Source organism: Necator americanus, chromosome III, assembly GCF_031761385.1.
Source record: "Necator americanus strain Aroian chromosome III, whole genome shotgun sequence".
Lineage (NCBI taxonomy): Eukaryota > Metazoa > Nematoda > Chromadorea > Rhabditida > Ancylostomatidae > Necator > Necator americanus.
In genome coordinates, this window is record NC_087373.1 from 38,203,196 (window position 1) to 38,323,529 (window position 120,334).

General features: G+C 39.3%; 9 protein-coding genes across 13 annotated transcripts; 2 read left to right on the forward strand and 7 right to left on the reverse strand.

Annotated features, from left to right (window-relative positions):
* Positions 1 to 1,342: 1,342 nt before the first annotated feature.
* Positions 1,343 to 3,616, reverse strand: RB195_012260 (uncharacterized protein; the record flags this gene model as incomplete). The annotated part of the gene is made up of 2 exons (XM_064194034.1): positions 1,343 to 1,578; positions 3,538 to 3,616. 2 exons carry the CDS (start codon positions 3,614 to 3,616, stop codon positions 1,343 to 1,345), a joined length of 315 nt encoding a protein of 104 aa, XP_064051617.1.
* A 3,839-nt stretch (positions 3,617 to 7,455) lies between these two features.
* Positions 7,456 to 23,550, reverse strand: RB195_012261 (uncharacterized protein; the record flags this gene model as incomplete). Of its 2 annotated transcripts, none has more annotated exons than XM_064194036.1 (6): positions 7,456 to 7,670; positions 9,322 to 9,413; positions 9,496 to 9,972; positions 15,715 to 15,798; positions 17,466 to 17,545; positions 23,413 to 23,550. In XM_064194036.1, the coding sequence occupies 6 exons, from the start codon at positions 23,548 to 23,550 to the stop codon at positions 7,456 to 7,458; spliced, it is 1,086 nt and encodes a 361-aa protein (XP_064051618.1). The 2 variants fall into 2 exon arrangements, with proteins under 2 accessions (XP_064051618.1, XP_064051619.1); XM_064194035.1 differs by having other exon boundaries at positions 15,715 to 15,773; positions 17,450 to 17,545.
* Positions 23,551 to 23,625: 75 nt separating this feature from the next.
* RB195_012262 (uncharacterized protein) lies at positions 23,626 to 25,284 on the reverse strand (the record flags this gene model as incomplete). Its single annotated transcript, XM_064194037.1, has 2 exons — positions 23,626 to 23,818; positions 25,241 to 25,284. The coding sequence occupies 2 exons, from the start codon at positions 25,282 to 25,284 to the stop codon at positions 23,626 to 23,628; spliced, it is 237 nt and encodes a 78-aa protein (XP_064051620.1).
* A 1,183-nt stretch (positions 25,285 to 26,467) lies between these two features.
* On the reverse strand, positions 26,468 to 27,089 carry RB195_012263 (uncharacterized protein; the record flags this gene model as incomplete). Its single annotated transcript, XM_064194038.1, has 4 exons — positions 26,468 to 26,489; positions 26,564 to 26,663; positions 26,743 to 26,842; positions 26,973 to 27,089. The coding sequence occupies 4 exons, from the start codon at positions 27,087 to 27,089 to the stop codon at positions 26,468 to 26,470; spliced, it is 339 nt and encodes a 112-aa protein (XP_064051621.1).
* A 3,202-nt stretch (positions 27,090 to 30,291) lies between these two features.
* RB195_012264 (uncharacterized protein) lies at positions 30,292 to 35,163 on the reverse strand (the record flags this gene model as incomplete). Its single annotated transcript, XM_064194039.1, has 20 exons — positions 30,292 to 30,363; positions 30,451 to 30,558; positions 30,667 to 30,763; positions 30,914 to 30,996; positions 31,052 to 31,292; positions 31,352 to 31,469; positions 31,546 to 31,678; positions 31,737 to 31,841; positions 32,008 to 32,100; positions 32,155 to 32,250; positions 32,328 to 32,433; positions 32,641 to 32,829; positions 32,935 to 33,071; positions 33,364 to 33,520; positions 33,622 to 33,770; positions 33,827 to 33,925; positions 33,988 to 34,098; positions 34,163 to 34,330; positions 34,496 to 34,584; positions 35,127 to 35,163. 20 exons carry the CDS (start codon positions 35,161 to 35,163, stop codon positions 30,292 to 30,294), a joined length of 2,388 nt encoding a protein of 795 aa, XP_064051622.1.
* Positions 35,164 to 40,674: 5,511 nt separating this feature from the next.
* On the forward strand, positions 40,675 to 70,789 carry RB195_012265 (uncharacterized protein; the record flags this gene model as incomplete). 3 transcript variants are annotated; one of them, XM_064194042.1, is made up of 47 exons in its annotated part: positions 41,603 to 41,754; positions 41,851 to 41,948; positions 42,364 to 42,471; positions 42,579 to 42,742; positions 42,881 to 43,048; positions 43,117 to 43,236; positions 43,682 to 43,771; positions 43,888 to 43,994; positions 44,376 to 44,530; positions 44,591 to 44,688; positions 44,763 to 44,870; positions 45,047 to 45,139; positions 46,094 to 46,166; positions 46,271 to 46,404; positions 46,483 to 46,602; positions 46,821 to 46,985; positions 47,422 to 47,559; positions 47,633 to 47,733; positions 47,841 to 47,913; positions 48,348 to 48,458; positions 48,668 to 48,713; positions 48,796 to 48,816; positions 48,872 to 48,971; positions 49,033 to 49,110; positions 49,166 to 49,268; positions 49,559 to 49,669; positions 49,742 to 49,823; positions 58,104 to 58,254; positions 58,770 to 58,919; positions 59,332 to 59,386; positions 59,803 to 59,931; positions 60,135 to 60,276; positions 60,623 to 60,711; positions 61,201 to 61,321; positions 61,473 to 61,614; positions 63,980 to 64,042; positions 65,895 to 65,997; positions 66,071 to 66,489; positions 67,176 to 67,536; positions 68,325 to 68,456; positions 68,545 to 68,697; positions 68,775 to 68,896; positions 69,215 to 69,320; positions 69,404 to 69,533; positions 69,793 to 69,896; positions 70,438 to 70,520; positions 70,642 to 70,789. In XM_064194042.1, the coding sequence occupies 47 exons, from the start codon at positions 41,603 to 41,605 to the stop codon at positions 70,787 to 70,789; spliced, it is 5,820 nt and encodes a 1,939-aa protein (XP_064051624.1). The 3 variants fall into 3 exon arrangements, with proteins under 3 accessions (XP_064051623.1, XP_064051624.1, XP_064051626.1); XM_064194040.1 differs by lacking the exons at positions 41,603 to 41,754; positions 63,980 to 64,042; positions 65,895 to 65,997; ... (8 more) ...; positions 70,438 to 70,520; positions 70,642 to 70,789 and adding an exon at positions 40,675 to 40,730 and having other exon boundaries at positions 61,473 to 61,618; XM_064194041.1 differs by lacking the exons at positions 41,603 to 41,754; positions 41,851 to 41,948; positions 42,364 to 42,471; ... (30 more) ...; positions 61,201 to 61,321; positions 61,473 to 61,614 and adding an exon at positions 63,048 to 63,079.
* RB195_012266 (uncharacterized protein) lies at positions 53,751 to 53,978 on the reverse strand (the record flags this gene model as incomplete). The annotated part of the gene is made up of 1 exon (XM_064194043.1): positions 53,751 to 53,978. One exon carries the CDS (start codon positions 53,976 to 53,978, stop codon positions 53,751 to 53,753), a length of 228 nt encoding a protein of 75 aa, XP_064051625.1.
* Positions 70,790 to 71,294: 505 nt separating the features above from the next.
* On the reverse strand, positions 71,295 to 99,986 carry RB195_012267 (uncharacterized protein; the record flags this gene model as incomplete). 2 transcript variants are annotated; one of them, XM_064194045.1, is made up of 12 exons in its annotated part: positions 71,295 to 71,385; positions 72,219 to 72,387; positions 74,890 to 74,968; positions 76,472 to 76,642; positions 80,109 to 80,237; positions 82,622 to 82,744; positions 84,763 to 84,936; positions 85,020 to 85,122; positions 87,112 to 87,209; positions 98,045 to 98,127; positions 98,373 to 98,455; positions 99,784 to 99,986. In XM_064194045.1, the coding sequence occupies 12 exons, from the start codon at positions 99,984 to 99,986 to the stop codon at positions 71,295 to 71,297; spliced, it is 1,506 nt and encodes a 501-aa protein (XP_064051627.1). The 2 variants fall into 2 exon arrangements, with proteins under 2 accessions (XP_064051627.1, XP_064051628.1); XM_064194044.1 differs by lacking the exons at positions 98,045 to 98,127; positions 98,373 to 98,455; positions 99,784 to 99,986.
* An 8,887-nt stretch (positions 99,987 to 108,873) lies between these two features.
* On the forward strand, positions 108,874 to 109,805 carry RB195_012268 (uncharacterized protein; the record flags this gene model as incomplete). The annotated part of the gene is made up of 2 exons (XM_064194046.1): positions 108,874 to 108,942; positions 109,434 to 109,805. The coding sequence occupies 2 exons, from the start codon at positions 108,874 to 108,876 to the stop codon at positions 109,803 to 109,805; spliced, it is 441 nt and encodes a 146-aa protein (XP_064051629.1).
* Between the last annotated feature and the right edge of the window lie 10,529 nt (positions 109,806 to 120,334).

Sequence of the window (120,334 nt, forward strand, 5' to 3'; positions counted from 1 at the left end):
GAAGAACCTTCAGGACTCTTCCAAAACCATAATAGATCCTTTAATCGCTTTAGCTGTATCCTCGGCCGCATTTCCGGAATTGGCCCATAATCGTCCTAAGACCGCTTTCAAGTACCTTTTGCTATTGTTTATGAGTGCGCTAAGTTTATTTGTTTACATCGGTTGAATAGCGGTTGGAGTGGGTCCTTACGGAGTGTTCTTCATCCATTGCGGCGGTTGCGTCATTTTAGAACCAGGGGAGAGTAAGCGGGAAGCGTCGGCGCCTCACGACAAAGGATCAAAGGCACGGATTTTGTGACATGCAATGATGCATCGACATTGGTTTGTGTGTGTACGGAGTTGATAGAAAACTACAAAACCCTGTTCGAGTGCTGAGCGGGAGATTTGAAATATTTTCCTCGTACTGTTTCCGGAAAATATGTTTAGGGGTTTTTTTCACCGATAACTGTACGGGAAAAGAAGCGCTTTTTTTTTCTTTTTTTTCAAGTTTTTTTTTCCAAATAAGCATAGATGCAGAAAAAAACCGCTTTGAATTCTCAGGTAGACTTTCTTTTCTCTTCCCAAAATTATTGATTAATATCTAATTCTAATGAAAGGTTTTAAAAAAATCAAAATTGAGATGAAAATAAAGTTTAAAACAGAAAAACGTTTTTTAACCCTATATTTTCTCGATCTTTCTTTGTTATAAACTTCTTAGATTGCGGATAAAGATAAAAAATAATAAAATGGTGATTGAATAAGTCATAATCATACCAATAACACTCACGAAAACAAGAAAAATTACCTCAGAAATTTTTTCTACTGGAATTTTCGTTGGTTTTTTTCTTCTACTGGAATTTTCTTAATCCTTAACATGGCGTACGCTACAATGTAACATATCTCAGGATATTGTATGCGGCACATCGCCGTGACTGGGAAAATATGATGGTTTATTTTTTTTTCGTTGAGTAGCATCTCAGAAATCCTCCTCGGCAAGGAAACCTACTAAAAACTACTTTTTCCTATTTTTTGAATTAAAATTAGATATTGATCAATAGTTTTAGGAAAAGTATAGAAATTCTACACTAAGGTTTAAACTACAGGATTGACAGTAATTACAATAATAATTTCAGTAATTTCAAAATATTGTAATTTAATATTTCAATAATAATTTAATAATAATAACAATAATTAATAATTTCAAAAATACTTGTATCCGCTAACCAGAATCAGCCGTAGCCAACGCGTAATTTTACAAATGTCGTCATTTCAATGTAATTATCGTCAGGACAATAAACTTGTATCCGCTTCCAGAATCAGCTTGTAATCTCAAAAAAATTTCAGCAGTGTAAAAATTCTGTCCTCAGAACTCAGAAACAGCATCACCTCTCCGTAACTCTTCGTAAGGCTTCCGCCAATGCTCTACTCTCGGACTTAGCCGACCCCGATATTGTTTGAGCTTCCGCTTGTTTGCATGCGGATCGTATTGTTTATTATGCAAGTGAGCAGCGATGATGATGATGATGATCGCTGATGCTTCTGCTGGTGGAGGAGGAGGAAGAGGAGGAGGATCATGTGCGGCGGCGACGGTGGCGGTGACTTAAAAGCGGACAGCATGACATCGTATGATGCATTGACATGGGATATGCCCGGATTAGACCTCTCTATGACAACAATAGCAGCAGCATCTTCGTAAGCACGATAAATATTGAATAATGAGCTGTATACACGGAGGATTTGATTGAGTTATGGAGCTAACCTCACTTAAAATTAATTGAAATCGGCTGTTACCTAGGGAAATAACCCAAATCTCGGAAAATCCTTTAGAAATTTGCTGCTTAAAACCAAAATCTATACAATTAGCTTCACTTTAATCTATTTAATCTTTTTAAAAAAATCACTAACTTTTGAAAAAAAAACCCTAGCCAACTCGTAACAATTTGCCAGATGACAACGATGGTTTTTCTGCCAGAAATAAATCCCCCTACACGTCGCTAACATCAAAAGAATCATCCTGATGAACGATGATGGATGAACGATTCGTTGCGGCCTGACATAAGCAGTGCAATGCAGCACTATGTAACACCTAACGATGATCAGAAGACCACCTCGCGGCTTCGCTACGATTCTGATCCAAGGGATTTGTGATTTTAGTGGATTTCGGGGTGATGGATTAACAGGAAAAAAATCAAAAACGTTGGCAGAGATTTCTATGTTGATTGTCTTTGTTTCCCCTGGATTAATGCGTCTTCATAGAGATTTATTATTTTAATGGATTTGACAGAGAGGAAAAAATTAGGCACCTTCGGTAGAGAATTCAAAATTTTCAATTTCAATTCAGAAACAAAATTCGGTAGAGATCCGTATTGACTGCTCTTGTCTCGTCTGGATTGATATGTACATCTTCGTTTTTTTCCCCGAACTAACTGAAATTTTTGTTCCCAGAAAAAGAGCACTTCTTAGCTGTCTGGATTCAAGGATTTTTTTAGAGAAAACTTTTTGGAGAGAAACTTGCTGTCTTAAAATTAGAATGAGCAATAAAAATGAGAATTATTTGTTTTATTTATTCGTTGGATAATTAATAGGAGCATATGCATCATATTTTATTTATTTGAATTGTGCGAAAAAAATGAGAATGTTTCTACGGTACCGACGACAAATTATCGATTCCGTTAACCTTCAAAAAGATGGGGTCAACTCAGAACAACCATGCCATCTCAACCTCTGGATCAAACATCAATATCAGCACGGTATTTGTGGATCTGCTTCTTGTAAAGGCCACCCAGATACTGCGTGGTCAGTGCTGATGACCACCGTCACTTCTTCTTCGCTGGATTCCTGGACATCACGACGTTGGGGGCATCGGCATCGGCATCGGCGGCGGTGGCGGCGGTGGCGGCGGCGGCTGTGAGCAGGCGGCGCATCGATGCATCATCGCGCTGTCACCGTGCAGTGTTGTGACTGGGAACTAGTCGATTTATCACTGCGTTATCGATGAGAACAAGGGGATTTGGGGGGAAGTGGAGGGACGGATTCCAGGATACGGGGACGGGCACATTTGTCGTCGACGGCGCTCAAGAGTAACTTGATAATTTACCTGGTGTATAGTAGCTATGCGAAATAATTAAAATGTAAGGAAATATTCTCTGGAAGAACTGGTCCAAATTACGCACAAAAATTCCAAATATTTTCCAAGCACAAATATTTTTTTCTAATATTAAAGTGTAGAGATGAAAGAATGCGGAAACGTCAAATTATGGAGCAAGGACGGAGACGAGAATTTCACGTTTTCACGAGTCGGTTTTTTTTTCTCGCGAACTCACTGACAACACGACGAATTAAGGACGTCATCGAAAAAAACGAGAATAGATGACCGTTTCCGTTTAACAGTGTCGAATCTCGGGCGTTTAATCGGCGACAAATTGATACGATTTATTTCGACAAAAATGTTCATCACCTTGAAAGGTCATATTTTTGCACGATTCACACCCTATCAATCATTCTTGCACATTTTTGGTCACGCTTTCTTCGTTTCTTTCTTTCATACGACGAACGAACCGACCGAATCGAGATCGACGCCGCCGACGTCGCGCTGCGAACCGACGCCACAATTTTTTGCTACTCGACGATGTCCCATTTCCGGCTCTTCCGCTCCAGCGATCGCTCACGCTCGCATCGCACTGAAGCGAGCGTCAGCGACGCCGCCGCCGTCGCCGCCACCGCCACCACCATCGCCACTGCCACACATCGATTTCAATGCCGTCAGCAACTGTTGAAAAGAAAGGGTTTCTGTTAGATGACAACAGCTATTACAACACCATCATCACAATCACCACCATCACCACCATCACCATCAGTACAGCAGCAGCAGCAGCATCAATCGACTCTGTCGAGACAGAGAGAAAAGTTCATTGTCAAGTTTCGATGACACGATCTCAAGGACTGCATCCATTAATCATTCGCTGACGTGAAATGGAGACTATTAGAAAAGAAAACGAACTTTCGAGCATTTTTACTGGCGGGGAAAAACGGGGACTTTATGGATTCATGCATGACAGGGGGAATTCTCCAGAAAACCCAGATCCTCGCCATGAATGATTTTATAAAGGAATTAGGTGATAAAATATAGTGAGTCACAAAACTTTCAGTAGTAGAACATCTCAGTTTTAAACGATTTCCCTAGGTGGAAATAATAATTCAAACGATCTTTTACAGATTTCGTATTTATTTTGAAGTTTCTAGAGTTTTCCCTTTAACTTTTTCAACTCGATCATCGACCATCAATCCAGAAAAAAAATTGTTAGTATTTTATTTGCTGTATCACCGGCTGCTGCACCGATGTTGTTCTAAAGATATTTGCTTTGTTTTCGAAGAAATTTCTACCATAAGAGAAATTTGAAATAGCATAAAAAATCGATAGTGATAGTTTAAAAATAGGTGAACCACAAGCGTTTCATTCCCCTTGGGACAAACAAAACCGCATCCTTAGAACAGCGTTTTCCTCGATGGATTTTTCCTAAAACTCATTCTAAAATATGAAAAAATGCCAATGCCAGCGGAAAATGATGAACCCACATCATCAGAAACTTCTATCACTCCAAGCTGTCGCGACATATGTAGAAATAGTAGAAAAAAATAGAAGAGAAAAAGAAAAATAAAAACTGTCATTTATAAAAATAAAAATACATAAGAATGTAAGAGATTGTCACACCTTTAAGTCATCCATAGAATTCCTTGATTTTTTTTTCTAAAGATATTTTCCTCCTCCACTTCATAAAATCACTAATTTCTCAGAATCATAAAATTTACTTTACTTTTTTCAAGGACACTATAAGTAGTATCACATTGTAACTGGATTCTGATCTGGATGTACTTTATAGTACAAAATAGCAGGAAAATTTACCCAGGCATAAAGGAAAAGATTTATTTCTGCAAAGGAACTCATGACAAGTTAGCTTTCACTCTAATATTTTCAGTTTCGTTTCTCCTTCCAAAAAAAAAATCAAGAAATACTTCGATTATACTTTATATTTCATATGGGCCCAACAATAATTGAGTATATGGATTTCGATGGTTGTGTTGAATTGGAATCTGATAAATTCTGGCTGTTTCGAGAATTCTTGGACTTGCCTGGATATTGCGAATCCTAAAAACTATGTCATATGTCGAAATGTCATCCAGTGCTCATGTCAGTGATGTCTTTTTTCATATTTTTTCATCGTTTCTCACCAACTTCTTTAAAATTTCACTCTATGTTCCTCCTCGTCCTCATCCTCCTCTTCGCGAAAACAGCACTTGCCATCCCTATGACTACATGTTTCAAATCGATCATCATCATCGATCTCGTTCTCGTCGTTCACCGACGACTTGAACCGGCATCTGTTGTGACTATACGCTAAGCGATGGATCATAAGTTATGGATGATACAAGCTTGTTGAAGGCATCTCCCGGACAATGATGAATCTTACCGCCGCTTGAAAATGACGAACAACCAATGAAGAAGGTGTAAGGAATTTCCGGTCCCGGACGGACCTCCGTCGGAATTTAAAGGCATCACCCCACGAATCAGAGGTGGTACGGATTTCAGGTGAAGTATTCGTATACGGGATAGTAGATTATGGAGAGGAGTGCGTGATTCCGTCCATTTCTTCCTAATTCCCGTAAAAAGACGACCCGGAAGATGCGGCGCGTGCACAAAGCTGGCGCGCTCCAATCGAACTCGTTGTGGAAAGTAGCGCGCCGGATGGCTCGAAGCCGTATCGTCCGGGCCGTTTTTTTCACGGGAATTAGGAAGAAATGAACGGAATCACCCTTCTCTCCATAATCTACTATTCCGTATACGAATACTCCACTTGAAATCCGTACCACCTCAGATTCGTGGAGTGGTGCCTTTAAGTACATATTTGTTAAGGGCGGATAAGGCTCAAAGTGGTACTTTAGCGTTACTTCATGAAGAAAGATCCCGTTTAAGAGTGGGTCCCATCGTGTTTACATCATTCAACAACCGGAAATACCATAGCAAACTTACTACAAAACTTTTGATAATGGAACATTTTTATAGAGTAAAATTTATGCGGCAGGTCGGCATTTAACTGTCTAACTTTGATTTTTGGTTATACATCCACCGTATCTAATAGGGATATCGATTATTTAGGCACACAATTTGGAAACTGTTCATTCGTAATGGAATAATTCCTAAACTTTTTTTCTACTTGCAAAATATGCCCGCTATCTTTGAAAAGTTCTCTACGAAATAGTCATTCCACTAGAAAAATAATAAATTTGAAATTTTTGAACGGATATATACAACCCACAGAAGAAAATGTGATTATTTTTTTCAATAGCGGTGTTCATATGCTTTTACTTCGAGATACTGTCTACAAATAGTAAATAACGTAAATAGTGTCGTACTTTATTCTATTTTTTAAAGAAATGTTTGTCTCTTGGTTATTCCCACAACCTTTCCGAATCCACAAAAAAAAATCGGCATATTAAACAACAATTTGTAGAAAGAGAGAATTCCACAAGTGCTAAACATAAGGTGTCTTTTTTTTATTGGTTACTATCCTGGCACCATCTATCCCTGATCGCCTTCCAATTTAATAATTAGTGAAAATAATTCAATTTTAAAAAGATTGCTGTCGAATTCCACGCATTCGAAATTCATGTCATAGCCTTTCCCAAAAAATGAAATGAAAAATGAAATCCAAAAAATACCTTGAAAAATTAAGACCTTTCTCTACAGTTTATTATTACTACACTACCCATTTAATTAAAATTAAAATTATTGCTAGTGCTATACGTTGTTATTAGGCCATTAAAATCATCGCTGAAATGTTTGGTACCGCGTTCCATAGTGCTGAATCCTGAAATTCCATTGAAAAGCGAATAACCTGGCAAACTTCACCCGCGTTTTTCTGCATACGCTTGGATAAAGAATCTAAAAATTGTTTTATATGATCAATTCTGTGAAAAAGACGGTTTCCGTAAAGAAAAACTAATATTTAATAAAGAATAGGTTATTCAGTTACAAATCACACAGTATGAGCATCGAATACTATTAAAGTGACTGGATTGGATACATTGTTAACCATAGAAAAGACGTACACGACGACAAAAGACCCATCCTGAAGGACTTTTCCAGAAAAATCACAACTACAATCACAATTTAAGGCAAGAATCACGTCGATAGTAAAAGCTGTTTGTACCTTCTAAGAAATACAGAACATCAAAAAAAATCTTTAGAAACAAAATTAAAATCTATTGTGAAGGTCCGGCGCTCAAGTGGAAAACCCGTTTCCCTCCATCTGTACTGAGTGCCATAAGGAACAGAGAAAAAAAAATCAAAAGTGTATCCCTTGTGAGCTCATCAACACACGGGGAAATAATGTGCTGAAAAATTTGAATTCCACGAATTCGAAAACGAATCCAACCGTTACCGTAGCCGTGGTCGTAGCCGTGTAGTATGTGATGATGTTACACTTCAGCGCCGGCGGTGAACTCATTGTTCCCGTCGATATACGCGACAAATGCGGGAATAACACGAAAAATTATGAGAATCGCTATTGGAAAGAGGAAAAATACAAGCACAAACAGGGCAAGCCATAATTTCATTCTGGTCTCAGTTTCTACTTGTATTCCTCGTGTAACTTTTCGTGGTGTATACGATGGCGCAGATGACAGCATCGAAACTGAAAACAGAAACGATTTACACACAAAATATGACATGTACCCATTCCCATTGTACTTTGCATTATTTTATCTACTAATTCCATTTATTTTTTATTTATTTCATTTTATTACGTCATCGAAAAATAGTACTTGGTCCATATTTTTCCAGCTCTGTCATTAAATAATTGATTTTTCATCCATATTAGTATTTTCATACTCGCTTATACACGCTTCCAACTATTTAGTCCTATGACACGCAGCGCACTACAACCTCTGCGAAGCGGTAGTGACTCATATGACTAATCGATACTAGGAATTACCCAAAATCAGTGAAGGTTTCGTTGTTTATTTATTTATTTACCACGCTGGATGAAATATCAAAACAAAAACAAAAAAAAAAGAGAAAAGAGAGTGTATAAGCAAAACGAAGATAGACGGAAGACCAGGGGTTCGTCCTGAGTAAATCCAAGTTATGAAAAAAGGATTTATTTTTGGAAGCCACAGATAGATGCGAGGACTCTTCATTCCTTCCTCACCGCCTTCGTAGACAATCCACTCAGGACCTTCACTTTTTAAAGGCATCACCCCACAAATTTGAGGTGGTGCAGATTTCAGGTGGAATATTCGTATACGGGATGGGAGACTACAGAGAGGAGGTGATTCCGTCCATTTCATTCTAATTGCGGTAAAAAACGGCCCGGAAGATACGGCTTCAGGCGTTTTGGCGCACTATTTTGTACAGGGAGTTCGACTGGAGCGCGCCAGCCTTGAGCGCGACTCTTCCACTGTTTTTTACAGTAATCACGAAGAAAGGACGGTCACCCCCTCTCCATGTCTCCCCTATATACTCCCGTGAAGTCTGCACCAAGTGAAATTCGTCGGGGCCTTTACTTTAACACTCGGGTTATTGCAAATGTGAAGCTTCTTACTTCTCACCTTCCCCTACGTACGTACCGTATTTAGCTTCACTTGCCGACCCTTCAAACAACTTACTACAAGGAAATCTGGACGCGACTTTCTAAATCACGTCGGGATCATAGATTTGAGGTAAAATTGATGCTGAGCGATCATGGATTTGATTTTCGAACGCTTATAATCGAACCGAAATTATCATATTTGTTTTATGAAAGAAAACAGTACAAAAATTTGGTTTTTCTAATCATGAGCTAACGGAAAAATTAAAAAAAAAACTAATTAAATTCAAAATAATGTATACATGCACAATACAACTAACTGACAATTTTATCAGCGTTCGAAAAAAAATTCAAAAAAAAAGAACGAGTGCTACAGGAGTCACGTGTCAGATTAACGGCGGTATTTTAATATAGTAGAATATGTGGACTTGTTTAGCTCCAAAAACACATTTTACACAAGTAAATAGCTCTGCCCGGACGAATATTTGCAGGAAACGAATTCGATTTTTCAAATTTTTAAAAATCGACAACCGAAACTCAAGTACTGAGCTTCGGTTATTTCTCCAAATATTTTTCTTCAAAGCTTAAATATTGGACATCCAAAAATTTCAACCACCAACGTTTCAACCAAAGTAATCCCCAACAATTGTGGAAGATGCTCTATTACCTGGAAATCTCTTCACTCTTGTTTCGGGAAGAATATGGACGAGGAAAAAAGGAAAAAAAGACAGTTATGGACAAAAAAAAACTCTCTCACCTTTTCTATTCCCATATATTGGTGGTGGACTTTTCACTCGTGAGTAGAATTCACTCATATCTGGATCTTGTAGAGCTGGATTGAGAGATGTGCTAAAAAAAAAAGTGGATCAATACCGGCGTGGAAACGTTCGAAAGAAGGAATTCTGTGAAGCAACAGTGGAGAAACGCCCACCTGAATATCTCAGGTAATTCACGCTCCAAATCGATTGACATGAATTTCATGGGGATTTCCTTCGGTGAACTGGATGGTGTCGATATACTTGAATTTGGTGATAATTTTTGTGGATCTAAAGTGGTTGGATCCACACCGGATGACGATGACATTCGGGAAAGTTTTCTGGTTGGAGCCGAAATACTGGATCTTCGAAATGTTTTCACCGGATCCAACATCGAAGGATCCGGGAATAAGGATGGCAGAACAAGAGAAGTCTTTCTGAATTTTGACGTCCGACGACTTCGTGGAAACGTTCCCGATGAGGAACCATCTCGAAATGAATCGGCTTTGTTCGTTTTCTCTTTTTTAGACGTTTTTCGATTGGATGGCAATGAGCTCTGCGGTGATTTCGTACCCGGAGATGAGACGCTACGAAATAATTCCGTCGGTGGTTTCGCCTCCGTCTCTGGGATTTCAGACTGAGCCTCCGTCATTCTAAATAAACAAACATTACAGTACACCACAGTAAACAACAAACGATTGAAGCATTTGTTATAAAAAGACACTAGTCTAATTATTGATTTGGAAGAATTACAGTACTAAAAATTGAAATTACTTGCTTGACATGCATGGTACGAATATTTTGTTATTTTTTCACAGTAACATTTTAAACAGGGGAGTAGAATCTCATGACAGAACCTGACAGTAATGTGAAAGGCATGTTAATAACTTTCTTTTTATGATATGATTGGCTTAAAACAATTAATTTTACTTTTTGAAAAAATAAATAGTAGCGGTTACGGATTGCATTAACCATCATTCTATGAGGAACATTCGTACAAAATTGGCTCCGTCAGGTTAAAAAAAAAGCTGGAATAGACCCAGTTACATGAAATTTTTATGTGTACTGTGTTTTTTTTTCCTGCAAACCGTACTCCTGTCCAGCAAAATCAATTGTTTCCAATATTAACGTTATTAACGTTGGCGTGGCACTAACATAAGCACTGAGGAACTACAGTTCTAGCCCATTTCCAAGGATTTAAGCGCTTGTTAACCCTTTATTCACATAATTTTTGACATTTTTGGAACCAGCAGCATCTATCTGGACTCCCTCTTTTGTCCCAAAATCCGTCGCAAATCGTTAGGATGCTTGGGAGTGGGCAAAATTAAATTTTGAAAATACCATTCGAAACAAATAAGCTACAGGTTTCAAATATACTGCAAGTAAGTAGCGGTGTTGTATTCGAATGGATTCTTAGCAAAACCCGGGATCCTCATGTTAAGATTTTCATCTGGAACTAGCCCTCAGCAATGCTATAGATAAAAATCTCGATTTTCAATCAAATACACAGAAAAAGGTACGTTGTGCACGAAAAAATGTCCTAAAAAATCGATAAATACTTTAGTGGCATCAATGTGAAGACAACCAATCAATAAATGATTTAGTGGGAATTAACGGAAAAACAACTAACTGTCAAATCGATAAAGAATGTGCTAACTGAAGTATATGTAGATGTGAGAAATACGGTAAATGTGCAAAAAGTGAGTTTAAAACGATAGCACATTCACATTTATTTATTTATTATTCATTTTTTTACTAGTAAATGGAAAGAAAAAAGAATAGGATAAAGAAAAAAGTAAGAGAAAATGTGATAAGAAGTGTTTCTAATGTAATTCCCAAAAATTTCAATTGGTAATTTGCAGGAGTAGGAAAGAAAAATTTTAAAACCCAGGACATATTCAATTCCATTAAAATTAAAACCAAAAGTGCATGGTACACGGCGCCAACAGTGGAATCGATGAGAGTGATATTTTTGTGTTTGTGCAGAACGTTCGTCATACAGTCATACCAATGGGGGAAATATTCAATATCCCCACACCTCCTCCACCTCAACAAAACAATATCGATCTCCCCTCTCCGAGCGTGATTATAAACAATACACCGGAAAAAAAAAACTTCACAGAACTCGTTGGAAAGGAGATAATCAGAACCATAGGAGAGGCACGAACTCACTTGGCCTCAGAATTCCCTCTCCGGAAACTTCTCTACACAACACCTTCGCTATGAAACAATTTCTTTGTCCCATATGTTTCATTCCTAATTTTCTGATGTTTTTATTTTTCTATTCCACAACAAAAACATTTCAGTCAATACAGCCAGATATTTTGATCAATAATAGTCAATAATCTTCGTCAATCGAATAGATGTCCTAGATTGTCGGCCCTTTTGCCCTGGGACCCAGATTAACCCTGTGAATTAAAAATGTTGATGATCTCGGGAGAAAAAAAAACTTACAGTACAACCTAATACAAGAAACAAATCCTACTAGTATCTACAAAACAAAAACAAAGAAACAAAAAAAAAGCAAACAAACGATATCTATTTAAAGGAAAACGGAAAAAAATTTTAAAAAATCCATTATTTACATCGACGATCTGGATTTCCATTATAAAAAAAAAGTACGATAATTACGAACGAATACGTGATACCAATCGATAATTACCGATAATTAGCAAAACAACCCTGACATGTGTCCTCTACAATTATTATTAGCTGTGCTAGTTTGAGTTGCGTAGAATTTACACCTCTAAAATGCTCAATATTTCAATATCGGATTCGTCTTCGAGATCCGATAACTCAGTCAATTGATTTTATTTAAAGGCATCACCCCACGAATCTGAAGTGGTACGGATTTCAGGTGGAGTATTCGTACACGAGATCGTAGATTATGGAGAGAGGGGTAATTCCGTCCATTCCTCCCTAATTTCCGTGAAAAGCGGCCCGAAAGATACGGCTTCGGGCGTTCTGGCGCACTATTTTGCACAAGGAGTTCGAATGGAGCGCGCCAGCCTTGTGCGGCGCCTCATCTTCCGGGCCGTTTTTAACGGCAATTAGGGAGAAATGGGCGGGATCACCCTCCTCTCCATAATCTGCTATCCCTTATAAGAATATTCCCCCTAAAATCTGCACCACCTCAGATTCGTGGGGTGATGCCTTTAAGTCTCAAGTCTAGGATATCAATCCGCTAGGGATGAGCCAATGCGTTTGAATTTTTCGCAGTTCGTAACCGTTGAGGTGTTTTCTTGGAACGCGTTTTTGGCTGTAAAATGGCTTGTGGGGGCGAGCCGATGTGTCCGGTCAGTGTTTTATCCTCCCATACATGTTTGGTACCAATTTGTGGACCCCAGAGGTCCATCAAAGGCTTCGACCGTACTGGGCCGGTTTTGAACTGTCGATCGTGCGGCGGTCGCAGTCGGTAATCTTACCGACTGCGCTACACCCGCCTGTGGTCTCATTTGATCGCTCTTAAATCGATTTCTTGATGAATTATTCGCCGGATCGCGAAATTTGAGACCGCTCACAAATCTGATTGCTTAGTTCTTGAAAGATTCTTTAATTTTTTTTTATCTAGAAGTTGTTCCAGAAAATCAAATACCAGCCTCATGTACAATGGTTCTAGAATCAAAAAAAAAATGTTTTTAAAGAAAAATTTGTACCCACCTGTGGTTACTGCTTAAAATATAGAAATGGTACAATAAAATTACTTAGACAGCATCAGTGAAAATCAGTACAAGCTGGATTTTTTTAAACAATAATCGTTTTCCAATAATACTCCTACATACATCGATTTTCCCACATGGAGTTTCAGTTTCTGGAATTTTTACAGAAAAGAAAAATCAGGGAACAAACAGGTTAACATCACTCGTAAAATAAATTCTTATTCAAGTTTTTCTAGTTCAAATTTCCAGATCTTCGATGTTCGAAAACGTTCGAAAACAAAGAGAGTGACGTTAACCTGTTTAAAAGTGAAAAAGAAGTAAAAGCTGGGAAATAAAGGGAAAAAACGGAGAGAGGGAAATTTCCAACGAACCAACACGTTCGGAAACTTTCGACACAGCCACGCGGAGAAAATAAATGCAGAAAATAGTACAATTGCATAACAAAACACGTTCTGAATTTCATGATTCACTTATGTATTCTAAGCGCCAGCAGAAGAATCGACAACTGAATATATTCGTGAATTCATGATAGTCTAATCAAAATATATTTGAGCGGCTAAATAAATGTAGGATGGAATATATGTAAGGGATGTCTCTCGAATTCCTGACACCTTCTCACAATTATCGCAAATTTTCTTCAATAGAAACATACAAATTCCTTTTTGAAAGGCAGCGCATCATGAAATCTTCAACGTTTTTATCTTCTTATCAAATAGTCATTGATTTTGTTTGAATAAGCTACTGAGGAGGCCTCATTGTTTCTCGACCACCGCTCGCTTATGGACGCGGCGCGTGCGCGAAGATGGCGTGTCCTAACGTACCTCGTAGGAACTAGCCCAGTTTCCCACGCCTTATTTCAGGACGACTAGCGAAAATTGACCGCGGCGACGATTATAGACGTAATCTGAACCTCAGACTCTATATTCTCCACGACGGCATCAAACACGATTTTACGGATTTTTCAAAATTTCACAATCCTGTAAATTTTACTCTCTTTTCAGTTATACAAAACCTTAAGCAAACTCTTTTCTCAGCTATAATAATCCTAATAAACGAAGTAATGTGTTTCTGAACAAATCAAAGTAACAACAGAAAACTCAGATACTTAATGAATATTCAAATGATTGTATGAGTATTCGTATTTTGGAAAATTCGGGATTAGTGAATAGGTCGAAAGTTCAAACATTCAGTTAAGAAACGCTCTGGGACTAACACTTTCGAATAACTCCGACGCATGAATATACATGAAAATTCAAATATTCATAAAGTTAAAGGCATCACCTCACGAATCTGAGGTGGTACGAATTTCATGTGGAGTATTCTTATACGGGATAGTAGATTATGGAGAGGGGGGTGATTCCATCCGTTTCTTCCTAATCACCGTAAAAAACGGTCCGAAAGATGTGGCGCGGGCACAAGGCTGGCGCGCTTCAATCGAACTCCTTTTAGAAAATAGTGCGCCAGAACGTTCGAAGCCGTATCTTCCGGGCCGTTTTTTTTTTCGGCAGTTAGGAAGAAATGAACGGAATCACCCCCCTCTCCGTAATCTACGACCCCGTATACGAATACTCCACCTGAAATCCGTACCACCTCAGATTCGTGGAGTGATGCCTTTAAGGGGCTTCCCGATCCCCACCTCCATACCCCCAACTACATTTTCTTCTCGAATACTAAATATAAAAACTCGCAAGAGCTCTTCAAACTTTCTGTCTCCATGAGGAACAAAATTTTCCAGATGAACTGTGGACGTATACATACAATTATCCAAACTTTAAAGCTTTCCCCTAATGACCTTTTTGTTCAGCCCAGAAACACAATGAAAAGGATTTTGCTGTTTATTCAGCGACGATTTCAACTAAAAGCGAACGAAAATACGACATAATAGAGATCCTACGCCGGACTACAGGAGACAATGGAAAGCAATAATAAAAACATGATGACAGCATTGAACTATAACCTCATGAACCTTCTTAACATAAAGAAAAGAGAAAAAAAAAAGAAGAAAAAACAAGAAAACATGGAAAATGCCGGCTAATTGCACGTTCAGTTCTTAGAACAATGATATTCGATCAAACTTAGCTATGGAAAGGAACCATAGCGGCAAGAGAGAAATCGCCCGCAAGTATGAACAGCTACGAAAATTCGCATGCGATACACTGTACAACAATATCCGCCGTCAAATATGCTACGGAACACATGCTCGACGTATCGCCGACTTGCACTTATCCAGCTGAATAGACTTAGCGTCGATCATTAATCGATAATCGACGTTCGATCTCTAGACACTAGACGTAGGCTTTGTAGACATGCGGATACGGTCATACGGATACGATAGTGTAATGTATTTACTTAGTTGTCTACACTTTATTAAATCATGATCTCATACATAAGCGTTTCTCAGACAACGAAGAAAAGCTTGGCATATCGCCTCACCTTTACGCCACGTCGATCAATAGTTAGGAAAGTCTACATAAACTATACACCCACAACAACAAGGACAACCACAAATTTCAATTTCTCAAATTCTATTCAAAATATTTTCCATCCAAATCACGCAGTTTAGAGCAGCCAAAACGAAACCCGTCAATAAAATTTGTACTGTAATCAAAATTTATAGCGAATAATAGCGATGTTCCATAATTAAGCTTCTGTATTGCACGTAAAGGTCCAATGAAAAAATATTTTTCTAAATGGATTTTTTCCGATCAAACCTATATTCAGTCCATAAATACATACCTTTTCATGAAATGAAATAATAACGAAGGCTCTTCACAGGTGAGTACTGCTCGTTCAACCTCAATGTAGCGGTTTAAAGTTTCACTAATAGGAGTAACATGTGAAAAAAAATACGACATACTAAATAAATGGAAGTATATTGAAGGAAATGCTGATAGTCAAATTAAAGCGAATAAAACGAAGTCATAAGGAGGGTGAATTTGTGTTCTGGGAGGATTTTCAACTGACTCGAGGCGTAAAGTGCGGGTAATAAAACGTAGGAACATTGTCTTGCTTGCGCACGACTTGAGACGGTGCGTCAACGGGGAATGGCACCGCGAGGTTTTTCTTACTGTAGCTTTCCCGACCTGACCGACCAGAATATAAGGGCCGAGTCGAGGCATCGGTTTTATTTCGAAATTTTTTCCCCGTTTTCAAATCTGCACGTATTCGCGTTTGACATTTAAAGGCAGCATTCCACGAATCTGAGGGGGCGGATTTCATTTTTACACGGGATAGTAGATTAAGGAGAGGGGGTGATTCCGTCCATTTCTTCCAAATTGCCGTAAAAAACGGCCTGGAACATACGGTTTTGGGCGTTCCGGCGCGCTAATTTGTACAACGAGTTCGATTGGAGCGCGGCAGCCTTGTGCGGCGCCGCATCTTGCGGGCCGTTTATTACGGCAATTAGGAAGAAATGGACAGAATCACCCTCTTTTCCATAATCTACGATCCCGTATACGAATACTCCACCTGAAATCCGTACCACTTCAGATTCGTGGGGTGATGCCTTTAACTCCGTAGATATGTGAAATAAACGAAAAATATCCGAGATTGTGTGTAAAAGCATTGGGAAAAAAAATTAAAAGGAACAACCATAAGCCCTGCGCCAGCACGGATTTCGCTGGGATGGTGGCTGAGGAGAACAAATCAACCGGGGCACGCAGCTGAATTCATACAGCTATCGGTGATTCGCCGCTATGAACAAATATGGCGCACACAATACATGCGCCGGGAACACTAAGCATTCTGAGCGAATCCGTCATAGTCACGTGAAGTGAATCCACACTGATATTCCCAAAACAAGACCCCAAAACAACATCTACGCTAGGTCTTCTGTAAAAACGTTCTCGTTGTAGAGACCCACGTCTCTATCCGTGATCTATTTTGTCCATTTTTTGACTCAAATTGTAGCTTAGTTTCGTTATCAGCTTACTCATCAGTGCTAGGAATAGGAAACATAGCTTTATCAAATGACGATCAGCAACGAGCTCGACTCCGCCCTCATCTACAGTACAAAAGGAGTGAGCTTGACCACATTGTGCTTTTTTGTCCATTCCTTATGCTTTGTGCTGGTGGTTGACATTAGCATAAAATTGTCTTTCTCAAGGCGTTCGAGATCAAGTCCCGCGTGGCGATATACTCGTTCAAGAGAAGATTTAAAGGCATCACCCCACGAATCTGAGGTGGTACGGATTTCAGGTGGAGTATTCGTATACGGGATGGAAGCTGGGGGGTTTCCGTTTTTCTTAATTTCCGTAAAAAACGGTCCGGAAGATACGGCCTCAGGCGTTTTGGCGCACTATTTTGTAGGAGTTCGACTGGAGCGCGCCATCCTTGCGTCGGCATCTTCCGGACTTTTTTAAAAGAATTTTGGATCGTGCACCACCTTTGATTTGAAGCAGAACCAAGATTGTTATTCAATAGAAAATTGATCGTGCAACTTTGTTTGGACAAAATCAAGATTGTTATTCACTTTTATTCCGACTAACGTTTCGGCGTCATCACCTTCTTCAAAATAAGCAAATTCATAGAAGACAGGAGATTGTTGAAGTTTTAGCACAATCCATTCCTGGAAATTCTACATGTTAGTAAATGACAAATCCATAGTTTTTCAAAGATAACGAAACAGTAACAGAACTCGGCGACGCATCTTTTGTAGATCTTTTTTTTCAGCTACAACGTTGCTGAATTCGTACTTTTAGTCAAATTTCGTGCGATCCACAAATCCCTGCTGGTGAAGGATAAGCTGGTCATCAACTGACGAGCAAAAACTAATGCAACATGTAACATTAAGCCGGCACTGCACGAATATACTCGGCATCATCCCGTAGGAATTCGTGCTGCAGGAGATCCTGGACTCTTGTTACTGAGAACAGCGTCCGTGTTAATGACTTCTGGAAAATTCTAGTGGGTGGATTTCTGCTTAGATGAATACACGTCACGAAACTCTTAAAAGCTTTGACAGGCTGACAAACTGTTTAAAACCAAGCGAATCAATTCTCATTGCGTTTTCAATCAGTTTCCGTGAAATAATGAGACATTGCCAGAGATCACTAATTTTCTCTGGAATAAGAGTACTCGAAGTCTAACTGTTCCGGTACTTAGGAGAACGTTCTAGATTTTTCCATAAACAAGAATGAAAAGGGCGATTGCGCTGCTCGGATGAGGATAAGGATAACTGTGATCAAGATGGACGAACGACGAAGTCGGACGATCATCTTGTATGAGAAGTCTGCAAGTTCACAGCGTACGCAAGACGATAACAGTAATAGTTCTCAGAACGAGTGTACAGTACTACCCTTCTCTACTTGTATGCGTCGATACATATCACATGAATGTGCCAAAAACGTTCAGTAACGGGGATTTTTTGGGGAATAGAATTTCCACCGAAGTTTTCAAGCTTCAAAAAACTTCTGTCTGGCCGACAATACTGCATGCAACCATCATACTTTCTACAGATAAAAGTACAATTCAATGGGCTAGCTGTGCTCGCAAAAATGGGGACCGGACATAAAATTCAAAGTGTTTTTAGAGCAATCAATCAAATCAATGTAGAAAAATCTCATTGTTATGAGCTTACTCGCTGCAAAATTTTTGATGAATGTGTGACGTTTGCCCAATATTTCAAAACGTCGACAAAAAAAAAGAGTAATTTAACATTTGAGTTCGAGCTGAAGCGATTTATTTTTCACTTTTAAAGCAAAATAAATTTTAAAAAATGTCAATGCAACTATAGGTAAAAAAAACGTGCTTTACTGATCACAAGTGATGAGATCACATTTCTAGAAATAAGGCACCGATGATTCATTTCATGGTCACCATCACCGTGCTTATCGGTGCATGCACTCATTCAGGAGATATGAAGACATAGAGATGATGATATGAGAAGATAGAGATACAAATTAAAAATGAATTTTGCAGGTACATTATTCCCATTCGTGTATAACCCATTTCCTAAATCTTCTCTCTACACAGCTTATTCTGGAGAAGACTCCAGGCGGTACTTATCACGCATGCGGCAGCTGTGCATCGAAATGGCATACCCACTAAACAATCACAAATATTTCAAACACATTCGATATCGATCGAAAAGCTCCTTTTACAACAGAACTATTATTTGCTTTGTTTAACTGAATCGGACACGAGGTTGCTATTAGCCTTTATTCGTGGTTAACGTTTCTTCGACATCTCCTTGTTCAAAGCCTAAAAAGATAAAATCGAACGTGATTCATCCAATCAAACGCTCTACACGCCCCACAAAGAAAGTCCTAACTTTACTTTTGAATCTTATAGATACAAGTAGAAGAGAATATTATACCTTAGGATCAAATGACTATAATGACATTGCTAGATACCTGTGGTGAGGTGACTGACGCAATTAAACATCACAACTTAAACAGTGCGCAATTTCCCGCGTTATAGCTATTAAAGGCATCACCCTACACCTCAGGAATCTAAGGTGGTACGGATTTCAGGTGGAGTATTCGTATACGGGATAGTAGATTATGGAGAAGTTTGTGATTCCGTCCATTTCTTCCTAATTCCCGTAAAAAACAGCCCAGAAGATACGGCTTCGAGCGATCCGGCGCGCTATTTTCTACAACGAGTTCGATTGGAGCGCGCCAACCTTGTGCACACGCCGCATCTTCTGGACCGTTTTTTACGGCATTTAGGAAGAAATGGACGGAACCACAAACTTCTCCATAATCTACTATTCCGTATACGAATACTCCATCTGAAATCCGTATCACCTCAGATTCGTGGGGTGATGCCTTTAACCTAGTATTGCGGCGCGCAAGGCTTTGGAGGCATTTGGGATCCACTCCAAGGGTCCAAAATGAGTCCCAAAGAGGAATCCATGTGCATTAATTGATATTTGACTGCGTCAGTCACCTCACCAAAGGTATCTAGCAGTGGCAGGATAGTCATGTGATCCTAAGGTACGATATTCTCTTCTATTTGTATCTATGAGACCCACAAGTGAACTTAGGACTTTTTTGTGAGGTGTGTAGGGTGTTTGATCGGACAAATCACGTTCGATTTCACTGTTTCAGGCTCTGAAGAAGGCGATTTTACCCAAACGTTAGCCACGAGTAAAGGATAATAGCAACCTCGTCGCCGGCTCAATCAAAAAGAGCAAAAACTAACTATTTCTACTAGGCTGAGTCACGAACAACTTCCGCACGGGTAGATGGTGTCTATTGTTATTGTTTACGCATACAACTAAAAAAAACGTTACGTATACAAAGGATTTTTGTTATCGCTACGCAGGGCTTCGGTTACTCTTTAGACAGCAGTATAGTATTGTCCACGTTAAATTTAATTTTTTTTGTTCATCTTGAAAACTGAAAATCAAAAAATACACCTAAACCATGTGATGCTTTGGGAATTGAACGAAGGTAATAATGCTGCGGCTGCGGCTCAAAAAAAAATGCGGTGTGCATAGTGAAGGAGTGACGACCGATCGGAGTTTTAAAAAATGGCTTGTCAAATTCCGTTCTGGAGATGTGAGCTTGAAAGACGAATCAAAGGGGGAGGGAGGTCGCCTTTCAGACTTCGATGTCGATATTTTGAAGTCCATATTGGATTTAAAATCACCGTCCGTCAAACAACGAGAGAGTTGGTAGAGAAGCTCAATGCGTAATCATCAAAATAAATCCATAAAAAACAAAATGGAAGCTATTTATCACTCAGCCTAATATAACGATGTCGCCGACGTCGCAGCAACCACAGAACGCTCATCGAAATCTAAACATATGAAACGAGCATCGTTCACTTCTGCATTATTGACGGTGGGTTTAAATGTCGACAATAGTGCAAGTCTGGGATTTCCGGAGGGAACTGTTCTCGCCAGATTCTGCCCTGATTGATTGCTATGCTCAGTTACCAGAGTTCGATTGGGGTAGTACAAAGGAAAACAGTGTGTTTTAGGCAAAGAATTTGGATGTGCTGCTGCAGAGGCGTTGCGGTCGCACGGATAGACATAAGAGCCGGCAACCATCTTTGTTTTTTTAATGGTTAATTATTAATTTAAATAATATTAACTTAATCTTTAAACTCAAAGGTTTTTTTTTTAGCTTTTTTCCATTACACAGCGGTAAGCGGCAAAAGAGCGGTGAAGGTTAGAGGCAGCATACCACAAAATTAACGATGCTAGTATCTTTCCACGAAAATATGAGGTAAATGGCATAGAGGCACGAGTATGAGTGCGATCACGTTTAATTCCCCCTGACTGACGTTGAACACCGTCGTGGGAAACAGTTTCGTCGATCGAATTTCTCTACGAGGCACCTAATAACGAGCCACGCATGCGATGACGCACACACGCCCAGTTGAATAAAAGATGAACAAAATGCCGAATTGCCAGATTCGCAATTTTTGTTCAAAGGGGAAGGGTCTGCCTAGAATTCGGAAGCGGACCTCAATGAAATGGTATCACACTTTCAAAACGATTGGTGTCAAGAATTGATTTTAAAAAAAGGAATTTTATCATAGTAGTGAAAAGTAGAGGAAAACATTTCCTCTATATTGATGCATCGCCTTGAAAAGTTTCAAACATTTCTCTGTAGTTTGTTCGCTATTGAAAATAATAGTATGCATAAACTATGAATCTAAATTTAACGTCTATTACAGAATGGAATCTCGTCAAATAGCATGTGAATAGCGGCATTTCCGTACCCGGGATCAGCCCGGCACCAATGATGTAACGATTGCCGGCTAAAACTTTTTAGAACAAAAAAAAGGTTCAGTGTTGGCGATATGTACTCTTTTTCACCAATATACGGTCATCTATTGCGAAACAATTTCAAATCGTGGCCATCGGTAAATAAAATAGGTCATCGTCAAAAAATTTGAAAATTATTTCAAGTTGAAAGTACGGTAGAGCTGTAGATTAACAGTAGATTCAAAAAGTGCAATTTCAGATCACTGGTGACTTAAATAAGGAGTCTTAACTAACTCTAACCGGAACTAGAACAAGTGCTTCGATTACGAGGTGTAAAATAACCACAGCTTAACAATTTATATGTGTAACTACAATGTATGTCAAAATTTATTGACCGGGCCGTATGAAGGAATAGGTCGGGTCAAAACAACATGAAGCACGATGCAGTTACATAAGCGCCGGCGCTCGAAGCGGTGCGGTGAAGCGTGGCAAATGGAGTCGGCTTGGGACCCTCACTAACATCACCGTCGATGCTATTGCTATTGCTACGAAGGTCCCATGTCGATCTTAACCGTTAGCTCAATCGCGCCGCCTGGTATCCAGCCTCTTACGTAACTGTACCGAGCTTCATGTCGTTTTGACCCGACTATAGTATGCGTCTCAAGAAAGTTCATGCGTTACAGCGCGAAAGTACGTAAAAGTAGCGCATCATCGATTTGACGTGGGACGAAATCCAATGGGAAAAGGTAGAGTTCGGTGCGTAAATTACGACTATAAGCGTGGTGCCGCTCAATGATTCCTAATCGACCTAAAAAGTTTAGTTGGCTTAGTCTAGTTTAAAAGGCTTAGTTCCTATGAGCTATGTTAGAACACGCTAGCTTTGTGCTCGCTTAGCTCCGGTCTGCTTCGTTTTACTTGAATAGGATCCCACGGAGATCTCATTGATTATCGACCGCTCGCTCGTGAATGCGGCGCGTGCACAGAGGTGACGCGTTTTTGCCTCGTAAGAACGTACGAAAGAAAAAGAAACAAAAGGAAAGAAAAGATAGAAGGAAGAGAAAGACGGCGTTTTCAGAACGATCAAAGTGAATTGAGAGGGGCGACAGCTATAGTAGTAATCTACCTCCTGAAATCTAGATTTATCCATAAGGAGCCCACCATCGTCCGTTTCGTGAGACGTTGGCTTCAAAGACTATTTTTGACTACTTTAACTTCCCATTCGTCTAACAAATGATGGTTATTTGCTCGTGCTCCCTTTTATTAATGTTTTTCTTTACATTTCTCTGAGTGAGACCGACCGATTCAATGTTATAGAGTGCAGCCTGTGATTATCGCGTAGGGATGTAATCAAACATAATTGTTCGATTTAATACTATCTTCTGAAAAAAGTCTAGTCCACCAATTCATCTTTAAAAGTGCTCGCCATTGATTAAAGGTATTACATTGGTGAGAACGTTTTTGTACATTTTTTCGAGTGTAAAATATACTACTGCGCGTAGAGATTGGAGATATCGTTATAGTCCCCTACTTTCCTCCAACGCGAAGGCAGCTTATGAATACCGCCCCTCCAGAACGTAGGGAGACGCATAGACGACGCTTCTCAGTACAACCCTACAACTTGATCTTGAAGTCCTCAAAGTTGGTCTGGGAGTCCTCCCCTTCCAAGCAACGAGTGAGATCCGAGAAAGTGGTAATATTATGGAGTAAGACCTGGGCTATACGGGGATGAGGGAAAACCGCACAGCCATACTCGCGAGTGAGCAGTGACTGACCCCACTTCCCTTCACTATTCGATGGTCGAAGTCAGCTGGCTTCAAGTAGTGTGGCACATATGGACCGAGCTTCCCCAACATACCCGGCTTCTGCACTCCTGTTCCAACAGTGGTATGAACGGTCCCAGGAGTCTCCATGTGCGACTTTCGATAAACCTCGGCATGTTGATGTTCCAATAATTGTTTTCTCTAATTGAGCCGGACACGAGGTTGTTACAATCCTTTATTCGTGGCTAACGTTTCGGCAATATCGCCTTTTTCAGAGCCTGAAAGGGTCCCAGGAGTGCTCATTACCCCCTTCGCAGATTGAAATGGGTCTGCTTTCACCACACGTCGCAGCTCCTTCAACTTTAGTTCCGATTGGCGTCCAGACCTCACTTCATCTTCGATGATTGTAGTTCCTTTGCTCAAAACGATTGTAGCAGTTCACGATGGTGTGGTGGCTCGGCGCGTGTTCTTCTTAAACTTCCTTCAGCTTAGCCTCCGCAGCCTTTCTACTCGATCCAGAATGGAAGAAGAAAAGTATAAAATGGCGAAGATGCTGAATCCAAAGATGATGCAAAGATGGCCGGGACAAACTTGACTTTCATGCCGCACAGGAAAAGTGTTTGAGAAAAGTAACTAGTTTGCCTATTTGCAATGTTACCTTGCACATTACTCATCATAAGGTCATGCTTATTCTTTTGTAGTTTAAAGGCAGCGTACCACGATTTTGACATGGTGCGGGAAACCACAGCGGAAGGGTTGTGCTCGGGTTGTAGATTACGGAAACCAGCCTCGTTCCGTTCATCCTTTCCTTATAGTCGTAAGAAACCCTGGCCCGCCTACGGGATTTGTTCCTACGAGGTACGTTAGAACAAGCCCCTTGTTCACGCTCCAGTCCCCTTGGCAGGTTTTGCCTGAAAAGGCTGACGAAGAGACATCGCGCGACATTCTCGTGCACGCGCCGCGTCTATGAGCGGGCGTGCACGAGAATGTCGCGTTGCGATTGATTTCATAGGATAGAACGGCATATTCCACGTCGTTTTCTTCACGAAGATTAAGGAAAGATGAGCGGAACCACGCTGGTTCCCTAATCTATAACTAAAACTCTAGGCTTCCGCTGTGGTTTCTGCATCACGTAAAAATCGTGATACAATGCCTTTCAACCAGATATAACACTTCTAAAAAAATCTGCGAAACGTTTTAGGGCCAAACTAACACAAGTATCACTTATGAAGCTGGCGTAATTCCACATCGCAATAACAAGGAAAAAAAACTGAAGAAAGAGAAAAAAAAACTTCCTGTAAAAATCGTTGAAGGTTACTTGTTAGATATCCCCTTTGTAACAAATCATAGGTTTAGCTAAGAAAATGCGAGTTCACAGAAAAGAAAAGAGTTTTTATTTTCGGTTCAAAAAAAAACTGACCAGTTCTCACAGCTGAATACTTCCGTAGGAGAAAAGGGAGATGCTGTTAGTAACGGATTCACGTGTAGGGCGGGATCCCGATTATGTATATGGATTCGACATTCGAGCATTATCGTTGGATGTGATGTGATTAAAAACACGAATTGTAATTTTTATTACAAAATATGTTTTTTTCTGTACTGGATTGTACAGTAGCTTGTAACACAAAGAGGAGGATCAAACAATTCGTTAACAGTTTGCTGCACTTCTCTTCGCAGAAACATTCCGGTTACTTAAAATTACGTTAAATAAAACATTTGTGTACAAGAAATATGATTCAAAAGTTTCCAGAAACTCCAGACTACAGAAAATTCAAGGATCTAAAAACGATCACCACACTCACCTACCTCGTTTAAATCTTAAGGGAAATAGTAAACTCACATCGATGCTAATCGGGTCTCCCGCCTAGGAGGCGATTCGGCCATATGGCCGAACAATTCGCGATTAGTAACGAATGTCGAATAAGGATCGTAGAGACCATTTAAACATTACATACATGGAAAAGTTTGCCCAGAAACTGCTATAGACAAAACAAACAACACGCCATTCCATTATTAATCGAATTTGTGTTCGATGCTCATGTAACGTGTATAAAATGAATCACAAAACCTAAAATCTCCAAAGTACACAGCCAACCAACTAACACAGTGAAATCGTTGCTCAAAATGATGGATAGTTAGCTCAGGCAATGGCTGCTTACTATTAATCATGTATGAAAACATCCAGCGGATCGAAAGAGTGATGGAACGAAGGGATATTCGCTGTTGGAATAATTTTTTAATCGTTACTGACACAGATTTTCTCTACCATCAACCACAAATTTTGAGGATAAAATATCGAAAGAGATCAAAAGAGATGAAATAATACAGCAATTTTTATGATTTCCCCATCCACAAGTCCTATCCTGGGTTAATCCTTACAAGATTTATTCCACCGCGAGTCGTTGAGAAAAGATTACGTTCAATGACCCATCACGGTCTACCCGAGTCCCTCTTCCAGCTGACGGTAGATAGGTCAAAAGGTCTTTATAAACTGTATAGTACCCCATAAAACATCATTTTACAATGGATATGTAAGTAGAGTCGCCTCTTGGTACGCTTTTCAAAATTCTCATGAACCCAATTAATCAATTGATTGCTACTTTTATTACTAATTCTAATTTTTGCCGTATAATTAACTTTCCCAATCTAAAGCACGTGTTCTCCTAAATTCAAGGAAGAAAGTATATTTAGAAATAATATTTGATCAATTGACATCTGTGCCTTCGAGGGTGATACGAAAAGTAAGTAAGTATGCAAAAACAAAGAGAAAAAAAACGGAGCGTAGCCTCGCTCCCGGCTTCCGCTTGCATTCTAAATCAATCAATAGTTACGAACATTCGCGAAACCAAAATTCTGGACGAAGCGAACGCATGTACTACTTGAAGTACCCGAAAAGAAACAATGAAACGTAGAGGATAAAACAAAGAAGAGGAAATGATGAAATTAAAAAAAAATTGTAGAACTCACCACCTCTGTTCCTACGCAAGGAAGTGCCTTTTTCGCCAACATTTTCGTCCCTATTAGTATTATCGGTCGACCAACTCATCCGCACCTGATCCACCATCCTTTAAAAATGTTCACGTAGAGTCCTGATCCATATTAGGATCAAATATGGACGACCAAAGCTTCTCTTCACTTTCCTTTCTTTTTTTTTTCTCCTTACCTTTTTTTTATAGTCCAGTCATTGTAGACATTAAGGTGAAAGAGAAACCTTAGTGGTCTTAACCTTTCCGCACTATTCTCTCGTATTCGTCTTTCAAACGCTTCAAAAGTCAACGATTAAAGTGCAATTGGGTGGGATCTGACGCAATCTGACGCGCCCAAATCGAACCGCTTTCTTACTGTCTTTAGTGCCATTCGTGTCGGGAACTTCGACTGTGCCAACTGCACTCAGAGCGCGAAAAAGATCATCGAGCACAACAGGCGCAAAGGCGTCAACTTCCTGTTAAGAAAAGACTATAAAACTATAGAATGTTCCTGTAAAAATCGTTGAAAGTTACTTGTATTTCATTTGCATAATGGGTGCCTCTAACTTCCTAACTTTTCGTGACCTCACTCAGACTACTGATTACCACTTGGCCGGAGCTTGCATCGAAGTCGAAAAAGGAATTCGGCGAATGGCTCACTGATCGTGGATTGCTGTGAAAGGAGCGACTTTGCCCCAATTGTGGAAGTCCCGTTAAGGGCATCACCCCACGAATCTGAGGATATTGGGGATTTCAGCTGGAGAGTTCCTATGCGGGGTCGTAGATTATGGAGAGGACGGTGATTCCGTCCATTTCTTCCTAATTTCCGTAAAAAAACGGCCCTGAAGAGATGCGGCCATGCACAAGGCTGGCGCGCTCCACTCGAACTCGTTGTAGAAGAAAGCGCGCCGGAACGCTCGAAGTCGTAGGGTTTTTTAGATTTTAAAAAACCCCCCGAAAAAGGAAATTTAAAACTTTCCCGCCCCCTTTTTTTCTAAAAAAAATTAAATGGGGCCCCCCCCCTCTCCCGTTGCGGGCGTTTTTTAACGGCAATTAGGAAGAAATAGGCGGAATCACCCTTCTCTCCATAATCTACGAATCCGTATAGGCAAAACCCCCTGAAACTCGCACCACCCCAGATTCGTGAAGTGATGCTTTTGAAGTCGCGAAGCAGGCGAATGTGAGCAGCCTTCATAAACGCTAACCCAGCAGTCCCTTTTAGGGCCACCAACTTGCGAATACAAATAGAAAATATGTGAATAAAATGCATGTTGCATGCATGCTTAGTGATCCTGGATTGCTATGGAATCCATTTTCGGCTTTTTTTTTCTTTTGAAGTAACACATGATATGACTTAGTTGTTTACTTCTCGTTAACTTGTTTGGAGTAAAACGTAGTTGCGGGTGGCCACTCAGTGGCGCTCTTGTTTCTGGAAGTGAATAAATAAATCACTCGAAGCCCTAAGGCCTAAGCATTAGTCTTAAAGAAAAAAGTAAGACAGATCGTCCAGAAGTAAAGGTCCCACTGAGTGGCTCCACAACTGCAATTCCCCTCGTTTGGAAGATTTGGTAGAACTAAAACAGTAATGATTCCAACCCAGTCTCCCTTTTTCTTAGTTGCTTCAATCTACACGTCGTGGATCCTCTAAGACTGATGCTTAGGTCTTAGGGCCTTGACTGACTCAATTGTGCTCCATCACCTTTTTCGCGCTCTGAGAGCAGCTGGTACAGGCCAAGTCCCCGCCACGAGTGACACTAAATACAGTAGGAAAGCAGTTCGTGGGTGCGTCGGAGTCCCGCAACTACATTTTATCCCAAGTCAACATGTTTTCGTATTGAATCTATAACAAATATGTTGTTTACAGACATAACTTTTGCGCAGAGTGCATCAATGACTAAATGAGTTCGCAGGGGATTTATCATACAGACAAAAAAAAAAAAGAGGAGGGGGGTGTTAAAATTTTTTTTTTTTTTTTTTTTTTTTTAAAAAAAAAAAAAAAAAAAAAAAATTAAATAAAAATTTTTTAATATTTTTTTTAAAAATCTCTTTGACGAGCGATTCAAGGTGACGCAAGCTGCATCGAGCTTTCAGGTTTTAAAAGGATGTCGTTTTGACCCAACCATATCTCAATTAACAAGCGGGCGAAAATCGCGAACTATAGAAGGGTCAGAACTATAGTAGGGAGATGAATTGCGTACTTCGCTTCTCTCACGGCGTTTCGGTGGAATGACCCAAACCCTCGCTGCAGGTTGCAGCTGTCCCACCTGGGTTCCAACTGCTGTCTCCACCGCGCCTTTTCGAGCGCGTACGCAAATGCACCGCAACTACCATCGTGATTCATGTCGTTTTGACCCGACTATATAGCCAGCCAGAACAAGACAGAAATTAAAAACATTTACAAGACGGTCGTCTGCTCACAGATTTCCGAATTCTTCCAAAATCAATCACTAACTATTTAGTAAAATAGAGGTCAAAACAAAATGAAACTTGGCATTCCAAGCGACACAGTGGAGCTAGCGGTTAGGATCGACGTGGTACCGTCGCATCGAAGGTGGTGCTAGTGAGGGTCCCACGTCGATTCTATCTGCTACGTTCCACCACATCGCTTCGAGCGCAGGCGCTTTCGTAACAACACCGTGCTTCCCGTCGTTTTGATCCAACTATGGTAGTGATTATTGAACTCAAAATCTTCAAATTCAACTCTCGTTGTGGATACATCATTAGCAGTTACGCACTTTATTTTGAATAGATTTTGTACGCGTTCTTCTTTCTTCAATGTATCCGTAATACATTTGTGAACGCGTGATTTCTTACAACCTGCCTGTATTTATGAACGCTCTGTATCTTTCAATATTCAGTGTTAATACAACAATCTTATTTCAGAATTAGAACCACTACCGTTGCTCTAAAATGCTGATTAATCCTTCCTCAGTAAGCACAGATATCGTGTATCGACTTCTTACTAAGACGGAACAAGAGTAAAAGAGTAAGAGAGATTCTGAGGGGATGCACATCGCGATTAAACTTGTCTTAAACTATAACACTGTATCACTACGAGTTATTACATTTATATTATTGATTTATAGTTCCCAGGCATCAGCAACATCAATCCTAAGTGTATATTGTGTTTTTAAATTTGTCAGAAATAGTAAGAATAGGCTTTGCTCGATGGGTGAATTAGATGGACCAACGCGGGCATGACATAAAACGCTAATCTAAAAAAGACCTCAAGTAATTGTGTAGCATATAGACCGGGGAGACAAGTAGACATTGTCCAAATTACGATGCTCCTATCGCTTTGAGTTGTTTCGTTTCTAGAACCCCTAATGTCCGCCAAATCTAAAAGTGAACACGATTCTTTTGAGCAATGTTAGACTCCCATGAGTCAACCACAGCTCGCTTAGTACACACAAACTCATGCTTAATAACAATTATTTAATAGTGATTAATGACCACTGAGTGACTAGTTATCTACTATCACATTTGTTTGTCTACACGATGTGCTAAGGATGGACGAACGTTCAAAGTTTTCTTCGCCAAAAGTTAGCTCAAACCAGCACAATACATAAAAAGAACGCTATGCACTTTCAGTCAATTGACGCCACACTTTTTTAAAATGTTTTATCTATCGTCGAACATTTTATCAACATTCAGAAAAGCAATATCGAATATTTATTGAAGTTTTGTTAGTAAATGCAATACCAAATGTTAAAAATACTAAAAACATGCTTGATCAAAATTATTTACAGAACACCTCAGTAGAGGTGCGCCTACTCGTGAAGACAAGTATATACAGAAAAAGAACAACATTGGAACAAAAAATAATAAGATTTTGCGATGATTCGGGAAACAGGGTAAAACGTCATGAGCTCTTAGATGAGGCATCGAAGAAGGATTACTGGGAACCGGGAAAATTTATACGTACTTAACCGGAGCACATCAAGCAACCTTCGTCCTCAACGGTCATGGCTGCTACTTGACGAGCAGCATTCTGTATCTGAAAATAGATATAGAAAATAGTAGATATTATATTATAATACCTGTCTCAATACTAAGGAGAAAACCAACACAAATCTGAACGTACCGATGCGTCTTTCTCCTCCTTCGCTTTCAAAGCTTCCTTGTCTACGGTGAATTGTACAGCATTGACGGCTGGTTTAGTTCGTAGATAGTACATTCCCGTTTTAAGCCCCTATAAAGTGATATGAATAAAATGAATGAATGAATAATTGAATAATAATGAACGCTCTAAGATAATGTAATTTTGAAGAGATAAAGATATCTTCTTCATTGATCTCACCTTCTTCCATCCATAGAAGTGCATAGAAGTAATATTTGCATAGCTAGGTTTAGCAATGTGAATATTCAAAGACTGGGACTGATCTATGAACGCTCCGCTGAAAAGAGCCTCTATACATTCGGACGTAACGAATACTAATCAATATCGTTAGTACTGAGACACTTATTTGATCTATCCTTAACTTATCTGTATCTCACACAGAAAAAAAAAATATAATTGAAATCTAACTAAAAAAATCCTAGCCTACCGATCAGCAGCCATTTCTATGATATCCTTCTGAGGCAGCTCCCATACAGTCTGGTAGAGGCGTTTGATGTGGTCGGGAATACCCTACAATTATAAGACTCGAAAAAGTTGCAGACAAAACAAAACAATCTCAACTTACGGCAATTCTCGCTATTGATCCATTGTTTGCAATCAGTTGATTTTTCATTTCCTCATCCCAAAGGTTCAACTCGACGAGATCCTTTAGCAAATGAGGATTTACAATCTGGAAATCACCAGAAAGCACTCTTCGACTATAGATATTGGAGGTGTACGGCTCGATGGACTCGTTGTTGCCGAGAATTTGGGCGGTAGATGCTGTTGGCATAGGCGCAAGAAGAAGACTATTGCGTACTCCATGCCTAAACATTCCACTAAGTTCGAGAAATAGCACAGAAGCTAGAAAAACCTGGCAACACACTTCTTAATCTTCTCACGAAGGGTGTCCCAATCACACTGATCAGTGGGCGTGACATTCCACATGTCGAACTGCAAGATCCCCTTCGATACCGGGCATCCCTCATACGTTTCGTAAGTACCTTAAAAAAATTAGTGAAACCTCGCAGCAATTCCGTTTAGAATTTGTCGAAACACAACACTATGCTCCTCACTCACCGAGTTTCTCAGCCAATTCACAGGAAGCCTCCAATGCAGCATGGTACATAACTTCAAAGATACGTTTATTTAAATCACGTGCTTCAGGTGATGTGAATGGGTACCGCATAAGCATGAACGCATCAGCAAGACCCTCAAATCATGCGGCGCTTATTCATACTGGTAAGAAAAATCAAAAGCTGAGAACATACCTGCACTCCGAGACCAATTGGGCGATGGCGGAAGTTGGAACGGCGCGCCTCTTCGACCGGATAATAATTAATGTCGATAATTTTATTGAGATTACGTGTTAATACCTAGAAAATAGGTACTCCACATGTTGAATAAGGTAACATGCGAATGTATTCTTGAAAATAATGGCTCTTAATAAGACCAACACCAAGGAATCTGCAGCTTTTCTATTCCGTATACTTTAAAGGTGAACCTTTTTTTTAAGGAAGAGGTAGTTTGTTAGAAACCCACCTTAGCAACCTCATGCAATTTGTCAAAGTCAAACTTTTTCTCTGGAGTAACGAAACGGCTCAGAGCGATCGAGCCAAGGTTACATACAGCAATCTGGAAGTGTAACTGATTTCTTTTGAAGAAAAAACAATGATTTCACTCGTTTACCTCATCCTTGCTGGAGTATTCAACGATTTCCGTGCATAGATTTGAACATTTGATAGTACCCAAATTCTGTTGATTACTTTTACGATTACAGGCGTCCTAAATACAGAATCAAAAGTATAATAAATGATTTTGTTTTTATATAAAGATTTCAATTCCTCTATAGTCAAACATACTTTGTACACCATATACGGAGTTCCAGTTTCAATCTGACTGGAAACAATGTGCTCCCAAAGCTTGCGAGCCCTAACCACCTTGCGGTACCGTCCTTCAGCTTCATAACTGAAATGAGTACAAAATGGAAACTACAAATGGAACTTTAAAAAGTTCATGAAATAGACAAAGCTTCTTTATGCATACTCAACTGAAGTGTTACGAAGTTTTAAAAGAAGAAGAAACATGCCATTTATTATTAAGATGCGCCGCACTCAGGTCACAATTTCAAATTCAAATTCAAAATAAATTACATCACAAATAAATGACACGCACCGCGTATATAACTCCTCGAACTTATCGCCCCAACATTCATCAAGCCCTGGACATTCATGAGGACACATAAGTGACCAATCTTGGTCGCGTTCCACTCTTTTCATGAACAAATCTGGTATCCATAGCGCATAGAAGAGGTCACGAGCACGTTCCTCTTCAGGTCCAGTGTTCTTCTTCAGTGCCACAAATCTGGAATAATATCAAACTTCCGTCTGAGTACAAATCGTTACTATTGCTAGGACTGTAGCGAAGAAAAGAAAGATCTCTTTGGTTACTGTGATGTGACAAACTCACTCAAAAATATCCGCGTGCCATGGTTCTAAGTAGATAGCGAATGCGCCGGGTCGCTTGTTGCCACCTTGGTCCACGTAGCGAGCGGTGTTGTTGTAAACACGCAACATTGGTATTAAGCCGTTTGACGTACCGTTCGTCTAAAGCAATAATGTCCTTTTCAAGAACAGCAAACACATAGAGGTAAAGCTGCTGCAATCACTCTCTACGAGTCTCAAAACCTTAAAAAGGCCTGAGACTATATGTTCTATTGGTTAATGGAAAAGTTCTTCCGTATCACTGCAAAAGCTCCTCTTATTCCTGCGCTTCAGATTTCTAAGGTCTTTCTAAGGTCCTTCAGGGACACGTGTACATGATCTTTTCAAATAGGATAAAGACGGAAAATCTAATAAGCCTTTCAAACTAAAAAAAAAGAAAAAGATAGTGCCATACCCCAGCTATCAACGATCCAGTAGCACGAATTTTGTGCACGTTCAATCCAATTCCTCCAGCACTCTTCGAGATCAAGGCACACTGTTTGAGTGTGTCATAAATCCCAGCGATGGAGTCCTCACTCATAGTAAGAAGAAAGCACGAGGAAAGTTGCGGCCTGAAGACAGAGATTGAGTAGTAGCAAAAATTAGAGTGACTAGTCTATCATACTCACTTGAAAATAATGAAGCGTTCAAATTTTCTTGAAACTTAACTAACCATTTGGTTCCAGCGTTGAACAACGTTGGAGAGGCATGAGTGAAGTAACGCTCACTCATGAGGTTATATGTCTCGACTGCGGCATCGATATCCTCACCATGAATACCGATGGCAACCCGCATAAGCATATGCTGAGGTCTTTCAGCAACCTATACAAAACTGTTGAGCTAAAGAATCAAGTGTGATATGTGTCTAAACCACTAACATCTTTATTGATCTTGAGAAGATAGGATCGTTCCAGTGTTTTGAACCCAAAGTAAGTGTATGAAAAGTCGCGATCGTATACTATAGCGGAGTTCAGTCTCTAAAGAAAAGCAGATGATTTACAGGAGTTGATGATTCACCAACGAAGATCCACAAACACACATCCGCATTCTTCATGACGATGTCGTACGTTGTCTTACTAATCATAGGAGAATGTTCACCGGTTGAAGGATGACGGAACTCGTAAAGCTTCTTCATAACCTCAGAGAACACCTACAAAATGATGTATTCCATGTAATAAACTCAATAAGATGTAGGACGTAACAGTATAGAATACCTTTCCCGTTTTCTTGTGCAAGTTTGATACTGCGATTCGCGCAGCAAGAATGGCGTAGTCCGGATGTTGTGTGGTCATTGAAGCAGCAGTTTCAGCTGCGAGATTGTCTAACTCAACAGTGGACACTCCTTTATACAGACCTCCAATAACTTTCATAGCCACAAGAACCTGAACAACACTACCTCACCACTAACTACTGAGTACTAAACCAAATAAAATGTGGGAAATTCGGGGAAATATCAGTCTATTTCATGTACTTGAAAAAAAACCAATGGAACTTATTTCCAAGGTCAACTAACTATCTATTTATTTAATTCACTTAACACTACTTACTGGATCAACATAGTCCATGTTAAGGTTGTACGCGAGTTTCTGGATCCGTGCTGTGATCTTGTCGAAATGTACGGTTTCTTTGCGTCCATCTGCAAAGCAGAAAAGTAAATAGACTCCTATCAAAACAAATAAAGTTACTAGAACGAAGCAGAAGAAGCCCAAACCGATCATTACTCTTCTTTTCTCGTTTTCTTCAAGTTTAACATCTATTAACGACCACCCACGAAAGAAAAACTTCGGAACTCCTACACCCGAATAAAATGTTTCAGCTCTACGTTAAAGGCATCACCCCACGAATCTGAGGTGGTGCAGATTTCAGGTGGAGTATTCGTATACGGGATGGGAGACTACGGAGAGGGAGGTGACTCCGTCCATTTCTTCCTAATTGCCGTAAAAAACGGCCCGGAAGATGCGGCGCCGCACAAGACTGGCGCGCTCCAATCGACCTCTTGTCAAATGGTGCGCCAAAACGAATGAAGCCGTATCTTCCGGGCCGGTCTCCCATCCTGTATACGAATCTCTCCTGAATCTGCACCCTGTTTTTTTAATTAACCCTTCCGATCCACTAGGGCCCGCTAGCGGCAATTAACGGAAAAAAAATCTATTGGAAAAAATATTTTAAAAAACTCACCTCTTTTGACAACATATGTGCTGCTGTGCCGCTGCATTGTTAGTTCTTGGAGTTAGTAAAGGTTAGTTAGCCTGAAACTTGGAAAAAAAATAAAAAATGAACTTAGACTGTTCCCCGCATGGAATCAGTAGCTCGAAATTCAGTAATCAAAAATCCTATGCTGCAATTCTACCCGTGTGATCTATGACATAATAATAACAGCAATGATAAACATTACAAAAACAATGAAAAAAAAATCATCGGAAGCAGCAATGGAATTCCAAACGAGGTTTATACGATAAGAACAGAACAGATCATCGTGGGTACGATATTTCCCTGAGGAAATGAACTCAGATCTCAGAGAAACCGATAGCAACCCATGAAGCACGGGATAAGCCGTCAATCCTAGCCGAGGACAACGTTCGTATGGTGGAGTTTCGCGCGTTCGATCGTGAAACCCCGCCCATTCGCGCGGGAACCCGTTAATGTTACGCACCGCCGCAACGTTCAAATTTTTATCCCCGTACAAGATTTCGTAACCGCAACGTTCGAATTTTTAATGACGGGGTCAGACGTGCTGGGGGGTCGTGCAGTGGATGGTCGGCGTAAGTGGCCGGATGAGAGGGACCATGATGAGACAAGGTCCGGAGGGATGACTGCAATGAAAGGGAGAGGGCGGAGGATAAGTCTGCTACAAATCTCAGAGGGTCCCAGTCCACATCTAGAACATAAAGTTACACCAAGAACTTTGATAAAACCACACGAATAGAGTGTGACCTCGTCGGATCGGAAATTCCCTCGAAGCCAGCTAATTGCCCGGATAACACGGGAAGTGGGCTAGTCGACACAACCTGATCACAACACAAAAGTAAGTAGGTGCCAAGAACTAGGGGTTACTACATCCATTTAGACCTCTAATTGTGCTGCTTAACAATACCATGACAATACCGCTGGTAGAGCACTTAAAATTATCACAAAGGTGCTATTAAGATCCCAGGATTGAAACATATACTCCTCCAAAGTGAAGTTCCTAAGGTCCTTTTCGAGTTCGAAGGGAAATATGTTTACATCTGAGGGTATGGGATGCGCCGAAGGCCGCGTATGATGCAATCCCATTTGGTCCTGAGGTACTCCCGCATAGGCTTCGCTTCGTTTTCGTTTCGTAAGGAACCAGTTCGACAAAGTCACTCCAGAATGCAAGCTCCCTAGAGAGTCTTCCTAGTAAATCAGTTCAGTGCTAGAAAAAAAAAAACTAAAACAAAAAAAACTCTGGGAAAAACTACTGTTTGGGAAGGATTTCGCGCTCTTGGAAAGAATTATTAGATTGGATCAACAAGCTCAAGTCCATGACAGGATCCCACACGTATCAGCACAGTCGTCGTTGATGGATAGAATCAACAACTGAAAACCCCAGGGGATAAACAGATCCTTGCTCGTTAGCGTGTGTGACGTGTGCGGCCACGGATCACGCACCGCAAGTGGATGTCATGGATTTGTGTCAAGAGGTAACACGCGGAATTCGTATCCGCAAATCCTTCGTTTCGCCTCTACCTAGACGATACGTTTTAGATTACCCTCCCTTGAGGCCTATCAGCAGAGAAAGGGGGCTAGTCCGTAATCCATAAAATCATTACCAAAACCAACTTCAAATAAATAGCAATACAAATAAAAATAGAAAATACAATACAAATAAGATAATAATAAAACAATAAAACAGTGAATGAATGGCTAAAAGACACAAGAACAATAATCAAACTAAACTATATAGTTTGGCGGGTGTATCGCAGTCAGTAAGAGACCGCAGTTTGCATGATCGGAGGCTCGAATCCGTCAGTCCTGGAGCTCTCCAAGGCCTTCCACCCTATGTTGGCGCACCTCAAGTGGACTGATTAACCCCGGACATCTTGTCCTTTAAATCCGCCAACGTTTCGCAGCGGTCGGATCTGGCGCCTGTGCGGTTTTATGGTTATTGAGCGTTCAGTTGTGAGCGTTCGATAACCAGCAAACCGCCGGATCGCGCTGCTGTGAACCCCGCTGGCAGCCTAACGGGATACCAAGATTTGGAAGAATGAGTCCCTACTTACCGTATCCAGAAAGAAAATTTTGCTGTGGATTCAAAAGCCTCTAAACAGATGTCTCCCTTGCTATCTGAATAGATTTAAGGGAGCGTATCGCGAAACTAAGGTAGTCGGGAAACCTGTGAGAAAATATAGAGTTTGAAGTGAACATTACGAATATGAGAGTGCTCCCGTTCAGTTCCTTTTAATCGTTCTAAGAAAAAAGTCGTGCGAGGCTGCGATTGTTCCTATGAGGTACGTGAAAACGCTCCACCTCTGTGCACGCGCCGCGCCCAAGAGCGAGCGGTCGAGGATCGATGACGTTTTTTCACAAGCCCGTTCACGTAGAACGAATGAATGAGCTGGTGAGTGGATCGATGCGTGTATAATTGGCGTGTTCTAACGTATCTCGTAGGAACAAACTCCGTTCCCACGCCGTTTTTCAGAACGGATAGGTGGAAATGAGCGCCTCGATTTTCATACTCGTCATCCAATCTCACCCCGAACTCTATTTTCTCCCACAGGTTTCCTAACTACATCACTTTCGTGAAATTCTGCCTTTAAACCCGTTACCCCGAGTTACACGTGAAATCGAAATACTTTGTATTATGTATGTTGTAATTTATGTAATCATTTAATGTTATTTTTTTGTGATATTTTATAATGTACGTAATTATCTAATACTACTATTTATATTATATATTAATATTTTCTCCTGGTTCGTGTTGTCCTTCATCCACTACTGCCCACTGCACCCTCCCTTACGGCGCTTCTCCCTTCCTACTATACGTGACCTCGATGGGAAAATCCCATCACACGCTTGATCCAGGCAACTTCAGTGATACAGTGAAGGTATCCACTTGTTAATAAGTGCTACAAAATTGTTGAAATCAATTCATAAAAGGATTAGTGCTCTGCTCAAACGAGAAAACTTAGGGATATTATTATATTTTGTTACACAAGAAAGGTTTCAAATGAAATTTGTACTTATTTCAAAGGAAAAATTGGCATAATAATGTTTCTTAACTCTTGAAGATCTGAAAAGAAAGTGGAAAAGGACAAAAAAGAACTGAGAAATAGCAGAAATGTTTCATTTAAAGGCAGCATACCACGAATCTGGGGTGGTATGGATTTCACGTGGAGCATCCGTATACGGGGTCGTAGACTATGGAGACGGGGGTGATTCCGCTCCACTTTCCCTGAGTCACTACAAGCAGCCGGCCTCTGAATACTGTTTTGTACGATGCCTTTTATTGCAGCGCGCCACCCTTGCACGCGCAGCGTCCTTTACAGCCTATCGGAGCAGTCCGGATTGATTTTCGACGAATCGTAAGGCGGAGGCGGCGCAATGGGTGGAGCGTTGCAATAGGCGTCGTACAAAACAGCATTCTGGAGGCGGCTGTTTGCAGTGATGCAAAGAGAGATGTGCGGAACTACCCCCGTCTCCATGATCTACGACCCCGTACACGGATGATCCTCACAACCTCAGATTCGTGGTGTGCTGCCTTTAAAAATCGGAACCCGGTGAGAAATGCGAGATCCAAGGTAGAAAAAATGAGCAGTTATCAGGTTAGTGTTTCTGAAATGGCACATCTTTTGACATTTTCTTTTGATGAATTAAATTTAATAAAATATAATCATTGCATAGGAACTGCTTCCTTGGATTTAAGGATTAGACGAATTTACTTTCCAGTGTGGTTGTGAAATGCAGTTGAACGTACGACCTCTTCGTTTATTGTTCATTAAAAACTCCGTACAAAAATCAGTGAGCTTAATCTTACCTGGCTTGGTTCACCAAATTTTCAACTGTCTCCAGCCGAGTATTCCTGAAAGGATTTAACTCCGCCGCCTTTCAGGTACCTTCACCTGGACGCAACCGTCTTCGTTCCTTTCCTTATTTTTTTCCCGTTCCCGTTCCTCTCCTTATTTTTTTTTATTCTCTAATAGTTGAATAATGGTGCAATCCGCTGTCAGTAAAGGCAGGATTTACAATTGGAAAAAAAGCGAAAATATGGAGATTTCCATGAAATTTCCCGAGTTATTTCTCGTTTTCCATGACAACTCTATGAACGAACCAAAGAACATTCTACGTTCTTATCAGGAATCGCTATTTTCGGTTATAAAAGAACGAAACAAAACCTTGTATTCAGGAAGAACGAAGTTTATGGATTTATGCCACCAGAAAAAACGAGTCAAAGAACGACTATTTCATCTACACAGAAAAAATCGAAGGAAAACTACTATTAATTCAAAAATAGAAGTGAATGAGCATTTTTAAAAACTACTGCAACAGTAGACCTTTGAGAATTTTTTAAACCATGAGAAAGAATGCCGGAATTAGATCATTCACTGACTGAAAAACTAGAGCGGTGCACGGTTTTCCCCTCCTCCCCTCTCCTTTTTTTATTACATCCATTGAATTTCATCACAAATCAACGGATTTTTCCTTCGATTAACCATAAGTGATCACAACGGTTATATTTTAGAAAATTCGTTAAATTTTATGAGACAATGTGTGCGGAAGCACGACGACTTCCATAATTCCCGTACATATGTGTTTCCATCGTTGCCATTTCCAAATAAGCACAGTTGGCCGATTGCCTGTGCGCTCTGTCGCCGCGCACCGATCGGTCAAGTTCGGTGTCGGCGATGACGATCGAAAACAAAAAAGTACATCTGTTCTAATGAGGCTGACGAGATGGTGGAGATTAATGCATTCTGAGCCATTGAAAAATAATTTTCGATTTTTTATGCTTACATTAACATTGTTAGTAAGGGTCTCTCTTAGTTGACCTGTATTTTTGCACCCAAAAATACAAAGATACATTAATTCCATGATCCGATACTAAACTTAGCTAAAGTAGAAAATACGATTGTAGAAATTAGATTAAATTAATCCTTCGATTGATACCGTATTTAAATGTTATTTTCATAAAATAAACTCACATGGTTTGATATCTTACGGTATCCGAGGTGGCGTAGGCTTTTTTTGTGGATCATATGAAAAAGTCACCAACAAATTTACATTCTTGATTAACCCAATTGGACGGGATGGCGTGCTTTCGTGTGTGATTTTGCGTGAGCGTGTGATTTCCCTCAAAGTACCTCAGTTAAATGCTTAGGAATCCAAGTTAACTTTGTTAGTGACCTTTTCAACTGTCCTGAGCTTCAGATCGTTTTTTATTCCACTATAACACCTTGTATCGATTGATACATATCGATTGAAAACCACTGCGCTTTAGTTACCAGTCGGACACTAATTACTTTCCTATTCATCAATATTCTTGACTTCATAGTGGTTGGAAGAAGTACTTACAGACAAATTATAACTATTCCGAATGGCATCCTTACGCAAAAGAACGCATCTGGCACCCAACCGCGCGTCGCCATGGAAACAATCGTTGGGAAAGAGGAAGATTTTGTGAAGTGCACAAATCCTTCTTTATTGTAATGTATTTCGAAGGAATTTAATTGTTATTCTCTAAAGCATAAAGCTTCTTTACAAGACAACGATGGATTATTCGGATAATCTCCTCAAGACCATAGCTACCGTACATTTCTACTTGAGGTAAGTGCCGTGCTTAATTTCAATTTAATTAATCCACATATAATGTAGGTTGAGGCCTATGTAGCTGTCTTCAGTTAAGGAAGACAAGATCAAGGAAGATAATAAGTACAAGTGTTGGGAAACAAAATCAACATATTTTAGGGTCAAAACAGCATGAAGCGCATACGCAATTGCGTACGCGAGTCTTCTCTCGAGGCGCTTCGGTGGAGCGTAGCGGCTAGGAGCGTGGTGAAACCTTTCCTGGCACCATCCATCGCTGCAGTTTGCGACGGTCCCACCTCGGTCCCAACTACTGTCTCTACCGCGCCGCTTTGAGCGCGTACGCAAATGCACCGCAACTACATTCGTGATTCATGTCGTTTTGACCTGACTATGTATGGAAGACTCTAGACGGTCGTCTACTCCAGTATTTGTTGATAACTGTTGAGTATAGAATGTTTTGTATCAAAATACCTCAATATAATGCAGTTTGAAGAAGGTACACAACTCTTGGGACCCAATACGTGACTTGGGATTGGAGACGGCGACGCTTCCGCTGCAACTCACCATTCTTCTGCTCTTGACACTACATACTTCTGGATTCTGGAGGATCTGCTCTAAATGGAAGGCCTGTAAAAAAACACTTTAACCCGTATTTGCGAGCAGGAGTCCCTGTATTTTTCCCCCACCTCGTAATCAACGCTTAAGAAAAACGAAGGCAACGCGAGACTACACATACAAAATCACTGACAAGAAATAAATTTGTAAATGTATTTATGTATAGTAGAGACAAAACGACATGAAGCACGGCGCAGTTCCGTAAGCGGCTGCGCTCGGAGCGACATGGTGAAGATAGCGGTTCTAATCGAAGGGGAGCATGGCGAATTGCAGAGATGGGTGGCGGTAACGAGAATCCTTACACGATCCAACCGCTACGCTCCATCGCACCGCTTGGAGCGCAGCCGCTTGCGCAACTGCGCCGTGCTTCCTATCGTTTTGAACCTAATATGGTTGTAATGTGGTCCCTGTTAACTGTTGCGGCGTGGTACCGCATTATCTCAAGACTGAATTAGACGTAAGAATCGTACTTTATTAGTTTTCTTCTCATTTTTTTTTGTTAAGAATGTAATGTATTATTCAGGGAAGCATGTTATGGAACTGCTCTCAAGATCTGCAACGGGACAGAAGCTGGCAATCATCATAGTCTGCTCCTCAAAGGCATTACTTTGAATTTGAGCGGTAGGTGCAAATAAAGCTTTTTTTTTTCTTCGTATTACTGAACCAAAAGCAATCTGCTGTTGTAACCAATTAATTACTACGCAGAGAGGGGACAAAACTAATGTCTAGTTTCTAAAAGCATCGTTGCTTTACGTAGAAGATTGCAAGATTTCCACTACAATTTGTACGTTTCCTCTGATGGCGGCACAATCTCTTTCTATACGATTTAGAGGCCCATCTAAACCAGAATTTGGTTGCCTGTGCTAATATATTTAACTGTATCTGTATATAGATAATAATTTATGGTAGCAACGCTTGATCCTCTGATAAAATCTCATTAAAAAAAACATGAAACACTCAATTCTGTTGAGGAAGATAACGATATCTTAAGAAACGAGAAGAACTGAATTAACCAGAGTATTATTGTATTTTCCAGGAAAAGCAGCTGAAGCTATGCGACTGTTGGAATCTCTGCGGGGAGGTGACTACGCTCTCGGAGCACTCCATGCTTTGAAACAATCCCATAACATGGCCGAAAACCCTGGTAATTTAGATATCCGGACGTTTTTTCTCCTATGAATCTTATAGCGATATCTTAAGAAGTTCTCACAGGTTCAAGACTACATTCGTTGACTTTTTCTTTACTTTCAGATCGCCAATCGCTCCAAGAACTCGAGTCTGCAATTTCCGCGCTCGGCAACGTTCCAGTGATGGGACATTATTCAGCGGCAGAGGTGTTGTTCTTCATGAAGGAATACAATCAAGCCAAGCCAATTCTGGACAGAATCGTGAAAACTAACCCAGAAAATGTTTTGGTAAGGCAGTCATCTACATATTACAACTTGATAGAGAACTCGAATATCGTGGTTTCCCATCATAACAAAAAATATAACAAATGTATTATAACAACAATTAATGTTATGATATCAATATTTTTATTTTCTCGTATGTAGATCACCTGCCTCTCCGGATGGACGGAGATTTACCTTCGACGGGACCAGAAGTCAACGATTGAGTTGTTTGAGCAAGCTATAGCGGGCCGCTATCTGGACGGATACGTTGGAAAAATGACTGTCCTGGCTGCCAGGCAACTTGCGAATGACATGAAGGCTCTTGGAAAAGTTCTTAATCTTCAATATTTAAGAGGAACATTTAATGTGCCTATACTTTTTCCATGCCATACTTTCAGGAAGCGCTTACGGTTTCGTTTGGACATATTCCTTTCCATATTGAGTCTGCACGAGCTTGTCTACTAGCAAAAGAATGGAATAATACTTTTCAAGCTTTGCAGAACTCAAACATTGTTGAGGCGAGTTCGTTTTGTGTCAGTTGTCCTGTTGTTATTGTTGGACTGGTTTTAGCATCGAATTTAACTGAGCACACATGAGTATAGTATTTACCAGGAACTAGAGTCGAAGAACATAGCTGCAAAAAATTATTGAAAAGTCAAACTCACTTTATTTCTTGATCTTTTGGGTCCTCGTGAGAAAAGTTTAGTTCCAGAATAAAATGACGGAATTAAACTGTCATTATTATCTCTGGAATAACACGTTAGTAAAAGAAAGTGCACCGAGCAGGTAAATTCGAAGGGAATATCCATAATACCACAAGTTCTGGCCACCTCTAAGGGCGCTTAAAAATCCATAAATGTCGAAGAGATCAGTTAGAGAATGGAATTACTGAGACCAGATAATCGATATTGGTGATTTTTTACTATTAAACATTTCTTGCGATTATTTTTGGTGTCATTTCAGTCCGACAACGTATTAATCCAGTTCTTACTGTCTGTTTATTCGATATGTTCAGCTGGCACTAAAATCGAGTCCTCACTCAGCGACTTACAGGTAAACGGTTTTTTTTTTCAATGATCAATAACATTCGGAAGTCTTTTTGTTTCTATGCCTTAAATGGAAATGAAAATCATATGTTTTTCATATTTAATGTTTCACAGAAATTCCAGGCTGCACTTGATTCAGCGGAAGGCGATAATCATGTTCTGCTCGCTAATATGGCCAGTGCCCTTTACAGAATGGCAGCTCGAAACAGGACAGTGCTTGCTTTTGCCAGGTATTTGCAAATAAGCATTTTGACAGTAGTTCTTCGGCTCCGTCGTTTCTACGCCACATAAAGCCGGCTCAACGAACAACTATGAAAGCTAGTCAATTACTAATAAACTTAACCAAAAATCGCGGTTAATTCAAGTAGAAGTTTTCAGCTTTCGTATTCCTTTTCCGTTTGAGGTTTTGTTCTGTAAAAGATTAAAATTACGTGTTTATCTCGTACAATGCACGCTTGGTCAGGTTTTAAATCATATTATGTTTGGATTTCCATAAAAACGACGTCAGAAACATCGTGGAACAACAGCAGCGCACGAGTTTTTCTTGAACATGGCGCTGTAGGCACAAGAGGCACATTCCAGAGTACCCGAGCTATCCTCACATATTTTAGAGAACTGCTTGCTCGAGCTAATAAGAAATATCGCCGTCACAAATACGTTGTCGATGAGCTGAGAGTTGCGATATCGCTTGATGATGTCAGAGAAGTGACAGCCAAAGTTAAGGAACTCATGTCATTGGACAGTGATGATCCTTACGCTGTGCTTGGTAAGAACCTGCAGCGTTTTTTTTTTCTTCAGATCGTTCAGATTGTTTTTCTTGTTTAAGGAGTAGCACTATCTAATCTCATGACCGGACAAGTAGATGATGCTTCCACTCAACTAACCTTCATGAAAGAAGCAAATCCCAATATCTCTAACTTTACCGTACGTTCCTCTTCGTTTTTGATTTTTGGAATGAACTATTGTAACAATCAAAATAGGAGAACTGAATCTTGCAGATATACCATTTTGTCAGCGCTGCAGTTGCAAAATACAAAGACAACTCATACGAGAAGTTCATGCAAATGGTGAATGACTGTATTGCAATCCACTTTGACAAACTTCAGGTAAGGCACAAAATTCGTAAGGAAAATAATTGATTAATCAAGTTTCCTCTTACTACTACTACTCTGATATTACTATTCCTGTTTGTTAGTGTTCTCTAAGACACTCAATCCGCTCATCAGCGCTTCCACCAAATTCTAGTTTCTATTGTAGCTGTTAAGGAGCATTTGAATTTCAGGCAATGCCGTATGGAGTAGAGTATTTGCGCACCCTTGATTCTGACTTTCTTATGGGTATCGTCTATCAAATCATGGATTATGCGCCACTTGTCGTGAGTAATATCAAAATACATTATGAATAAAGAATACAAATAATCTCCACCGTACACCTACATGAAGGGAATGGAGAATTTTTTTTTTGCATTGAACCGGTTTCAGGTACTAGAAGTAGACCGATAGTATAGTTCCCTTGATGTCTTCGAGTCTCAGGATTTTTTACCCAGTAGTTCTACAAAAAAGCTTGCAAAACAAAAGATTTGATAACAACACAAACCACAGAGAATAACGGTTCTAAGATAAGAAACTGTTCCAAATTTGTGCACTCAGATGCACTATACCTCGAAATTGAGGGTGTTGGGATTTCTCCGCGTCCAAATAAGGTTAGAGATGTATAGTAGGGTCAAAGCGACAGGAAGCACGGTGCCATCGCGTAAGTGACTGGCGTAGCGGTTAGGATCGTGGCGGAACCATTGCCAGCAGAAGTCATCACAGTAGTTCGCGATGGTCCCACCTCGATTCCAACTCCTATCTCCACCGAGCCGCTTCGCCTGCAGCCGCTTACACAGCTGCGCTGAGCTTCATGTCGCATGTATGCTTGCTCTCGCATACTTAGCATGTTGTTAAGTGCCTCGTAAAGAGATTCGGTCGGAGAACACCGTTTCTCACACAGTCTTCTTGGGTAAGTAGGGCGAAGTGAACGCGGTTACGCTCATTCTCATGACCTACAGCTTAATCTCACATTCGTGGAGAGATCCCAAACAACCTCAATTTTGTGTTATGTGCTTTTAAACATTCTATCTTCCCACGCTACCTACCATCCAACTGGTTTTCGCGACAGTTTTTTTACATTCGCATTGCGACGTCTGACCTTTAACTGGTGGAGAGATTACTGATCGTCCACAGCATGTAATTCAAGAAGTCAAGTAACTTAGGGTCTAATGAGTTAGTTTCTAAATGTTACTTTTCAAAAGAAATTCAAGAACCGTGGTTAGTGACAACGCTTACAGCCGATGAAATCTACGAACGACACGTTGAAGACGGCCGAACGCATTCTTAATACCGTCGTCGAACAATCGCCAGGTACTTAACTGATACATTTTGATCCGTTATATTACGCTATATATTGTGATAAGTAGGAGTAAAACAGAACGAAAGGTAAATAATAACGAAGATTCTTGCATCAGGTATCAGTCAAGCATACTATATCCTTGCTCGATGCCTATTTCTGCATTCCGAATGGGACGCCGCTGATCGAATGATTGACAGTTGTCTCCAGAAGAATGAAACAATAGCCGACGCTTATCTGCTCAGAGCAGAGGTAAAGAGAATCATAAATTAAACGGATATATCATAGCAGAATTTTATCGTCTATCATGCATAATCATCCCATGTTTAGATCAAACTGATGAAAGGACAGGTTGCTGAAGCCGATACTTGTCTCAACACCGGTCTCAGCTTCAACTTTTCTATAAGAGAAAGCTCCATTTTCCACTTAATAAAGGCCAAAGTACATAAGGTAATTTGAATATTTTCTTATAATACTATAGATTAGTATTGATGTAGTGATCTACGTCCTATCTCCACCCTATTAATTTGGATGTTCTTAGTCTGATTTTTTTTTGTTTTTCTCATTTGTATTGAAGAACAGGCAGAGACTATGAGGATACATTTGTTGTTTTTCCCTGTTCTTCTCTGTCATCTGAAGAGTCTCCGTTCTTCCACAGTTTATTTCAGCAAAAGAATGAAGTGGAGAAAGCAGCGGATCTCTTGAAAGCTGGTCTTAAACTACCTCAGAAAGAACGTTCAACGAATCTCCTTGCGAAAAAGGAGAGTGGGGATAGTCAGCGTATATCCATACAACTGGAACTCATCGACTGCCTTCAATCAATGAAGCAAATGGTATCGTTTTATACCTAACAGGTTATTTTAACTTAGAAGAAAGCTGCTACTGTGTAACAAGGCTCTGTTGAGAACTATTCGTTTACCTATAAGTGTAAAGAAGTCGAACCTATTCCTGAATTTTATGATTCTTCACAGATTTTGATAGCGCTAAGCTCTGGTTTTGAATACATCACTTTAGTTTACAGAGAAATGTACTTCTCCTACTTAACTGACTCCTAATAAAGCCGCGAACATTGCACCAAGATCACGAGCTTTGGGATGATTTGATTTTGTTCATGTGATAATTCAGATTTTTTGCAGAATAGCCGCTAAAAGTTGCCGAGCTAATGAGTTAGGTAAATAATGTGGTCAGCGGCAGCCATGTTGTTGCAACCGCCAGCTTCCCGACTTCCATTCTGTTTTGAAAATATGTCGAGTACAAATTTTTGTTAAGCAAGAAGCTGAGACCATTATGGATGAAGCAATAAAGGAATGGAAAGGTAAACCTGAAGAGGAGCAACTGTTTTTGATGAATGCTCAACTACACGTTGCGAAAGGTGATGTCGACGGAGCTCTTGCGATACTAAATACGGTAAACGTTCTCGTAACATATGTGATGACAAATTTGTGACAAAGATTTCTTGATTTTTTGTATAATAATTTAGGTGGAACCTGGACAACCAAACTATCACTCTGCTCGTGTAAAAATGGCCGAAATATACTTAGAAGAGAAACATGATAGAGTAATGTTCACCATGTGTTACAGGTGACAATTTTCTTAAGTTTTATTCCGTTTTATTGTTGAACATCTGGATTTTTTGGTGATGTTAGATCATAAATAGCAGTGGTTTCCATTTTCTTTTCATTTTATAGAGAACTGCTTCAAACAGCACCAACATCAGCAACTTATGCATTGTTAGGAGATGCCTACATGAGTGTGCAAGAGGTATTGTTTTACTTATGGTCAAAATACAACTAAAAGGATCGGCAGTAACTGTTAGTGATAGAAACGCTCAATTTCGCCCTTAGCTTAGTTAGCTGGACTGGGATCCCCACAACCACGTGAGAAAATGGGTTGCTACACTTTAATAACGGCCTCTTTTAATCTGATGAACCTTTCTTTCTTTTCATCAACCTATGAAATTCTATCTACAAATGTAAATGTATTCTATGTTGAACTTCTGCGGCTATCCGTTCCTCACTTTTTCTTTCTCTTCTCTGCTTTGAAAGAAAGGAAATGTAAATGATGACGTTGTCAAAGTTAACTCCAGTTTTGCTATCCACTGCATTTTGGAGAATGCACATTATTCTGCGAAAATTGAAAAAAAAATAATGTTTATTGCACCTTTTATTGACACAATGTATACTCTAAAATTCCAGCCAGAGAAAGCTATCGAATCATACGAAACTGCATTAAAAATGTCAAACAAGGATATGGCATTGACAGAAAAGATTGGTGAAGCATACGTGTTGTGTCATCTTTACAGCAAGGTTGGCATTTCTTCCCGAGTTCAAATTTTCCGTAGATAGCAGATATTTTGGTTTTGAAAGGATCTCAAGAATTAACTCGGTGCCCTTGTTGTGTAACGGCTCGAGGAGTTCATTTCATGCAAAATTAGTTGACTCATAGCTTGGATTTGGACCGCTACGAATAATTATTCTAATTTTATGCATTTTGTTTAGACCGTGATATCTTTCAGGCTGTGAACTTTTACGAGTCCGTTATGAACTCGACGAAAGACAAACGTATGCGCCTGAAATTAGCCGATCTTCTACATAAACTAGGGCAACACCGAAAAATGCATACGCATCTTACGTCAGCCATTAGATGAAGAACCAAATCCGATAGGTCAGTTGTAGTCTGGAACTTTTTCCTGTCTTTTCGCTTACTACTATTGTTTTAGATCCAGTTACAATCTCTGCCCACGTACAATTTCTGAAGTTACTTGCGGAAGTAGAATTTGAGGGAGGAAAGCACACTGAGGCTTTGAATGATTTGAGCACGTATGATCATGATAAAACTGGTTTCTAACAGCGATCGTAATCAAGGAAACAGCTAATTCAGAGCGAAAAATCTGCAGATGAAACTTGTAGCGAAAAATGACTCTCCAGCCAATCAAAAGGTCAAGAAAGAGATGGCCGAGTGAGTTTTTTCTTCTGCCTATTTTCTATGATTCTCCTTAACTTTATCTTTGAAGGATTCTATGTAGTCAAGCAGAAATCTACAGTAACGCACATGATCATAAAATGGTAATTGAAAAATACAAAGAGGCATTGACGTACAATGAAACAGATATAAAGGTACATCGTTTTTTTTTTGTTCTGTTAAAATGGAGGAAGCAAATCCCTACATCATTTTTTGTTAAATTGGAATTTGAATGATAATTCTAATTCTATGACATTTTCTGTATAATGATATTATTTTTTATAACTATAATATTCTAGGAAGTAGAGTCTATAGCAATTCTAATGCAATTACAACTTTTTGGATATATCTGCTGGAAGAAAGGAAGCAGAAATTTGGAATATTTTTAGCGGATGAAGGTTGTTTTTCCCTTCGAAATGGAGTCATGGAGTTCTTGATTTTCCAGACAATTCTTGCGTTGGCCAACCGCTATCTAACCACTAACAAGCTGGCGGAGTGCAAGCAAATGTGCGAAATAGCGTTGTCGATCGACAGAGATAATGATGAAGCCACTCTTGTAATGATTTTTACTGTTACACTATACTTTTTTTACTATTTTACTGGCTATTTTACAAACATACCGTTTCAGATGGTTGCCGACATGCTGTACACTAACAATGATACGGATAAAGCAATCGTACACTTCGCACAATTGCTCGAAAAATATCCCAGTGAGTCCTTGCTGTCCTGAAAATTCATGATGACATTCGTCCTAAATCACTTGTGTCCTTAACTCACGCAAAAGGTCATTCCTCTTCTCAAAAAATTTGCAGTCAGGGCCAGACGGGAAATAAAATAAATCTACAGTTTTTTCCTATTCATCACCGATTAAAAACATCACGCAGTTTTTCACAGTAGGGAGGGGATATATATATATATATATATATATATATATATATATATATATATATATATATATATATATACGCTACATGTTTGCAATGAAAAATGATAGAAAATTACTCCGGCGAACAGAAAAAGAGGTGGTGAGAGGAAGGAAAAAAGTTTCCCCAAAAACTTTCCTTTATGGACCGAGTTAAAAGATTTCATACCTATTTTTTTCATTTTTTAACCTTTTTATCTTTTTTATTTTATTTTTTACTTCCGTGTTTAACAGCTGATAGTTGATTATTTATTCCATTTCACTTCATTTCTTTTTTTCCAATTTTTTTAATGTTTCGGAAGTCACGTCATTTCCTGACTTGCACTCCCTCAAGAGGCACTCCCTGAATATCGACACAGGTTTTTCCGTCACTTCATTATTGTCGTGCGCGTAGCTTTCTGGAGCATTTGAATAAGTGCTCTTAGGTAACCTTATCGATTTTTTCTTGTTGAATCCATCACGTCGGCATTAAATTTCTATGCTTTCGCTGCGATTTTTTTTACCTGGTTCGTGTAAGAAGACTGCTCATTTAAAAGCGAACTCGCATAAACTCCATTGAGTCCTATTAGCTAATGTCTCTTTTTTTCTTCATTTAAAGGTCAGAATATGCAATAACCTATCTGAGAGCCGGAAGTGGTCCGATAGGTACGGCAGCCGTAAGAGTCTCCTGCTAGCTATTACCGTTGTGTAAGTAAATTGTAAATTAACCTAATTCTGAATACCAAAGACTCATTTTTTTCACAATTTTCCATTTTTTCTCTCAAAGTGGACAATTGAGTGTTTCTCTTCCAAAGTGAACAGTTGAGTGTTCGGTGTTTGAAACTTCCTGAAGTAGAAAAGTAAAATGTGATAAAAACCCTACTCCAAATGTTTAGAAAATACTAGTATCAAAGGTGTTTAAATCCTCTATCTGAGGTTATTAATTTTGCTGGATGTGTTCGTGTTATCCACGATTATGTCAAGAGGATTTGCTGTAAACTCGGTGAAAAGGGCGAAAGAATGCTGAGGTATCCCTCGATATGGGCACTTATGTTTTTATCGTCCACTTGCATTGAGATGTCTCTTTGCTGTAATTTTCTTTCGATGACTAACTATGAATCATTCGTCTGCATAATCCATATCAAATTTTTTTAAAGTTGCAAGAAGAGGAGAGACGCTCGCTAACTTTGTTTTTATCGGTTCAGATAAGAGAAAGAGGATTCCTCCCACCTCTTCGACAACCTACATAAGGGAAAAGCTAATATTGTTCTTTATTACGGCGGCATTATTAACATCAATATTTATTTATTTATTTCATTACTTATTTATTTACTAAACGTATTATTATATTATATTATATTTTTGCATTTTATATTATTATTATTATTATTATTATTTCCGGAAGCTCTCGAAACCAGGCTGCAAATCTAGGATCTCTCAACAAATTTGAGCAAGGTTGGCTTTTGAAAATAGAAAAGTTTAATTCGTTATCATGAATACGGCCTGGCAAAACGTAACTTTTAAAAGCAGTAAAATTTCCTCTGTTGAGAAAAAAAAAACTTTCTTAGTGAGGCCTACTTCTATACAATGTAACCACAAGGAATGTAAGTTATATTCACCTTTTATTATTTATCAACCTATTGTTTTTTGGTTTGTTTTTTTTTTGCTTTTCATTATTTTGTGCTGCCTGTCTTTCTTAATAAAATAGAATCGACAGAACAGACTCCTATTTGAACTTTTCATATTGTATGTAAGACGTTCCAACTGTCATGCCTCAATTTAAATTGTTAGGAAACTATTTTAAAGTGAATACATATCTCCTTAGGACTAGATTTACAATCCTAGATTTCTACTTTTTTCCTGGGTAAAGCTGATTCAGATACTAATTTCGCATTTCTACCGAACTTTTCTTCGAATTTTCGAAAATTGTCGCAAGAGCTGGACGGGAATACGTTCTCCTCATGCCGGGCACTTTTATCTGATCGTTCGAGGACAACATGAGTCATTTATGTTTTGTGCACGGACCTCAGTGGAGTGTTTAATTCCTTCCCACGAAGTGCATAGAGATGAATTTTCTGTGAAGAAGAATCTCGAAAATATTTGTAATTTCTTTGAACAGCCAGAACTTTTCCTTTTCTTCAAGTAGACGGCACTAACACAGTTATACATAAAAAGTTAACCATTAAAGAAAAACTGTAATTGAAATCGGAAAACACGAGGATGTAGTTAAGGAAGGATTAGAACAGTCAAACTGTGTAGAATAGACATAAGATAAATTTATAGTTTTGCAACTGTCTCTTTTTTTTCGGAAATTTGGGTTTAATTGTCACCTCAGAGAGGGTCCCATTGACTAGAAGTGGCTATTGGATGAATTCTGATATGTGTCATACTGCAACCTACTTTTTTAAAGTATAAAATTACTTGAAAAGAGAACATAACTCGAATCGAAAAGTCACCACATTTGAAATGTGAATAAATAAGCAATGAATAAACAGCTAAACAGTAAACAGCGTCTATTTACACTCGGTTTCAGCAAACATAACTATTTTAATTTTGCAATTTCTCATGAATAGCTTGGGATTTCTAAAGAAAATTCCTGAACATGATGTCATGTATATGTTGAGTTTACTCTTTTATGCCACGCGATAATTGAGGTGAGGTTTTTTTTTTCATCGAAATGTTAGTTTTGTTGCAAATATGTCCGTGTGTGTGTGAACATCATAATCAATGATTCATTGTGGTCCTATCAATGTTCATATAATAGAGTGGTGCGTAGAAAAAAAATTGCAAACCCCCCTTTGTTGAGTGTTTTGTAAATAGAATCAACGGTTATTTGCGACGACAGTACCAGTCACGATTTGAATAGATAAACAAACATACACACATTTAATAAACTGAACTCCATGTCGATTTCATTCGCAGTGAATTTGAGCTGAGTGACATTTTGAGAAATTTCTGAAATTTTGGATAATGAAACACTTGTGGGAGTTCGAAATCCATCAAACTCAAACTTTCGTTGCACGAATCGTTTTGCGTGCTATTTTAGAAATATCCAGCAAGTTTTCAAATATATTCCCACCAAAGTTTTCAAATATACGAACCGTTGCATTTGTAACCTTCCTCAGGCATACTCTGTCAGGTGCAAAATCAATATTTTGACTCTTTTTGAATAAAATGGACGGATCATCACAATTGGAATGCATAACATCTTCGCGTTCTTATAAGAAACTTCAACTCATTATCATGAATACATCCAGGTGAAACGTAACTTTTTAAAAGTTATAGGATTTTTCCTACGAAAAAAAAAACCTCAGTGAAATTTACTCCTATATAATGTAATGACAAGGAATGCAAGTTATATGTACGTTTTATTATTTAGCAACTTATTGATTTTTTTCATTGCATAGCATTTCACACAAATGCGTGAGTTCATGGAGTGCTGCAGAAAATTCCAGAAAAAAGAAGTGATGCTATTGCCAGCCGGTTGTAAGACGATGGCTTAGAGCATACGTTGCAGTTATTGTTGTTGTTGTTGCAAAGAAATTTCTCGTATGCGAAAAATTCCGCACTACATTATGGATCGAGGGGGGTTGGGGAGAAGGTGAACGTATCGATCGAAGTGACGTTTACAACGATGACCGAGTTTTTTTTTCTCCCCGTTCGTTCGTTCTCCTATCGCGCCAGCCAGCGCCGCCACCGCCGCCGTTGAACACGCCTCTCATCGCCATCCATCCCTTCACGCACCACGCACACATGCACCAACCCCGACCGACGACCGCAGCATCGAATCGATGCTGCGGTCGTACGTTCTCGTCGTCCGCAGTTCCCGTCCGTCCGTCGATTGCGATGAGGTCGTGATGGTGCTGCCGCTGGACATTTCCTCCACCGTACCAACCATCTGCCGATTCTGACCGGGAGTAACCGACAATAATCGCTGATTCTGGCGTGGTGACGATTCCTCCATTCCTTCGAGCTCTATTCGTACCTAACGTATCCAAGGTAAGAACAACCCCTTATTCTTAAAAATAACCATTATTTACTAGATATTCTCGAGAAAACCTAAGCGTATTTTTATAGGCCTCTGAGCAAATGACGGGAGAAATCCTCACACCACCGCTATTGATTTTTCCTTTGTTTGAATATCGCCAAACGAAGACATTCGTATTTCATTCGCTGTCCATGTTCTGGAATCATTCATTAATTTTTAAACAACCATATGTACATGTGTTAGATTAACTAACAATGAAGAAATTAGGAAAAAGTACAAAGGGGCATGGAAAATTCTAGAAACAGCGAGCAACTAATCAATTTTACGAACCGAACTGCAATGAAATTAAACTAATTGTAATCAATCGGACACAATGTAACATCAGGTGGACTGGAACGTCTATTCACAATACTTTTCGAGGGTCCGAGTGACATGGGGTGTTTTTTTTAGTTTTTTTTTTCTTTCATACTCTGGGAACGAGGATCGCGATGAGTTGCTGTTCTAATGGAAGTATATTGTCTATATTTTACTCTTACTCTAAAGATATGTGGATTTTTGCATGTAATAAATACTCATGCTTTTGAAAATCGACTCGGATTTTGGTTAAATCAACGATAGCTCATTTTATTCAGGAAGCAATTCTCATTTCTGGGAAGAATGTAGTTGGGAGCACTCGACCGTGGTCCTGTTTCTGGAAGCTCTATTTTTCTTTTTTCGCTTAATAACTTTAGCTTACATGTCATAAATCCTCTAAGAGTAATGCTTAGGTATTAGGCCCGACTGATTTGGTTATTTATTTCCACAAATAAGGGCGCGGCTTAGGCCCCAACTATACTGTACTATAGTAAGGCCCAACTATACATTACTCTCATTTTTCTCCTCGGATGAGTGAAATGTATAATTTTTGGTAACTACGTTTCACTTTGCTCAAACACATACCAGAAATTGCTTATTATCCAGCGTTAGTAGTAGAATGTCCATATTCAAAGAATGCGTGCATTCCATTTCGCTTATTTTTACCTTTCTTTTTACTGGTGGGACCTTTTTAATGCACACTAATAACATCCATGATTGGTGAGAGAGTTGATTAAGACTGAAAAAGTTGGAATGCTAGCGTCTTCAAAAACCAGGCCATTGGTTCTCAAAAGAAGATTGGTTTGTTGTACATTCGTTAGTGTCCTCTAATCTAGGAAAACCTTTCGTTCTTTCTTCGACCATTTGGGAAGCTCATTCCTATCATTTCGTTTAAATACGCGAAATTCTTTATCTAGGTTTCTGTGGGATCGCATTCGGCCCATTCCTGAATCAAACGTTAGTGGTTTGAAATCGAATTGACCTCAAGCGAATTCCCACAAATCTAATATCTCATGGGTAAAATCTTTTCAATCAAAAAACAAGGTGGCTTTTAACCTTCACTAAGGTTCTCATTTCTTAATATATTCACTCGTCAGTTTGTTTTACACTATAAAGGATAAAGGATAAAGTCTCTGGCGTTAATCGATCCGCTTAGGATGCGCCCCCACGTTCACTTCAATTCGGAATAGTTTGGGGTTTACGAACGTGTAACTGGCTTATGCAATGACTTGCGCTGGCTAGCCATGTATGTATCATAGTCAAGTCAGTGTTTTTATCCTCCCCAGACGAGTTTGGTACCAATTTCGACCTCGGAGGGATGAAAGGCTTGGTGAGCACTATGGCGGATTCGAACCTCCAATCGATCTTGCACGAAGCGGAACCTCTAACCGCTACACTACACCCGCCCATAGACTTTTTTGACTTTTTTTTTAACAAAATACCTATTCATATTTTGAAACCCCATTGCTCAAAAATCAATTATGATCGATCGATCGATGTAGGAAGGCAGATGTCGTGAACATGTCATATACGACGACCTTTCCAACCTCCTCTACACGTCAAATCTTTGTCCGTCTGCATAATTGTTAATCGTTTCAGCGGGTGACTGGTTCTGTTGCTGATTCAAACAACTAGAGCGATTGGCTGGGCAGACTGTGAGTTTTCATGCCCCCTTAGTTCAGCAGAGAATTCAATTTTTATGGATGATTATTCTTCGAGACTTGGGAAAAAAGTTCTGAAATTGTGGGAAAATTCGACCTATAATATACCTTATTTCCCTTATACAGTAGGGAATAAGGTTGAGTTACATTCTAACGTACTAAGGGATTCATTTACACAGCGCAAAAGAAGTAAACGCACCCTTTCCAGTTTAGTTAGTCACTTTTTGTCTTGCAACTGGTAGCAAATGACCTACTTCTACTTCTTCATGGAATGCGTGCAAATCCACAGGATCCAGCTAGGCACTGCGGCTGCCCACATGAACATAAGTGCCAGTGCTTATAGTTTGCAAAGGTTTTTACTCCACAAACATGCTTATCAGTTAAACCTACTATTCATCCAGTAAATCGTGGACAAATCTCTGAGCGTAGCACAGGTGAGCAGCATATTTCTCGTTCATCACTGTTCAGATCGAAGGTTAGGAAAATGTTGTTCATTCAAATTGGAAAATTCAAGTTGAATATATTTCCTCGTAAAGAAAGTGAGCTCCCGCTGCTTTTAAATAATATTTGACACATTGCTGAGAAAAAATAACAAAATAAAACAAAAGCAAAAACAAGGCCCTACTTTACGATGATTTAATTCGTGACTGTTTTGATTTTGATGTGAAATCAGATATAATTCCTCATTTTTGCATTTTCTCCCACTATTACCGTGTTCGATATCGTTCAAATATTTGATCATGCTAATGAAAGATTTTCTAGCACAATATTAAATTGTGAACGTAGAACTTGTAAGTGATTTGTTTTTTTTTAAGTGTTTTGTTTGATTTGCAAGGAACCGTAACAATTGTCCTTTCTTATTACCACTCTATTTCAACGATATCACCAGGACTGGGGTAACGAGAAGACTATAGGTCTATGTATTATACAATCGGCTTACTCTGCACGAGGTCGGCAGTTTACTCGTGACTTCCTCAAAGCTTTGGATTTTCAAAGGATCAGTAGTTTCAACCGTCAACTTGGATTTGCTATCGATCAGATTTTCATCGAACTACGTTGGGAAAAAAAGGTCCCGTAATATTAGACGTACCTACTCGTTTTTGTTATGCAGTATCCTTATTATTCGTTGACATCGTGAACTTCATCCCTCCGGGGCCGATAAATTGGTACCAGACTTGTCTGAGAGGATAAAAACACTGACAGGACACATCGGCTAGCCACCGCAAGTCATTGTATAAGCCAGTCACGCGTTCGTGAACCTCCAGCGATTCAGAATTGAAGTGAACGTGGATCATGGATCATCCCAAGCGGATTGATTAATGCCAGACACTTTATCCATTATCCTTTATCTAATAAGCTTACACAAATAGTTTTTTTTTTGTTGCTGTTTAATTTCAAGTATCGTGCATGGGACAAACCACACATGCACTGATTTGTGATAAGAAAAAAAGTTGGTTGTATTGCTCATAAGGTTTGGATTTATCCTTATCCTTTTCTTTTACAGTTGCACTGTTGAGCTGGTGCAGGTTCGCGAAATTACGCGAAATTACCCGCCAACTGTCATTTTTCATAAATGTTGTTAAATATTCAGGCTGGTTGGTATCTCAAGAGGATAGATATCAGAAGCATGTCTATCCGTATCTCATTAATCTCTCTGTTTATTTTTTTCTTTTCTTTTTTTTCCCAGGTGGATAGGAATGTAAGGGATGTAGGATTCTGTCCTGTTACGAATGTCCTGTTATGAACGTCCGACCTTTCTTCAGTAAAATCGAGAGCGAGAAAAGAAAAAATTCAGTTGCATATCTTCAAACTCACAATGGGACACATACGTTCCGATCTAAATTAACATAGTTCGTCTTATTAACATAAAGTAGTTCTGCAAATAAATCTGAAAGGGACTTTGTATTCCACTGAAACCTGTGCCAGCTGTTTGTTGAACTGTATGCAGTAATTTATTCATTTTATTATCTTATATTGTGTTTTAATACATGTTTGATGCAAAAAAAAAGTTTTTTTTTTGTTGTTGCCGCTTCATTTTTGAACCGGGGTTTCTAAAGAATTTCGAGAATGTTTTCTTATCTTCCAGATCATTACCATGCGTTGGCCCGTTGCGTTGAGTTAGCGTGGCGTGCAGGTCATGTTGATCAAGCGGAAAAGTTCCTGAAGAAAGCAATCGAGAACAATCCTCGAGCTGCCAAGGATGCTGGATATAACTATTGCAAAGGTCTACATGAATGGTGAGCAGTGATATTCTTTTTTTGAAACTCACCAAGAAGGATTGCGTGCGTCCTTTGTTGTTCTTTGTTTGTCCGCCTCTACCTTCGCTAGTTCCGTTGTTGATTGTATCGTTCAAAAATGCGCGGGAAAGCATTTATCTGCAACCAGCCATCAGTAGCCTTTGTTTTCTCCGCTATCGTATCTTTCGGCATGTGTTTCTCTACTGACAATAACCATAAATGATGCACTGCCATTCATCTGTTGTTTGCCATCTGCCCCTTAACGAGGTGAAGTTTTCGAGCAGTAAATTTCTTTTACCATGCTTAGTCTTTGTTGTATATTGACATAGTAAAACCGTTTTTCGTTTTAAAGACTTTACTTTCAAAGTTTTACTTAATCATGATTAAGTAAAACTTAATCATGAATCATATTGATCAACACTTATTTCTGAAAACTAAATGGTTCTTACTAGATCAAATATACACTAATATATAATATATCATTATCATAAACTAGTTCAACAATCGTTTTGAAGGTATTCTGGAGAACCGAACGCAGCTTTGCAAGCATTCAATCGAGCCCGTCGGGACCTGGAATGGGGTGAACGGGCGTTATACAACATGATAGAAATTGTACTTAATCCGGATAATGAGGTCATTGGAAGCGAGGCGTTGGATCAGGAGAGGTGAGGCCCATGATACCGATCTAATCAAGATCTCTTTCAGTTCTAAATACATTTAAAATCATGTTTTTCCACCGGATAAAATTGAGCTGAACTTAGTCAACAACTCATGAGCATTTTTGAATTCCATTGTAAAAATATGAACTCGATCGCGAATGTTCTGGATAAATCAATAATTTCTGAGTGCTTGCTCAATTTCGCAGGTTTTTTTAAAGTGATGTAGTTCAACATTTCTCAGAGAAATGGTTACAATTGCTACCGTTTGCAACGATTTCCCTCTTTTCCTTTACTAATCCATCCTTTTCGAGTTCGCTTTCATTTATGTTCTGATTATGCTTTATCGACTGCATTTGCCCATAATCTGTTTCAAATTCATTTCTGCATTCATGCAATATTTTGCAAATATTTGTTTCAGAGGTGATGACGCTGACAGAGAGATGGCAGCAAAGACAGCGGAGCGTTTTCTTAAGGTGAGCATCTTTGTTTGCTCCTCACATATTATCTTAATGTACTTTGCTTTTTGAAGAAAAAGTAAAAAGAACCATCCATTAATTGTGATAGGTACTTACTGTTTGTCTAGAAATAAGATTGATTTGTCTTTAGTCTAGTTACCGTTTAGTTGTATCTTGGTTTAGACTATACTTTTGCCACTACACTTTGTAGCATCATTTTATCCAGCAATTTTGTAGTAACTCTTTTGTCCAGGTTGCGAAAGATTATGAAGCCGAGAGATCAGTGACAATATCCAGGTCTTTGTAGTTGATGAAGGTTCTTCTCGCAAGAAAACTTTCAAAAAAAAATTCAAGGTTCCTGTCCTAACTGACTTTTAAATTGTGGCTGTCTAATCTTCTTGTTATTGTATGTGTATTGTTAATTTTTTTTCTAGGAAGTTACGTTCAAGAACAACAATTCCAAGTACGTGCTGATGGAAAACTCGATTCTTGTTGCAAGTGGCGTGCGCGCGAACATCCAGCGAGCGCTCGATAGACTACTACCGATAGTGGGGACCGAGGGGGTACGAAGCAATTTTGAATCTTATCATTTAGAGAGGTTCCTATTATTCATGTCTCATTAGATAAATAACACAGCACTTTTGCGCTAGAATATACTGCTGGAAACGCTCTAATATTATTTAATGAAAATCGTGTTCTGAACCCGCGAGCTATCTTTCTGAAATGCTTTTAAAGTGAACAGATTATTTTTTACTCTCTCTTGCAGGACAAAGTTTCCAGTGTTGGTGCTGTATTGATTGTGGCCAGAGCGTATATATTGATGAAGCAGACACCTAAAGCAAAGGCACTACTCAAAAGAGTCGTTGGACATCCTTGGACTCTGGAGGATGCGGATTATCTGGAAAAGTGTATGTGATTCTTACATTGGAATTGGTTCAAGAGCGCTTTTTTTCCTTATTTCACTCAGCTTTGACCGCTTCTAATCTTTTGTATATTCACCTTTTTGTACATTTTTTTTAAATAATAATAGCCACTACCCACACTTAACTCGATTCTTGCTATGACACTTCTGCGAGAAGGGAATTCAATGTCTCCCTTTCGCTGGGTGTCATGGCGTGTATCGCAGTGCTCATGCGAACCTGACCTTCACTCATCTTTCCTTTTCCACTATATCTCCTTACTTTCTTCTTTGTTACATTTTAAATTAACTAGAAGTAAATTTTCTTGAAAATTCTCGTTATAAGCACGTTCTAGGCTGGTTGTTGCTCGCAGATCTATATATCAATCAGAACAAACCAGATCAGGCGAACGCAATTCTGCGAACAGTGCTACAGCACAATGCGGTTTGTTAATACTTTAGCTCTTTTTGACATTAATCGCTTTAGTTTTCGAGGATTCTGTGTTAGAGCAATGCGCTTACACTAATAGATTTCTCACGGCATACGAAGAAGAAGTTCCCTTTGAGAAGAAAACCGATTGTATCGAATTCTATTATTCATAGCTGTCTGCCCAGTTTCAAAAGAATTCTTCCAAGGGCAAAGTTAATTTCTACGATATTTCACGATCCTCATGAATTTCTCCGAGTTCAGGCTTTTTGATGATTTGATTTCATTTTTGATATGGTTGTTTAGTCGTTTGCTCTGGGTTTCGGGTTATTTCATTTCTCAACTGAACAGTAAGATTTTAACAAGGCCGTGTGACCGTTTTGTATCAATGGTGTATTTTAACGAATTCGACAGAATGGCATAAAATGAAAGGAAAATGTCCTCAACGGATCAGCAGGAACTATAAGACGTAATCCTAAGATCCGATTTCATGAATTGATTTTTCAGAGCTCAATAAAAGCATTTGAATTTTTGGGGCAACTTCGTGAACGCGAACAAAAGTTCAGTGACGCGGCAGCAAACTACGATGACGCCTGGAAGCTGAGTCGAATGAGAAATCCAGCAGTAGGTCTGTTTCATTTTTAAATATAGGATGGAAGGAAGTCCTTTTCCTTTCTTGGCGGTACAAATCTTGGAACTTGAAGAACAAACAAAGAATATTGAAAAATGAAGAATGTAGAATGTGTTTTGGAGAAAATCAATAGGGTTTTTTTTTTCAGGATACAAGCTCGCTTACAACTTGCTGAAATGCAAACGACTCTTCGATTGCATCGAAGTTTGTCATCAAGTCCTAAAGCAGTATCCAACTTATCCCAAGATTAAGAAGGAGATTATGGATAAAGCAAGAATGAGTATACGAACGTAATGTCACAAATCAAATTTGAACTGTAACTTTCGTACATATGTATGCAAGTGCATTGTTCTAATAAAGAAAAAAAAAAACTTTGTTTTGAAGGGTCCAAAGTCGGCCTAAAAACCAAAAATGGAAAGTTATGAAAAAAAGAAGTAAAAAAGAGTTATCCTCAGCAGATACTTAGGGTTTTAAGTTGTCGGTTAGTCATGGGTTCTTCCAGTGCTACAATTGGAAGTCGTTTTTCTTGCAGTACTTCATTGCCAGTAATTAAGTGGTGAAGTAGCAAGCAGGCCTACTTTCTAAGATAGTCTTCGCCCATGTTCTTATTTTTGCGATGCGGAACAAGCGCACAGAAGATAAAAAAAACAGCTTGCACTATAAATATCACCTAATTAATGCGTTGCACAAATCCATAACATTCGGCTTCAATATTAGTAGACGATAATGTGGAGGAAAAAGTAGGACACCCAAAGCGGGTGTAATGTTCGAGGTCAAATAATGAGCCAATTCTGAGAGCTATGGTAATCTACATGGAATTAAAAGATAATCATATTGGGTAAAAAATGGTGTAGAACGTATGTATTTCTAACGACATTGACTCAGATATATATAACAAACAGAAATGAACACGATTCCGAGAGGTGGAGTAAGAAAAAATCAAGAACGGTTCAAAAAGAGTGTATTTTTAGCTGGAATAATCATCACTCGAAACAATGTGTATTCGGGTCAAAACGACATGAATCAAGAGTGTAGTTGCGGTGCATTTGTGTATGCGCTCGGAAGGGCGCGCCAATAGAAATCGACGTGGGACCGTCTCAAGCTGCAGCGATGGGTGGTGCCAGCAAGGATTCCGCCACGCCCTTAACCACTACGCTCCACCGCACCGCTTCGAGAGAAGCCGCTTACGCGTACGTTATTGCGTACGTGGCTTCATGTCGTTTTGACCCAACTATAGCCTTTGGGATACAGTATCCTTCTTTCACCAAGAGATTGTCGCAGAATTATAATCGCTGACCACTTCAATACTTTAAAAATAGGCTTTGCATGCTTTGTTTCAAGCAGATATGAAGACCTGGTTGGAATTTTGGCATCAGTGAAGGAAGTGGTCCCAATACGAATAGCATTAAAATGAAGAAGACTGCGGTTGATACTGAAATAGCCACGGATAATTGAAAACAGCGTTTGTCATGCAAACACATTCCAAACACATACATACCAATATTAACAGTGGTTCCCTTTAAGGGATATACAAGCGGGACAGCTTCCACTCTGTGAGGATCTTCAAACAGAGCGAGCATAACCCTGATACCATTCTCCCTTCATGTTAACGGCAGCTTAGAATGAAATCTTCAATGTTTGCATCTTCTTTGGACAATGTAGAGTTCGGGTAGATTACAGGTATACGAGTGGCCACACTCAGTTTTCCATAATCGTCCTGAAAATGGCGTGGGAGCCGGCTTGCTCCCCTACGAGGTACGTTAGGACGCGCCGCTTGCACACGCGGTGCGCGAGCGAGCAGTCGGGGATCGATGAAGAGTCATCAGCAGTCTATTCAAGTGGAATCAATGAATAGGCTGGTGAGCAAAAGAGCCAGAACGTGTACAAGAACGGCGCGTTCTAACGTATCTCGTAGGAACTGAGGCCATTTTCCAAGCCCTTTTTTCAGGAAAATTAGGTGGAAGGGGATTTAGTGTGGTCACAGTCATGCACGTAATCCACACAGTCAACGCTAAATTGTCAGCCAGGGATCCAAGCATCGGAAATTTCATGATACGTACGCGGCCTTGAGCTGGGATATGGTTTGTGCGTCTATCCCTTTAATGCAATCACCTGTGTACTATTGCATGTGTGGAGTTCAGCCAAACGAAAGTTGTCAAGGAACAAAACATCCTTAGATGTATGACACAAACGATGACGGTCGTCCCAAATCCAGAAAAAAAAAACAAGGGGAAACAATCGACGACAATAACACATCAACAGACGCACACACCATTGGTTTGGCACTATTATAACAGTACAGGTTAATCGTCGAGACGGGAACGATCAACCTCTGGCTTCCAGCATACTTCACAGACGTGATCGTTGAGTCTGAGCGCCTCTGAAATGTTGCATATACATGAGGATCATCACGCGTCCGGCAATTATCGCGCTCCACTTCCTCTCCGACAGTTTGCTGACGTCCTTTAATAATCAGTATCGATTGCCGCCAGCGGTGTTTACCACATTTCGCTCGTGTTCCCGTTGCTGTGCTGTAGTTGGGCGTGTTCTTCGTTTACCTCTGTGGTTACCGTTTCTTATTCATTCCCTGCTGATAGTCGCCAGTGGTGTATTTGTACTGCACTATCATTGTTGTGTAATTCTCCTTGCTTTCAGATACATAGCTGGATCGGTCATTTCGAAAGTTCTTCACCAAGCATTGGTCATGCAATCTAACGGGTTAGTTTCTTTCCAACCATTTGTGTTTGCTATATGGAACTTGTGACTTGCCCCAGGGTAACAATAGCGCAACAACAGCCTACAAGCGAACGGAACTAGTGAAATGACTGTTTATTGGAAGTAAAACTAAACAAAAACAAGTTTTTGCTCACGATATTGGGTGTATATGTGTCACCTCTATCGTTCGGCGAGTAAAGTGTTTTTATTTCTGGAAGTTCCATCTTCTCTTTTTTTCGTAATTGCTTTTTCCTCCGTGCCATGAATCCCCCAAGACTAATGGTTAGATTTTTGGGCCCTGACTGACTTAGTTACTCACTTCCAGAAATAATAGCGCCCTTGTGTGCTCCCCTCTCGAACTCCAACTACAATTTCCTCCATTCAGTAAATCCGCAATCAGTATACCGCCACTATAGCGGTATATATACCATCACATGAGGTACAGCACGCGGTCGCATCGCGCTGCGTCTGGCTCGATCTGACACTAACGTGATGCCAAACCGCTGTATGCAAATACGTGCTTTTAAGCGTCTCTGAGGGTGATGCGTTGGTTTATTGTTATGCTCAATTTTAAGTTTGTGTTCGTGCTGGTTGTATTTGTGAATGTTTTGTTATGGATCGCGTTTTGTGCTGAAAAGATGCTGAACATTGTTGAAATGCTCGACTAAGTGACAAATAGAACGGCAAGTCTCCAATTTGAAAAGCTGAAAAGCATTCCAGGAAGTGTGTATCAGTAGAGAGATCATTAATGGAAGTAGATGGCTGATACGGTCAGGGTCCTGAAACCTAGGCGCTAGTTTTAGAGGACTTATGACATGTAGCCTGAAACTACTAACAAAAAAAAGGAAGACAGAGTTGGAACCACTGCCTTATCTTTACTAAACTTTTACGAAGGCTGTAGAGTTGCGAAACGCTCAAGAAGTGGGATCTCTGAGGCCCTATTTTCTATTCTTCTCGGCTGCCGAGCCAGGCGCGACGCGTTCACGTGCGGTAACTCCATATGATGGTACATATACTGGCATTCATCAATGACTGAGTGTGACTAACACACAAAAAAGTATCACTTGGGACTTAGAAAATAGTCTTTCGGGTCGATCCGACAGACCACAAATATCGCTGCTAATCAGAATGCGTTGGACCACTGCAGCAATTCACACTGAGTCTGTGAGCTTTGCTTGTCATTTTTGTATTTTGGGTAACCTCAGATTTAGGTTACATATAACTTATTCATTCACACTGATGCTTAGCGCCATTGCCGAATTGAGCTCTCGCACTGCTGCAGAAACCATTTTAACGTTCATCTTGAGTTTTTCGTAGAAATATAGTGTTACAAGAATTTCCAAGTGAAGTTTTTTTTGTATACTGGTCGATTTCAATCAACACTCTGAGAAACCGGTTTTTGCAGATTTTCCGAGATGGTGAAGATGACACCTACATATACGCAATATCTTGCCTAAGAACTTGTATTTGTTTAGATTTCCACCCTTTCACTATTTTTATTTCCTTGCATACATGCAATAGTCTGAGCCGGTGCTCTGACCCCCTTCACTTTTCAACGGTTGGGGAAGGGAACCCCCTCCCCTTAAAAAAAAATTACCCTCTTTTGGCGGTTGGAAAGACCCTTGGGCTCCAAATGCTAAACCCCTTTGGAGGCGCTCTCCTTCGCACCTATGTTTCCTTGTTTTCTTTTGCTGCGCTAGAAAGCTTGGATTTTTTTTAACAGAAATGAGACCTACCACTCCCTTATTTCGCAGTGTTAAAGGTCAGCAGTTCTGAAGGTCATAACTTACGACAGTGATGGTTAACTTTAAAAAAATCGTTTATATCGTAACTGCATTTGCTGTTTGCGTTACAGAAGTGACATGCTAGCTTCCATTCCTATGCCAACTAGTGCTCCGCCTCCACCTTCTTCAGCAGCTAACGAAGCATGGGAAAAAGCACAACAAGCTTTGAAAAAGGTACTACAATCTCTTCCCTAGATTTTTGCATGCTCTTTTGTATTTCCTTGCACTTATTTATTGAATTTCTTAGATATCTCCAATGAAACCTCCGAACAATCAAGCACAGCCACCTGTACCTCAACCTCCAAATGCTCATACGCTCATGATGCAGTACTATCCCTGGATGGCTCATTCTTATGGTATGCAGTATCCTCCGCCTCCAGGCTATTCCATGGGGTATCAGCAACAGAACTATCCGCAAATGCCGCCAACGAACAATCAGCAACAGTGGAACAACAATCAGAAATCTTGGAACAACCAAAAACAGTGGAACAAACGACCGCCTCAACAGCAGAAGCAGCCGCAGACTCAAACTCCAAAGAAATTCACGCCATTCTCCCTAGCACCGAGAGTTGCAGCCGCCAATCAGAAGACAGTGCTACAACCGGCGCAGTCCGTCGCAAATAGTCTGGGGCCGGGCGGACTTGGTGTGATGCCAGAGAATGTTAGGTGCGTTATTCCATTCTTCTCATCACAAAAATTATCTTCAAATGGCTTTCTTGTAAGGGAAAGTCTCATACTTGCTGTAATGACATTGGTCAACCAAGCGACGTCGCTTTCCAGAAATCAATATCGTTTCGTTATTTATCCTTACGATACAGAAGTTCTATTTTTTTCTCTTTTACGTCATTAGTGACTGATTCAGTGATGTCATAAAAGACCAATAACATCTTGATTGATGTTCGTTGAGTACCTTGAGTATGATTGTTTAGTGTGATTGGCATCTTAAAATGCAGACCTTTGCGCACTGCTCTAGTTTTTCTGTTCCGACCACCACTCTCGACTGCGAAATTTTTCGGGATTCGTATTTTTCAAAGCTCTTCAAACAATTAGGGTCTAAATTTCATGGATTTACACATTGTTAGAGAGAATATAACCATTTATCTTTAGCTACAAATCCAACACATTTATATCACACTTAACTGTTGCCTAAGTTTTTTTATCTTTAAGCTGCATTATTTTCTACGCTCCTGGCAAGTACTTCTCTTCAGAATTCAAAAACAAGGCGAAGTTCGCGTTCGCGAAATTGACCAATTTACTGTGTGAATTTTGGCATCTACAGTTGACTTCATTATAGATTAATTTAATCAATTTTAACGAAAATAAGTTTACGATTCACAGTAATCTTTTTGCAGACGCTATGTGGAACGAGCGTATCTGGCAGCACAAAGCGCCGAGGATCGTCAAAAGGTGCAGGAGTATCTTGAGAAGCGGCTGCGACCGCTGTTGCAGGCGGGCACTACTCGAGCTGTCGACTGGGATCGTGAGCCGCTACCACATGAACGTAACTACGAACTACCTGCCGCTTGGACTCCGGCAGCAACACTGCGTGCTTCCCTACAAGCCAATCTGAACAGAAACACAGCGCATCAACATTCTAAGCATGATCGTGATCGGAAGCGGTCAGCATCGCCAGACGGCTCTGACGGTGATAAGGCGAAACGCGACCGACGTAGCAGTAGCAGTTCAAGTGACGTGGAGATTGTCAAAGTCAAGGTGTTGGCGGGGTGGTTTTTCGTTAGGCTATCTAGTGGCGGAGTTTTTGCGCGTTCTTTAGGAAGGTAGATTAGAAGTGCTGCTGTTCTTAAGCTTATTTTAAAAGAAATTTAGGGTTAGTGTAGCTTTGTTTTGCTTTGCTGAACTATTCTTCTAGACTTTTGGGCCCATCAAAACAGATTTAGCAATAGTTTTGGCACTTGAAGTTAACAGGGGAATTATTTTCAAGCAGAACTCAGTGCGGGTCTCAACTGCATCAGATAAGCTGCCATTCCGTGGTTTTCTTTCTGCTTTAATATTACATTTTCATTTCTCTGTTGTAGGTAATCGATTTTTGATGGAGAATTGGTTGTTTTTTTTAGTAACGAAAAAGTATTATCAAAATCAAATATTCATAAGAATTAAAACTATTATATTCACCAGTATTCTAAGAAAACAACCACATTCTCTTTTGCAAGAATTTCTTTCTCAGCTATTCTTCGTGATAAAATGTTACGGATAAGGGAACCGTCAGTGCTCATATCTCCATAGTGTGGATGACTGATTGTTGGTTGCCATTTTTGCAATGCGCTCTCATACCCCATGTGTTACATACGACTAACACTGCGCATTTCTCGCCATTGCGAAGTTGCCATATGGCAAAGCTTACATAAGCACGACAATTGTTTCGCGATGAAGTAAACACAGTATTAAGTACTTGCACGATGAGTACTTACAATGAATGTTACTGAGTAAATGCCTTAAGCTTTGTGTTTTAAGAAAGCTTACAGTATTTGGTTCCATTTCAGTCAATTGTTTCGAAAAAGAAGTCTAAAAAGGAACTAAAAAGGGAAGCAAAAGCTGCAAAAAAGGAGAAGTTAAAACAAAATAATGGGCAAAAAGTTCAGAAGAAGGAGCAACCACAATGGCACATTGAGGAGGTTTGTTTTCTTTTTGATTTGGCCAAGGATTATGGGTGACTTCTGTTCCCCGCGTTTTTCAATTTCGTCATTTCTTGGCCCATTTTAGGATTCGAGCAGAATGGAGGAAAGAGCCCGAAGGTTTGCAGATGATGCACGTGTTGCAGTTGCGTCTGTTATAGCGTCTGCTCGCCCAATACGAATGCGACTTGTTAAAGGAACTTGTCAAAGTGTTGAGAAAAGCTTTTTCAGGTTAACATCGGTTGGTTTTTAAGCAATTTTTGATGTCTTCCCTTCGTAATAGTTATCTGGCCCGTGAAATTATCTCAATCTTTTAAGGCTCCAGATCCAAGTCAAGTACGTCCTCCAGAGATTCTTGAGAAGTCCTTAGAAAATGTTAAGAACAAATATAGGGAAGGAGCTGCGTATCAGTACTTGTCAGACCAGCTGCGATCTATAAGGTGATTAAGTTTGCTGTACTATTTTTATGAGGATTTCTTCCTATCTATGATAACATTTCGTGCGTGAAGGGTGGTTAGGGTGGAGGACTCAGTCGTGTTCTTATTTCTGGAAGTAACCAAACAAATCCATTGGGTCGCTACGGCCTAAGCATTAGTATTGGAGTGTCTATGATATGTGAGCTAAAGTTACTCAGAGAAAAAAGTAAGATAGAGGGTCCAGAAATAAGGGTGCGGATGAGTTCCTCCCACTACATTCTTCCTCATTTCGTTGTTCTTGTATCTTTCATGTTGCTGCGGTTATTTTCTTTTCTCATTTAGACAGGACCTCACTGTACAACGGGTAAGGAATAGTTTCACGGTCCTAGTGTATGAGATCAACGCCAGGATAGCTCTTGAAAATAAGGACAGCCAGGAATTCAATAAGGTTGTTTTCTTCGTTATCGGTCTTGCGATTGAGTGGCTGCGAAGTTTTTCTCTTTCTTCTTTCTTAAAACATTTCATTTTTAGTGTCAGAGTCAGCTGAAACTCCTGTATAGTGAGATTCCGGATTGCCCAAATGAACCGGAATTTGTCGCTTATCGTCTTTTATACTATATTGCTATGTCGAACTCGTTAGACGTTTCATCTTTGTTAAAAAGTGAGCAATAACTTTAATACTACTTACTGACTTGCGTTAGCTTGGGTGGTTGTGACGTACGTACGAATTGGAGCAAAATCACTTTTAGAAGGGATTTTTTAAGGCAGGTAGAGCGACGGTTCATGAATCGCCGTAGTTGCGTCGCATTCACCCGGACTAGCGCTTCAGTAGTGTCTTAATTTGTTACTCGTTTTGAGTTCCATCCTACTGATATGTAGCAAAAATGCGCAAATTTATGTACTGAATCATTGAAATTCAGGACTACCAGACTCGATGCGGTCTGAGGAGTGTGTGTCATTTGCGATGAAAGTACGTCGTGCTGTAGCTTTAGAAAATTATCCTACTCTTTTCAGGTTGTTCAAGGTAAGGTTATTCATTGATACTTTTTAGTATTTTTAATATTTAGTTAGTTGGAGAGCAAGGCTATTTCTGTTTCTAATTTTTCTAATTGACTACTAATGTATGTTAATTAGCACTATCGTTATCATCATTTTTTGCACTACTACTTTGCACTGTAAAAGTAGTGGATACATATGTATGAATGCGATAGTACTGTGATAGTTGAGTTCAAACTAGAAGATTGCATATTGGTTTTCCATTTTTCGACTGCTTAACATGGGTTTTGGAATTCTTCGAATTCACGACTAGGACCACTACTATCTGACTGAATCGCTCTTCTCCCACCCATTTCTATTACAGTCCTAGACAAAATAGTTATCTTCTTCATCACAAACTGTCCCAGAACTTGATTTCAATAATGAGGCCAGTGTACCTGTTATATCAGATTTCGTGTTCAGAACAAATAATATTGATCTGTTCTTGCTCAAATAGACATTTTGTTTGCTCGCTGAGATAACTGAATCTTTTCAACCATTACGTTTAAGAAATAAATTACCAAATTCAGAATGCACCGAAGATGTGTCCGTTCCTCATGGATATGTTCATTGAGCGTGAACGTAAGGCATTCCTCATTCAAATATTTAAATCGTGAGTTCATTTGCGGTTTTTGCAAAGCTGATTATTATCTCTGTTGTTGTAGATTGTGATGAATCTGTTGCATTTATAGGTGTTTTCTGTTATTTTCATGCAATCATTCCAACTTGTTCAGGTTCCGTCCGACAATTCCAGTTAAGAAGGTGAGTGAATGGTTGGGAATGTCTGAGCCAACTCTTGTTGAATGGTTGAATTTGCTGGAAATCGAGTGTGAAGTTGGTGGTACGATAGATTGTCGCATATATGCGGCTAAAACGTTTTAGCGAAAATCTTTGACCAGCTTTTCAATTGGTCTTGTCAACTTTACCCCTGAATGACCAGGGAGTTTTTGAACAGAGGAAGCAGATTTTTCTTACCTCTATGGACACCTCAGGCTTTTTTTTTCCTGATCTCTTTCAGTTTATTTAGTGAACGGTGAGGTGATAAATTTTTGTTGACGTTTTAAGTGCTAGATTTTATCCTAAAGTTGTTGATGTTCCAGAATTATCTTCCGTCTTACAAGGTTTTAGAATAACGTGTCTTACAAGTGTACATACCGTGTTATTATCCATCTATGTTAAATATTGCACAAAGAGGAATAAAAAACTTATTATTAGATAACATGGACTATACATTTACGAAAAAAAATAGAAATCAATAACACAGACTGCAATGAGAGCGAGCGAGCGCACACACCCAGCCGCATTAGCAGAGCGGGGCGCGACGCAAGTGTGGTAGTGTGGCGTAGACGGCACGGAAGACGATGACGTTGACGATGCAACACTGCGGTTAGTAGGGTGTGAACCGTGCGCCACTTGCCTTGTGGGCGGGACCAGCCGGTGAGTTGGCACCCTTCAGCAGCGGTGCACCCAGCAACACACTGAATGGTAGAAAACGACAGTACTTGGTTGGTTAAAGTTTCGAGGTTCAGAGTGATAGTGAAAATAATAGTAGGAGAATAAGGGTGTGGATAGAGAAGCGTAATTACTAAGCTGAATTCGGCCGGTAGTAGGCTTTTATAGTCCTTACGAAACGAGGACTTTTAGGGAACTGAAGCACTTCACTAATTGCAAGGTAGCCGTGAATTACTACAACGAAGTGGGGCTTGATTCAGGCTACTTTCATCAACTTTTATTTCTAGAAATATTTAATTTGTGGACCCGCAAAAAATGACTAGACGGTTGCTCTATCGTACAAATTTAGATAGGGCTGACGTTTTTTTCTCTGTATTAAGTGCTCATAAGGGGATGCTTGCTCTTTTCCATTATCTCACCCTATTGGGTTTCAAACTGAAATGGTAAAATGGTAATAAGAAAGGGCAGATCAGGGGCGCGACTCGGAACAAATTTCTAAGGCTCCTACTATCGAAAGAGCACTGATAGCACAACAGTGTCTCTATCATTCTTTTTCTGTTCACTTTGTTGGAGAAAAATGTTTTTCCAAACACATTTTGTATGGTATGGCCTAATATGTTAGTTGTTGAGCTAAAATGACGCATTTTCCAAGCATAATTGAAGCCTACTACAGACCATAATCTAAAAAAAAGCGCATACAAAGGACAGAGTATATGATGAATGTTCGACGAAAACATGCAAAAATTACGCAAGAAAGAAAAAAAACTGTGAACTACGTGTTCTCTGCTGATAAAAACGCTTTATTACTTTCTCTATGTGTGGTCGGAATGTTGCTTTCGATTCGCCTAACGTTCTCTACCTGCTGTTGAGTGCCGCATATTGATTGATCAGTTCCAATTGTCGATCTTCACTCCAAAATCCGGTCATTGCTGCTGCTTTAGAGGGATCAGGCATGCCAGCGCTCACAGCGGCGGCGCCCGGTTGAGTTGGATATCCGCCGGCTCCGGCGAGGATCAACCCGCCGAACACTAAAAGAAAACAAGAAATGTGTCAGATATAAGTGCACACTCCTAGTAGTTCCTAGTAGAGATCAGATGATGATATTTCTATGGACTTGTGGAATAGTCAGTCAATTTTGGACTAAGGACATTTTGTTGGGAGGTCTCGGAGTGTTCCGTTGAGCACGTCTTGTTCACAGGTGGTCCTACAACGTTTCCCTATAGGTTTGATGACGAAGAGAGAGGTTGACGTCTCGTACGAGAGGTAACATCTCGCTTTTCGTCCTCGCAAATTTTCTCGTTTTCTGCTAAACGACAGCTTGGACAAAGTTGTAGGACCTCTGGTTTCATTTTACAGCAAAACAAATTGTTCATAGACAAAACAGATTGTTTCATCTTCCGGAAGAAATGAAATCGTGTCCTCTTTGTATTATTCCTGATTAGTGATCCCAAAGATGTACAAAAGTCATGAAGTTGCTTCAGAAACTTCGTCGTAAAGTTGTGTTTTGTCTGATTTGGTGTGTTCTCCTAGATATACGTAGAGCTTCTTCCAAAATACTTTGTAATTAAGTAAAGCCATCGTCTCTACCTCGTTGATCGCTGGATTACGGACCAATGTATGCGACATCAAGGCAGCATACCACGAATCTGGGGTGGTACGGATTTCAGGTGGAGTATCCGTATACGGAGTCGTAGATTATGGAGACCGCAGCGGATCCGCTTATCCCTACCTGAGTCTATGCAAGTAGCCTGCCCCTGAATGCTGTTTTGTACGATGCCTTCTATTGCAGCACGCCATCCTTGCACGCGCAGCGTCCTTTACAGCCTATCGGGGCAGTCCGAATTGATTTCCGACGAATCGCAAGACGGAGGCGGCGCAAGAGGTGGAGCGTTGTAGTAGATGGCGTCGCACAAAACAGCATTCTGGAGGCGGCTGTTTGCAGTGATGCAGGGAGAGATGAGCGGACCTACCCCCGTTTCCATAATCTACGACCCCGTACGCGGATACTCCACCTGAAATCCGTACCACCCCGAGATTCGTGGTATGCTGCCTTTCAACGCGGTTTTCACCTTGTTGAATTCTCCAAAACGGTTGTAATTTTATATTACTATTATAGAAGTGGGCAACCAAGAGAAACCGAAAATCATGGACCTATAATTTTCTCTACATAAAATCATGTAAAATCGAGATAGACATAAAATTGTTATGTTAAATTACATGGACAATGCTTCAGTGCAGTTAGGGACGAAATTCTCACGAGTTCACATGGTTCTTTTTCTTTAGCTTAGTAAATGTCTTTTCCCACAATAAGCTGATGTCAAAAATGAGCGCAAGAATCGTTGAAACTCAAAAACGTTCGCTTCAACAATTTCCTCATTTAAATCAATTTGTAACACTTTGTTTTTGTTTGTTAACAATTTAACAATTTGTTTGTAAAACTGCTTGGTCTTGAACTTCAGAGCTAAATTACAACTTTTTCTTCAAAATTCTACAGTACTTTCTATATGCGTTAGCTGCTTGAATGCTAAATGACCAGTTCTCCTTTAAAATTCTGCACTGTTTTTCTGTCTAAAAGGGAAGATAAGACTGACGGTGACAAACTAGACGGACGAAATACGAGCAAATCTAAGAAATGTGATATCTAGAAAGTGTTTTGGGGGATTTTTTTTCCGCGGGGAAAATTCCTACGTTGTCCGTGTGATACTCTCGTAGAACACCAGGAAACCTCCGAACATAGCTCTCCGAGCACTCTCGTAATAATCAAATTTAAATACGAAACATCTATTCTTGTTCTTCTAATATCTAACTAATCAATCTACGTGTTTCAAATGAAATACTCAATGTAAAAGTAACATAGGAACGGATACTTTAGCATGTGGGGATTGAGATGAAGGGAATGGGGGGAAAAATCAACCGAAAGGATCGGAGCATGTGGATGATCAGACGCGCACGCACACACACACACGCAACCATTGTTTGACGCCCCGCATGTAAGGTGCGTTGTAGGCGTTTTTCTGGACGGTCGAGTAGGAGCGGAACGAGAAAAGCAGCAATTTAGCAGCAATAACATCAACAGCAGCAGCAATAGTAGCAGCAGCAGCAGCAGCGGCAGCAGCACGTTCAGGGCAAAAAAAATCGGGCACGTCACGTGCCAATCGACCAGCAGGTGATATCTTTGAACTTAAAAGAAAAAGGAAATTAAAAACTGCTACTTCATTCGCATGCATTTCCAGACAAGACCTCTAGGCAGTAAAGTGGATAGTAGCGGACTAGAAGACGACGACCGTATATATACATATGTGTGCAAACATCAACATCAGGGCTGAATGGTGGTGGTGGTGTGTGTGTGTGTATACGTGCCGTATACGAGGGGATGTGGATAGATATATGTAAATGTACTTAAACATAGTAGTATATGTGTATACGTACGTGTACGTGTGTGTATGTGTGTTTATTTGTGAAACATAGCTGTAGTGTGTAAAAATAGGAGGTTGGAAAAGAAGATAGAGAGAGAGAGAGAGTAGCAGTACCTTGGGGATTGAGGGTAGGAGCGGGAAGGAAGGCGGATGCCGGCCCATATTGCGCCGACGCTGGAACACCACGAGCCAGCTGAAAACACACAAAGAACGACGTGTGGATCGTGGTGACGGTGGAACTCACTCCACACCCGCTGTCTGTACCGTATTCTCACACGACGACGACGACCGATCACGTCATCACAGCGAATAGCAGAACACGAAGAACATACATATATAAATTAATAGAGTACTACTAATTAATAGAGTACTGTGTGCTTATTTGAAGATACTTATATATAGTGTTAGATGAACGGGACGGCACGCTGAAGAAAAAGCTTTGCTGAATATGCTCAGCTCAGATTCTGGATGAGTTTTTGTTTTGAAGAATTCACAAACTATATTACTAACTATGTTCCGACTAGAATATTCTTTGGTCACAAAATCAAGAATAAATTTGATCTGGATCAATCTTTATGGGTATGTAATTTCATTCATATATCCTTAATTATCCCTTATATATCCTCTCCTTGTATTATATCTACCTATATATGTATATATTCAAGTCAGACACAAGTAGTTAACGTAATTTAAGCCACACCCACAATGAAAAATGTTAGATGAATAGGTCGTGGCTTCAAAATCTTGGTAAATTGAGCCCATTCACTTGACCAAACTCGTAGAAGGAACCAGCTTTACTCTCTGTTCTACTTTATACCATGCTAGCCTCAGAAAACAAAAAAAGCGCTCTTCCCTCCGTCAAGAGAGAGAGAAAAAAAAAACGGATTAATCCCTATAGGCTATCGTCTAGGGAAAACAATGCAAATCTCACGGCATGTTGTGATTGTATGTTTTTCAAAAAAAAAAGTGCATGAAAATGTTCTAATTTGCAAGAGGATTAAAAAAGCGCGAATTTAAGCCTCAATGATGACTTCAAGACTAAAAAAAAACTTGTCACAATTCATTCGTATCTCGTAAAAATTTCGTATGAAAGGCTGGGTGGATTGATGTTTGGATGTGGGAGTGGAGTAATTTCCAACTCGTCAAAAGTGATGTAATAAGTTAAAACATCCATGAATTTGACTATTAATTTAGATAACTCATCCATAATCGAACAACAGTGATGAATCGCCCGTTTATCGTGAATTTCCAGATTTTCCCGTGGTTATTTGATAGGAAATATATGTCAATGGTGAGCTTCCATGGTTATACGCAGCATAGCTATGTAAGCTCACAATACAAATCAGCTTTAGTATTATTATTGAGTGCGCTTAAATGGTAAAATTGTAAACAAGTACTTAGTACATACGTACGTCTAGTGGAAACAACGATCGCATGCTTTTCACTACGAAAACATTGGGGGAAATCTTTGGAAAATGGCCAAGGGAAAGGCCAGAAATCAATCTTCAATCGGGTCGTCCACTTATGATGTCATGCGAATGCAACACGAAAAAAAAAGTAGCAGGGAAAAGCGGGTAAATCACGTCTCTAATCTTAGTAAATATGCAGAAAAAACAAACAAACAATAAAAAAAACAACAACAACAAAGCGACAATATAAACTAAAAACTCGAACGGTTAGTGAGTCAAAAACGTACCTCAGGTGGTAAAAGTTGAGCGAGTTGTGCTTGTTGCAACAAACCCGGTTGTAACAGAGCGGCCAACTGCTGCTGTTGTGCTGCGGCAGCAGCGGCCGCCGAACTCGCAACTAACAACGAGTTAAAGGTCGGCTTCGGTCGATACGGTAACGTGGCGCCTTTAGGTGGAGCCTTAAACCAATGGATATTGATTGATATTCTCAACGAGAGTTCAGAGACCGTATCCAGTGAAATTCTTCCACTTGGATACAAACGCGCTCCAGCGGAAAAATGTCGTCTTGGTCGGTTGGACACATTGTCACTCAGTAAAAGTCCCGAAATGTGAGTCAAACGCATCGCACGCCACGGAAATACTCGTTTTAGTTCCGGGAATATTTCCGGGAGCAAATGGTTAGGTCCCGAAGCGAAGTGTCGTCCCGTTGCACTACGTTTGCGTCAACAAAACCAACCTATTAATATTGGATACCATGAAGAGGAAAAAAAAAGAAAGGAAAAAAGAAGTGATGCCGATGGTTTCGTTTTCATCGTGTTTATTCTAACAAAGACAAATATATACGGGCTCTTGACCGAGTAAAGGTAAACAATAGAAGTGTACGGTCCGTTTTTCAATTATTTGACAGAAAACTTCAAAAACAGCTCCTAAGTGAAAATTTCACTGATTCTTATTTCTTGATACAAGGTATAGAAGCCGAACAGAGTCCTGGAAAATACCTCCGAGGCCCGATATATCCGATATATTTGCGTTCTTTGGGAGGATAAATAAGATGGAAGCGTGGCCATCTGGCGTGACTGGCGTGACTCCTTTTTCATTGTCGTGCTACCAAATATCATTAGATCACTTTCTTGACTCCGCAAACTTGGTGAAACGCCAATTCGCTGTGGGACCTAGCCGTTTGTTTCTAGAAGCATTTCGCGCCCTTCCGCAATAAAACAACAGGAAATGTATTTTCGCGCGTATGATTTGTGTGAGGGCTCAGTAGGCCCCTATTTCTTGAAGTAAACAATCAAATCAATCGGGGCCCTAACGTCTAAGCATTAGTCTTAGAGGATCTATGACATGTAAACTTAGGTTACTAAGAAAAAAAAGTAATGTGTCTTAGCAGGGCACATTTTTCCGTTAGAGCACGTTTATTCAACTGGAAAAAATTTACTGGATACGAACTCGGAAGTGAGTAACAAACCGAAAATGGTACCAACTACCAAGAAAACGGACCTAGCTAAATAAAATACTGGACGTTTGTGGAAAAGATGATCTTTTCGAGGAGAATCTTATCAGAATCTCCCTAGTAAAGCAAGATCAGTGATAATTATTGGAGTGACGGGTTATTATTGGAGCAATTTTGCCCTTCTAGTGTAGATATTACGGCATTGTTGCGCACATTGCGTCACGGTGCGTTTACGGATTACTCTGCCCGGATCCAGGTAATTTAAACTAGCCGTATAAGCTCGAGCTTTATTCGTTGTGAACTCTGGCATTGTTGAATCTTGGGAAATTACAGTTTTTCAACTAATTATCTATTTTCATGTTAAAGTGCTATTGTATTTGTACTGTAAGTACTGTTACACAGCCTAATCATGAAAATTTCATAATTAGACTAGTTTTTATTTAAATATTTCTATTTTGTTTTTTTATTTATTATATTTTATTATTACAATATTATTTTTATTATTTTATTTTCATTATATTATTAAATTATATGACTTTTTATTTTTATTTGCTTTTTTTGAATTATTTTTTAATTCTATTTTTTTTCTTGTATTTTTTAAACAAAATTAATTACCAGGTGTACCTGACTGAATGAAGTTTTCCTACGCATTTGCGATTCGAAACGGTACCAGTTTGGTGTTGCCGCTATTCAGGGTACGGTATGACAGTGCCAGGTACGGGATACGGTACCTCTGCAGCGTGCGTGTGTGATTTCCTGTGGGTCCCTTGAATCTGCATTGAGGCCACAAAACCATAGAGCTTCGCAGACGGCAAAACATCGCTGATTTTCGCATACTAACTAGAAAACCAAAACTTTCTCACGAGTCTTAGCATATCTTAGCATCCTTGAGAAGTCCTAAGGGTATATTCATCGGATGGTGCCGTGCTCTTCAGGCACCCTACTAAAAGCTGGATATTTTCATATTCTCGTGAGAAATTCGTTATGCAACTTTTATTTTTTGCTTTGCGAAACGCAACCTTTCAAGGTCCCTCCTCATTCGCTACCGACGAATGTCACCGTTAATCTCAGCTCAGCGCTCGCTTCACCACCGCTCCCCGGCGCAACCACGGCCGGCAAGTGGTCCTGAAGAGGTTGAAATTGGCAGAAAGCTTCGGCCAGCCACGATGCCGAATAGAATTACGCACGCAGAAATGTCGGACGAGATTACCACCGTCGTGTCTCGGGACGACCGCTTCATAATGGACAGCGTGGCCGAGTGAATTAGCGCGAATGTTGGAAGAGAATTGGGAGAGAATCAGAGAAGATCGAAAAACTCATTACTCTTACATTTTCAAATCTCGATTCTCAATGTTTTCAACTAACAGAGAAAAAAACGAGAAAAGTCAATAAACTGGCAGCGAATACGCTGCAAAAGTGCGAAAAACATAGATTTTAAGGGAAATGCACCCTTTACATTGAAAAAAAGCAAATTACAAAAAAGTAGCAAAGCGAAAATTGGTAGAGAATCAGGATAGATCGAAAAACGCAGTACTATTAAAATTTCAAAATTCGCTTCTCAATATTCTCAAGTAACGGAGAAAAAACGAGAAAAATTAATAAAGCGGTAGTGAACACGTCACAGAAGTGCGAAAAACATGGGTTTTAAGGGAAATACATCCTTTATATAAAAAAAATAAAGTACAAAAAATAGCAAAGCAATAATAATAATAATAATAGTAATAATATATAATAATAGCCTTCATATAAACACTGCTACAAAAATCGAGAAAAAACTGAAATGTTAACTATTCTGAAGAAAGTATATTCGTACAAAACTACTGCTCAGTTTTTGAATGAATTTTCTGCATCTGCATCACTCGTCTACGCGTCGTATCGATATGGATATTTATTGATCCAAATGCAGAGAATATCGATAAACAAATCGATATTTTCTGCACTTGGATCAATAAATTAGAATTGCTCCAAGTTATTTCTACGAGAGGTCATTGGTAAATTTACGTGTGCTTAAATAGGGATAACTTTATGAAATGGTGTAAACTGAGATGGAATCATTCAAAATTTCCCTCAAACTTCGCAAAATAAATAAATAATATGTAACAAGTTAAATAAATAAATAATAAGTGAAATTGCACGAGAACTGATCTCCGTCGATGTTTTTAGGCCTTAATGAATTGAGGTAGTGACTGCGAAGCAGGAAGGACCCTTAACTTCATGATGTTGAGAATTTCATAAACCGGAGAGCTTTAGCGGGGACGAGTTTTCGCTTTAGCGATGACAAATCAAAATAATACTATGTTAGTGTGCACTTGTACAGGATTTCCAAGAACGTTTTATGGGAGTTTCTTGAAGAATGTTTTTCCTAGTATCCTTAGTCGCGAAGAGGTCCAGAGGTTCTTATGAAATTCTCAATAATTTCGCAGAAATTGCAGATTTTTTTTTCCAGGAATACAATAAATCTGAACCCTTACCTCTAGTAGTATTTGACATACTTGTCCCATACATAGATTTATAGCGTCCGCCGTACCGGATACGGTAACAGCTCGTTCCGTCGATTGTGGCAACATTTCGGATGCTACTTGAATCGATGCACCTGTTGCCTGAAATAAGAACTTTGTTGCTTCGGTTACCACCGACAACAACAACAACAAAACAAAAGGAGGATTTTGACTGCCTAGTAACCATTTTTATAGCTTGACAACTATTTTCCAATTTGTATGTACACGTATAAAATTTCTATTGAGAATAGAATAGAAGTCCCTGTCGTTTCCATTTGAAAAAAAAAAGAAAAAAAAAGAAAAATTCAAAGAAACTCTTGTAAACTCAAGAAAGCTAGCTTGAAATTTATCTCACCTTCCCATAATTATTTTTATCTATAATCTTATATCTATTATAATCTATTTATTCTTTTATTATCTCTATTTTTTCTTCTGAACTTTTACATCCAATTATCCGAAGTTGTAGCTGATCGTATGATTTTTTTTTACAATTTTCGCATTTCGTATCTTATGAGAATTAGATTATTCATCATCATTATTATTATTTTCTATTTTTTCTCCAAAAAAAAATAGAATTTCCGGAAAATCTAATCCCCCCGTGAGACCATGTCCACTGCAATGATCTTCTCTCTGGATTTTTGCAAGCGCTGTAACAACTAAAATCTATATCAAACGAGCATAATTCCAGTTTATGAGGAAGTGATGGAGGAACATGTGCAGTTCCATGTGTTCCATCAGTTTAAAACAAATTTTCTTATTGATTGTAAAAACTTCCTAGAAATGCACATCATGCAGCAAATGTCCAGAAATTTCCACCAAATTTTCTTCTGGTATGAAAATATGGATTCACTTAAATTTTTGGAAAATTAGTAAAAAAAACAAAGGCAGGTCTTTTATGTGAAGAAAATTTATGGTCTTTTATGTCATCTATTTTCAATGTTGATTTTGTTGATGCTGATCATCAGACTTTGAAATTAGCCACACAATATCTCTGGATTATCGAAAAAAAAATCTTCATCGGCGAACTTTCCATGGAAATTTCTTATCCTGTAGCGGAATTTCACTGTTTTTCCTTTTCGGATATTCAGAACATCCTCGCATTGAGGTCACAGCTTTTAGTATAGCTTCAGATTCCAGAAAATTCTATGTCGATCAATACTAGGTCAGCTTCCCTCAACGGAACCCCTTCTTCCCAGTTAAAAAAACTGTGGAAACGTCGAATCAATCCCCGAAAAAAAATCTCAGTTCTGAAAATCCTATGGAAATTTCCGTGCGTTGCCTGCGATAAGCGAGAGCCTACGTCACATCTACAGTCTCCCGCGTACTTTAATAAATGTCTAATTGCACGCAGCCAAAAGAGAAAAAATCCCGTTATCTGATAAGGGTTTTCCATCACAAAAAAAAGCAAAATACTGTACTGGACACAAAGAGGACAGAAGAACTATCAGCAGTTTGCTGATAAAGTAACATTACCGTTGGTTAGAAATAATTCTGTTCGGGTTTCCTTTATAATTTTGTCGCAGAGCAACCAAATAAGGAATTTTTCCAAAAATTTCAGTTACAAATTCCATAAATATTAACTGTAGCCGTGTTCTATTTGGATCTAAGTCAGTTCAGTGGATCCTTAAAGCATATGGGGGTTCAGAAGCCAAAGGAGCTGTTTGGTCGCCGAATAACCATACCAGGTTTGGGAACAACGAGCCAAAATTATCAGATACCGTATCCGAGCCATCTAATCGCTTTAGCTTAAATTTAACTCCAATAAAAAAATCCATAAACTCTCTCTGCCAGATACCGTACTCAAGCCATCAAGCAACTTTTTCCCTACATCTTATGCCCCTTAAAATTAAATTTTCACTCAAATTTGCGCCTATCCTTTATAACCAACCATAGAGATCAGTATGACTATCAATTAGGAACTTTAAATTTTTTAAATCAAATTTTTTTCTCTTTTTCTTTTTCTTTTTTTTAGGAAGTCATCGATTCCGCCAGTTCTCCTTCATGTTAAAAGCAATGGTATTATTGGAGATTTGAAAAAGAAAGGAGACAAATTTTAAAAAAATATGTCAGATTTTTGAGCATCATCATAAACGCTTTGTTCGCCAATAACCCCGAATTTCCCAGAAAATTCTGGACCCCTGAGCCAGTTTCTCTTCTTCTTTCTCTTCTTCGCCGTACTTTTTCCTCAAGTTCTCTTCAGGATGGAACGTCACACCGCCGATGTTCCGCGCCCACTTTTTAACACGAGCATCAACATCGTCGTCTTCGTCCTTCTGCTGCGTGGTTTCCTCCGCGGTTCACATTCAAACAAACCCTTATTCATAAAGTACACTTCCTTCAGTGTAAATCCTGTCATCATCTATTCGTTCATGCATTTCCGGACGAACCAGAGAGAAAGAGAGAGAGAAAAAAAAGAACGCACGATGACAAATCCAGAAAACTCGTACGTACAAATACACTACCACAATCCCCGAAAATACCGTTACCTCTCGAATCTCCTTAATTTTTGAACCGCTTTTTCCTATAAGTGAACCACATTGAGTAGCCGGTACGATTAGTCGCATTGTGATTGGTGGTTTTGGTACCGAATTCGGCAAAGCTCGCATATCCTGAAATACGGACTGACAGACAGAAAGTAAACGTAAGTAAAATAAAGTAAAATAAAAGTAGGCAACAAGAACGGATGCCAAGAAATTTTGCAATGACGATCTTTCGTGGATAATTTTGCAATGAATTTTTGAGAAAAAAAAAGTTAAAAGTTTGAACTAGAGTAGTAATCTTTGAGAAATACATCGTCAATGCCTATTCGTTCGCGTAAATCCAGAGAAAAAAAAAGAAAAAGAACAAAAGAAGCAAAACGAAGAGAAAAAACCAGGTTGTATTGTAGTTTTGTTCATGTTTTCGTGGAAAAATATGGGCTTTTCTCCTTTCTATGAGCTAATTAAGCTGGTCTTACCATGAAAATATGAATTTTTTAAAAAAACTGAACCATAAATATATAACTGAGACGAAAAAGGGTTTAGCTTAGTTCCTCCGAAGAGTACCATGAGATGTTTACGTGTTCAAAAGATACGTTTTGAAGGACAACAAAGAAAAACGAGGAACAAATGATGGGATACGGTTATATGCAAAGCGAATCCTCTAAAAAAATAAATGAATCCTCTAAAAGTCCGGAACTATGACCCAAATTTCGAGGGAGCTCTCTAAATAAATGAAAGGATTTTTTATTCTAAAGAAGTGATAGAAGAAACAATATATTACATGGATTAGAAGCCGAACTTTCCATAATATGAAAAATTTCCATGAAAATTTGACAAATTTACTAAGCTTCTAGGATGAAGGGAAAATCTTCTAAGCTTATCGGATAAACAGAAATTTCGAGAATTTTTCGGATGATGGGTATATAGGATTCCATAAATTAACTAAAACTCCAGAATGAATGGGAAATCTTCAGGAAAAATTTTCACAACCTCATAACTTGAATAGGTTGATGGAAAAATATTATTGAGGATTAGGGAAATTTCCCAAATTTCTTCCTGATACTAGAGGTTACTGAGGAGATGCAGGGACTACGAAGTCTCTTATTTTTTGGTTTTCACTCAATTGGTTCGTTTCTTTTTCCTTTTTTCGTAGAATCGAATCCGCTAGTGCTGAACATGTCTTATTAACAACGCAAGCAGACCGTATATCTATCATTTTCCCGGAAAAAATGACATCTGGCAAGTCTTTGATCCAAAAAAATGGATGGATCCAAAAAAAAAAAACTTTTTTCTTCCAAAGAAACTACATGCTATCATTTGTTACTGATCGTATCTATGATCATCTGCGTCGTTTGTCTGAGGAAATATTCAGGAAAAAAAAGTTTTTTTTTCAAGAGAGAAATGTGATGTTTTCTTTTATCTTCTTCATATTGCATAAATATCCTTCAATAATTGCGCTTTACAAGAGAAATTCCAAGAAATTTCCCTGCTCTGCGCTTTTTTCTATGAAGCTCTTCGCATTTCCCAAAGCTGATCGTTTCTTTTCAATCAAGTTCCCTGTTTCTGGGAGCTGTATCTGCTTGGATCGCCGACAAACGACGACCACGACGACGACGGAGAGGAGACGATCCCATTCCCAGCGCTGCGTTTACCCACACGTCCGGCAGATCCATCGCTCGACAAAACCACTAACATAACGAGGATCGTCGTCGTCGGCCATGCGTTGACCATCTGGCAACTTTGGCGGCGAAATGCCGCTGATGTCTACGGCTTATGTTAAAGTTCATAAGCAAAGTTTTCCTCATTGCTAGGATTTTTCTATTGCTAGCACAAGAGAAGCGGCGGGGTGATGTCCCTTCTGCCATCGTGAATTAAGCGCAAGCGGAATGGGACCTGAACCGATGAGACGACATTTGATCCGAGGTTTGCTCGAAATCCGAGCCTCTCTGTGTCTCTGGGTGTGTGTGTGTGTGGTTCAGGATATTGATGAATAAAAGAGGGAAGCGAAAAGCTAGCGCATACAATACATAAAAACCTGTCTTCAATGCTATTCCTAGCCGTCTACCCTGCCTGATACCGTAACCATTGGCAAGAACATCATTCGACATATACATAAAAAATTTCTATTCCATCTTTGATCTACTCACCTCTTCAAATTTATTCGAGATCATCGCAAATGCTTTATTGATCGTCGATAAACTCCCGGTAATAGTAACTATTCGTTCCGGACATGAACCATCGGAAATATTGATTTTTGCGCCCGAATCTTCTCGAATCCGTTTAATTTGATCCCCACGTTTACCGATTATACTTCCAACTTCCTACAAAATACGCACGTGATTTTCATTTCGGAAAGAAAATCTTAAGAAAGGCAACGATTATTGATTAATAGAAATTGACCGACTTTTCCCTGCATGAGTAGTCGAATTGTGAGCAGAATATTCATATTTGGCGCCGCACCAGGTGAACTCGATGAGGACGGATCAGCTGAGTGATCCGAAGCGTTACTGGAAATGTGGATATAGCATGTGAACCTTTAAAATCTCTCTGAAAAAATTTCTCTGAAAACTAAAAAGAGAAAAAAAAACTCCAATCCACCAATTCTAAACGGTAGACAGGCACACGACGTCACAATCATTGCCTTAGATAATCGTGCGATAATAACCAAGAATGAATAACGCCTGGTTCCGCCCTCCTATATGGTCGTGATGGCGCACTCCTTTTTCTTTTTGTAACAAATTTTGTTTACTTTTCTGCGGGTTTTTCAGGATGGTTCCAAGTATTTGTTAGAATGGCACTTTTCTTATTGAAATATTTACGGAAATGTAATCGTTAGAACCGTAGAATAAAGTTTTGAATGTGTTCAACTCTTATCATCTACAGAAAACGTTAAGCGAATCCCAGCTTGTTGTAGGATCCGCTTGCGGTAGATCCGATGGCATCCTGAACTTTTCTGTTTTTCCTTATTTTGAAACTGGGCTTTCCTCGATAGGCAAAGTGGTTCAAGCAAAACAAGAAGAGAATCTACGACAGTGTTTGGCAAGGAGTACTTTTTGTTGTAGAAATATATCGAAGGAGACCACCACTAAAAAAGTCATCGGAAGACTCATAGAATAATATTTTACAGGTATTTAATATTGATTATTCCACCCAAAAAAAAAAAAAAAAAAAAAAAAAAAGTACGCGACAAGAGCAGCGAAGAAAAATCGCATTTTTCTCGTTTTTTGAGTACTAGATGGCGTTACAATCGTTATCTTAGGGAAGCCAGGGAATCCCTCCTCGTCGTCGGATTTACTTGCGGTACAACCGACGACAATCAGGGACAGCTGCAGTTCTCTGACGGTCTAAATTCTAAAACTAGAAAAATATTTTATCAAAGGAAAAATACATTCCCTATTTTAAAACTGAAAAAATATTCTCGCCGGAAAAACGTAACGGTCCTAAAAAAGAGAGTTCGCTACTTAACAGCGCACTGATACAATCACGAACCTCAATATGTCGATTATTTCCTAAAACTCTTAAGTTCTAAAAAGCACACCTAGATAAAGACTTAAAAAAGATTCTAAAAAATGACTCGTGCCTCTGAAGCTCTTTCCGGGGATGAGATCTTTCCGGGGAGAGTAATTTTTTTCAAATTAGTACTACAGTATTCAGAAAACAACATAGTAAGAGAATTTTGTGAAGTGAAGCCTTCAAGAATTTTTCTTAAGCTATATTTCAAAAACTCAGACACAAAAATGGAAAGGAGGAATGTGAAAATCCTCTATTTTTGAATACATTAGCAGTTTATGTAAATCAGATCCAACACAATGGAAAACTGGTCCCAATGTATTATATATGATAGTAGTATTGGGACCAGTTTTCTCACACTATAAAAGTCACGCTTAGTGTTTGTCCGGTGCTGCAAAATAAAGAAAAACACGGTCTGAGCTTCTTAGAATCTTTTAGTCGAACGATTCCTCAACACAAATAGTAATAGTACGGAAAAAAACAAGGTAGGGAACAATTTTCGCACATTGTTATCCTATGAGACTCATTTATTGCACAAAATAGGTTTCTGGAACTATGCTTTCTAAAAAAGTAGAAAAAAGTTCGATAGAATTTTCCTCCAAAGAATTTAGAAAGTTTCATCGGTCAGGAAAAAGGAATCATGTGCAGAGAAATTTTCGCGCTTTTGTGTTAAGATACATCATATTTCTAAAAAAAATCATTGGGGAGAAAAAGTTAAGACGTCTTTGAGGATTCCTCACCGTGCAGTGAACTAGAGGTCCAAGCTGATTTTTTAAAGCTGTTTGTTAGAATTTTTTTTCGAAGAAAGAAAAGCACCGCCTCAGACACAAAAAAGGATAACGCTACCCGGAAAGTGCAGAACACTTATCGGTCCTATATTTAGGAATGAATAAGATAGGATAAGATTTAGGGTCCCGTCGAAGGTTCTGTCCAGTTGGACAAACGGATACCGTAACTGCAACCGAGAAAACACAGTAGTCACCTACCCATTGTAAGCTTTCGTCGACATCGAACCGTTTGCGTACGCTGAGGTGGGCAATCCCATACCGTAATGTACATATGACCCGTTCAGCAAAGGATCCATCTGTAAACGTGAAACGATTGAGTGCGAACGAATGGTGGAGAGGAAGAGAAAAAAAGAAATTCTAACGAGGGGAAAAAAAAAGATATTCTGGCGACAATAAGTACATCTGAGATAACGCAGTTAACGAGCGATCAATCTATTCTACTATAGGGAGTACTGTAACAAGTGACTGAGGTTAGGTGAGAAAACGAGGCCGGAGAGCCGGAGAGCTCACGGATGGCACGGACACGGGCCGCTAGGTGTCCCGAACCGGAAAAAGATGCTTGTTGGTGTTGCAAAATTTACTGCGACCTGGCATCGATCAGTCCAGGTTTTTCGGGTTTCTTTCCCCTTACGCAGAGGTTCCTGAGTGAAATTTTAGACCTCAGCTTGTAAAGTACGCCCGCCACTGGGCTAAGCACGCGGACAACTAATCAATTGGCGTCACTAAAAAAACCGGAGGAGAGAGAGTAGACTGGATAATTTGTTATAGATAGACGAACGCAGGTGAATGAATTAATGCATGTTTTATGACACCTGTACGAACTACTAAATAAATACACCCGCTACTATAAAAGTTAAATTCGTGGAAATAATTACACCACAAAAAAAAACGAAAAAAAACGGAGAAATGAGGGATGACGAGAAAAATCCTCATAGCGGCAAGGAAATTTCCAGGATGGAATTTCATAAAATTAACAAAACTCCAGAAAAAAATCATTTATTGTGGCCGCGGAAAAAAAAATCGCTGGACAGAATAAAATAGATGAAAAACAAGGCAAGAATTAGCAACGAATAGCGCCCTGAATTTAAATATGAGAAAAAGATTGAATATGAGACAATTAATTACTTATTATTATTATTATAAATTTTCATCCTTACAATTATTTTTAAAATTTTTAAAATTGGTATTTCAAATTAAATTAATGCCTATTTTTTGTTATTTTATTTTAACCGTTTTTCCTTTATTTTCTAAATTTTTATTATATTATTTATTTATTTCTATTTTTCATTTGTTTTTCATTATTATATTTTTTAGTATTTTATTTTTTCCAAAAAAAAAAATCCCTCCCGAAAAAACCACTACTAACTTGATAATCAAGCATATCAATAAACGTCAGATCCTACAAACACATGGCTTTTACCCATCAGTCATTATTCGGAAAAACCGCAGCACATCTGCGAAAAAAAAAATCCGGAATGGCGTGCTTTACGGTCTCATCACGTGTATATTACGATAGAATGCTTTGAAAAGAAAGGAGCTGTAAAGCAGTTTTCCCTTTAACAGTAATTTTCCCACAGTTTTTCCTATCTTGCAAGCTATACATCACCGCAGGAGAAAAAATTCCTGTGAAGCGACGATTTGAAATTTTTTAGGGAAGAAAAATTTTGCGTACAGCAACAAATTTGACTAGGAGTTACTCTTATCAGACTCTAATATTCACAGAAAAAAAGGAAAAAAAGAAAATTAATTTCGACAAGGAAATGCAAATGTACATAATGAGGAACATGAGGAAGCGAGGGGTGTGAGCTGAAAAAAAGCATTTCGAAGGAAAATCCAGAGAAATTTTTCCAGAATCTTTCAGGAATGAATGAAAACGAGGAGCGAGCTTGGCGGTTATGTACTCATGTTCCTATAATTCGAAGCCGGACGACGAGAATGCCATTAAAACAACATATAGTCGAGAAATTCCCGACGCAAACGCCATAAATCATTCCGGCCCCTTATGCTCATTTAACATCTCTAAACGATCCTTAATCCTCAAAATATTCAAATAAGATACGAATGCGAATATAAGCGGCAGCACGGATGATATCCGTCAATACTCCATAATGACAGAAATTAATCGAGCAGAAAAAGTAAAATACTATAGGAAAATATCGAAGCAGAAAGAATTTCTAGAGATGATTTTCATGGAAGTTCGTGGATATTCAGAGTTCTGCCAGTGTCATCAAAGAGAAAAGAGTGAAGAAGGTGCCAGAAAAAGGAGAAAACTAGAAAAAAAAAACTCAGAAAAACCAAGTTTACAGAAGTGTTCTGTTCATGCGGCTGTGCTGCGCGAGTTCCGCAGAACAAACCACGGCGCGGACTAAATCTTTCCGATCCTTCCTTCTCGTATTCCAAAAGACAAATAGCGTTAAAAAACCAGAAATAAATTCATACCGGACGCCAGAATAGCTCCATTAGTTAACAAAGGCAAGCAAAAAGCTTTCTTCACTCCCTAAATCACAAGAATCCCTGATTTCGGACTAAAGAAAAGAAGTGCGGATGAGAATCGAAGGACGGATGGATTCTCTTAAATAAATTTTCCGAGAGAATATTTTCCAAGAGAGGGCGATACGCAGCGGAATCCGGCGAAAACAGCTCGAAGTACGCCGAAAAAATGAGTTTATTACGTTAAGTGGAGAAAAACGAGGAAACTTTTTCAGTTCTAGCGGAGCAGCTTTTGTAGATTTATTATAATCATCACAACGTTTTCACAACGCTAAGTAGCAGAAGCAGGAGCAGCAGCAGCGGCGGCAGCAGCAGGTGGGCACAGCGAGCGCGCAGCGTTCGGGAACTTTGACGAGCACACGACCGACCGAACGGACAAACGAACGAACGAACATGAACCACACCGGAGAAAGCAAAGGCAGCACATACACACGGACGGACGAAAAGCATGCTGAACTCATCGATTGCAGCTTAGGCATCCTGAGAAATTCACCGACTCACTGACACTGACTTTGAAAATCTGGCATCGATGCAAATTATAAATTCTTAAATTCTTAGGCGCATAGTTCCCTCGGCATTCTAGAACAGAGAACGTCTTCAGAAAACCTGAGCAAAAAAAAAATCAGGAAAACAGAAAAAAGCGTCAAAAAATCGAGAACAGTGGGCGCATTTGTTGACCGCCCTGACGTCAACCAGCAGTAGTTGTTGTTTAATATTTGGACGTGACCAGAAAAAGTAAACCATTCACGCTTGCCGATCCATCCGAGCAACAGAGATGGCCAACCAAAGTTAGTTGCGGCCAGAGCAGGTGGTGTCATTCGAAAAAGAAAAAGAACAACTACTGAGAGAAGAGAAAAAAAACTGTTCGTTCAGCTTGTGAAACGATGAGGCAACCCGAAATAAGAAGAGACTGAAGAGAAACGAGCGAGGAAATGACAGAAAAATAGGAAAAAGCTAGGCAGCTGTTGCGATCTTCGTGACACAGTAACAAGGAAAACATAGACTTCCCCCAAAAAAGAAGGAACACTGCCACTGCTGCCGATGTCGTTACTATTGCGGATTGATGTAATCAATTTTTTTTCCAATACAAGTGAACTTTTTTCGAGTGAATGAAGATTTTTGTGCGAGAAAATCAGAGGCGTACTTACGTACAGTAATCAAGTACTTGCTCTTTTGCTAATTTCGTACACACGTCGATCTTCGGTACGACCGTCTTACGACGATGCTGATGTTTAGCCGTGAGCGCTTAGTGTGAATTCTCTACTCCTTTATAGTTTATTTACTGGTAGCTCTTACAGATTTTCTTTCTTTTTTTAGCTGAGCTTTTTTCTTTTCTGAGTGAATAAAAAGTAAATTCTAACATAAAGGAAAATCTGTAGGAGCGTCTAGTGAATCCACTACAAGTAGAGAATCCACTAAGCGGTAGGCCGTAAGCGTAGCATCGTTGTCGTAAGACGGACGTATCGACGAGCGTGTGTGCGGATGTATGTGAATTAAACAGAAAAAAATAACAAGTAAATAAGCAGAAAAAAACAAGTGACTGCTGTTCCCTGTAGGTGTACATCAATTCGCCTGATCAATTTCTCTCAGAAATTTCTCATTTACTCATACAAAAAAAAAACTCGTTAGGAAAAAAATAATTACATCAATTTGGTCAGTTGTAGCAAGAGTGACAACAGCGGCAGAAAAAAAAAATGAAAAGCGCGCCACCCAGTAAGAAAATACAGCAGAAAAAAGCGAAATAGTGACTGGCTGAGCCTTCCAAGTGGAAAATCTGACTACAAAAAAAAATTAATAGAATTAAAAAAGGACTATTAAGGAAACTAATAAAATTAAGAAATTGAGGATTAAAAAAGTAACAAATTCAAAGCATCAGAATCAAAATTACGGAACTACAAGTAGAAGTAGAAAAATTCTTGAGAAAAGGCGGAACTAAGCTCGAAAAAAGTCCCATACAACCAGGACAGACGGTTTCTTTCTTTTTTCATTTTCATTCATTCGAAACCAAACAGGATTTATCGTGGTTCTAGCTGTTTTCCCCCGCATTTATGATCAGCCTAACCAGTTTGTTTCCGGAAAATCGGACGAGTTGTGCTCTTCCGTAATTCAATCGGATCGGCAGAGAAACGGAATGAAATGTATTGAAAGGGAACAGGTGGGCCAGATTTTTTTAGGCAAAAGATCTAACACCAGATTTGCTCCTGTAGACAAAATAATTAAATTTATTTAATTATTTTATCTACAGAAACGAAATTTAAATTATTTAAAATAAATTATAGACCGCAAATAAGAGACAAACGAGTAGTACGTATATGTAGTATAGGAGTATATGTATGAAAACTTAAAATTCAATTTAAAAACTAAATTAAAAAGAAGAAAATTTAAAAAGTATAGAGCTAAAGTAAGATTGAAAACTAAAAAATTAGAGTCCTATCACTATATTTAAATTCAAATTTTTCACTTACAATATTTAAATTTTATATAAGCACTTTGTGTAACACTATACTTAAAATAATACATATTTATTCCGTATAACACAACCATACATTATTTATCTTTATTTGTTCTACATATTTATTATTAATTAAATAATAATTTATTTATTAATATTTATTATTTGTTATTATTATTATTAATATTTTATTTGCATATATTACACTGTACGATGTTCATATTATATTTATTTTAAATGTTTATTGTAATATAATTTATATTATATGGATTATATTATTTTTCTATAAATCCACGCCTTGGAAAGCCATAAAGCAATGAATAGCTAAATTTTGAATTTTTTTTTCAAAATGTTGTGACCTCCAGCAGAGATGGAGCTTAATATACGAACAAATATCGCCGGAAGACTGCTTCAACTGAACAGATGTTTCATATTGGGGTTTTTAAGTCGATGAGGATGGAGATGAGGAATTCGTTGAGCTGCGCTTTTTTTTTAAAAATCTGCTTATTTATTTACATATTTATTTATTTATTATTCAGAACTCAGGAGAGAGAGAGAAAGCCAACAACTTATTTAGGGGAAGAAAAAACCAACACTTACTCAAAAGATATTTTAAAGTATTTCTTTAAAAAAAACACTGTTTCCTATTATTCCGAAAATAAGATTGAGGACATCCACAAGGCACAGCTAAATTGTAGGGAAAAATTAGCGGAGACAAAACTTGTTACCGGACAACTAATACAAATTCCCAAAGCTACATACAAGCTTGAATCGTAGCAATCACACCGTGAGAGAAGCGTTAAAGTAAATAATTACTAGAAAAAAAAGAAAGTAATCAACTAATCCTACGAACATGGATTCAATCCTGGAGAGGTGGCTGTGGCTTAGGAGAAATTCTCTCCCTCTCCCTCTCTCTCTCTCGGATGCTCCGCCCGCTTTCGTCAATACTCCCGGTTTTTCAGGGGGACTTCAGCTATTCCATTAGCTGCTCATTGTAAATCGCACCTTAATGAACTCCGTGCACACATCAAGCGTGCATCGGCCGGCCGACCGACCGACATCTATCCATCTCCTCTATTCGACTTTGTTTCTAAGTTTCACGATTTGCTACGAAGAAGAAGAAACATGCGACGATACGATTGTGTGTGTGTGTTAGTTGTCCGGAAAAGATAAGCGGGAACGGGACGAAAAAAAAAACGTCGGCGCGTCTCATACTCGTCAAAAGACTGGCCGAAAGCCGTTTTATTTATATGTGGTGCTTATGAAAGCGATGAAAAATGCGAATGAAAAAAAAACTGCGCTTCTCTGATTCATGCAATTTGATTGGCGGCCAGGAGGTAAAAAAAGAGAAAGCAGTCCGAGTAAGGAAAGAATTCGTACAGGTCGTGGCGACGACGAGGAGGCTTCGAAGACCAGGACCGTACTGATAAGATAAGGATCGATTAGTGGCGAGTGTGTATTGAGGTTGGGACGCCTTCGGGGAGACATTTCGGGGGTAGGGGGACTTTTATGTAGCTGTGCTCTGCTAACTGCTACTCTGCTGGAGGGAAAGAAGAGAAAATCATCTCACGCACATTCGCTACGCCGGAACGGGGCTCCCGTCAAGCAGAGCAGCGAAACGATTTCGCCAGTCATCCAGGCAGCCAGCGCCTGTTCATGTGTCAATGTTATTGAAATCGCATGTGTGTGTGTGCTCTGTTTTGTGAGCACGAAAAAGACCAAGAAACGAAACACTCCTTCCTGGAATGCATTGAGGACAGAGAAAAATTGAGGGAGTTCTGGATGAACAGTGAAGAAAAATTTCCTACCTACTCCTCTTCCACTGAAATTTACTTCAGAAAAAAACTATGAAAATATCTGGAAAAAAGCTAACTACTGAGCGAGGAATCGCTACTTTCAGCGAGGTTTCTCCTATTTATTTGTTTACCAGTTAAAATTGACTTCGATAAATCATGGAATAAATTTAGAAAAACACTAGTGAGTTTAGCTAGGGGATTTTCGAGGAATCCTTCAAGGAATTAAAAACGGGAAATTTCAAGGAAGTTTCGAGGAAAAATTAGGTATTTTCCCTTTTAAGAAAAAACTGGAAGAACTGTTAGAAAAAAATCATGGAAAATAGTTGGAGGACCCTTAGTTACTTAAGGATTTCTAGGGGACTCTTCTTTTCAGCGGTCCCATTTGGGACCTATAACAAATCCGTATAACTCTGCAATTTTTTTTTCGACCAGCTTGTCAAGCACCTCTTCATTAATTATAAGCATTACATAAATTTCGAATGCATCAACGCAAGAAAAACGAACAGTTTGCAAATCCCATTACTTTAGGAGGAACAAAACACAACACTAATCCAGAAAACTTGAAAATTTTCACGTCCTCCCCAATTTTTCCTGAGGAAAAAATCGTGACAACGAAGTCGGAGGTTGTCCCTGAAGCACACTTCTAACCTTTCAAATTGGGCAAATTCTCAATTCCCCTCAAATAATTTGAAAAGTTAAAAAGTCTTCTTTTTCCGAGTCGGAAAAAAACATATAAAAGGGTACGGGAAATCCAGTAAAGGCCGGTTGTACCTCGTTATGTAGGGGCGTGGTATCTTTCTCTCATCCACTTCCTATAGATTTTTCCCCCTATGGATTTTTCTTTGTTAGTTTAGTTTCTTCTTGATGGGTAAAAATTTAATTTGTGAGGAATCTCAGTGGATCGCTATGGTTCCGAGTCCGAGGACACATTATTACCTTTATTTTCCAGATGTTCAAGGTTTTCTCGCCTTTTCCAGAAAGCATAACATAGTTATTTCCATAACAAACTTCATAGTGTAGATTATCCTAAGACTATCCTCGGATTTTCATCAAATCAAGGAAAATAGGAATTTTTTTGTTAGCGATTGGGTTCCTAACGTTCATTTTAGGTCCTCAGGGGCTTACGCAAAGTACGAACCTACGAAATATTATACATATCATATGTTATATTATATTACAATATTATTAATACTACCAATGAAAGCCTGCTGAGGAGAAATTGTAAGAATTCTCAGATCAACTCTTGCTGTCTCATGTTCCTCGAGTCCTACAGCAATAGGCGGCCAATTCTCCCAGTTTTCATGGATTCCACTGTGTAAAAATTGACGACACACAGTAGTAAGAAGAGAAATGGCAGTGAATTTTCGTGTGTAGTAGCGTAGAGGAGGCCAGCGGCAAGCAAAAACACTAGTAAATGACAACTGCACAGCTCCGCCACACCAAGTAAAAACGTTCGAAATTCGCTTGTTGTCGAATGCAGCGAACCGCTCAAGTGTTGGCGGAGGAGAAGCACGAGAATCCCGGTGTTCACACAAATGTTGGACACTTTTGGGTTTCGTGTTCCTCGAGGATTTTTATTTTACAAAGCTTTGCTGTGTTCAAGGGAAAAATGAACGTTCGAATTATTCGAACTCATCGAATGCTTCGTCGATTTACATCTTAGCCGAAAAGTCTCGTCTTGTCGGGCTCGTCAAAAACGAAACCGCGATCGCCAGCGCTGCCGGAGATGCTCGAAATTCGTTGCGGGACCTGAGCGCAAGGTCTGTCGGATGTGCTCGAGCATAACGCGGTCATTTTTGCGAAAGTGGATTGTGCCGCCGGTCCTGAGTAGAATCACCATGGGTGCAGTATAGCCCGCCTTTCTTGTGGAGCCTTTTTCCCGTTCCCTCCAAGTCATCGTTCCCCCCAGGGGAAAGCGACAGCACGAAGAAGGAGGGAGGGAGGGAGGGAGGAGGGTTGGGGGTAGGGGAGGGTGGAGGTTTCATCAGAAAAGTTACCAAACCAGCATTAGAACCACTGAGACACAGCTATGAAGTCAGCAAAATTCAATCCGAGGACTTCCGAGCTGCTCTGAAAGCTTTCCAAGAAGCGTCTGGAACAGGGAATTGCTTTATCCTTGCAATTTTTTTTAGTAAGAAAAAGAATATCCTTCTAAATTGCTGAGAAAACGAACTTCCGCTGAGAAATTCGGTCAGGAATTCGCTAAATTCGTTGAATGTATTCCTACTGGATTGTTTGAAATTTTCATCCCATTGAATTTTAAATTCATCGCCACTAAGAAAATTAATTTAATCTGAGGAGAACCCTCAGACTCCTCAGCAAGTGAAAACTATCTTCTTTTTTTGGAAGTGCTACACAGATGAAGTAGAATAAGAATTTTTAGAAAGTTCTCGAATACACAGATTTCTTCGCCACTTTATTTTGCATTTTCCTGTACAGGTTGCTATTATTCGGATTAAAATGTAGTCATTCTCATCCCAAAAACAGCAATTTGTATAGAAAAATGGAATGAAAAATGGAACCAATAGAATCGAAAAATCTAGGTATTAGGTAGGGAAAATTCTGTGAAAATAACAACCCTTCCCGAAGGGATTTTCAGGATTTTCACAGAGGACGCTCACGGCAGGAAGGATTCTAATGAGTAATCTAATTGACTTTATCTGATAGTCTCGATGGATTTCTCGGAATATTCAACGAATAAGACATCTGTCATAAACCGAGCACTTGTCATCAATAAAAGTGCAAATAAACGCTAATAAAATCCATTCGAGAAATGAGAAATAGAAGTGAATTCTGGGTTCGTTTGTCGGTTCAACCGCAACAGTTCAAAAAAACCACAACATCAACAGGAAGAGGAAGGCTTTGAAAGGTCTCGAAAAAAAATCTCCGAAGAGGAGGATGACTTCGGAAATTACGGGGAAAAAAGTCACCAGAAAAAGAAGAAATCAAGCATAGCTACCGCAATTTTCCTCTACGTCCGGCAGGAGCGGGGGAAAACACATCTCAGACCGATGCATCGCAAGTAATTTGCTCATCAGTCGGCCGAACCGCCCTCCAGCCAGCCAGTGGTCCCTAAGTGCGCGGCCCTAATTGTGTGATGGCCTCATAATGGATGAAATGGCTGATGGCGGTGGTGGTGGTGGTGGTGCTATGTGGAAAAGCTGTGGCCAGCTAGCCACACACATTCTACAGATGGCCTGATGTCTTCCGCATAGGACCGCCCACCCAAGCCAACGCCAAAGTCAAAGCCCAAATCGCGGAGCCGGAGTAGTAGTTCAATTCATAAACAAAAAAAAAACCGCCGTCTATCCGTGCTCACCGCCGAAGAAGCTCCGCACCTGCCTGCCGCAGATCACCGCGGCCACATTGTCACGCAACTGTCACAAGGATGTGACGTAGGTGACAGGAATTATGAGCGCGTTCCGAGGATGATTTGTGACAGCGGCATGGAAGAAAAATGCAAAAAAAAATCCCCATGGTTGACATTCCTGCGAGAGAAATTCGGCGAAATTCGGAAATCGAAAGCCGAAGAAGGGGGGAGGGAGGCAGAAAAATTTCGGCACCTACTGTGAGCACCAAACTATAAATACCACCATTATAGAATGTCACTTGTTTTATTTATATTCTTATTATATATTATTCGTGTTTATATCACCCATCATTTACATATTTAATTATTTACATTTTATTTACTTATTTATTTATTTATTTATTAAGGAAAAAGGATAAGATGTCTGTCATTAATCAGTCCGCTTGGGATGCGCCGCTCAGAATTCGGAATTGTTTGAGGTTCACGAACGAGGGTCTAGCCTAAATGTGTTTTTATTCTCCCAAACAGTTCTGGTACAAATTTATCAGGCCTCGCAAAGATGAAAGGCTTGGTTGGCACTAGAGCGGCTTCGAACCATCGATCGATCGTGCAGACACAGCCGGACCTCTTACCGTCTACGCTACACATACTTTTTATAATACTACATATTTACTTCATTATCTACATCATTATAATAAATAAATAAACATATATATATATATATACATATGGTTTCTGTACGGGGATTAAAAGTCTCAGAAGGTAAGTTACCACATCTTTTTGCTTTGGAAAAGGATAAAACTCCTAAATGAACGCTAGATATAAAGATCAATAATAATTTTCGACCCACAATCCAGTCCTCTCTCCACCTTTGACTAAAAATTAATGTCGCTTAGAAAAAATTCGGAAAAATAATGTGATATAATAATATAAAGTAATATGTAATATAATAATATGTATTATAAAGCGAAAATTTCTAAAAAAAACTCCCGGGATCCTTTGTGTTTCGGAGGGAGATTTCCGGGAATCAAATCGATATCGGATCAAAAATAGCATACCAATAGAAAACGGAAAACTCCATACCGTGAATCCGTTATAATGTCGATGTGATCGTTTCCGTAGATCAGTGATAGGACAGTTCCAAAGTTTCTGGAGCACTTTTTTTTCTGAAACAAGAAAATTTATATCGTTGAAGTTGGAACGGACACGACGACAGCGTTTCTAAATTCGGAAACAGAAGAAACAACGAGAAAAAATGGGAAATTCAAGGAATTCGAAAAAGAAAAGAATAGGAGAGGAAATCTATGACTCGTTAAGCATGACCTAAAAGGAATTTTTGAGGATTTTTCTTTTCTTTTCTCCGAAGCATGGACTAAATTCAAAAAATAATATGGTCGGTTAGTTTGCTAACTCAATTCGGGTGGTGGTGGTGTATTTGCGGAGCAAATGCGTGAAACAAGGGCGCGAGAACCGGAAGAAGAAGAACCATACCGGCTAGACCAAACAAAAATAAATGAGAAATCTCGCGCAGAAGCGAGATTTTCTGGAAGCAAAGTCGGGAGCACCATGATCAATCTACATATGTGGTGAAGCACATCGCACGGCAAATTTCTCAAGTCGGCGCTGAGATTCTGGATATCGGTGGCTCCCCGACTTTTTTTTCTATGAACGAGATCGAAATTTTTGGGATACGACGAGAGAGCGATCTGGGCTGAGCGGTAGCAATGAATTGCGGGACTCAGCTCAGTTTCCGTTACACATTCTACACGAGAAAAAGAAAACGAGAAGAACTTTCTATGGAATTTTTCCTAAACGGTTATGGAAGAGGGGATTTTGATTGATGAGATGTTAATAGAATTTTCTTAGATCAAGAAATGGAATTAAGTAAAAAAAATTGGTAACGAGTCTTCTCAGAAATCCATTCTACTGAGTGCCGTAGGGAGGAGGTGGTAATAAAGAAGTCAGGATATGTGCCATAGAAATCCTTTCAGAGCTGAATATGCTGATGGAATATTCGATGAGTTTTGACAATTCCAGTTCAAGTTTCTCTGGTAACCATTGAAAATTCTTGGCAGAAAAAGAATTATTCAACTCAAGACACATCTATAGAAGGGAACAGGAAAGGTAACTGGAGTTTTTCTCTTTTGGAAAACGAAGCAGCATGACTATTGAATTTCTGCAGGTAGAGGGGGAAAAAATCCGTGGAAAATGTGCTGCGAAAAGAAAAGCTCTCGAATTTCCCTAATCGAAATACGTGCTATCCAGAAAGATGTGAAAAATTTGGGAGAACGCGCAAAATTCCACCCGTGAAAGATTCCTCTACATAATAATATTAAATTAAATTAATATGATAATGCATGCAAAAATTATCATAGTAATAAGTAATTTTTGATAAATAATAGCAAATTAACTAAATGTTGCAGTTTTGCACTTGTTCTCGGAGGAAAATTTTCCGGGAAATTCCCTCAGAACCTACGGAAACTCTACAAAACTCTCCTTTCTTGGTGGTGCCTAAGTATTATAAAAACAGTACGTTGTAAACGTGTCTGCTTACACAACATAAACAACGTAAATAATAAATTCAAACATATTATAAATTACAAAAATTCCTGGGTTAAGCGGTGCTTCATTGCTGTAAAAACCCAAAACTCTAACCCTATGGATATGACCGAAACGTTACGAGTTCGCTCACGCGGCGTAAATAATGTAAACAAATAAATAATAAATATAAACATAGCATAGATAATTTAAAAAAAAAAAAAACTAGCGCTAGCGGTACCTTAGCATTATATAAGCGCTCCTAGCGCTCCCGAGGCTCTAACCCTATGGATATGACCGAAACGTCGCGAGTGATGAATTCCAGAGGGAAAGGAGGGAAGGAAAAGCGTGGCGGCGGAGTCACGGCGGCGGCGGCGGACGGATAGTTGATACTTCTTACCTGGTCGGTGTGCAGTCGAAGCTGTTTCGCTTTCGCTTTCCGCTGCTGCTGCTGCTGCCCACGTGTGTAAAGAGTATCCGATTTCATCGTCTTGCTCTCTGTGTTGTGAATAACAGAAAATATATATATACATATGTAGATAGACTGGACTGGACTGGAAGTGAATAGACCGCGAAAAAAAATCCCGTGAAAATTCCCGAAGGAAACGCTCGTTCGTGAGTTGACGTTCCACACAGCCACACGCCTTGAGATTTCGCTCACTGGGTGATCGCCTATCGACAAATTCTGATCTACCAAAATCCAGAGAAAAGTCATCAGGAAGTGGCTAGATTTAAGGGGGAGAAAAAAAAGAAAACCAAGGGAAAGGAAACACAGAGACCGAACGTCCCATACGCTCAGACAAACCACATGGACTTCGCCCCGTGTGCGGTGCATGCGATCGTCTATCGACAAATTTTGCTCTACAAAAATCCACAAAACGACTAGACGTTAGGAATTTCGAGAAAACCACACGAAAGGAAACACAATAAGCGTATGGGACCTATTTAAATCCAGTGATAAAAACGGCTTTTGGGTGGTTTTGGGGGTTTTCTACCTTTGAATTGAACACAGAGTTTTCTCTACATGGTATAACTTAAACGGAAAGTTTTTTTTCCCCTAAAATCAAAGATTAGAAATTGTTTTATTCTTTACTGTATAATTTACTTGTATTCTAATATAACAAAATTTGAATGTCCCATACGCTCAGGCAAACACATTGACTTCGCCGTGGGTGATCGTCCATCGACAAATTTTGATCTACAAAAATCCACAAAAATCTTCACTCAGATGCGCTCAGAGTATAATTTTCTACTGATAACTGACGAAAAACGTGATCAGTAGAAAATCCACAAACTCGTCCTTCGGGAGCCGAAGTGAAACGTGATACGAGCTTATCGATGATCGCGACTGGGTGGATTTTTATCCGCCCGCCGCCCCGCCACTTAACCATCGGGTCACCGAGCCATAGCCCCACTCAACTCACGGATGATGAGAGCATGTGCAAATGTTGCGAGTGAGATCTCAACCGGATTACGGTACTTAGTGATGCTGCTGGGGGTGATCTGGGTGGATGCGGAGGGGTCAATAAATTATTTAGCAACTTTTTAATCAAACCCACTCTACCATTACCATTGCACCTTGGGCCATGCTCTTAGATTATTGAATTTTAGAGGAGAAATCCCCTTAACATAAATGAAAACCACGTTAATTTAAGAGTTACAGTATGCCTAGCGGTCATAGAACTCACACATTTTTTTTTACTATGGAATTAAATTAAATCACAATCACAATCACAATCAATCACAATCGCGTCGTTGGTGGAAATGTTCCACAGAACACGGAAAATAAATTAACATAATTTAGCAAAGCTAAAGTACTAGTGCATGCCCATTCTTCATTGAATCAATGGGTCCTGCGACGAACAACAGATTCACCATAGGTGACGTAAGTCCATTTAGGGAACCATTTAGGGAAGAAAATCTGTTGTTGTTTGAGAAAATCCCATAGACACACGGCGTTCACGGTGCCTAATACATAATTGCTTGCAAAAAAACCTGAACAGTTGCTTGATAGTGTGGAAGATAGATATCGATCGATCGAGTGGACACGTTAAATCGCGATCATTTAACACCCACAAAGCAAGTGATAGTCTGCGGAAAACACAAGCCACGTTTTTCCGACACGTTCCCACCTGTCATACCTGTCCGGAAAATTGTCGTCGTGCAAAATATAGATATCGAGCGGTGCGTAGTCGAACACGTATTCACATGTGCCGACGTGGCGCTTCCTGCGCTCTGGCCAATGTTACGGACACGCCCACTTTTCGGGGCGGGGCATGTTGCAAGACGGGGCGCAAATATTACTTGGGAAATCAAATAGCGGCTCCATTCAGGACCCTTCATCGGTACATAGCCATAAAACTATACGTTTAAGGATTTTTATCATAGTTGCATAACTTCAAAAAAAAAGTGAATATTTCTAAGCTAAAGGTAAAATTTCAGCTGAACTTCTCGAGAATGTTGTTGTTGCGGTCCCATCGCGGTCCCAACGGAAATAATTCCCCATTTAGTTGGCATAAGAGCATCACATCACCGTTGAGTTTACTCAGTTCTGCTCAATGAAATCAACATATCCATTAACTTTAGCGGATATGTGGACAGTAAAAGAACATTCGCGAATCGACGACGCAGAAAACGGTTTCAGAAACTTCTTCGCCAGTGTCTCCTGCGTTATTTTTTTCCGAAAAAGAAATAATAAGAAAAAAAAATATAAATCCATCAAAATGCAGTAGAATAAGTGTAAATAATTAATTAAGTAATTCGTTTATTGTCATTTTTTTAAGACGACATCACCAATACGTTCATATTGACTTCAATATGTCGTGAAGTATAAACACCGCAAAAATTAGGAAAAAAATTGCAAAGTTGATTTTTGAAGAAAGGTTTTCCCGGAATGTCTTCTTATCTTCTGGGAAAATTATCATGATTTGAATTGCATCTATGCATGCCTCAGGAAATTTCTCATTGCATTGCTTTTCTCATTTTCTAAAATCCCTACCATCAAGAAAATAATAAAATCCTGGCCTATTTCCGTTTTCATTTATCTCGTGCTGCTCTGGCTTTGGTTTCGCGTACCACAACAAGATAACAAAATAAGATGCATTCGGAAATTAGACGAGGGAGAAAAAAACTCAAAAGACACAGCTTCAGAAGGGTTCCCGAAGATTGACGACTACATCCGATATTTACGGCCTTTCCAGTGTTTCCAGGCAGAAATCTCTAGAATCCGCTTAAAACCTAATCATGAATGCGTGACAAGCGGGCCGGAGAGGAAAAAAAGGCACGTGCTGGGACAGTTGTAAAAACAGAGCAGGCAGATCGAGTGACACTTCGAGGCATACGGGAAGAAACCCGAGAAAAATCCAGCACTTTCTAGAAATAATATCGATTCGTCTTTTTATTTAATATTCATCTCATTATTTATTATTTATCTTCTATTATTTATTTATTTATCCAATTCCAAGTTTCCCATTTCTCCCGTATGATAAGTAAATTAAAATATAAATAATAAAATAGTGAATAATACAGATACAACAAATATGAATATAAATGATAATAAAATTAAAAAGTAAATAAAATAATCTCGTTAAAAAGGATAAAGTGGACAATTTTATTGAAAAAGACTCAAAAAACCATGAAAGCGAGGGAACGACGACGAAGACAACGGGAAGAAGAAATCGCTGAAGAATATAAAACCTCATTCAACACATATTTTATTTCTACCGTGAGATGGAAACAAATAAATTTTCAGCAATTTTCGAGGAGATATAAGAGAAATGTGTACGAAATTTCCATTCGCTACAAAATTCGCTTCGCGTTGGAGCACGTTTTTCGGATTTTCGGAGAGATGAATGGGGAATAGAGCAGAACAGGGCAAACATATGAATCTATTGAGAGTAGGGAGTTCAAAATGTGCTCATCGTCCACATAGTACCATATTTTCTTGCTAACCAAGTTTGAGACGTTAGCGGTCGGTTAGCGGCCATGAGCGCTAGCGAGTACAAGCGACACAATGTCGCCGAGGCTACCGTCGCTGAATGAAGGTGGAAAAGCGAGTGGAAAGATTGGATATAGCATTGAATGCAGTGTCACAGAGGTTCCTGGATACTACAGAAAAAAAGTTGAAGAAACTACAGCAAGTGAAAATTAATTTTAAAAAATAATGAAAAAAAAACGTGAGTGCACAGCAAGTGATCTACCTATTATGCACTGATATAAACCATGAGCGCTGAAATTATCGTAGAAAATGAAAAAATCAATCCAATGAGAAATTTTCTGGAACATAGACAGTTACTATTTGAATCAAGTTAATTTTTACAGCAGATATTGGATATATCCCGCTGCTGGACCTCTTTTTAGGGAATCTATCCTGAGCCACATGCAAATTGTACGTAGCAGTAGTTAATTCTTGCGATACGGTAGCCTATAGTTCCGTTACAGTAATTATTTCTTGCACAATCAATAAACATCTCAATTTCTTTACGAAACAAGAAAGTCTCATTTGCAAGTCAGCACGTTGAAAACCATTTAAGGTAAAATTATCCAAGGTAGATAGGGAAATCTTCGAAAAAAAATGGAAATCATGGAAGAAACTTCAAAAAATGTCTTCTCGAAAAATGATACACAATCTCCTGTCCGGTCCACGAAGACAGCTATTCGCCACACAAAAGAAGCGTTTGAAGCTAACTTTTGGTGTCGCCGCCTATCCAGGATCCAAATTCAATATGACAACCACAATCGCATGGTCTGACCGAGTATTGACTTATAAGAGATCGATTTTTTTTTACTTAACCTTTGGTTATCCTTTCGGTTTGAGGATTGTGAATTCCGTGGTGATTTTTGAGGAAAATATCGATAACCACGCTATATTTTTATGTGCCTATGTCATATTCTCGCATGTCTCGGTCTGTTTTCAGAGAAAAGAAAGAAACGAGAATCCAGAGAAAACAAGTAGAGGCTTATGTGGGGCGATGGATTGTTGGACAAGCTGGATTGTTCCAGAAGAGATGGTAGACTGATTTGAGCACATAATATAGCAGCAGCAGCAGCAGCACGGGCAGCTACAGCAGAGGGTGTGATCCGCAAGGTAAACACACCTCTTTGGATGATATGATGGTGGTGGTGGTGGTGGGTGCCGCCGGGACGATTTGAACGCGTAGTCAACGCCGCCGCCGCCGCCCGGACGAAAGCTCCAAAGCACCGAGCCGGTGCAGCGATGGTGATGGTGGTGGGACGGCGGCGGCGGCGTCAGCGGCGGCGGCGCTGCGCAAATATTTGCACCAGCCGCTAACCTCACAGACGCGCGCGCACACACACACACAGCACACATACATACACAACTGCAACATACGGTGGTGGTGATGATGGTAGTGGTGGTTGCGATGATGATGATGGTCGTCATGACGGTTCGATACACATATTTGCGGGACGAACGGAAGATTTCACTATACGACGCATCATTTCGGAGCAAGAGGGGTTTATACTTCGACCACGAAGCGATCAGCACTTATAGATCTATAATTATCAAAGACCTTTTATTCTTTAAAATCGATAGAGGGGCTAGATGTCGTGAATGTACACAGAAGTCAACTTGTTGTGTACAAATTTTCTGTACCTGACTAAATCTGATGAAATATGGGACTCAGAGGAAGAAAGTAAAGGGGAAACTTTTTCACAAATGAATCATTGTCCATAAAATAAGCTTTTAAGATGAAAAAAAGTGAATTTTTTCGAAAAAAAATTGACCGTGTAATAAAGAATAAATGATAATCCGAAACGATCCTAATATCCTAATGAATGGGTCGCGACAACTGCAACAAAATAAATAATCATTAAAGCCTAAACAACAACGAAGAAGTGCGTGATTATAGTCAAAATCTCAAATATTCTGATTTTAAAAAAAACCAATAAAAATTCGTAGGAACACTCTGGCGGAAGCCTCAAGTGTTTCCTAACCGAGCATAAAATATTACGTCATAAGATTCGTGAAACATTTTTCTAATCACCCATTCCAAAAAGCGAATCGTCAAATGTTCCCTATCGATCAATTCAATCGAACGATCTGAAAATTCGAGATGAGCCGACGAGGGTCATCAATAAGAGTGAATATTCGGGTCCCATTCGATTGGATCGAACGAGCAAGTGAATATTTAATAACGATGAAATTTGAAATTTAGAGGCTGCTTACAAATTAAAATAAGCAATAAAACAAATAAGATAATAAAATAAATTAAATAATGGTGAAATAGATAAGATAATTTTTAAAAAAGATTACAAAGTTAAAAGATAAATAGAATCGGAAACCACAGATACGGGCGTTGAAATTTCTCTAAAGTCTCTATGTTATTATTATTTTAGTACGAAAATAAGATAATAAATAAATAAATAAAAATCTATCCTTTTTCCGGATACGAAATGAACACTTTATGGAGGTTCGTATGCGACAACGGTGAGTTTTCAGCTGGAAGAAAAAAATCCTCAGAGCGATCCCAATATTCAAGGAAAAAAATCCGTCTGAATGCGCCACCTATAGAATTTAGAATGCAAATAGACAGTTCACTTTTTCTTCACGGAGGTGGAGTGTTAAAATCAACAGCATTCGTCTAAAACTGAAGGATGTCAGTGAAAAAGAACTCGGCGATAGCTGTCTTTCCTCATTGTTGCACAGAAACGCTTGAACTCCATTCATTGATCATTGATCCTTGTTCAAACACCAGGAGGAGTTGGAAGCGTTGAATGAAATGAAGGACAAAGCCGGTTGTGTTCGGAACGGTGAAGCGATATGAATGGCTCTTTTGTGGTCGGTTAGTCTGTCGGTCGTTCGTTCGGCAGCAACTTCACGGTACGGCGGACAACTGCCATAAAATTCCAAGTCCAGAGAACATTTTGCTCGTGGCTTCCAGTCGCATTCCGAGAATTGAAACAGCGCAAATAAGGAAATGAGTTTTACAGCAAAAACAGTCAGATCGTTTCGGCTCACTCTGTTCGTGTTTTCTTTCCTTAAGGTAATGTAATTTTTCCTTGTTGGATAAATTTTGCACCTATTCAAAAAACCAGACATCATGCTAAGAGAAAACGAAATAAAATTTCCTTCAAATCATTGGTTTTAAGAGCGAAGAAAAAAAACAATTACGAGAAATAACATAAGTTGACAAAAAATGCGCACTAGATACAAACCGTGGGAAAAACTGCCTGTCACATGACGGAAAGGGCAAAAAAAAAAGAAGAAGAAACAAAGTAAGAGGACATCCACTTTCTAGATGCCAGTCCGTAAAAAAAAACGCTAAAAAATAAATAAACCTGGGAGCTGCGCCTTCAAGAAATAACACGGAAATCCTGCCAGATCTAGGAAAAAATATGAAAAAAAAATCCCTAAAAACTACGAGAAAAAAATGTCTGTGATGCACAACTAACAACTAATTAACAACAACAGAACCCCCTTAATATCGCCATGAACACCTCACCGTAAAATAGTTCTATTTCTAATCTCGCGCTCTAATCGAGGGAACCAAGAAGTTCCTATTCGGCGACAAGCCTAATAGCTTCATGGAAGGTCCCACCATATAAACGTTAGGGCATTCAGCACTCACGACTGGGCACGTCATGTAATTGCTGACTAACTGCTTGTAATTCGAATTGCTACATTTGTGAAAAACAAGAGAGTAAATATTTTTTTATATTCTATACATAATATTCAATTTATGTAAATAATTTCCATGCGAAAACTACGCTGGCCGCACGCTGGGGAACGCAGAAAACTGAGTACGATAGCCGCGCGCGCCTAAACTGGGTCGTAAGCCGTGGGACGTTTTCAGCTCACAGAGCACAAAAAAATGTGCCAAGTTTTTACGACAGTACTTATGAAATGGGTAAGGAAATTTCCAGGGTTCAACTTAATGACGCAAAAAGTGAACTTCTCACTACAATTGTAAAATTACCATCAAAAATTTAAATCCAGGGGAAAAACCTGTTCTACCACATTGTCTAAAAGGGCAGGATTTTCACAAAAAAAAAAAAGCCGCAGGATTTGAGAGCCGCGTGGACGGGATTCGTGGACTTTCCGGGATTAACCCACTCACTTGGCTTGACACCAAAAATTTTCTGAATTTTCTGTCATACAGATCGGATCGAATCTTCTAGAGATAGAAAAAACGCACAACTAAGCACTGGCCGGCCATCAGTAGATATTCATTGAAGCAGCTCATATGCGTGTGTGTCGGTGAATAGGCGGTATGGATTTCGTCGTCGTCGTGGTGGTGGTGGTGATGTAATTCGTTTTGTTTTCGCCATCTCTTCGCCTCCGGCTACAAAACAACAAAGCAGGCATCGACAATCTGCTAGTGCACTATAATTTCATATTTTTAATGGTTCGCCTGTTGTTGTTATTTGTCATTGTTTCATTTGTTTTTTCTCACGCCTTTGAGCGTAATAAATAAATAAATAAATACGTTATGCCGCTAGCAGCGAAATTATAGATATTTATCTTTTACCTGTACTTTTGAATCAAACTATCTGCTTTCTACTTTACTAGCAAGGATCAGAAAAGCATAAGTACAATAGGGTGGAGACAGACCCTTCTCAGGTGAAGGGGGTCTAGCTCAGACTCAAGCTGGGGCTCAAGTGATGAGGATCCCTTCGCCAATCGTTCGAAAATGAAGGGGGTCCTTTTTCTAACCGTCAAAAAATGAAGGGGGTTCTTTTTTCAACCGTCCAAGGGTGACGAGGTCTCTCCTCCAACCGTCCAAAAGTGAAGGAATCCCTTCGCCAAGCCATTCAAAAATGAAGGAGGTCGGAGCACCGGCTCCGACTATCGCATCTACGCAAACAAGTACGATTTTTCTACAAAGTCTTACGCCTAAATTTTTGTCCCTGCGTGAATTGTTGGTATATCCCTCCACTTCTTCTTTATCAAGCCTATAACACTAGTGCTTCCATCTCTACGCACCTGTTGAGCGAGGTGAGCCAGTATACCCGTTTCTCGGACTCCCGGTGCTGTACCTATGTCTTTTATGAAGAGGACCTCTTACTGGGGCTAATGTGAATGGATGTCACTAATATCTATAGCCTGCCTACGCTTCGATAACTCCCCAAGTCCTAGGACCTAACTTCCTGAGTTTCGGACGAATCTGAGTACTAAATCATCTTTGTGCCAGGATCGCAGATGAGTCTTATCCCTGTTCGTTGTAGTTTTCTAGTTTTTTAGCTGTTTTTCTATTTATTTGTTTATTTTAAAACACCCACAGGTGTGTTATAAAACAGAAAAAAATAAGATGGAACTGAGCTCACTAAAATTTTGCCAAGTTTTACACAGCAAGGCTGGCCCTGTACGCAATGTGTGCTGGCTTGGCATTCATTTTCCTCCGGGGTAACAGAAGATGACAAAACCCTCACGAGAGATCCTTTTCCCAAACCCGGAACGCTACAGTAGTCAGACGGATGCCAAGGTTTGAGTGACCAACTTAACCCAGAACGGAGGGATCCGGGGAGACTGGGCGAACAGGTGAGGCGAGGTCAAGCGAAAGGGCTCACCAACTTTGGTATCCTTGAACGGGTAACCACCACTAGAAGGAAGAATAAGGACTAATTAAAGGGACGAGTTTGGAAAAAGCTCAATCAAGGCAGCATTCCAGCTACATAGCTCGTGTTATCAAGAACAACAGAAAAAAGGGAACTAAAATTGTGAGCTGAAAACACTTCCCTCTGCATAGCTCTAGTATTTCTAGGTATTTTCTGTATTTGTTTGTTTTCCTCCTTGCCACATCCTTTTGACATCCTGCCACTGAGCGTAAGAAATAAATAAATAAATTTCTCGCAAAGATAACTAGTTCTTTACCTCACCGACTAGGACCACAGTAAAGAAGGATAAAGTGTCTGGCGTTAATCAATACGCTTGGGATGCACCAAGGTGTCCACTTCAATTCGGAATCGGTTTGAGGTTTACGAACCCCAGCTTAACTATCTTGTAGCCAATGACCTGCCAGGCAATTTTGGCACCAATTTATCGACTCCACGGAGGGATGAAGAGCTTGGTTGGCACCGGGACGGTTCCGAACCATCGATGGATCGTGCAGTCACAACGGAACCTCTTACCGACTACGCTACATCCGCCCTCGGGACCACGGGGAACGCGCAAATTCGTAATGTTGCAAAGTGCGGCACGGTTCGAGCGCCGACACCTGCGCCGATGAAAGCTCAATCCCATCGTCCATGCACAGCTTATTTATTTATGCGAGTAATATACGCGGCGCTTGGATGTGTCACGGTCGGCGGCTCTTCGTCATTGACACCGTTGGGCATGGTTGAATAACTACAGCACAAGCCTAACTACATCTAACTCGGCGGCAGGGAATTATTGATTCCTCGAAGGAATATTGATTTTTCTCAGAATTTCATTTTGGAACATCGAAAAACACGCACTGACGAGGAACTCGCAAATGAGAAAATGGATTCAGTCCTAGAAGAAGTCTTAGGAAAAAGGCTTTAAATGCAAAATAGTTATCCAGCATTTCCCTAGCAGTCAGGGAATCCGAAAAAATGGGAAATTTGGGAAATTTTAATGAGGTCAAGTTGAGGAAGCCTGTATACTACTCCATATACTTGGGAAAATGCAACAAGCAAACAACAAAATGTAACAATGCAATAAATAAATAAATAAAAGATGAAAAATTTACGCCGGTCATGTTTAGGAAAACAGAAAAGTAGAATAGAAAATCATCCGGGAGTGAAGACAAGCAACTCCTCGCTCAAGCGCAAAAAAAGATGGTTGTGTTGGGAGAAGAACACTTGAAACGGCTTAAGACTCGTTCGCATCCCGCATTCAAAGCAGAAATCCTCGAAAAGCTTCCCTAAAAATCTTCGAACACCTCCTCAGGCAGAATTACTGAGTGCATAATTTTACAAGGATTAAAATCTGCGAGGAAAATCCTTCCTTCAGGGAAAACCTGGGAAGCTTGTCGGGAGGAAAATGATTCTGAGGGAAATTACGACTGGTGTTAGTCCTCCTAGGAAAACTAGCAACAACAAAGGGAATAGAATTAAAAATAACAAATAAAAAAGGAAAAAGATGATAATAATAGGTAAATAATAGTAAAAAAATAATAAATGAAACAAAAAGAACACTCCAAGAGGAACACCGATACGTTAAATTACGCTCTAAAACCAAGAACAAAAAAAAATGCGATAAAGGGTTCATAAGTTAAAAATAGTTCCATCATCTAAACGAACTAGAATTCGTCTCTAACTTTTTTTTCAGGATGAGATTTTTTCACAGCAAACTTCACAAAATGTGTTTTTTTATTGCGAATTCTCAGACGTTCTACAGTCAGTTTTCACCTTTTTTTTCTACAGTAATTTTACTGATTTTTGTTCGATTCTAATTTTCTAAAAAGAAAAAAATTCTAAACAGGAAAAAGTGCTCTGAGAAATGGTCCGTATCCCTACGGATAGAATTATAACAACCGAAGGAAAAAAGGAATTAGCAATGAATTAACCAATAAAGCAATATTTCCCAGAAACTAGACTATTTTCTCATGGCCATATCCATGAAAATCCATGAGAAGGCTTCCCCATATTTTATACAGCCCATCACTTCCAATAATGAATAATGGATTAATGATACCGTCGCATGCCGTGGTCCACTTCAAATCCACTTCACACACACGGCTCCAGTGTGTATTGGTCGCAATTGCGTCATCTATCGATATGAAACCGCTGAGATCGATGCTACCTTGGTAAGCCTACACCCACCCCCCGATATCGATCGATGACCGATGGGTTTACTCAGATGCTCATCCAGAACACAGAGAATAAAGGATAAGGGGGATAAGAAGTATGACGTTAATCAATCCGCTTGGGACCCGCCGCCACCTTCACTTCAATTCAGAATCGTTTGAGGTTTACGAACGTGTAACTGGCCCATACAATGACTTGCGGTGGCTAGCCGATAGGTCAAGTCAGTGTTTTTGTCCTTTCAGACAAGTCTGATACCAATTTATCGACTCCGGAGGGATGAAAAGTTTGGTGAGCACTAGGGCGGATTCGAACCTTCGAACGATCGTGGAGGAACGGAAGCGGAACCTCTAACCAACTGCATTATACCCGTCCCAGAGCACGGGGTACTGTTTGGAAAGCCACAGAATGTCAACTCAGAAATCGGTTTCACACGAGGCGGCCAAGATGTCCTGAGCCCAGATCCAGTAAAATTTCCCCACCTGGATGAATGCGCTCCAGCGAAAAAAAAAATTCCCTTGTTGAATACATTGCTATGGAAATATGCCGGCAGACAATTGCAGCGGACGCAGCCGAAATACGTTTCCGTATCGTTTTGTGACTGGAAATGTTTCTTCTGGGGAAAAAACTATGTGTAGGTCCCGTAACGAAGCCCCATTGCACCGAGTTTGCATCAGCAAAGTAATCAAATAGTATTGGATACCACGACAAGGAAAAAAGAAGTCATCAATGATTCCACTTCCATCATATTTATCCTCCGAAAGGCAAATATACGATGGATAGGGGCTCAGGATCAAAAATGATCCCGTAGAACTGCTGTCAGTCATTCGTCAATCTATTCACTTCATTCAGACGACGCGAACGGCTACATGTTTACTCGGATCTGGGAGAAAAAAAAATTCAAGAAATGGCCGAAAAAGAATCAAAGAATAAAATATTTGTGCACATATGTGCACATAAATATATGAAATAGGTAAATAAAATAATTATAAATAATTAGATAATAAAATGTAAGCAAATAATCAGTAATTATTGACAATTATTTAAATAGAATACTAAGAAAATATGACTAAAGGTTATATTTTTATAGGCCACAGGAGAAATCAGGAAATTTTCGACGAGCATGTTTACTCGGGGATCTGGGAGAAAAAGTCAAAAAATAGGCAAAAAAAATTAAAAAAACAAAAACATACACAATAAATATAAAATAGTTGAATAAAACAATTATAAATAATCAGATAATAAAATACGAATAAATAAATAATAAATAAAACAAGAATAATAAAATATAAGCAAATAATAAATGATAGTTGATAATTATGTAAATAGAACACGTATAAAAATATGGCTTGAGCCCATACTTTTATGGCCAACGGGAAGAATCAAAGATCAGGAAATTTTCAGACGAGAAGATGGGTCGAGCGTACTCGCCTTATCGCTCACTTTAGCACCGAGTTGATATCGCTTGTGCAAACATATAGAAGTTGGCTGAGCGAATCGAGAGGATCGAGAAAATTCGAAAATCAATGGAGAGCGAGCCGTGCTAGGGATGATGTTTATTTAATTTTCAACAAAATTTTACGGAATCTCGCAAACTTCCAGTGAATAATCAACCAATACAAACTTCTAGTAATCAAAAATATATCGACAAAATCGAACGAATGGAGCGAATAAGAATAGAAAGGAAAAAAATAGGAAGCGATGATAAATAAAAAGGAAACCGAAGAAGAAAATATGGATAAATTCTTATATTCATAAGAATGAAGAACAAATGTGGAACTATTTTGATTTTCTCAAGAAGTTTCTTAAACTCATCCAAGAACTGCTAAGATTAATATCCCAAAAATGTAAAATAGAACTAATCTTTTTTTTTTGAAATTCTACGGAAATTTCTACAACATTTCTACAAAAGAGAGAGCGATCAACATTACTTCAATAATTAAGCTTGAAGTATTAAGTTGTTCCATTAGCGCCTTTGCTATTTTTCTGATGATTTTCATTCTTCTTCAAGAACAGAGATTTTCCAATCGATAATGTAGTCAGCAGAATAGTCAATAGTTGATTCCTATGATTCTTGATGATGTTCATCGATGATTTTGATCAATGTTGATCCTTTTGATCTAGGATTCGAGACTTGCAGTGAATTGAAAAATTTCGACGAGCATGAAAAGAAACTTTTGGGGGAACCTGGTACTGCTATTAAGATCCTACAGTAAAACTAACGCTAATTCTATTTAAAATTTAAAAAAATGTAGAAATAACTAAAAATAAAGAGCAAACAAATCAGATATCAGTTGACAGAAGATTGCTGTGTGGTGAGGTGGAGACCTCCACCAGGTTACCACTGATGTCTCAAGGCACAAAGGTCAGCGGATCGATAGAGCAAACACAAAAAACCTCGCACCAATCTTTTTTGATCCACCACTTCTTGGATGTTTTCCTCTAGTTTTTGGGGCTCTTAACGTATTCCTTAGAATTTTAACTTGTAGCTACTGTGACGTACTGCTTTAAGAACCTAAGAGACTTTTTTGGGACAAAAATACTATATATCGTTAATATAATTATAAATATGTAAACAAATATTAATGGACTTTTCTTGATCAATGTTCCCGTTTTTGCGATTAAAAAAATAAAATTAAAATAATAATATAAAATAAAAATAAAATAATAGAAATTAAAAATTAGGTTTAGGAAAAATGAACTTTACTATTCCTTCTAGAGCCAACTTATGGTCACCACAGAGAAAAAAAAAGAGGATGTTACATATTCCAGAGAGTCGACAATGGCTAAGAAACACTCAGTTGAGTTCCTTTGTGATGCTTTACGATCCTAAAATGCACTCTACCTCGTTGCTAAGCATAATAGTCGAAATGAAGTCGGTGGAGTTTTGGCTGACTCGGCAACGTCTTTTTTTTTCCCCGATTTTTATTCTTAGACGAGACTTCGCTTTCATCCGCGCGAAGGCGTTACGAGTCTTCGACCACGATTTACCACGAAACAAAGAGATTGAATGAAAAATGATTTGCTTTGTTGAGGTCATCTCATCTGATTAGACTTTTACTAAAAAATAAAGAGATAATTGTAAAGTTAAAGTAAAGTTATAAAGTCACTAGCGTATCAATCCACTTGGGATGCGCCAACGCGTTTTACTGCAATTCGCGATCGTTGAGGTTTTTCAGGAACGCGTGTTGGCCCAGGCAATAACCTGCGGAAGCTCTAGCCGATGTGTCAAGTCTGTGTTTTTGTCCTTCCAGACAGGTCTGATGCCAATTTGTCGAACCCCGGAGGGATGAACGGCTTGGTTGGCAGTAGGGCGGTTTCGAACCCTCGACCATGCGGCTAGTAATAATAGTAATAATAAACAATAATAATAATTAATAATAATAATGATAATGGTGATGATAATAATGGTGATAATAATAATAACAATAATAATAATAATAAGAAGAAGAAGATAATTCTGATTTGGAGTTCTGCACACATATAAGATTTTAATTAAATTATCAAGGTAATCCTTTATCCTTTTTATCAAGTTAAAATTGTATGATGCGGGCACTGAAAACAGCTACAATTTCCCTTGGGAAAAAAGAAAAATGACAACAAGACAACAAATAAATGAACTAAATAAATAAAGTCATAAGAAGTAGTGGAGTGGCAGCAAAAATAGTGGCTGAAAATTCAAAAAAAGTGAAAAGTGTAAATAAATAAGCGAAGAAACATTGATTAAACGTTGAACCCTACTGGATAACGAGACCTTGAATGAACTGCTTTAAAATTGCAATGATCTTCTCAAAAAAAAAGAATAATATTTATATAAACGGTTAAAATTTTTGCTACGCCTTTTGAATAAAATTTACTATTAAAAGAGTGTAGCTTTGAATACTTTAACGGCTCAAATATTCTTCTGATACAATATTTTTGGTGATTATTTTTCTAAAAAAAAAATAAAGTTAATAGAGAAAGATCAAAACCAATCTTGGCTACAGCTCAAGAAAATCAATAAAAAGAAGCATTTTAAATTATTTGTTGATGATTTCGTTATTTCTTGAATAAATTTTACTAGTCTTTTTCTTTTTTTTGTGCAGATTATTATTAAAAGAGTTCACAGTAGTAAAATAACAGTGAGATACGAGAAATTTCTCAGAAATTGTGTGAAAATAAGTAATCCATTATCTAAGCTTGGTGCTGTTCTAGTAATCGCCTGTCTCAAACGAAAAAGTCCACAGCACATATCCATGGCAGGGAAATGATTGGAAATGGATGTGGGATTGATCGGATGAAGCTCCTCAAGGAAGTTTAAGGAAGGTTTTAATGGAACTGGGAACGGTGGGCGCCGATGAAGCAATTCAAGCCGTCAAATGTCATCCACTCTACTTAAGTATCAGAGGACAGAATGGAAACGAGACGAGTATCCAAGATTTATTAGGCTGTTTTATTAGCGCGAAAAACCACACATATGCACGCGAGCAGGCGCGCAATCCGGCGGTACTACCGCAGTTTTTGGCTCGGGCGCGCACGCGCGACCAGTCCATATTTATAGGAAATTGCGTTGAATTCCCTTCCGTGACTTGTTAGCAGCGGAGGTGGATGAGATTAAGGGAGGGAAATGCGGTAAATTAGTCAGTAGATGAAAATTATAAAGAGGAAAATTTCTGAGAAAACGAGGAAATAGACTTTTAAAAAATATAAACATCCACATGAATTATGTTGCTGCTGTCTCCTTAGAGATTACATTAGAAATTCTCATGAGAGGATATATGTGGAAAAAATGTTGATCTCTTATAAATCAAGAAATCGAAGCCAACAAAAAATGGATCAAATAATTTCCCCGAGGGAGGAAAAAACGAAACAAACGTAAAAAGCGCCCTGTGAATGATTATCCAGAACGGCGGCGGCGGCGACGGTGGCGGTGGTGGTGGTGGCAGCGGCGGCAGCGGCGGCGGCAGACGGCCGCATCAGTACGGATGTGCTGGCCTGTCACCGCATGTATGATGATGATTGATAGCGGTACATCAAGAGAGCTCAAAGAGAAAAAGACACAAAGTAGTGGGGGCGTGTGCGTTGAATAGCTAGAACATGACATGTGCCCTACGGCAACACAGCCGCAATGTAATTATAATGTAATTAAAGGAGTTATGGCAGTTATAAAGAAGTTTAATACACGCGCGATTATTAGACGTATAACGAAGCACGCGAGCTGAGCAGGATGCGGAAGAAATTATTCGGAAGGAAATTTTTCAGGAGAGTTCCGAAATACCGGTGAAAATCATTAAGAACAGGTTTTATTAATGTAAGAACTCCTCAAGAACTCGCTCGTATCAATCGAGAAATAATCAAATAAGAATTAAAGGAACTTTCTGGACGATTTTGTCGCTCAATAACAAAAAAGTAAAAGTAGTACATTCGACCTTTAAACGCACAGCAAAATATTAATTCTTCTTCGGCCATATTTCTTATTTTATAAATATCATAAAGATTAATATTAATATTATGTTTTGTTTGAAAAAAAATTATTTTATCATTTACTTTTCATTTCACTTTTTATTATTTAACCCAACAATTACTTTTCTCAGAACGTAGGGTTAATCCCTGGCAGACAGCTGCTGCAGGATGCTCGAAGAGAAAAAGAAACTTTTCCCAGGATAAGCAATTTTTTTAGATGAATGAATGAATGAATCAATCAAGCAAACAATTAAAAGAAACAATAACAACAACATAAAATAACAGCAAACCAAGAAATATATGTGATACCTGGTGAAGACTCATTTAGAGGAAAGTTTGGGCGGGATTCTCGAAGGAAAATCAGAATTTTAGTTGAAAATTCTGATTTTGAAAAAAACGTCATTCAAAATTTTTTCAATGCATTTTTCCTACATTTATAACCTGATATTCTCTTTGTTGAAGAGGAAAACAATACTTTAACAATTTTATCTTTTTTTCAGACGTAGAATAAAAAGTGAAATTCTCAAAAATAAACATCTACATGAATTATGTTGCAGCTCTCTCCTTAGAGATTCCAATAAAAATCCTCATGAGAGGATATATATATGAAAAAAAAACATGTTGATTTCTTCTAATTCAAGAAGACGAAGCCAAAATTCTATAAAAATTAGAAAAACAATGGGCTTTTCCTAGTTTCTTTATCATTTCCCTCAGACATCGTTGTTTTCGAGGATTTTTTGCTCATACTCGTCCATGACGAATTTTTCGAACAATTTATTCACTAATATAAAAATTAACAGAAATTAAATAAGCATAAAAACTAAAAAAAACATCTATACTCCCATAAAACTAAAAACACTATTTTTTTGAGAAAGAAGTGCTCTTTCACAGGAGCGCGCCACGTAACGCTGAGCTCTTTTCTTTTTCGGTGCAAGAGTTAAAGTTGGAAAAAAGTTGAAAGTTGACCGTATTACGTCGGCACCAACTCAATACATAGTTTATTCGTTAATTTTATTTTTGTTTATTTCGTTTAGTGGGAAATTTTCGTCAGAAAAGTACCTTTCTTTCCGTCCCCACCCAGTCGTTACAATTTTATGTCGCCTACTAGTTTTATTAGCATCTAATCCTTTCTTTAGACTATTTATTAGCTTTCTGAGCTTTGCTGCACTTATTTATTTCTAAAGAAACTTTTTTTCGGGGAAATATTAATCCTACAGTGCATGATAAACGAGGACATTACAATGAAATTTCCCTTCGCTTCCACGTCTCCCGGGATTTGATGGTGGTGCTGCTCTGAGTCCGATTCGAGCGAACTTCGAAGTTCTTATGAGCGGCTGTCCGCCGCCAATAGAATGTTAGCAGCGACCGATAAGAACTAACCTTCGCCCCGGCTTCATTTGTTAAGGTGGTGCTGACCCACCCTGGTTGAAGAGGGGGTCGCCACCACCGAAGCCCACCACCACCGCCGAGCACGCCCCAGCGTCGCCGTCGCCGTCGCCTCCTCGACGAAATCCTCGCGGGAACCTAATCATTTATTCAAATTTTCCATCACCTCACACACATACATGCACATGAACTAGAATAGAAGCGTCACAAGATGGGAATAGGGGTTGGGTTCGGGGGAAAAACTACTATGCGCTATGTGTAAGAAGAAGGTCCTGAGCGGAATAGTTAAAGTAGAACTGAGCAGAGGTAAGGGGAACATGTAACAAATACATCCAAAGACGCGAAGATGGTCAGAAAACCATGCCAATCGAGTTTTTTTTTTCTCAGAAGACAAATTAGCTTTTATTTTGAAGAAATTTTAAATTTTGATATTTTAGTAATATGACAAATAATATTCTAATCTTGTTTTTTTTTAAATTATTTTCTCCTAATATTAATTTAATAGTGGATGGTAAGCGGATCAGTCTTATCCTAATAAGAGTTCCTTTTGTTTCGGTGGAGAAGTGAGATTTTCATTTTGTGATAAGGAAATTTTAGGTTTTAAAGGACCAATATTTAACAAAGATTACGGTAAGATGGATTACTTTCCAATGAGAATGGGAAAAACCAAGGATGGAAAGAAACTTCCTTCTGGAATCTCTTTTTTAACAGAAATTCCTACTGAGGAAAAAATTCTACTGAAACCCCTAACCACCATTTTTTTTCCTGGGGCTTTTCTCAACTTCGTTCAGTCTATAGAACAAAAAAAATTGTTGAGGTGCAGAGTTCGGGAGCGTGTCGGATATCCGATTAAACCCTGAACTTGCCATTTTTTCACACGAAGTTAAATCATTTCAAAAATAGTGGCGAATGGTTTGCTGAAGGACAAACTGGTGAAATTCTACGCATTCTTTTTTTTTTCTTCTCAGAAATCGCTTCGTACGCCTTCTCACAAACACTTTTATTTTTAAAAAATTCCAGTTTTTTTTTTCTGAAATTTTCTGCAAGTGGGATTCTTTGGGGAAATGGTTGGAGTTATGATTCAAGAATACCCAGCAACTTTTTCAAATTATGGCGCCACTAATCTAAACACTCCGAGTCCCTGGCCTCAAGTGTTCGGAGTGGATAAATCAACGAGCGCTAATAGCCTCACATTGGCTAAACTCAATGATGAATAAGCCATTGGAATCCCGAAGAAAACTGGAAATCGAAATTCCTTTTCACTTCGGGACCACCCACAACACCTTCATCCTCCTACATTCTTATGGATTTCCCGCACAAAAGCGTAATTTATAGGCGTCGAAAAATTGAGGTTATTCAGGTTGCTGCTCAGAGAGTCGGAAAGCTTCGGGAAACCGCTAAACGAGTGCGGAAGCGCAGTGTGAAGAGGTTCCGCTGCGCCATAACGGCTGATGCTTCAAGGGCGAATTCGCTCTACGTTTTAAATCCCTGCATAAATAAGAAAAAATCGATAAGTCGATAAATTGGCACCAAAGTTGTCTGGACGAATAAAAACACTAACCATATGTATTGACTTTCTCCTGCAGCTCAGCCGAATTCAATTTTATTGCCCGCATACGTGAGATTGCCGCCTGAGGATGAACCTCAAACGATTCTAACGATGTAGTTGAAGTCATTGGCGGATCCCAAAGCGATTGATCTGCCCCAAACAGTTTCCCTTTATCATTTATTCTTCCTTAGAAATCGTTTCTCTCCAAAAAAAAAGCGCTGACAGAAAACCTACTCCGGAAGTCGAGGATAATTTCTTGGGCAGAAAACCTTGTCCAGGAGTGGAGAACAATTTGAGGGCCAGGAAATCCTATTCGGAGCCGAAAAACAATTTTAGGGGGTTGTGAAAAACTCTACTCGGAAATGTAGAACAATTTTTAATCAAGAAAATCCTATTCGTGGAAGTCGAGGACAATTGTTGGGTCAGAAAGTCCTACACGCGGAAGTCAAAGATAATTTCTTGGTCAGAAAATCCCATCCAGTGATCGGGAATAAATTCTTTAAAGAAACGGGAAGACAACACGAGAAAGGAGCAACGGAAAGCGTCACAACTGACGTCGTTGTGGCCCCCGAATGCGGTGCCGGTGCCTGAGAAGCGTCGAAAGCCTCAGCCAACGCCGCACATCTGAGCAACGCGGCAATTTCCCGAAATCGAGTTAGTGGATTTCGGAGAAACGGAATTGAGTTAAAGTTTGAGTGCAGAATTTGGTTGCTAAGTATGTGGCATGCAAT